This window comes from Pristis pectinata, chromosome 20 (assembly GCF_009764475.1).
Source record: "Pristis pectinata isolate sPriPec2 chromosome 20, sPriPec2.1.pri, whole genome shotgun sequence".
Classification (NCBI taxonomy): Eukaryota; Metazoa; Chordata; class Chondrichthyes; order Rhinopristiformes; family Pristidae; genus Pristis; species Pristis pectinata.
In genome coordinates, this window is record NC_067424.1 from 24711599 (window position 1) to 24839661 (window position 128063).

Here is a 128063-nt window from a genome sequence, read left to right on the forward strand (position 1 = left end):
AGTCGACAATTCGGGTCAAGACCCTGCACTGGGGGATACAGCCACTATAAAGAGGTGAGGAAGAGGGATGAGGCAGGAGCTGGCAAACAATAGGTAGATCCAGGTGAAGAGGGAATGATGGGAAGATGGAGCCAGATGGGGAGGGAAGAACATTAGAACATAAGAAATAGGAGCAGGAGTAGGCCATCTGGCCCGTCGAGCCTGCTCCATCATTCATTAAGATCATTGCTGATCTGGCCGTGGGCTCAGCTCCAACTAACTGCCTTTTCTCCATAATACTTCATTCCCCTATTATGCAGAAATCTATCTAATTGTGTCTTAAATATATTTAATCAGATAGCCTCCACTGCTTCCCTGGGCAGAGAATTCCACAGATTCACTACTCTCTGGGAAAAGCAGTCCCTCCTCATGTCCGTCCTAAATCTACTCCCCTGAATCTTGAGGCTATGTCCCCTAGTTCTAGTCTCACCTACCAGTGGAAAGAACTTTCCTGCCTCTATCTTATCTATCCCTTTCATAATTTTATATGTTTCCTTCAGATCCCGTCTCATTCTTCTCAGTTCCAGGTGGAAATAGTTACAGAAGCTGAGAGGTGATAAGTGGAAACAACAAAGGGCTGCAGATTATGGAATCAGATAAGAAATGGACCAGATAAGGGAGGGATGGTGGGCAGATGGGAACAGTAAGGGGGAGGGGAATAGGGAATCCGGTGAGTTGAGTATGTGGATGATAGGCAGATAGAACCAGCTAGGGGAAGGGAAAGAAACTGGGCAACCGGTGGTTGGGGAGAATGGGGGTGTTTTTGCAAAGAAAGAGGTGTGTGAAAGGGATCAGATGGTGAGAGAAAAGAACAAAGGGGCTGTGGGTTACCTGATACTGGAGAATTCAGTGTTTATGGCGTTGGGTTGAAGATTACTCAGGTGGAATAGGAGGTGCTGTCCCTCTAGTTAACATTTGGCCTCACCCTGGCAGTGGAGGAGGCCGAGGGCAGACAGGTCTGTGAGGGAATGGCGGGAGGAGTTCAAATGGCCTGCAACCGGAAGATCAAGATGGCCATTACGGACAGAACGCAGGTGCTTGGCAAAGTGGTCGCCTAGTTCTGCGCTTGGTCTCACTGAAGTAGAGGAGGCCACATCGAGAGCAACGAATGTAATAGATAAGGTTGGAGGAGGTGTATGTGAATCTCTGCTTCTCCTGGATGGGCTGTTTAGGTCCCTGGATGGTGGTGAAAGAGGAGGGTTAGGGACAAGTTTAGGTTCCAGGGTATTTCCAGAATTCTGTTTTATTTCAGTTTTCCAGAAATTGTAGAGGTCTTTATCTCACAGTTCCACATTGTTTTTTTGTCCCTCCCTCATCTATTCACATTAACCTCCTTCCACTTACGTCTGCCCAGACAGATCAGCTGAAATTAACAAGGCTTCACTGCTCTCTGTCAGCCAGGGCTATCACTACATGCTTCATTCAGAGTCTCTTGGTCCCCATTCTATTGCAGACATTCCCTTTGCTCTCCCTATCCCTCTCCCCTCTCTCCATTTGTGACCATGTTTTCTTTCTGATTTTTTCTCTCTCCAGATGGTGCCCAACAGTAGAGGGTGCTCTATGCTATTGGATTTCTCCAGGATGGTGCAGTTCTACTTAACTTTGCAACACGTGACTGTATGTGGCATGTGAGAGAAAATGTACACTAACAGAAGAACTCTCCACAGGAGAGACTAATAAAAAATCTTTGGTGTTCACATCTTCAAGAACAAAAGAACTACCTCTCCCCCACTCAGCTCCTTCTGCCCATCATTCCTCACCCCTCCTTAGTCCACCTATCACCTACCAGCCCCTGTCATACCCCTTCCCCTCTCCTCTTTAGACCAGCTATCTTCCCTGTCCACTCTTAGTCTTGATGCAAGGTCTTAAACCGAAATGTCAACAATTCCTTTCTTCCCACAGATGCTGCTCAGCCTGGTTTGGTTTTGCTCCAGATGCCAGCATCTGGAGTCTCTTGTGTCTCCAAATAATTATGCTGTTGCCATTTATAATTAACTATAAGAAGCTGCATTTTCTGTTTTAGAAGAACATTCACAAGTAACCATCTTTGTTTGTCTTTTATTTTATTGAAATGAATGGACATTTGATTATTGCTAATGGAAAAATATCTTAACTGATTGTGGTTGAACTTAACTGTGATATGGTTTTGAGTGGGTGGTAGAAATTGTGCTTATGTCATAATTGTCCCTGCTTCCATTGCGAGTGGATGTTGAGATGTATCACCCAAAGAAAATCTTCAGGGGCCAGAAGGAACATTCACAATCCATCTAAAATATTTTGAATGATTTTTCATAAGCAGCTCTAGTGAGACATTTGAGAACCAATTTTGATTTCATCCACTGGTACCTCAAAACTGTAATTGGGTTCCTTGTCCTTCATAGGAGCTGAATAATCTGCTAATAGTAAGTTTCTTCCTGATGGACAAGGTGTCTAGGCAACTGTTTTGGATGTTCCAACCAACTGGTACCAGGCTGAAATGGAAGAAACAAGCATTTAATTACAATTTTCAGGTTGCACAGACGGTTCACTGATAAGAGAGAAAATGGGAGCATTGGCTTCTTTTTGGAATTCAAACACTACCCCAAGGAGGAACAAGATGCTAAAATCAAAATAGAAAATATAGGAAGAATTCAGGCGTCAACATAAAATGATAACTGTTTCCTTCTCCACAGATGCTGCCTGGTCTGTTTAGCATCTTCAGCATTTCCTGTTTTAATTCAGTAATCTGCAGAACTTTTGTTTTAAAAATGAGAAGTTGTTCGGCACAAACCACATGCTGTTTAGAAAAATACATTTTAGTTAAAATTGCATGGATTGGACAGCACAACATAAACTATTTGGTCCAACTGTTATCACATGAGCATCCTCCCACGCTGTTTTATCTAACCTCATCAACACACCCAACAACTCCTTCCTCTCTTCACTGCGACTGAAATCTATCATTGCTACTTGCCTTAGCATTAGTTGGTGAACTTTTGGACCCAGGAAATTCAGCACACAAGTCTAGAAATCATGACCCACAATGTTAGCCTATTGAAGTTTAATGAATTTATATGATGCAATTTTATCTACCATTTTAATCATGTAGCCTGTGTAGGGAGAAAAGTTACATCACTCTATAAACTACCTCATCATCTCCACCCACTGGGCTGGACAGACCATAGCTGAATAGGTTCTCTAACTAAGAGAACATCATAAGTTCCTAGCTAAAGTGTGACATCAAGTGTCATGAGAATTCAAGTGCTTTGGTTATAGGTCTCTCTACACTGCAGGAACAAGAATTGCTATATTTTATTATGTGTTGCAAGAGGACTTGGAAATATTTTCAAAAGTTTTAGTTTCCTATTCGGAAATTTGATATGTGCATATTCTGTGAATACCCGTTCAGCTTTAAAGCTGTTTGTATCAAGGGATATTGTTTTCAGGGCTGATATTTTTTATTTTCATTTGCCATGTGGATTAAAATCAGAACCGATCTGAATTATATCACTGCATGACCAATTACATTCACATTATGCCTTTAAAATGGAACAACATCTGTGGATGGTTCACAGGTATGCAAGGTAACAATGGATTCAGGCTTGAATGGCCAGTGAGCTCTTGCTTGTTCAACATTCATCAATCGGCTTGTAGTTTTAAATGCTGGCCCCTGCTAATTCATCGCAGAATGGTACTGAATGCGAACACAAACAGTTCCATAGGCTGAACTAACACACTCTTTTAACTCAAACAGGATGCATGATGACAAATAACTTGTAAAGAGAGACAAGGCAACAAATACTTTTGGAGAATTTATTTCAGAGTTTGAATCTGAGTAAGCCAATTTAGAAACGGGTAGCTTAATCTGACCTTTCACCCCATTCATAGTTTAGTAACCAAATGTCCTACAACACAATTGTAGCCTCATTTCATCTCACAATACCATACTGTGTATTCTGCGTAGGCGATTCCAAGATTCTAGATGATACTAAGGGATAAAGTTTAATCACATGGCTATGTGGGCTGCCCATGGCAAGAGCTTGTGGACTCAAATGCAAAAGAATTACAAAGAAATACACAACATAAAGAAGTGTGACCTAAATGTTAATTAAATTTCACTCATCTATGAATCATAATTTGAGCTTCTTTGCATTTTTTAACTCTGTGGTTCTAAGTGTCATAAATAGTCAGAGAGAGTGCAACCCAATGACATGCTTCGCACGTGTTTATTTTCACAGTTAAAGACTTCTGAATCAACTGGATTGCAACCATTTAATTGGAAATACACAAATTTCAGGGAAGCATTCATATTGCCGTGCCTAGACCAGTAGATGAGCAGCAGAACAAAGAAGTCTCACATGGACACAATGTAAGAAAATAGGGGCAGGAATAGGCCACATGAACTATGGCCCCACTGCCACCCCCCAACAAAGCCTGCCCTTTCATTTATAGTTTTAGCAATAGTGCAAAGTCAAAACCACCCAGCAGATAGACTGATTATGACTCTGTTTATCAGCTGTTATTCAGTATCATTTTAGACAGTGCAAAGAGCATCTCATGCAGTATGGGCAGAAGCAATGTCACCACAACTTGCTGCTGTGTGAGGTGGCTACAGCTCAGCTTTATCTTCTACTGAAGTCATTCGCCACCTTAGCAAAGGAGCTAATTTTGGGAACAAGGCAAGTTATGTTTGTGTCAGGAGATAATCATTCCTCCAGCAACCAGAAAAGCAGGTGAAAAGCATTTCATGTCTTCTGGATGCTACATTTATGACACAGCCTTTTATAATATAAAAGCTGCAATTTATATTTCATTGTAATTAGTGTGATTAATTGAACCTTACTCAAAGGAAAGTTGGGATATTTGAGGTGACAATCAAATCAGCTATGATCTTTTTGACAAACCAAAGCAAGTGGCCTTCTCCTAAAATGTGTGTCCTTATATTGAATGGTGATCCATGGTGAAACTACTAAAGACCTGCAGGACAATTACTTTCTATTCTGGCAGGAGGAAGAATCTGTCAATGAGAGCAAGGAGGCATGGCTGAAATCAGCAGCTGAGGTGGCCCAAACTCATGGAACCTGCAACTTCACCAGATCAGGAAATGTAGGCATGGCAGCATGTTCACCTATATCCTGATCTGTGAATAATTTACATCCTCTCAGTCTGCCTTCATAAACCTATTCCAACACATCACTATTTATACCAACTTTTCTTCATTTATGTATTTCAGCACTTCATCTGTCCAGCCTCCACTGATATTCATAAGAAATAAGAAGGCAAGGAGAAGGTCATTCAACCCTCGCACCTACTCTGCCATTGCAATAAAATCATTGCTGATTGTTTACCTCAGCATCTCTTTCCTTGACTAATCACATATCTCTTAATTCCCTTAATATCCAAAAATGTATCTCTCTCAGTCTTGAATATACTTCATGATAGAGCCTCCACAGCCCTCTGGGTGAAAAAAATGTATTTTCATAACAATCCTGAATAGCTGACCCCTTATTTTGAGACCATTTAGTGGGCAGACATAGAGGTTAAATAGGTTAGCTTTTTGAACATCATAAAGCAGGATGGATGAAGCTTAAGGGAAATGCACCATGATGACCACAACCCAAGGATCCCAGTGAAAAATACACCCTGCCTTCACCTTGCATCAACTTCCCCTTCTCCTCCTTCTCCTTTGCATCAGCATCTTACTTGTCATTGAAAGTGTGGATGTGTATGTTACGCAACTTCTGTAAGTCAAGGCATCATTCCTATACTATTTTGTGTGATGTCCAATTTGAAGACCCTAGCACTGCACATTGGAGATATTTTCAGATCCACACCAGCTCATGATGCATATCTTCAGCATTTTACTTGCTTGTTCAATGATATTCTGTCTGATGGCTTTAGTTGTATTGCTCCTAGACCCCATTGCTGTGGTTCCTCACTAGCCTCTATTAAAAGGAGTCTCTGAGCAACCAACTAGTGATCATAAGACACAAGAGGTTGCAGATGCTGGAATCTGGAGCAGCAAACAATCTGCTGGATGAACTCAGTGAGTCGATCAGCAGCTGTGGGGGAAAGGAATTGTTGACGTTTTGGGCCAAAACCCTGCATCAGGGCTGAATGCAAAGAGGAAAGATAGCCAGAATAAAGAGGACTAGTGATTCAGGGGCCAGTGCATTATTGGTGGACTGAGAATAGGTGAAGGATGACAGACAGGCGAAACCAGGTAGCGGAGGTGAAGGGGTGGAGTTGGAAGACAGTAGCCGGTGGATGATAGGTGGACACAGGCAAGAAAAAGGCAGATGGAGCCAAGTGGAGGTAGGAGAGAGTGATGATGGAGACAGCTGCTGGAGGGTGATAGGCAGAAATGCATTGGCTACCAATGCTGTATTCTAACAAGGTAGATAAATCTCCAGGGCCTTGATCAGGTATATCAAAGAACACTGTGGAAAGCTAGAGAAGAAATTATCAGAGCCCTAGCTGAGATAGTTGCATCATGATTAGCAACGGCTGAAGTGCCAGAAGACTAGAGAGTGGCTAATGTTTTGCTTTTATTTAAGAAGGGGTGCAAAGAAAAACCTGGGAACTATAGATCAGTAAGCCTGACATCTTTGGTAAGTAAGTTACTGAGGAGGACTCTGAGGGACAAGATATACATGCATTTAGAAAGACAGGGTTGATTAGGGATAGTTAGCATGGATTTCTGCATGGGGGACTATGTCTCATGAATTTGACTGACTTTTTTGAAGAAGTAACCAAGAAGGCTTATGAGAACAGGGCAGTAGACATGGTGTATATGCACTTCAGTAAGGTCTTTGCTATAGTAGGCTGCTATGGAAAGTTAGATTGCCTGGGGTCCAGGGAGAGCTGACTAATTGGATACACAATTGGCTTGTTGGTAGGAGGCAGAGGATGATGGTAGAAGGTTGTTTATCGGACTGGAGGCCTGTGACTAGTGCTGTCGGCATCAGTGCTGGGCCCATTGCTATTTCTCATCTTGTCAACAATTCGGATGAGGCATGTTAGTAAGTTTGCAGATGTCACTAAAATAGGTGGTGTCATAGAGAGTGAAGATGGTTATCAGGAATTACAGAGGGATCTTGATTAGCTGGGTAAGTGGGCTGAGGAATGGCAGATGGAGTTTAATTCGGATGTGTAAGTTTTACATTTTAAGAGACAAATGAGGGTAAGACTTTCACAGTGAATGGTAGGGCCTTAGGGAGTGTTGGAGTACAAGTACATGGTTCCCTGAAAGTGGCGTCAAAGGGAGAAAGGGTGGTGAAAAAGGCTTTTGGCACGCTGACCTTCATCTGTCAGGGGAAACTAAGTACTGCAGATGCTGGAATATCTAGAAGAAAAACACAATGATGCCGGAGCAACTCAGCAGGCCAGGCAGCATCCATGAAGAAAATCAGGTGGTCAACTTTTTGAGTCCGGTCCCTTCTTCAGGAATGAAGGTAGGAAAAGGAAAAACCCAATATATAGGGGGAAAAAGCAGAGCAGTGATAGGTGGACAAAAGAGTGTCACCTACATGACACAACATCCTGAACCATTTTGAGGAAGTTCATCCTCTATCTGTACATCTAGTGTGAAAGATATTACCTTCTGTGAGAATCAGAATCAAAATCAGAATCAGATTTATTATCACTGACATATGGTGGGAAATTTGTTGTTCTGCAGTAGCAGTACAGTGCAACACATTAAGACATAAAAATGACTATATGTTAAAAAATAAATAGTGCAAAAGAGGAATAATGAGGTAGTGTTCATGGGTTCATGGGCCATTCAGAGTGTGAGCTGCACCTTGCTGATGCTTCACTCCTTCCTGTAAAAATGCAGGTCGAGAGCAGCCTGTTGGTGTTCCTAAGGCTCTGGCTGTTGTTGATAGTTGTCCTTTCTTGGTAACATGCATGGCAGGCCTCAGGCTTATTTGGCCACAAGCTTCTAGAAAGTGCATTTCTCTGGTTGCCATCTGCAATGCTTCATAAATAAACTACAATGCTTGCAAAATTTTCTCTAAATTTATCTCTAAGGCTTTCCAAATAAACTCCTAGCACAATTTTCATGAGGCTACTGTACATGTTGACAGGTACGCTTCTCAGCTCCAGCTGCCATCCAGTGCCCCTCTGCTCTTAGCCTTTGTTATGCTGGCAGACTTCCAAGATTCCCAGGAAACCCATAGTATATTGACTTAAAGTTGCAAACTACAGTTCATATCTCTCTTATGAAGATTACAATATTCAAACTGTCAACCTGATTCTCCTGAGGGAATTTCCCGCATAGAGCCTGATTTATTCAGATTACTTGCAGAACTTGGTCACTGGTATCAGGTTTCATTGCACCTTCACTTTACCACATTTAATCCCTCTTCCCGCCCTCCCCTAAACCCAGTGTTCACAGGATTTAAATTTCCATCCTCTACAATCCTGAAATTCTTGTTTTCACTATTTGTGGTGAATAAAATGTGAGTAAAATGTAAAATATATAGTTCCTGGAACGTATTGATCTATATTTAACACTGATTTAAACATTCTTATTTCTTTTATGAGGAGCGATGGATCAGTGCTCTTGTTTTGTTCCTTATATATACTCAACTACCCACAGTCGAGCCTGGTCAATACTTGGATGGTAGACTATCTGAGAATGCCACGTGCACTGGGCTTGTTGTCTGAGGAAACAAGTGATTCAGCAGACTGAAATCAATGAGGATCACAATCCTAAACAATACACTAAATAAACCTCTGAATAAAGAGGGATTTTTTTTTGGAGCAGAAAGCAAACTGCTGGAGGAACTCAGTGGGTCAGGAAGCACCTGTGGAGATAGAGGGTTGGTCAATGTTTCAGGTTGAGACCCTGCATCCTGATGTCATCCTGAAACATCAGCTATCCCTCTGCCTCCACAGATGCTGCCTAACCCACTGAGTTGCTCCAGCAGTTTGTTTTTTTTTGCTCCAGATTACAGCATCTACAGACTCTTGTATCAGGATTTTTGTTTTGCTGGCTGGAAGGGTTAGCACTTGGAAAGATGCAGCAGGTAAGAGATAGCTCGGCACTGTAACAGAAGAGTCTTTAATACTATGCTCAACAAATGCCTGGAAGACAGAAAAAAATATGTGGGAGCCTTATTCCTGAATACTTATTGTGTTAATATTCTGATACTGTTCAGAATACTAATAATCTACAATATTAGATAGTAGCAATAGGTAACCAGGAGCCAAATTACTAATCATTGGTTGCCTTGCTACTAATAGATATTATGTTCCAATGCAGAAGATGCTAGATTTAACATTCCAAAATCAACAATTATGGGCCACTTTCTCATTAGATCACTAAAAGCCTCAATTAAATTATTTAGCTGAGCTTCACATTTCACCATGACCTTTTGAATTTCTTTTCTTAGACTGTTTTCTGTGAGAATATTTCTTCAACATTGGATAGGTTTAGGATTAAATCCATCTTGCAGACACCATGAGATTAACTTCCGCAAAGTGAAATCGAGATAGAAAACAAGCACATTTTAAAAAAGATATGTTGGATATTATTGGAATATTTGTTAATTAATAATTTGTTAAGCCAAATATCTCACTCAGTACTGACCAGAATCAGTTCTATTTAAGTGTCGTTAGAGGAAATTGCGCCAAATGACATTACATCACATTCAGGGATTGTTTCCAATGTCTTTAGCAAAGTATGGATAGGAACAGATCTTTAATGTCACCACTAGTCTTTGAAAGATTGGTTTGACCTCACTGTGACATAACAGTTCACTCTGTAAGGGACTGGAATGTTGATGAATTCTCACCCTGCACTACATTTTACTTGTAAAACCACCAAGGTCATGGGAATCTGTGGCATGATTCATTCACCCCAACCCCAGCCCAGACCCCCAGACTCATCATAGTATTCATAACGAGATATATAACAACTATATTTGTAAATTCTGGTCCAGTAATTTATCTTTTCCCTCCTTGAAGGAGAATGCAAAAACATTGGTTCAGAACAATACCACAGCACAGCAAGAAAATAACCCAAGCTAAGATCCCATGTTTTACAGGTTTATTGAATTCTAAATCAGGATAACACATTGGTATATACAATATAAAATTTGATTTGACGTAAGCATTAGTTTTAAAACTGATACACTTGCAGCATGTGTCATACTTTAAATGTATCTGCACTGTTATACGTTTTAGAGTTCAAATTGTTTCCCAGGAAATTTGAGCCTTTCAAGCAAACTATTTTATTTTCTTTGCTTCTCTCATAAATTCCTATCATGTTGTCTGATTCAGTGGAAGTAACTGCGCATGAGATCAACTAATCATTCTATCAGCTGATGATTTTGTTTCAACTAAGATCAAGCATAAGAGATTGAAACAATGATATTGTAGTTTATCAATATTATATGTATTTTTCAGCTTCTCAAAAACATTTCAAATATTATTTAATACTGACAGTTTATTGGGCCTGTCAGCATCAAAATAATGTCTCACATACTGTATATTCTTTGTTGTGTAATTAACAGTTATTGGATATTACACAAAATGCAATTAGAAGACCCTTAATTCTATTGGGCAATTTTAATATGATAATGACCCAGGATAATATTTTCATATGTAGTGAAATTTATGTCTTTCTCATTTTTTTTCCTCTCAGGCATTGGTCTGGGATACAAACACATCCATACTCTCATGATTGATCAACAGAGTGAGGTTGATATAGTGCAACTGATTCATGTTTATCTTCTGTCTTGTTTTTACCTTGCCTCTCTGATCCATTCCCCTCCTAAATATTCTTCTTACAAGTAGCTGCACTTAGTATTGACTCTTATGCTGGCATGAATCAGAGGACAGCAATGTCAAGGCACTTAGAAGCAGTCAAGTATTTCAGTTAGTGATTAAAAAAGGAAAAAAAGCAAGAAGTCCTCTTATTCAGTTAGTTTAACAAACTTTTCAGTAAAGCAGGATTTACCGTACTTACATCACAAATTTCAACACAAAATACATTACAGTCATGGCCATATCAGGTTAAATTCCAGCAATTACATTCTGACAGGCATTGAAGCCTCAGATCCCAAAAATTATTGTTCCATTGCAGATCAAACTTGTTTACTGTGTAGCAGAAAAAAACTATGCAAGAAGTATGCTGATTCAAACTGTTAATAGTGTACTTAAATGCTCCATTCTGTCTAATAAATGGAAGGAAGGGACCTTACACTCTCAAAAGAAGCAGAGAGTTGCTGGGAAGGCAACAAAGTTGATTTAGGTCACCAGTATTTTTTAGAAAAAAAAGTACTTGTAAATTACCATGTAAAACTCATTTCCTCATTCCCAGCAACATGAAGTACTTCTTAAAGTACTTACTGACATGATGCAAACATCAGCTCTGGGATTCATATATTTTCCCTCAAAAACAAAAAAATTGGTATAAGTTAAACTTCTATTAAGTATTTTTCAACTATGTGTATTGTGTCCCAGCTAAATAGTACCATAATATGTTGTAAGCTCTTGGAATATTCTCAAAGTGTTAATATTTATGTCCAAACAATGCTGCAAAGTTACAAGAGGAACATGTTAAACTAAATGTCACTGAATCAGGTAACCTGAAACTATGCTTTGTCAAAGTGTGTGTGTGTGTGTGTGTGTGTGTGTGTGTGTGTGTGTGTGTGTGTGTGTGTGTGTGTGTGTGTGTGTGTGTGTGTGTGTGTGTGTGTGTGTGTGTGTGTGTTTAACCACACAAATAAGTCTTTAAAGTTAATGCATTTGGCACAGGTTCAGGCAGGCATTCAAAACATCCTAATGTCTTAGAATAGACATATTAGGATGTATCAACAATTCTCATTTTTGTCTTTATGTGCTTTTAATGCGACCTTTTGTTTCACCTTTTCAGCTTGCAAGTGAAGTAGATGATGAAACTGCGTAGGCCCATGTGTAGGTGGTGTGGGAGGAAGCAGTAAGAAGAACCTCTCTGCTGATAAGCAGCTTCCTGAGCATTCAGGAAAATGCAGCCTTGTACATTATAGGCAAGGATTACCACACAGAGTTAGAGAGAGAAAGAAACACAAAGCTTCTGCTGAATACTTTGGCTTTTACTTTTGGTGAGTAGTAAGTGGAAAAGTAAATAGAAAACACAAAGGACAAGAAATTCACTTAGCCTTGAATGGGTTTAAACTTGATAAGTTGCAGTTGAACTGGTTTTCAAAGTCCAATTTGGCTCCTCCTGTCAGCTTTGGAGTTTGAAGTATGTTGACGGAATTGTGAAACTACTTGACATACATGCCTGTTCCTGCCCTTTTTCTATCTCATTCTACTGTGCTCTCTGTACTTTTAGAAACAAACTTCTTGAATGCAGTTTGAGTCAGCTGATGCCGTGTTTGTGTAGTACCGTTCCGCTTGCATTTTAAATGTACTTCTGTTATTGGTAAGTCATTTTTTGAGATATTTTCTGTTACTGTTTGATTAAAGTTAAGTAACAAAGATGGAAGTTTTACAGCTGGTGCCACACTCTGTTTTGAGCTATTGTTAGGAAAATGTTTAAATACATTATGAGTAAGCAAGAATGCTTAAAATTAGTCGTGCATAAATCGAAAACGGGCACAAATGTAAAAATGCATTGTCATTGTAGAGTATATTCATTCAAATATTTAAACTGACGTGACAGTGTATTGAGATAACAGTTGTTAGATTCATGAATAGTGAAGATTAAAATAATGAATGAACCTAAACAATAGGACCAATTAATTGCACAAATAAATTAAGCATGCATGTAGCCTTTATACCTAACACAGACTAGTGAAGGCATGCTACATGGATAGGATACTCTTTCTGTTTAATTTTACACTACTTTAACAGAAGACTACACTTGAAAGGTAGAATATGTAACACACCTATTAAGCATGACTGCACTTCTAACTGAAGTGCCAGAACTCATGTAGGATAAAACCCAAACATTGTATTTTAAATAACTTCAATTGGGAGTTAAATTATATCTATTTTCAAAATAAATAGAACTATGCATACACATTTTTTTGAGTCCTGTTGATAAACCTTTGCAAATAGTCTCATTGTTATTAAGATATGATGAACTGATCAATGGCTCTCACAATAAGTTTCCTCCCATTTTAGGAGGTTGCAAAACTGAGGACTATGTAATAGTAAACTGAAATCCACATGAGCTTCTTGTTGGTAAACTGAGTATCAGTTTACATTTTTTTGAAACTGCAGCCACTTGATTATGTGCAACATTAGAAGCATTCACAAAGCATACCTTGAGCACAGGAGAATTTTATGTCTGCACACATAATTTTATTTCTGTTACTTTTAAGCAAGTGCAGCATCAATGCATGATTCTGGCATGTTAAATTCAAAATCTATTCACTTGAATTGTACTTTCCCATTTGAGATAAAATTCTTTTAGTTATACATTTGCAGTATCCAAACAACTTCTGCTTACTTTCTTTTCTACCACATAGCTAAGATTTATCATATTCTATTTGATACTAAAGTATATCAGGCCAATCCTCAATAAAAGTAAGGTATGGATTGAGAAAATATTTGAGGAGGTGCACCATTCACTGTAAACATTAAAGTCAATAAAGTATAACTTTAAAAGATATGTAAAATGAACAAGAATGGTAATGTTTTAGAGTAATCCATTACGCTAATTTGACCAAACATGTTAAGATTACCCCAAGATGTAAATGAGTGTAGTAATGGAAGAGTCAGGATTCTGGAAAGATGGACATTAATCTCCTTTTCAAATCACTAATTTTTTTTTAGTTTATGTTCTTATTAACGGTGCCGTGAAGGATTTAGTATCTGCATGTTTCAAGGGGACAGCAGTTCTGTGACATCTTGTACCATACTTGTGATGGACACACCATTGCCAGCCTTCAATGAGGTGTGGGGAGGGATGTTCAACTAAGGCACAGCTGTAAAACAATAATAGATCAGCCACTTATTGTAAACACAGCCCAACCTGCCCATTTGACATTCTTACCTGAATTACAAATTCTGAGTAATACCATTGTCATCAGCTATTGGATGACAAGATATGTCACGTCCATAAACAATTTATTATATTAAATGTAAAATTAACATAAAGATATCAGATTCTGAATATAAATAATAAACCAGCACAGACATGATGGGCTTAATGGCCTCTTTCTGGATTGTAAAATGTATTTAATTCTATCATTGAGGGAAAAGTACTATCACATATAGTATAGCAGCTGTTATACTGATGTGGTACTTCAGGGTAAATGCCTGAGTAAATTTTTATCTCAATGTTCTTTCCTGGTTATACTCATATTCTTTATAAATCCCCGAATTAGAAATTTAATTCATATCAGAAATCCCCATGGCATTGTTTGACATCAATTTGGAATGCACTCTTGAAAGTGTGTTGGAAGCAGATTCATCTATGGCCTTCAAAATAAATTGGTGGAAAATGAATTGAGAAAAGGGCCAGGAATCAAACTAATGAAAGTGCTCTCACAGACTCCATGGGCCAAATAGGTCATAACATTTCTATGATCCCCACAAACAAATGAGTAGAAACTTTTTCCAGGTCTGAATGCGTTAAATAGGGGATAGAGTAGTATAACCAAAATGGACACTTTAATTTAATCTCACTTACTCGATCTCAATGGAACTGAATATCTGTGAGGTGATACAACTGGTGCAAATGCTTGTGCGCATTAGAGCTAGCAACCAGAGATAAATTCGGTTCCTTCTCTTTTCTGCATGTCCTTTAAAATTGCACTTTATTAATGTTCTATATTCTCATTCTTCTCAAGATTAATTGCTTCATTTTTCTCTGCATTAAATTTCTTCTGCAAAATATTCAGATTGTACCAGCCTGGATATGCCTTCCTAAAGTTTACTATATTTCTGACATTCAATCTTGCTGTAAGTTTTGAAATTATGTCTTGTCTTCCCAATCCGTGTTAACTAATACACAGCAGGAAGAGAAGTGGTTATAATACTGATCTTTGGGCAAGAGAGTACTCTATAGTTCCTTCAAGCCCGAAAAATGACAGTTTTTGTCAACTCTTTATCTTTTTCCCCTGAACAAATTTTGCATGAAAGTTGCCACAATCTATTTAATTTTGCTAACATCAGATGGTGATTTATCAAGTACCTTTGAAAGTCCATCAAACGTCAACTTCACTATTCTGATCAACCCTCTTTGTAACTTTATCAATGAATCAAGTTTGTCAGACATGTCTTACCTTTAAGAAATTCATGCTGATTTTCATTTGTCAATCTATTTTCCAAATATTAATTAATTTTGTCCTGTATTATTTCTCAGAATCATAAAGTCATAATCATAGAGTCATATAGCCTGGAAACAAGACCTTTGCCCACTGAGTCTACGCTGATGATCAAGCATCCATCTGCTCAAATCCTATTCTAATCCCATTTGATTCTCCCTTGATTTCCTACCTCTCCCCTCCAGATTTGTACTCACCTCCACACTAGGAACTTTTTAAGGTGACCAGTTAACCTATTAATCTGCATGTCTTTGGGATGTGGGAGGAAACCCACACAGGGACACTGTGCAAACTTCACACACGGAGGTCAGATGTTAGGATCACTGGAGCTGTAAGGGATCAGCTCTATTGGCAACACTTCTGTGCCAACCATCTCTAAAATTAAATTGACTGGGCTTTTTTGAACACAGTTGTAATGTTTATAATCACCTGCTTATCTGGCACTACCCCATATCTAATTGGAAGGTTGTGGCTTGAATCACTAGCATTTCAACACTTTCTTCCTTCAGTACCCTAGACTGCATTATAGCTGCTCTGGATGACTTTTCTATTCTAATGCCAATTAACATCATACTAATCTGCGCATCATACCATAATGTGTGCAAAGATCACATTGTCCATACACTGACCAATGCATCATCAAGAGCATACACATAAAGTTCCTTTACCCTTACACTAATCTGTGCCTAGATAAACCTCTTATATACAAACTAATATGTACATTGTTTTACAATTTAGAAAAATTTTTCTCACAACACAACATAGAACAATCCGTAACCCATGCTCTAAAATGTATACAGAGAGTCTAACTAGGCCCTGGGACAACCATGGCTTGCTATAGAAAGCTCCCAATAGAAATGGGATGTGGGTGACCAGGCAGGTCAGGACTAGGTGGAACGGTGATGTCCCCATCTCTTTCCTGGCTTTCAAGATACACGATCAATACACACTCTGGTGATCAGTTATTTGACTAAAGCATCAAATAATGACTGGGACCCATGGAATAGCACTGTTGAAAAGTGTTACTATCTTCAAGACTGTTCAAAGCTAGAGAAGAAAACTCAGAGGAAGAGGAAACTGCAAATTCACCAATATCAAATGTTGGCTACTTCAGCCATTGATCCCTTTGAAGAACACATGATTAATCATCTTGATCGGGCATTTTTTCTGCTTGGGAAACTAATTTATTTGCTAAAAATAGCATACCTACAAAAATAAAATGTTTTATTCTTCCATTTTAATGAGATGTTTCTCTAACCAGTTTTGTAGCAAAGTGATAATGTTATTATGCTTGAGATCTGAAGAACCATTTAGTGATCCATATCTGGTGATTAGATACTCCAAAAACAAGAGTTCAAATTCCAAGGGCCTAAACCACAGCCTCACATATATTTTTTATATGGGTGGGGAATTTAAATTAAATTGATGAAATAAATTTGGAATTTATAAAAGCTAAATCAGTTTTATAAAGCTTTATAAAAGCTAATTAAACTACAAATAGGCAAGCAAGCAAAAGTTTTTCATTGTATCTCAGTACGTGACAATAATAAACTAATTACCAATTACCAGTTACTAATGACCAAAGTTCAATCTGGCCAAATATTGTCAGTTAGGAATGGAAATATACCTGTATGTGAGTCCAAACAAAAACCAGCATGGTTGACTGGCTCTAACATTGGCTAGTAAGCCACTCAATTTGTCTTGCAATCATGTCAAAACATCAGTCTTGCATACATGTCAAAAGAATGTGAATGAAGAAAAGTTCTACTCAACACAAATCAACCAAAAACTGTACATGACGCACTGCAAAGTTATTCATTTTCAGGTTATATAAAGGATATAGAAATCATGTCACTTTTAACAGTATTACTAAGTAAAACTGTAGCTGTGATATCCACCTCTACTCATTTAAGCTTAAAATAAACAAATATCTTCAATTAATTCAATGCTTTTTGGGCAATCCGGCCATGCCAGCTCTTGGATCAACATATAGCTATTAAGGAAATAAATAGTTCCAATTTTAATTACCTGTTCTGATACAATTACCAATCAAACAATTATGAAGATCAAAATGATACATTGTAAAACAAAGGCAATATAAATCTAACAATATAGTTAAAATATATGAAAAAGCTTATCCATGTTAGCTTCATGTAACATTACTGACTTAATTAAGTGAATATTGCCTATTGGATTTGATTTATTAAAATGCTGAAACCCTGTGGATTCTAAAATTTATATCCAGTCTTTACCTGAAGGATTTGCAGGAAGCAGTTCTAACACATGCAAATTGATTGTTTAGCTTCTTTTTCATCTGGTAGGACTTCCACATGTTAATCTGATCAGTGGATGGCAGTAAACATGATATTGTTTATGGTAAATTCTTGTTTCAATCTCTAAATTTAGTGATTATCATGCAAAGGGATTTTTTATTACTTTACGCTTCACACAGGTCAGTTGTTATAATATCCATAATTAATATTTTTGTCTTGAAAAGTACACATATCTTCAAAGTTTTAATTCAAATTCAATAATCTATAGAGTAAACCATTAGCATTCTTTGAAATGTACAGGGTGTGTGCAGTTATTTTCATCACAATCAATGTTTTTTCTATAATTACAGATAAGTTGCCATTTAAGGGAGATATTGCATCTAATCCAGACAGAACATTGTGGAGTCTGTGGGTAATTTCAGCCCATGCACGCCTTGTTCTGAGGTATAGACAGTGTGCACAGTATGGTACAGTCTGAGCTAACTTCCATTCCAGTAACTACTGCGAGCTGTCAAGGCCAAACTGCAGGAGAGATCATGGACCAATCGTCAACTTTCTCCTCATCATTCAAATCAATGAAACAAAGCTGTCTCCAGGAGAGGTAAGAATGGAAAGACCTAGTAGCCAAAGGAATCACTATAGAACATCACTGTTGTTGGAGAACTATTTCAGACAAGATAATGAATTTTATATTAACAAATAACCTTTAGAATATTGTACAGCAAAATCTTTTATCAGGAAAATTATCATTCATTGACTCTTTGTTAATAATTTCAGATTAGTAATATCTACACTCAGCTGAAATTTCAACTTGAGCCTAATTACAATTCTGTTGATTCTTGTAGAATCAGTGATTCTGCCCAGTTTGTAGCCCAGATCTGATTCACACCTCGTGTTCATGCCATCCACACTTAAACTAAAGGCATGAACAAATTGCCTGCTGCGTGCCACAGAGCAGGAAAATTAGCCAGGTCCCTGCTGCTGACAGATGCTAGAAACACACATCTGTGGATATCAGGATAGACAAGAATTTGTCTTGTCTGCAATTCATGGCAAAAAAGCCTGATGATCCTCACCTTCCAACCTCTACACAACATCTATGCAGCTCAGTCAATTACAAACCTCTGTACTGAAGAATTTTGGGGAAAGTGAAACAAAATCTGATGGGATCCTTCTCAGATCCCAGTAATCTCAGCAAGACATCGGATATTTGTTGACTTACTTGCAGCATACTTTTGCTGGTTAATAAAATTGTTTGGTGTCGTGATAACATCAGTGGTTGCCATTTTCTTTTAATAGCCTGACAGGGTGATCTGGGAATGTCACTTTCAATGGATTCCTTACACAATGATTACATAATTGAATAGTCAGCACAGTGTAAAATTAATGAAATGCAGCCAGGAGATTGAGAAACCAATACATGTTTGGGATTAAGGTTTTATAGGAAGCAATAAAGGAGCAAGGAAACTTGGGCCGAGTACCTCCAAGTGCTACATACTTCCTCCAGCATTTTCTTGATCTTCTATGCTGTGTATTTGCTTTTGTCAGATTACGTGAGATTGTGGATGACAAATAATATTCTTCTGATCCCTACCTCTCTTAACATTAAGAGTTGCTGCTTTATTTTTCCTCATTTTTCACTTGTCCCTTTAAGGACCTGTGACAAATAATAAATTAAGGCAACAATTGACCTCCCCCTGTTTCTGGGGCAGATTTTCACAGAAGAGAGCTATTTGTAATCAGAACCATCCTGAAAAAATAATTAAACCACAAAATGGGATGGGAGATTATGGAAGAAGTGTAGAATTTGGTGTTGAGGCAATTATACTAAATACATAGTGTTAACTACAAAGCAAAAAGCAAAATAGTGCAGTTGCTGGAAACCTGAAGTTAAAACAGAGAACACTAGAAAAACTCAACAGCAACAGTGTAACAGAATTAACATTTCAGGTCAATGATCTTTCATTAAAACTGTTGAAAGGTCATTGACCTGAAATGTTAACTCCACTTTATATCTATCTTTATGACAAGTGACAAACCTTGGCCATGAAGTCTGTATAAAAACAGGAAATGCTGTAAACACTCAGCTGGCCAGGCAGCGTCTATGGAAAGAGAAACAAAGTTTACATTTCAGGTCAAAGACCCCTTGTCAGAACTAAGAAAGAGAGAAAACAAATTAGTTTTAAACTGAAGAGATTTTGGGGAGGGATAGATAAAACAAAGCAACTATCTCTGATAAAGTGAGGTCGGGATTGCTGTGGCGATAAGTTATATTTTAGTGGATAGGTCAATGTGGCCATGTAGAGAGAGAGAGAGATCACAAATAAAGGAATGCAAAAGCTGTGAAGTGCAATGCTCTGAAATACAAAGCTGTGAAATGCAAAGCTGCAGGGCATGGCCAAGAGGTCATGGCATGCTAGTGGAGAGAGAAAAACTGAGCCAATTGTGTAGATGGATAACCTACAGGAGAACCTGACAGTTCCAATAAAGAGAACGCTCAGGTTGCTCTCTGTGTTTGTGTCAGAACTGGCCATCTCAGCTCTAGGCATCCATCTGTAATATTGACTCAGTTTTTCTCTTTCGACTCGCACAGTATGACCTGACAGGCACTTCCTGAAGGATTGCATTTCACAGCTTTCATATTCCTTTGCTTGTGTTCTCTCTAATTGACGTCAGTAACCGATCAACCAGATAAGTTCATCAGCAACCATGGTCTCGCCCTGTCAGATATATTCCCTTTGTTCAAGTCCCACCCCACCCCCCTGCCCCACCTTCCCTGCAACTTTAAATTACTTTCTCTCGTTTCCAGTTCTGATAAAGTGTGTTCATTCTGAAACATTGTTTCTCTCCATATTTGTTGCATAATCTCTGAGGGTTTCCAGCCTTGTCTATGTTTTGTCAATTTCCAGCATCTCCACTTCTTTTAAAATTTTCGTGAAGTCTTCCCAATACTTTTACCTGATTAAAAGATTCCTGGCCCACTAATTTTGCAGTTTGGGAAATAAAGATTTAATTGCATATGTTCGTCTAAAATGTACATATTTAACTTAAACCACCTGTCTTGATTTTATTCTCCACTACGTTTATCATTCACTCCTATCTCATCAACTTCCCAAAAGCCAAGGTAGATTTAAATCAACCTGTTTATTTTATTTGAAGCACTTTCATTGGTTTTCAAAATAAACTTCCGGTGCTCAAACCACAGGAAGACAATCCTTGGTGTTTCTAATTTTCTCAATACAATTTGGAGGCAATGTGACGTGAGACTTTGAACCTTGTATCAGGCAAAAATGGACATTAAGGAAACACTTTAGAGTTGCAAGAAAGTAATTTTATCCTGAAAACCTGGCCCTTTCTTTGTCATCATTCTACACTGCTGCTCAACATTACAATTCAGAAACAGCTTCCAGGGGTACACTGATGATGCAGAACTTTATCTGACAGCCTCCCACATCAATCCTAAAGTTGTTTCTAGATTCCACAGTTGCCTTGTTAAAATTAAGGTGTGAATGACTCAAACTTTCCTACGGCTTAAAGTCAAAGAAATCAAAGCCTTTTCTTTGACATCACTGGCACCTACAATCTTTTAGTCTCAACATCATTGCTTCAGACAAAATATGGAGGTGTGGAACTTAGATGTAATGGTTGATCGTTTGCAGAATTTTCCCCCCACAGTTTCTTTTTTTTAACCACTTTCTCTCTGTCAACTGCGTCCACAAATTAGAACCTAATCCATAGATTTATTATCCAGAAGTTAAATTCTTCATAGTTTAAAAGCAAAATACTGCAGATGCTGAAAATATAGGAAACACAGGAAGTACACAGAATATCTGATAGCATCTTATGGGCCACAACTTTTGTTATTCAGTCTCACCTGCTCTCCACCCAATTACTTTCCCATGTTATTTATTTCCTCTTTCTCTGCAAATTAAACTTCTTTTATCTTGAACTTTTCTCAGATCTGATGGAAGGTGATTGCCCTGAAATGTTAACTTTTTCTTTATCCACAGATTTGCCTGTGCTGCTGAGTATTTCCAGTATTTTCTGATTTATTTCTTCAAAAAGCCTCCCCCTTCACTTAGAATGCTAAATCCCTCTTCTGATCCATACAAAATTCCCAATAGGCATCTTTCTAGTTAGAACATAGAACATAGAACATAGAAAGTACAGCACAATACAGGCCCTTTGGCTCACAATGTTGTGCCAACCTTTAAACCTCGCCTAAGACTATCTAACCCCTTCCTCCCACATATCCCTCTATTTTAAATTCCTCTATGTGCTTATCTAGTAATCTCTTGAATTTGACCAATGTACCTGTCTCCACCACCGCCCCAGGTAGCACATTCCATGCCCCAACCACTCTCTGGGTAAAAAAACCTTCCTCTGATATCTCCCTTGAACTTCCCACCCATTACTTTAAAGTCATTCTCTCTTGTATTGAGCATTGGTGCCCTGGGAAAGAGGCGCTGGCTGTCCACTCTATCTATTCCTCTTAATATTTTGTACACCTCTATCATGTCTCCTCTCACCCTCCTTCTCTCCAAAGAGTAAAGCCCTAGCTCCTTTAGTTTCTCCTCATAATGCAGACTCTCTAAACCAGGCAGCATCCTGGTAAATCTCCTCTGCACCCTTTCCAATGCTTCCATATCCTTCCTATAATGAGGCGACCAGAACTGGACACAGTACTCTAAGTGTAGTCTAACCAGGGTTTTATAGAGCTGCATCATTACCTTGTGGCTCTTAAATTTGATCCCTCGACTTCTTGAAAGCTAACACCTCATAAGCTTTCTTAATTACCCTATCCACCTGTGAGGCAACTTTCAGTGATCTGTGGATACGAACCCCCAGATCCCTCTGCTCCTCCACACTACCAAGAATCCTGCCATTAACTTTGTACTCTGCCTTGGAGTTTGTCCTTCCAAAATGTACCACCTCACACTTGTCCGGATTGAACTCCATCTGCCACTTCTCAGGCCAGCTCTGCATCCTATCTATGTCCCTCTGCAATCTTCGACAGTCATCCACACTATCCACAACACCACCAACGTTTGTGTCATCTGCAAACTTGCCAACCCATGCTTCTACCCCCTCATCCAAGTCATTAATAAAAATCACGAAAAGCAGAGGTCCCAGAACCGATCCTTGTGAGACACTGCTAGTTAGGAATCATTGGTTCCCTACTTCACAACAAGATGACATTAACAACTCTCAAATCCTTTCGTGTTTCACCTTATCTTAACTCAGCTTCTCATCCACTCTACCCTATTGTGTTCTGACAACAGCCCATAGTTACTATTGACAGTGCAAAGAAGAGCAGTCATTTCCTTGGTGAACCGAGAGCACTGTTGACAGAATCTTCTGCCAGCTTCCCTGCTTTCATCTTCCAAAAGCCCTTCATTTTGTCTATGCCTTTGACTGAATAATTTCCTATTTTCTTTATCTTCTTGCTTCTATTAATTTCCTTTGCTCAGTTAAGAATTACTACCCTTTCTTCTGTACATTAGAAGTGCAATAGATATATAAGATATTGCCGTATCATAATCTATACATAGATTTCCTAATGTTTTATCCAGAAATAAATGCCTTATCTGTGCACTTCCATGCAAGAAATTGTAGCCTATTTCTCTCTTTAAACAAATAGTTTTGGGTCATCTCCACCCTCAGAAATGGGTTAAGTTAAGCAGAAGGAGAAGTAAAGTGGTTTTAGCTGAGGCAAGTTGGATTCAATGGGTGGTAGCCAATCTGCTTTTAAGTGGCAACTTGGTCACTGAATCCTTTGAAGAAAGTAATGTTCCTTCTTCTCCCTCTTGGAAATGTTAAGCTTTTGCTTAGAGATGTAACACATGCAATAGTTAACCTAGTATCAAATTATAAGATGGAGAATAGGCAATTTAGTTCACTATATGCAGAAGGAAATACCCAATTTGTTCATCCACACTATAGCACGTAACCTATTAATAGTTTCATTTTCAAGTGTATGTCCGGTCCCTTTTTGAAAGCCGCTAAGCAACATGCTCCCACCATCCTTTCAGATAGTGAAATTCAAATCTCAGCAATGGTGTATAAAAAGTAATTCCACATCTTCTCTCTGGTTATGTTGTCAATTTTAAATCTGGTTTCCAATCCTCCTACCAGCAGAACAGTTCATCTTTATTTACTATATTAAAACGATGAACAATTTTGAGCACCTCTAATAAATTTATTTTTTTACTTTCTCTGTTCCAAGAAGAGTAATGTTGGCTTTTCTCGTGTCTCTACATGAGTCTATCATAAGGGTTATTAAGATATGACATGGCAGTGTGGAATATCTAGTCCAGAATCACAAGTGCCTGCTTCCATCAGGCAATAAGGCACCAGAGCCGCATTTCAGTATCTGCTCCTAAATTCTACATTTTAGACCTGGTCAATTTTGTCAATTACCATTCCAGTGGGAAACCAATCTCAGCTCAGACCACATTTACACCTTACCTACTCTATTTGGTTCGTTCACTCAGAAACTTACTGAGTTGGCCTTTTTGTAACCAGTCAGAATGAAAAACCAAGATGAAAGTTATGAACAGTACTAAATTTAAAAAAAAGAGCTTCACTTCTGAAGTATTACTTTGGTGCTAAATCTAGAAGCACACATGAACAATAAAAGACATGCCACACAGCTAAATCAAGTATAGTAACAAATTAAAAGTTTGACTCAATATGTTAGAAAAGAAACAAGCACCTGACTATTTGTGGTATATAATCATTGCTTTCCTTCCTTTCCAGTCCATGTTTCAGTTTTATTCAAGGTTTGAATAGTTACCAATTATTCAGTACTTACTTGGGTAAAATCCTTCTAAATAATGTCATGGTCATGTAAAAATTGATGTATCATTTTTTAAATAAATGTCAGTCTTCAAAAACTACAAAAATAGCAATACAACATTTCACCAAGCACAATTAACCAGGGATCAAACAAAAAAATGTTAAATCACCACTTAAGAGAAATTATGATGCAAGGATAATGACATTTTTTATTGCAGTGTATTCATTCAAGTGACATTATTCAATGGAACATAAGTTATATTAGTCAATGTGTTATTCTGTAAGCACTGATCATCAGTAACGTCCTGCAAAATGGACCTGACCAGGGCTGAACATCAATTGGTGTCAAAGAGGTTTGTTTGCAGTTGCAATTATCAGAAAGTCTCTTGATTTGAAAATGCTAGCTGTGATTATTCATATTTAGAGGTGCTAGATGATGGTAGGTAAACTGTCAAAAATGTCATTGGAATGAATTGGCACCATAAGCCAAATGGGCAGTTCCCATTCTTTAGAATCATAGAATGGTAGAGTCATGGAGTCATAGAATCATAGAACACAGAAACAGGCCCTTCAGCCCACTGAAACCATGCCGACCATCAAGCATTCATTGACACTGATCTGTGCTACTCCCATTGGTATTCTGCCCAGATTCTCTTCAACCCTTGGTTCTACCACTCACTCACACACTAGGGATGTTTTACATTGGCCAATTAACCTACTGATCTGCATGTGTTTGGGATGTGGGAAGACACCAGAACTCATAGAGGAGACTCACGTAGTCACAAGGAGAAATGCGCAAACTCTACATTGACAGCAGCAGAGGTCAGGATTGAACTCAGATCACTGGAGCTGTGGGCAGCTGCTCTCCTGGTTACATCACTATGTAGCCAGGTGTTCTGTAAATAAACAGTAAATTTACCTTAATGTAATTAATGAATGAAATAAATAAATGATTTTTTTGAAAAGATAAGATTTTAAACTGAAAGGAAAAATGAGATCTTTGAAAAAGCTCAACTTTGAGATTAACTTTGATTTTCTATTTTGCATTTGTGATCATTATAATTTTGCAGATTGAAGTGACTTCTATTTCATAGTAGGATAATACTAAGTCTTGTATGGCTTGGGCTGATACCAGTGGTAGCAAGACCATCATGGCAAAAGTTTAAACTACACACTAAATCTGTTTCAGATGCAATGCCCATTACTGTTATTTACCTTTCAGTATACAGCACATATCACCAGAAGTAGTTACAGGAGAAATAGAGTTGAACCATGCAATGTTTAACCCATTCTGTTAGCCAAAGAACAGAAGCTGTGGGGAGACTTAAATGAAGTGTGAAAGACTATGAGAGGCTAAGTTAGAGTAAATAGGAAGAACTTCTCAAAGCAAATGAGTTTAAAATCAGGTGGACATTTAATTGATAGATTGGAGTTCTAAATGGGAGAAGAAGAAAACACTTTTCACCAAAGGGGATGATAGGGGGCAGGATCTCATTGCCTGAAAGCATGGTAGAAGCAGAAATGTTCATCATATTAAGAAGGAAATATATGTGCTTGAAGAGCTATGACCAGGGCTGCAGACCTGGTCCTAGAAGATCAGATTAGGCTGGAATATATACAATCGGCCAAAAAGTTTCTTTTTGTATTGTCAAAATGTTCAATGGTTCTGTAATTCTAGGTCTGGATCATTGATCCAGAGCAATGAGCTCAAATCCCACTGTAGCATTTGGGGAATTTAAAATCAAGTAAGTAAATGTCTGGAAAAAATCCTTATATTGGTAATGATGACCAAGAAACAATTGGCTTGTCATAAAAACCCATCTGACTCACTTCTGTCTTTCAAGAAAGGAATTCTGCCAACCCTCACCTGGTCTGGTTCCTGAATGACTAGAGAATAAACCAAAATAGTTCACTTCTAAAAACCTTTGGACTTTTAACTGGTTGGAAAGCCATTAATTTCAAGGATGGACAATAAATTCTGGCCTTGCCAATGGCATCTACCTCCTGTGAACAAATTAAAATAATAGCTATAAATCTTCTCCACAGATGAATGCAAGCTCTTAAATTTCTTTCTTCACCTCTCATCCTAACTTCTAATATATCTTTATATTATGTATGATATTTACTGCCACCTAAATCTCACTACCATTGCTCTTCCATTTTTCTTCTCAAAAATTCAAATATTTAAGATTTTGATTTCCCTTCTTATTGCTGTTTTTATTGCAATACCTATTTTTTTTCTTTCACAGCTATCAATTACCTTGGAATTGTCATTACCTGAAAGTCACCCTTGCCTCAAGTTCAATTTCAAGTTTATTATTGAAGTCTCAATAAGAAACCATGTTTTAAAAATAATCAAAGTTCTGTTGAACATCCTAGGAACTTTAGAAGTATACCTGACAATTTGTAATATTATAGAAGTAACAGGATTTCGCTTTTTCATTCTATTAAAAGTTGTTCATTTGCGGGACAAAATTCTGAGAACATGCCTAATCATTTTGTTCATGATCATTGCGATGAGAGCCTCCAACATAATTTAGGTATGACAAATGTGCCTTTCATTCCAAGACAAGATCTAGTCATAACTAAATACAATTACAATGACAACCACATTCAAAGAAATACTTAATTGGAACAGACTGTATTTTAATCATCAATGTATATTATTCATTCCTATTTCATTACATCAAGCAAACCTTCAGATATGTATGTTTTTTCAGGAACCATAATCAAAAAGAAATATTTCCCCCTGAAATATTCAAGTTTAACATTTTATTGATTATCATAATTATCTAAATTGCAAATAGGTTTGCATTTTATAATGCAACTCAGGAATTCAGTCCTGATTGTCTTAAATACCATTAAGCTGCAGTAATTTACTCCATTCGGGGTTTCCAAGGAAACATCAGTATGCTCCCAATTTATATCCATCTTTGCTTGCATTCCCACCAAAACAAGTTGGATAATTTGCTTTACAACAAACTATATCTCAGTTTACTTTTCCTTATCTTAAAAGTATTTTTTCAAGTACTTTCTCTTACTTGAATTTGTTCATTTCCCGAAATAGTTCTGATCTTAGAGCATATGTTAATGTGATCTGAGCCAAATCCCTTACAGGCATAAATAAATAATTCATTTTTTACTAAACATATATAAAAATTAAATTGAACCAAGTACATAGAATCAATGTGCTTACTGATAGCTTCTTTCATGTTTTAACAATCACTCTGTGTTTTTAATCTACCTTTCTGCATTTAATTTAAAATTACTCATTTAGCCCTTCCCTCTCCTGAGCCCACAGTTTTTTTTTACTTACCTCTTTTAACAATCTAGATGTCAATCAGTAGATACCAATATTGTTTAGCCTCATTCCCGATAAACATGTTTTTCTAGTTCCTGAAACAGTTACATCTCCAGTGTGGGCGGCTGCTAGATCTGACCATTTCCAAGCGTGGGTGGTACTGGTTTCTCAAAAAAAAAGTTTCAGCTGCCTTTTCTGTGAACACTGAGCCTTGGGTTTCTTTAACAAAGACAAATACGCTCCAGATGCATTGCGATCTTTGACTTTTGCACATGAACTATAGAATAGTTCCATTGTTTTGCTTCTTAGTACTTATCTCACTTCCATCAAAAAATCCACTCACAACTCTAAGTGTATAGTTTATTCAAGCACCACAAGATTTTCCATAAGCTCGGTACATACTTATCTGCAGTCATTAATAAGATAAATTATTCCAAAGTACAGCACAGGGTGTGCACCAACAAAATATGGCATCATGCCAAATAAGAAGCAGAGAGTAAATGAAAATTACAAGGCAACAGATGCTGGAAATCACAAATAAAAACAGAAAATGCTGGAACACACAGCAAGGTTAGGGCAGTATCTGTGGAAGAGAGATTTAGGGAGCAAATTATTGAGCTTGCAGTTGAACAGTTGAAGCTCCTGCCAAAAATGGCAGAGCAAATAAAATTGGGAATGCCCAAGAGGTCAGATTTTGAGGAAGGCAGAGCTCTCAGAAACTGGTAGGTTTACTGAAATGGAGAAGCAGAAAGCCTCGGAGGGACAAAAACAAGCTTGAAAACTTGCAAATTGATGACTGGATGCCAATGTAGGTCAACAAGTACAGAAGTGATGGGTGAATAGGTTTTGGTGTGAGGTGTGAGTTGGGATATGACAAGAAAAGTTCTGGCTGAGGATGGGAGAATGAGGGAGACTAATGAACAGTTTACTGGAATTGTCAGCTCTGTTGTTAAAAAAAATGCCAAATGAAATAAATGTCAAATGACCCACTATTCAATAGATCAGAAAAATTATTTTTGTAATAAGAGTAATTAGAGCCATGAATTTATTAACACGTGACCTTTGAAGTCAGCTCACTCAAAATTGAAATAAATAGACTGCAAAATAAGGTAAATGGGAAAGAATATGGAAATTAGATAAGAAGATAACTGCACATGGATCATACACTGGCAGAGTACAGCAAATATGAGTGTCCACATTTTGCCTGGAATTTGTGTATAAAATGCATTTATGGAAAGGAAGTCTTGCATTGGTATACCTCCATTCACAGACTTAGCTTTTTCCGGAGTGCTCTATGAAGCATTTTTGAAGCACTGTTGTAATATATGAAACCCATCTGTCAATTTACAAACTTGGACCCGCAAAGAGCAATGTGAACATGACCATCTTATCTGTTTGGATGATGTTGCTTGAGGTACAAATAATGGCAATGCCCATGTGAGCTCTTCTATTCTTGTGCTTATTGCGGAAAGCAGGACTTAAATCCAGTGATTCTGATCCAGTGGAGGGGATCATAACAATAAGTGCAACATATGAGTCTAAGTCAGTCATTGCCACTGGATAGAACAAAGTAAAGATTCATCACTTTGAAGCTGTAGTCTACATGCTAACTAGACTGGGCATACCTGGTACAATAGTGTGTTGCCTGAAGTTCCATTGTGAGAAGTGTGTTACCATTGAACCACAGCAAACACCTTTTTCAGAAAAACAGGACTAAGTCAGTTTCCAGTTATCCTAAAACTGTTTCTTGCACCTCTCCACATGGAGGACTGATCAATGATACAGAACTCCATTTTAGGGAAGAAAGCAAGGCGGCTATGGAGGACTGAATCTGTGACATTGTTGGAAGATTTCCTGTAGTTGTTTGCATTAGTAAAACATGGTGACAAGGCTTTCATGCAATGCATTCCTCATGAATTATAACTACATTCAAACATTATTTATGATTCCAATGGATTTGTGATCCATAACATCCTCCCAGAGCTCAACCACAGCTACTAATAATTAAGTAAGGGATTCTTCATCCACAAAGGTTACTTTGCAGAAGCTAAACACCTCATTTTTCAGGATGCTAAATTGAGGAATTTCACTCATTTACATTATAGGGCAGATTTCACATAGTTTCCCTTGGAGCTTCACATACTTTATGGGTAGGATGAGTCACTCAGCCTGTCTGCAGCCAGTAAACATGACCTTTGGCAACGCGTGCAGCAGAGATTATTGCCTTTTCAACACTAATACCATCTTCAGAGGTTTCTTTGAGAAAATCCATATTTATAAATCATAGATATCACCATGAACATGTGACATATAGCTCAGATGTCCAGCAATTTTAGCATATCATTCTCTAGAATTAAGGTTTATTTTTTAAGTTAAACATTTAAACTTACATGCTTAGATAAAAGGTGTAGATTAATAATAGCTGAAAATGTAAAAATACGGCTTATTCAGCTGCTAATATTCATCTGAACAGTCCATGAATCCATGAGCACTACCTCATTATTCCTTTTTTTTGCACTATTTATTTATTTTTGTAATTCATAGTAATTTTATGTCTTTGCACGGTACTGCTGCAACAAAGTAAGAAGTTTCACATCATATAAGTCAGTGATAATAAATCTGATTCCAATTCTGATTCTGAATGTCAACATTTTATTTTAGTGGAACAGGACCTCCAGAGATTAAAGGTTAGCATTTTGATTACTTAATAGATTTCTATAAAATATTATTGTGGCATTAGAATTTCAGAATATAAAATAATTTTGTGTAATTTGATCTAATTAAATACTATTAAAAGCATGATAGCGTCATTAAAAAATAAAATTTGCAAATGCTAAAAATCTGAAATGAAAAGAGAAAATGCTGGAGAAACTCAGTAGAATCCAGCAACATCCATGGGAGAGACACAGAATCAATACTTCAAGTTGATGACCTTTCATCAGAACTGAGAAAATTTAGAAATCAAACGTGTCTTTATTTGCAGGGTAAGGGGTGAGATGGAGAGAATAAAGGGATGTGTGTGATAGGATGGAGAACAAGACATTTAAAGGAAATGGTTACATTCTGATATGCATTCAAATCCAAACCAAGTTCTGTAGCTGAGTTTCTGACTATGTAAAGGCCCATGCAAACCAGTGGTGAACAGATTTGGAGGGGATCATGATGGTAAGTGCAACATTATGAGTTTGAGACTGCCATTGCCAGTGGGTGGAACAGAGTGAAGATTCATCTCATTGAGCCTTAGTCTATATGCTAGCTACACATTACCTGGGACAATAATGTGTTCCCTGAAGTTTCTTGCCCTGTATTAAAGAATCATGAACCGAATGGCACAGAATCAGGTCCATATTAACAACACCACTAATGAGCAGTCAAATAAAAGGCAAAAACAGCATTGTGATAGCACGTAGTAATAGGAATAAATGCTTTCAGTCAATAAAATAGTCATGCATCTATAATAACTTTCATATCATAAATGCAGGGATCAATGGCCCTCTCAGGATACATTTCAGGGTGTGTCAAAGTACTTTATAAACACTGAAGGCTGTCACTTTTGTCACAAATTGGGCAATCATTTGAATTTCCTGCATAAAAATGAATTAGATCTAGGCAAACAATGTCATCACAGGGAGGCTACAAGTAACCAATTAATTTGTTGAGAATCATAAAGATGCTTTAATATAAAGATATTATAATATTGATGAACTAATAAATGAAGCAATTGCTGGTAATCCAATTCAGTACCAGCAAACAATGAGCCTTAAGCTTTTCTTGCTACATTGCTACAATGAATTACCCTTTGCAGCAGATCTTTTAAATATACATTGGTGATTTTTTTTGTGGCCTTCACAATGGCAGGTCATTAATACAAAACTTATTCACAGGCAAGAAAGCAAGAGAACCTTTCATCCCTGGATTGGAATTAAGCCCATGTCTTGAAGATAGAATGCCACCTTTTAATTATCAGGAGGCTTTTGCATTTAAGATTAATATTGAAGCAAATAATAAGCCAAGATTAAAAGTATAGGTTCCGTGTAAAATGGAACTCAAATCTAAAAATACAAGTAAACATTAAAAAAAGTTACATTATAATATACTTTGCTGTGCTTTTATGTGAACTGGAGATTAATTGGGAACCAGGACTATAAGTTACTAAACTAGATTTTTTTTCAACAAGTGTGTTAAAAACTGAAGATAAGAAAATGCACAAACTTGAAATTTACCTCTGAATAGATTTAACTTGTGCTCAACGATGATTAGTAGCAAATTACTAAACAATTTAAAATACATGGGTTTGCCTCAGGTATCTGCTGTGGTTCAAGCAGCAACACACTTGCCTGTGGTTTTCAATCTCACTCCAGAGACAAGATAGCGAACATCTACACTGATGCTTCAGTGTGATATTACGGATTAGTGGACTGTCAGAGATGGTTTCTTGCAGATGAAATGTTAAACAAAGGCACCGTTTGCTATCTCAGGTTGATGTAAGAAATACCATTCCACTATTTCAAGAAAAAAGGGAAGTTATCCTTGGTGTCATGGCTAATACTTATCTCTCAATCAACATGACTAAGTAAAACTTCTGTTGTTTTCCACACATGGGGAAATAGTGGTGGGTATCAATCACATTTTCAGGCCTAGAATGATAAGGTGCTTTGAATACCTGCTTGGTATATGAAATTCCAATGTCTGGCTATGGGAATAATTTTAAATACAATTCAGTGTTGTTAAACGAGAAAGAGTTAATTAATAATCTTGTTGTGAAGGAGCCTTTAGGGAAGTGTGACGGTTATGATGTGTGTGTGTGTGTGTGTGTGTGTGTGTGTGTGTGTGTGTGTGTGTGTGTGTGTGTGCGCGCATGCACATGTGTAGTTTTAATAGTTTTACTATTAATAAAGTTAAATGGCAATATGTAATTTTATTTAAACCTTCACATCTACTCAGACAACAATGTATACAAATCCTCCAAAGTACATATGATGGCAAAAGATATAGTTGCCAGGAACTGCATCCACGGACAGCAGTGCTAAACATGTTATGCTATTTAATGTTATGCTAACATGCTATACTACTCCACTTTTGAAATTCCATTCAACTGACTTCAATGGAATTGAATTCCAGAAATGATGTGGAATACTCAGCTATTTTTAAATAATACATTTGAAGCTCCTTAATGGGGATGAATTTCATTGTTTTGTTTATAGATGTAGTAATGGTCCCCATTCAAAGTAATCTAATTTGAAACAAAAATTAACAAATTTTATTAATCTTGAAATTAATTTGTGGACCTTCAATTTTTAGTAGAGCTAACTCCAGAGAAAGGTAAATGCTGTGAATTATTTCCTCATTTAACCATGATACTAAAAATACAGCCCACAAGGTATTTTTGTGCATTTTTAGGTGTAGATTGCATGTAAATGTGGTTTTATCTGTGTGAGATTGTGCTGGCCATCAGCTCCAATTCAATAGCCTCCAGTGATAAATTGACTGGGGCACTTACTGGCTGATGTTTGCCTTATGTCAGTTGCAAATCTAATAAGACCGTCCCATGCACAGCAGCCATTTCTACATAAATTGGAGCATAATGGTGCATCAGTCACAAAAGAACAAGGAGCTAACCCTACAGCAGATCAGCAAAGAGGCTTGAATTAAAAAGTCTCCAATGTGATATTGATGTTTAATGCACTTCGTCTGCCAGACACATTTCTCATTACTTATTATTTATGCAGAAGCATCACTGTGTGTTCTCTAAATGATCACAGTCTTTTTTATATGTCATCTACTTCAATTCACCACACAGCAATATCTGCCAGACTGATCAGTCCATACCTTACAGTCGAATGGCTCTACTTACAGCATGACATTGATAAGGGTATGAGGTCTGGTCACATTCACCAGTCAAACACACACTTCTTCCTCTCCTCCACATTTTCCCTCACCTCCATAGCAGCCTTGTCTACAGCTTGCATGTGGTTGCCATGGAAAGAGATTCTTTAAAGTCTGACCATATTCCCTGAGGTCAGCATTTCAATGAATTAAGTTTTCAATGCTTTGAAAATTGCAAAAGTAAAGTTCTAACACATGAACTTAACGATGTTTTTGCCAAACTGCATGACTTTTTGCAGGTTATCCAATTGGACAACAGTGCCTTCTGCATTGCCTATCGAGGGCACCACATAAGGGTGAATCTATTTTCAAGACACTGATATAGAAATTGTCCCTGACTTTGTGCACTAATAGTAATATTTGAACAGTGTAATCTGTTTCTGAAATTGATTTCAATTCAACTGAATTTCGGAAAGAAAGGAGAGCAGATGAATTCCGCTACCCCTCACGTTTAGCACTTGTTTCCAAAGTTAAATTTCAACTACACAAGCTGTAGAACTAATAGCAGACATTAATCAGTCCACCCACACATCAAGACAAAATGCAAACTCAATCACCACAAAGCCAGGTTCGGTATGCAGTTAACAAGCACATGACTCAACATATCCGGGGCATACTTTTATTGCACAAAATTTTATGGCAACATTTTCCTTTCAGATTGCCAAATATTCTACTGCAATGCAGACACCAAGAAAGCCTTCACAGGCGTTCACAGAGTGACATTACTCTAACAACATGGCTCCTTTGTGAATCAAAATAAATCTAGGAAGGATTTACTATAGCTGAAAAATTATTACATAAATTATAGTCATTTCCATCTTTTGTGCATTATTGACCTTTTGTCAAGTATGTGTCCTTATGACTTTCGTCTGGGGTGTGTCCAACTGCAGGGTGACTAAATATGGGAGCTAAATGTTCAAGGGTAATGGACGTTTAGAAAGGACCAGCAAAAAGGAAAAAGAAAAGGCATGAGGATTGTGAAAAATGATCCTGGCTCATGATGTGGAATTAGAATCATTTTGATTGAGCTAAGAAACACAACAAAATAACAAGGGGGAAAAGCATTGACGGGAGTTATTTATAGGACACCAAAAAATTATGGCACAATTTGGTTTGGTATAAATCAAGATATTAGAGATGGATGTTACAGGGTTAAAGCAATAACTATGAGAGACTTTGATCTACATTTAGACAAATCAAATAAGCAGTGAAAAGTTGGAGGAAAAATTCCCAGAATGTACACAAGATGGTTTTCCAGCTCAATATGTTGAGGAATCAACGAGGTTTTGATTCAGTGTTGTTAAATGAGAAAGAGTTAATTAATAATCTTGTTGTAAAGGAGCCGGTTATATGATGGAATGTTACATTGATTATGGAAGTGCTGTACAAATGATGTAAAAGTGCTGTATAGATCTTAAATCTAAACAAATGAAACTATAAAGGTTTGAAGGGCCATTTACATCTAGTTAACTGAAAAACTACATTCAAATGTATGATGATAGAAAAGTATTGGCTAGCATTTAAAGAAATAGTATGTGATATGTGGTATTCGAGTCAAAAAAGTCCAACAGGAAAGGTTATTCATCTGTGGCTGACAGGGGAATTACTGGTGACATCAAATCAAAGGAAGAGGCTTATAAATTTGCCAGAAGTAGCAGTATATCTGAGGATTGGGAACATATTAGAACGTATCAAAAGAGGACCAAGAAATTCATAAGAAAGGACAGATGAAAAATGAGAGTATATAGATGAGAAATATGTGACAATAAGAGCTTCTATATATATATATATATATTATATATGTAAAAAGATAAAAAGATTAGTGACGGTAAAAGGTGGGTCCCTTGCAGACAGAAATGGGAGAAGTTATAATGGCAGAAAATTTAAACAAATAATTTTTGACTGTCTTCACGGAAGAAGATATATGAAACCTGCCGGATTTGCTACTTCACAATTCCATTGGCCCAGATTCAATCCTGACCTCAGGTGCCATCTGTACAGTTTGAATGTTCTCCCTGTGACCATATGGGTTTCCTGTGGGTGTTCCGGTTTCCTCCCACATCCCGGAAATGTGTGGGTTGGTAGGTTATTTCACCACTGTAAGTTACCCCCAGTCTGTAAATGGGTGATAGAATCTTGGGGGGGGGAGCGGGTGGGTGTTGATGGAAAAGTGGGGAGAATAAAATGTGTTAGGTTAGTGAAGAATTGGTGTGAAATAAAATGGGTGCTTGATAACGTAGAGTCAATGGGCCAAAAGGCCTGTTTCTGTGCTACGTCACTCTCTCTGACACCATGATTCTCTGAATGAAACTTGTAAAATTCTTATGGGGCTCTATAGGCTAGGTGTAAGGAGGATGTGTCTGAGATCACAGTCTCAAATAAAATGAATCATTTTATGTGATTAAATAAGTCATTTTCAGTAAGGTGTAAATAATATGGTTCTGCTGGGACCAGTGAAGGTGGCTTGATTATTTATAATTTACATGGAAGACTGATCCATTTTATCACAGAATCACAGGAAGCCCTGTTTCACTTGACATTTCTTCTTGCAAACATATGTTAATTTCCCATTCTCCATATAAAATGTAAAATCCTTATACTTTCTATAAATTCAACAGAGATTAGCCTGCCATAGATTGGTCTGCATCTTTAGCTTTTCGTCCCTCACCACACCTTGCCTCCTGACTGATATCCAATGCAAACTTTTCCCCCCAGCACCCAATCCCAGTCACCACCACCCACATTTGCTAACAATAATGTACATTCATGACTATTCTGCAGCCAAATTTGTTGATGATACAAAGACGTGTGGAAAGCAAGTTGGGAGGACACAAGGAATCTGTGAAGGAATGTAAATAGGCGGTTGGGAACAAATTTGGCAGGTAGACTTTAATATTGGAAAAAGTCAGGTTATTCACATTGCTAAGATGAATGGATAAGCAGAATATTGTTTAGATGGAGAGAGACTGCAGAATACTACTGTGCAGAGGGATCTGGGTTGCCTCATACATGAAATGCTGTTAACATGCAGGTATAGTGACTAATTGGGAAGGTAAATAGAATGTTGGCCTTCATTGGAAGAGGGAGAGAGCATAGTACCTGTAACTACATCTTGTATTGGTGAGACTGCACCAAGAATACTGTGCACAACATCGGTGTCTTTACTTGAGGAGGATGTGCTTAAATTGGAAGAAGTTCAGAGAAGATTGATTTATGGAATAAAGAGTTGTTATAGGATATGATTTAGCAGATGGAGACAATAATTATTGGAGTTTAGAAGAATGAGAGGCGATCTTTATTGAAACTTATAATGCTCTGAAGGGGTTTGACAGGATAGATGCTGAGATGTTTCATCTTGTAAGGGAAAATAGAACTAAGGTGCAAAGTCTCAGAAAGAGTGATTGGTCAGAACAGAGATGAGGTGGAATTTCTTCTCAAGGAGTTACAAATCTTTGGAATCTATATCAGGAAGCTTTGGAGGCTGAATTGTTGAGTATATTCAATTCTAAGACAAAGTTTGGGACTGACAGGATGGATACAGAGTCTATGTTTCCCCTGGCTGAGAAGCAAAGGTCACCAGATGGAAATAAAGGATCGGCATTTGAGGGAAGAGATGAGAAGAATTTTTTTCAGCCAGAGGATGGTGAATTTTTGGAATTCCCTACCCTGAGTATATTTGAGACTGAGATCAATATGTTCTTAGACTGTAAGGAAATAACAGAATATGGGGTTAGTGCAGGAAGGTGGCACTGAGATAAAAGATGGGCCACAATCTGGTTGTATAACAGAATAGATGAGAGGCTGAAGAGTCTATTCCCACTTATATTTCTTTTTCTCTTACAGACCATAAAGGAGTTGAGAGTTATGGGAATCAGAGAGGAAAGTGGAGTTGATATCAAGATCAGATTAACCATAATCTTAAATGGCACAATAGGTTCAGAGGTGTGAGACCCATTACTGCTCCTATCGCTAATGTTCTTATTTAGTCCATACAAACAACTTCTATTGTTGAAGCTCAGCAACATGTACAAACAAACTACTTGATAATGAGTTGCATCGTTGATGGTCAATGGCAAGGCTCGAAGTCAATGATACACAAGAGGGCCAAAGTAGAGAAATGCAGGGGTTTTGAACATGCTGAAAATTTCAAATAACAAACTGATAGAAGTTTTATATTCTTTTCTTCAATTTTTATACCATGATTTTGTTTTACTCTCATATTTCAAAATTTGCTTTTGAAGCTACAGATGAACTTCTTAAGGGTTGGAATTATTCACTATGGTGCTGGAAGTGTTTTGAGCAAGTTATGCTCAAAAATAGATTGATAGTTATGAGGTAATTGTTATTGTGTCTTTTCCATAGACAGAATAAAATACAGACTGGCCTGGTGTAGCTATTTCTAAAGGGAATATTGCAGGTGAAGGTGTCAGTAACAATGGGTTTAAAGATGAATTGGATTATTTACTTCCCCAATATTGAGAATTCTCAGTTAACCTGGTGAGTAGTACTAAAAAAGCAAATAGTATTTCTGATCCATGAATCGTCCTTGAACTTGTCTGTGCTTAGTAAAAAGCATGCAAGCACCAGGTTACTTGGAAAGGCTGGGTTTGCTTTGAGTCCATATATTTTATATATTAAGGGATTATTCTGCATTTAATGGTGATTAAACTTAATAAGCTTCATTCTTATCTCACCAAGGAAGTGTAGATCCTTGATTATGTTGCAAAATACTATTTGTACCCATGACATGACACTCTATGACAACACTCATAGAGTTGTAGAGAGAGAGATACAGCACAGAAACAGGCCCTTCAGCCCACTGAGTCTGTGCATTAGGCCTGTAGCCCTCTCCTCCCTTCCAACACAAGTACCTGTCCAAATGCCTTTTGAACATTGTAATCACATCTGCCCTTACCACCTCCTACGACAGCCTGTTCCATATAACAATCACCCTTCCCATGAAATGCAGTTATATATGTCAGATGAACAAACAACGCATTCAAAAAAATGATTCATTGTCTGAAGAGTTTGAGGACAGAGAAATAGTGCTACATAAATATATATATATTGCTGTGTGTATATCTATGACAGACTAGAAGACTGACAGAACTACTTGGGAAATGTTCACAAACTGGAATATAGGAGGGCATAGTATATGAAGGTGATAACTTAATAATTTCCATGTAAACTAAGTACATACATTTAGCCACCTAACTTACTTGGTTCCTCCATAGTTGAGGCTAACCACATAGTTCTTCAGCAACTAAGTTGTGAAATATTTTTGGTCACATCACAAAGTGTAAAACTTATTACATTACATGGCTGGTAACAACTTTGTACATTCAACGTGATTGCCACAGCTTTTCAACTGAAAAGAATTTTAATAAATATTTGATTTGATGAGATTCAAGACCAAATTTGATTTATGGCACAGGAATGAAAAATATGAATATTAACAACTCTGCTAGATAATATAGCAGCTTTTTGGATCCTGAGTATTTGGTCTTTAATTTTATTTTGCTTAAAAAAGCCAAGGTCAGAGTGAAGCAGCATTCATCAAGGTCATGGCTGATCTTTTACCTCTTCCTGCAGTACACTCTTGTCCCTTGATTCCCTTAGTATTCAAAATCTATCAATCTTCCTTTTGAATGCATCCACTGAGTGAGCCTCTATAGCCCTCTGGGCTCGAGAATTCAAAAGATTCATCATCCTCTAAGTGAAGAAGTCTCCCCACATCTCATTTCTAAATTGCCTACACTTTGTTCTGAGACTGCGACCCCCAGATTTAGACTCTTCAACCAGGGGAAACATCCTCCCTGCATTTATCCTGTTAAGCCCTCTGCATTTCGAGAGACCATCTTTCATTCTTCTAAACTCTGGAAATAAAGGCTCAGTCTACACAATCGCTCCTTATACTGCAAGCTCTTCATCATATGAATCTTTGTTGTATTCCCACTGTGGCAAGTATATTTCTTGTTAGATATGAAGACCAAAACTATACATAATACTCCAAGTGTAGCCTCACCAAGGTTTTATATAACATACTGAGAAACCAAGCTGCAACAAACTTACAAGTACGTTGTGAATATGTACAAGCTAAGTTTTGCCAGAGGTGTAATTTGTTCGAAAGCGGAAATCCCAGGCCCAGTTTATTCAGAGTGCTGAGGTCTGAATCATGTACCCTCTGCTAGATCACTTCAGTCACAAAGGAAGGAAATTGAAAAGCAATTTTCTCATAATATAAGAAATTAGATAGCTTTGAAATTGATACAGAATCTTACTTGCAAGAGACAAAATTAGGATTGTGATCAGGAAGAACTTATAAACATAATTAACACAACATAGATTTTCAGAGAGTGAAGGAAAAAGCAATTTCAGAAGTCTTTTCAATGGTATTATGGGGAACAATAAGCTTTTCTTTATCAACAAAGGGACAATTTGTATTTCTACTATACCCTTCATATTCTTATTGGGACATCACAAGAGCTTTCTACAGCTAGTGAAGTGTGGTCATTATTGTGATTTAGGAAACCTGATTGCCAATTTGTTCATGACTAACTCCCACAACCCAATAGCGTCATAGGGCTATACAGCATGGAAACAGGCCCTTTGGCCCAACTCGTTCAAGCCAACCAAGATGTCTATCTGAGCTAGTCCCATTTGCCTACATTTGGCCCATATCCATTTAGGCCTTTTCTATCCATGTTCGTGTCCAAATATCTTTTGAACATTGTAACTGTACCCACCTCTACAGCTTCCTCTGGCAGCTTGTTCCACACGCCCATCACCCTCTGTATGAAAAACATATTCCACTGATCCCTTTAAAATTTTCCCCCTCTCATCTTAAGTCTATGCTCTCTAGTTTTAGACTTCCCTACCCTGGAAAAAAGACTGTAACCAAATAAACAAATATTAATGACATAATAACCAAATTCAAAGTTGAGTTTATTGTCATATGCCCAAGTACATGTGCGCACAGGTGCAATGAAAAACGTACTTGCAGCAGCATCACAGGCACATAGCATCATAAGCAGCATTCACAAGAAAAACTTAAATTAAACATAAATTATACACAATTTTTACAAGAGAAAAACACAATTAGAACAAAAAAAAACAAAGTCCATTTTAGTGCAAAGTGATCAGAGTGTTGCTAAGCTGTAGTGGTGATTTGGGTTTTGCCAGTTGGTTCAAGAACTGACTGGTTGAAGGGAAGTAACTGTTCTTGAACCTGGTGGTATGGGACATCAGGCTTCTGTACCTCCTGCCCGATGGTAGCTGCAAAAAGATGGTATGGCCCGGATAGTGGGGATCTTTCTTGAGGCACTGCTTCCTGTAGATAATCAGTCAGAACAAATTAAAGTGCTTCAAAAGGACTTTGTCTTCTTTTTTTCTCCAGTTTTCGTCTTGCAGTCTTGAAAACATAGAAAATGCACCAGTATACAGAATAATTTTAAAAACTGCAGATGATTTAGAACGTTTGTGGTGATATCCTTTTATGTACACTTGGTAATCTTTTTTGGGTGTTTGCATTCATATTCAGGATATTACTTATTCTTTTTCTCTGGCTCAGAACAAAAAAATAAATATTGTAATTTGTTTAGTTTTCTCCCTAGATTTTTTTGGTCATCAGGTTCCTCTATTTAATACCATCTTGAGCAAAAATCTTGACCAATCAACCATTGACAATTATGCTGTGATTGATGGCCATGACATATTCTGGGATACATTTTTGCTTTGAACAGGAATAGAACTGTTTAATACAATGAAAAATTTATTTTTCTATCAATCAATATAAAAAAACACTAGCCAAAATAAATTTCAGTAGTGAAACTTATATGCTTAGATAGCCCCAGATATCTCTGCTACAACTCTTAGTTTACTTGCACAATGAATCAGCAGCGTCTGAGGTTCAGGTTTCCTGTATGTGTCATGTCATGAGACAAAGTCCCAGTACATGAATGGGTGTCTAGTAGAAAGACTGGATAGCAGCATGGAAGGCAGATTTAATTAATGAACTTTACCTGAGAAGCAGAGAGGGAGGAGGGCCAAGAGGAAGAAAGCATTTTCAAATCAAGATTTGGTGGTCATTGAATTTGGAATACAACCACAACCATATTGATGCCCATGAGAATGACCAAGCCAGATCAGCATTTCTTTTGCTTTCTGTTCAAGCTGCAAATGTTTAGTCATATCAGTTAATGAGTGTATCAATGGAAATTGTCTGTGGTAGCTTTCAGTTGGCATTTTTTCCTTACAGATAAAACTGCTGCCTATTCAGCAATTACTCTTCTTCTTAGGCAGACATTGGGGTCGAGGATGATTTGCTTCCATTCCAATTCTGAGGAGTAGAAGATACCTGTGTCTGAATTGTTTTAGTATAGGGTGGCCATTGTAAACCAGCTACCAGATATCTTGACAAAATGAGGTCCTGACCCAATGGCATGGAGGTCCAAGGCGATTGGTGACCAGGCTTTGCTACACAGACTTATCACACACATGTGGACCCACTCTAAGTACACACAGGTGCACTTTGACCATTCATACATGGATAGAGGCATGCAATCTTGCCCACAATCTTTTTCTTGGCCATCTCTCCCACTATATGCTTGCCCTCTCGCCATCCTCATCCCCTCCCTCAGTCTCCCCATCCTTAGGTCCATCTCCCCCTCAGCTCCTTCCCCATTCTCTCAGCCCTATTCCTGACTCTCCTCCTGCCTTCATTGCCCACTCCAACCCAGTCTGTCCCTACTCTCCAGCTGCTGACTGCTTGCACTCTCTACAGATCATTGCTGCTCATCCATGCTCTCCCACACTGCACTAAATCTTTTGGGCCTCTGTCTCCTGTGTTGCCCTTAGCCCAAGGGGCTCTGTTTTCCACACTATCTCTAAAACTGTGTGGTCCCTCCCTTCTTTGCCCTTATACCAATGTCTCCTATATTGTCTCTAAACCCACCTGGCTTCTGCTTCCCATGCTGTCTCTGAACCCATGGGACCCCCACTGCCTGTACTATTCCTGAACTCATGGGATCCCCACATTCCTCATTACTTTAAACCCTTGAGGGCTCTATCTCCTGCACTACCCCTAAACTTACAAGGCCCTTGTCTCCCATACTGATTTAAACCCAGGAGGCTCCCATACTGCCTTTACATTCGTGAAGCCTCTGTTTCTAACAAGTAGTTTGGTGAATACTTGCGTAATAAGCTGTCAAACATTGTAAACACATTTTAAGCAACAAGGTCAGTAATCTATCCTAATCATGAAATTATGTTTCGTGTTTGACAAGCAGAGTCACTATAACGTCAAATAATTCGACAAGTAAGCCAAAAACAGTATATTATGTGTCATTGTATAAAATTGTAATTGCATGGCTGAATTGAAATCAGATCAAAACAATTATCTCAGAAAGGACTGAGTGACAGATTTTGCTCTGAATAACAAAAAAATCTTTACCATTCACAAAGCATACAGTAGGTCCCAGTCAACACAGATTTCTAATCTTCTGGTATTTTGTTGAACTTGACACCCTGCAGAATATCTCTGGTGTCTGTGAGCAAGAAAAGCAAGGTGTTACTTGGTCAAATGCATGTTTAATGATATCGGAGCTTGCTGGCAACTTTGCGTTGAAGTCTCCAAATCAATAAACTGCAAATGCTGGAGATCTGAAATAAATGCAGAAAATGCGAGAATCACTCAGCAGGTCAGATGCCTTACATATTGCTCTTTCCTGAGATGCTGCCTGGCCTGCTGAGTGTTTCCAGCATTTTTGTTTCAGGCCACTCACTTCCTTGATATGTCATAGCCAATCATTACTTTAACTTGTTTAAGCTGTATTTGACTGATGATTTGTAAAACCTTCACTGAACATATCAATCTCAGCTTTGAAGTTATTTGTTTCAGCATTTGCAGTTTTCAGTGTTAGAGAGTTCTAGATTTGTACGAAAGACCTTCTTGATTTCACTCTTAAATAACCCCATTCTAATTTTAAGATTCTTCAGCAATACTTTGTCCGATGAAACAGTTTTTCTCTTTTTCCCTATCATGTTATATGAATTTTAAACACCTTGATTAAATCATCCCTCAACCTTTTAAAAAAAACAAACCAAGTTTATGCGGTTATGTTAAAGGGGTTTCAACCTTTAATGTTAACTCAGTTTCTGTTTCCATGGATGCTGCCTAACCTGCTGACTGTCTCCAACATTCTCTGTTTTTATTTTAAGTTTGTACAATGTATTCATAACTTGATCATTCAAGACCTGGTATCATTCTAATAAACAGGCACAGTGCCTTCTCCTAGGATGATGTATCCTGAGCTGTGATAGCCAATTTTAAACTTAGTGTTCCATATGGGATCTAATCAAAGCTCTGCAAAATTAAAACAGAATTTTTCACTTTTACATTTTGATACCCTTCATATGAAGACCAATATGAAGGCCTTTTTGCCCATTTGTGCCCAAATATTTACTGAATCATGTGCATTAATACCCAACTCACTTTGCTGCTCCTAAGTTCCAGTCACTCATAGTTAGAAAACATTCTAATTTGTCTTGGATTCAGTGCAAATGATCTCATACTCCCTAGACTGAGCTGTCACAACTTTGCCCACACAAAGTCTGTCTACTTCCCGTTGAAAGGTTCTTCTATCATCTACACATTTTCTGTGCCTCCTATAATACAGCTGAAAGAAATAATATATCTGCAGAAAATATATACTTTTTTTATTTTTCATTTATGTGATGTGGGTGTTATTGGCAAGTCCAGCATTTATACCACATCCCTAATTGCCCTGTTGAAGACAGTGCTGTTTATACATTAGACAGTGCTGTTAAGGAGGGAATTCCAGAATTCTGACCCAACTGCGATGAATAACTAGCGACATATTTCCAAGGCAGGAAGATACATAATTTGGAGGGAAATGTGGATGGACGGTGCTTGTTAGGGACCTTCAGAATTTTAAAACAGCAACAACTGAAGGATGGTGATGTACTTTCAAGTCAAGTTGAACGTGGTTCAATTTTAAACCAAATGCCTGTGCTAAATCAGCTTTGGGATTATGGTTAACTGCAGGTGGGTTTCAGATGGTTGGAGGTGTTGAAGCACTTGTGGAATTTGCATTCATGGTCCTAAGAGAAAATATTAGACTTGGGCTATTTTAACTCCCAGAATGACATTGATCCACTACCTGCCAATCTCCAGAAAGTAAAGCTTTTCTCCTTGTGTGTGTACAAGACAGTGGTCCTGACAGGAGAGAGTGATTTTTTTCTTATCTTTCATAATGCATATAATTAATTTGGACTTTAACATAGAGACACAAATTAAGAAGTTTGCTGATGATACCAAAATTGGCAGCATGGTTGATAATGATGAAGAATGTTTTAGGATAAAAGAAGATGAGCTGTCAGGAGAGGACAAAAGTGGGAAATAGAATTCACAAGGAAGATGTGTGAGGTAATGCATTTAGGGGGGATAAACAAGGCACGGGGATATATAAATAATGGTAGGAAACTGAGAACTGCGGAGAAACAAAGGTATCTTGGAGAGCGTGTCCATAAATCCCTGATGGTAGATGGAGAGGAAGGTCAATGGTTGAGAAGGTATATAGAATAACTTGCCTTTATATTGGCTAAGGCAGAAAGTACATGAACAGGGAGCTCATGCTAGAGCTGTATAAATCATTAATTAGGCTGGGACATAGAGGTATGTGTACAGTTCTGGTCACCACACTACAGGAAGAATGTAATAGCATTAGAGTGGCCATAGAGGAGACTTACAAGAAGATTTACGAGTACATTCCCAGGGTCAGAGACTAACGGTTATGAGGGCAGCCTGCCCAAATGGAGATTGTTTTCTTTGGAAAAGAGACTTGGGATTTAATTGAGGTGAATAAAATTGTGAGAGGCCAAGACAAAGTAAATAGTAAGAACATATTTCCCCTAGTATGGAAGTCAGTAACTAAACAGCCTAAATTTAAATTTGCAGAAGGATTAGAGGACTGTTGAGAAAGAAAAATCACTTAGTCTTGAGCTCGCAATCTGAAAGGGTGTGAAGGCAGAGTTATAGAATCATATTAAAGAATCCTTGGATTTCTATGAATCTGTGAATAAAGAAGAGGATTACTGGGAAATGGGAATCTGGGATTTTCGTGGTGAGACTTAGGAAAGTAAAAACATTCCTTGTTTAGACTCATCACACCCTTCAAGTAGGTGGGAAAGCCAAGTCAAGTCGAATTTATTGTCATGTGCACAAGTACAGTGAGGTACAGGTGCAAAGAAAAACTTGCTTGCAGCAGCATCATGGGCACGTAGGTAGAATATACATAAATTACAAAAGACAGTGAAGAGAGAGAGAAAAAAAGACAGTACAAAAGCAAACACACAATCAGCGACCAGTCCATGGTAGTGCAAGAGGTGGTCCTTAGTGTTCCATTGCTGAGGTAGGGGTAGGATTGTGCAGGCTGGTTCAAGAACCCGATGGTTGTAGGGAGGTAAGTGTTCGTGAACCTGGTGCTGTGGGACTTCAGACTTCTGTACCTCCTGCTTGACAGCAACAGTGATGAAAGAGCATAACCTGGATGGTGGGGATCCTTGATGATAGATGTTGCCTTCTCGAGGCAGCGTCTCCCGTAGATGCTCTCGGTGCTGGGGAGGGCTGTGCCCATGATAGACCAGGCTGTGTCTACAACTCTCTGCAGCCCATTGCATTCCTGTGCATTGGAATTACCATACCAGACAATGATGCAACCAGTCAGGATACTTTCATCTGTGGAAGTTCGTTAGAGTATTTGGTGGCATGCCAAATCTCCTTCAGCTTCTAAGAAAGTAGAGGTGCTGGCATGCTTACTTTGTGATTACATCTGTGTGCTGGCCCTTTGATAATTACCCTAGACATGCTAAAAAATTGTAGTGCAGGGTCAATGATATCAATCTAATCCAGATCCATATTAAAAGAATTCCACTAGCTATAGGCAGACAGCCTGGAGGATCTGAGTCAGACTTGAGCTTAGTGGGATCTGGGTGGCTTTCCAGTGAACAATTGCTTGTCAACCAGCCTAGTTCTCTATGGTCAGGTAGGATTAAAATTGAGACACAAGGGACTGCGGATGCTGGAATCTGGAGCAAACTGCTGGGGGAACTCAGCAGGTCAGGCAGTCAACATTTCAGGTTGAGACTCTTTGCCTCAACCAGGTTAAAATTTTTAATTTTTAAAATTGTTTTTTAAATTTTATTTACAGCGTGATAACAGGCCCTTCCGGCCCAATGAGTCCGCACCGCCCATTTTAAACCCCAAGTTAACCTACCCATACGTCTTTAGAATGTGGGAGGAAACCGGAGCACCCGGCGGAAACCCACACAGACACGGGAGAACATACAAACTCCTTACAGACAGAGATGGGAATTGAACCCCGATCGATGGCGCTGTAATAGCATCGCACTAACCACTATGTTACCGTGCCCCACTGTTTACATGCTACCGTACCCCACTGTTTACATGCTCATTTTACTTGAAATATCATCAGACACAGCAATGTGAATTTTCTGAAGAGGATCTGCATGGCATTCTCTCGGCACTCTGATTGCAGCCCAGTTCCCAGGGTGTAGTCCATCTGGACATGTATGCTGTTAAATCCTCAATTACCAGTGAGATCCAGCCACAAGCCTGAAGAAACTGATCATCAGCCATGAAAAGGAAGGAAACAGGGTGTTTTCTGAAACCCGACTCTAATTCGTGTGTGGTGTGCAGGAAAAAAGAAGTTATTCTGACCAAAGATTAAAGGGTAGCTGGTAGTGCGGATAAAATAGGTCCATAGGGTATGGCAGCAGGGCAGGAGATAAAGGCAGACATCATTGTCTTCATTTCACCATGGTTACCATCATCACTCTGTTGAAATTGGGATGGTTTGCAGTTAAAATTCCAAGCTGTTGTTAATCTTTATAAATGACATTATTCTACAGTTGAAGCCATAAGATACAATGAGATTCACTTTGAGACACACATTAAAGGAAAGAGTTTTGTTTCACATTTTGATCCATTTATTTAACTTTTGAACTGTTTGGCAAAATTAATCAAACATAGTACTTTCCTTGAAGCAATGACAGTTACTAAATGGAGGTACAAGGATTAAACACAGCCTTTCTATTTCCTCGTAAAAAGCTTTGACAGCTTTCCTGTAATGACTTTTCACAAATCACCATTTTAACTTAATTATTCTGATGTTGTAAATGTATATGTACTGCACTGGCTCTTTTTATCAAACCTTTCTTGAATTACAAGCAAAAAAAAATCATCAGACTACAACAGACCCTCCAGTAAACACCTAGAGTAATGCTTCAATAAATCAACTTCTCTCATCTTGGCAAACGTGGTGTTGACCACATCCCCTTACAGTGGTTGCAGCGTAGCCATTTTAACTGTCTACTATACTGTATATTCAAAAACAAATGGGAGTTTTCTCAGTACCTTTCTGTGTTCAGAAGTGTAGAGTAATCTGTTGCATAATTATACATGTCTAACCATTTTAAGTAACTAAATATTAAATAGTAAATTTTGCAAAATTACCAGCAAAATTACCAGCAGTTTTTCATTACACAGGAAAGCATATTGAGAAAGGAACAGGTCATCAGTGTTCAAGCACATATGGATAAACAGTTATGTTCTTTCTGGTTGTTGTTAGCATCTCACTTCCCCAGGTGCAACAAAAGGAAACAAATAAATATACATTAACTTTGAAGCGAAATGGTTTTTACATGAAACCAATCAAACTACAACATAGAGTGATAGCGTTAATTATCATTTGCATTCTGAAGTGAGAGCTGTAGATTTCACATCAAACTGGACCTTAGAAGTGTATGAATAAGAGTCTTTTCTTCTTAATGGAAAGTACCTCTAATTCAAAGACCTAATTCATGGGCAAAGTGGTGCTGTTCGAGCATGGAAATTTTAGATCATAAGTTTGCCCACACCTAGACACCAGGGCATCACCTACGTAACAGGGGTATATTTTACAACAGTGATGGAACTGGCAGAATCTTGATGCAGGACCAAAGCTATAATGTAGGCCATTTAAAGTCCATTGCTGCCTGATTTATATTTAGAGAGGGTCCATGCAGAATCAAGAGTGGCATGAATTCATAGTTTTAACAGGAGGAAGCAAAGCCAGATGCAGGAAAATGAGTCAAGCTTATGAACTAACCCATCCCCAATCCCTGATCTAAGGTTGAACAATGTTGAAATTAGATCGAACTCAGTTTTCAGTACCTCCATTCCCTTTGTACCTTGTAAAAGGGCTGAGTTCATTATTTATTATTCATTATTTATCTTCAGCAATTTTACTGTCAGGTCACAAGTAGTTCCACGCTATGCCTGTGATACTTGTCAATGTGCAATGAATGAGCACTCCCTACCCTGTGTGATGCTGTAAGTACGATTTCTCACAGGGGGTTGTAAAGATCCCTTTGAGTTTGTTTGTTAACACAATGTTGCAACATGAGTGCTTTTTTGTATCTGATATGTCGACATCAGCAGCAGAAAATAATATGCTCTCTGAGCTTATACAGTTAAAATGACTAAGTCCAAACCAGTAAAAAAGAAAAGAGGACCTTCAGAAAATAAACACATTTACAAACATGGTGAGATTGGATTCATGTGTAATATGCTTTTTATTTCAAAGTAAACTGTTACTTCTCATTCTTTGTTGTATATATTGCCTGGTCCTTCTTGGTTCCTCATGTCATTTTATTTCCTGTTACAGTTGTACATAAGGTTGCAGATACCAGGCACACATCCTGTGACATTCCATTAGCAAACAAATCCAAAGGATCTCTATAACCCTTAATGCCAAAGCAAACTTACTACACCGTAACGAGTAGGGAGTGCTTATGTATTGCACATTAACAAGTATCAGGCAGAGGACAGAAGTACTTACAGACTGAGAGTTCAGTTGCCAAGGGTGAATAAAGAAGGTCAGAGGAAAGAACAAAATACTGGTATGGAAACCAAAGGTGAAAAAAAACAGAAACTGCTTGAGCCATCAAAAGGTCAGCCTGCACTGTAGAAAAAAACAGACATGTATATGAATTGAAGGTAGACTCTTCTTCAGAAGGAAAAGGAGTTTTGAAAATCCTGGAAATCTGAAATAAAAACAGAAAATGCCTGAAACACACAGCAGGTCAGGCAGCATCTGTGGAAAGAAGAACAGTTAACATTTCAGGTCAGGCATCCAAATTCAAGTTCAAGTTCAAGTTTATTGTCATAGGTATACACACCCAGGTATAAATACAATGAAAACATGACAGACATAAGTTGCAATAAATTAACATAAATTATGCATAACATATATGGCAAAATGAACATAACAAGATTAGTACAGTTGAGAGACAGAAAAAAATATAAAAGGGAAATCTTCATCAGAGTTCCAGACCCGAAATGTTAACTATTTCTCTTTCCACAAAGCAGTTTTGCTTCATCTACTAAACCAATCAAAATTTGACTGGATGGAAGCAGAATTTATAACCTTCATCTAGATATGCGTAAAACAAAAGGAATAAATTAGTTCAATTTAAAGATTTAGAATGTGCTGTAACAATGCAATATAACTCAGAAGATAAACAATTCCAAATGACAAAGTGAACTTCTGTGAGGATTTATTTGCTACGTAGCCACAACTTCAGCAGAGTTTGAGCAAAAAAATCTCTTCTCCAGCAAACAGCAAATTTGTGGTAGCAAAGTGAGAGAAGACCAAATGAATTTTCAATGTGACTCCTCAATTAACCTAAGTCTAGAAATCAGAGTTCACCCTTTTTTGGTGCACTAAATGGGCACTTTGTATAGTACTACCAAGCAATTGGTGACCGATAAGAAAATATTGGAAAAAAAGGTGAAACACCCACTAAACAAAAACATTGAGTTTATCTTCACCCTGAATGAAGTGCAAGAATTTTTCATGCACATTTACCTGCAGCAAATATCTACGGAGATTATAGCTGCTGTCATTCCACACTGTCTGCTGGAAAAAAAGCCATTTCTAAAGAATACTCCCATGGCAGTCACATTACAGCAGCATTAAAGACAGCCATGGAGGTGAAAGAATAATGGAGTCAGGAGTGCAGTGGGGAGAGACCAGGGTGCTCTTCTGTGTGTTGGGCACCACACGAGTAAAGACCTGAATCAATGGGTCCTCATACCAAGAGTACCAAGTCACTGCGAGTTCAGGGCTCATCAAGGAACCAGTGATGTTAGCTTTTTGCACTGGGGTCCATAAAATAGAGAAACAATGCTGCAGTTATTGTTAGTGACAGTTGTGCAGAAAGATGAAGTACAGAATAATGAGTCTGTCAGTGAAATATTGATGTCCCATCAAGATCTTACAATTTGCATCTCTTTGCCAACTTGTAGCAGGTTTTGCTTTTAAAGGTAAAATATCTCCTATCATAAACTCAGGCCATAGGTTGCATCTTTACCAAGCAATTCAGTACACATGGAAATGGTCACTGCATATCAGATGTTATTATTGGATGTGAGTCTGATGCCAGATAAATGCAAAGTACATCCAGGTAGTAACCTAGCTAATTTCCTGATTGATCATTAGCACAATGTAAAATGTGCAAAACAGCTTTTAAATGCAAATTGTGAATAAAAAATGTGCACAAATGAATTCAATTTCTGGGCACTAATGCTTTTTTATTTCTTTTTGGATAATATTTAGAAGAGGCTCTAATGTCTCCCTTACACTGGATGTAAGTGCCTTGGGAAATATTGAACCCATCAAATCAGTCTCCACTCCTCGGGAAATTACTCTGCAATACCTACAAACCACCAGTTCTCTACTAAACAAGGAACAACTAAAGGAAGCAACGAATAATTCACAAGCCCTGGAAGCTGAATTCTCGGTAACATATTTTCAAGTTACTAGTTGCATCTAACATTTAAATGACTGCTGTGATACCACTTATTGCTAGGACTCTTTGCAATAAGTTGTCATGTTGGAATATATCATTGGGAATTCAATAATATATTCCAACATGACAACTTATTGGCCTTCCTTGTTGTACTGAGTAAAGTATCATTTGCTATCACAGTTATAAATAATTCTAAGCACACATACATCTCAACAATTAATTGAAGCAAACCAAATGGCAGTGTTGAATGTGATATTTATGAATAGCTTTATTGTGAATGAGGGTTTTTAACACGTAACTTTCATTTGCCCATAGCTCAAGGTCATTACAGAGCTTCTTTGGCCTGATCACTTGTTTTGGTCATTTTCGTAGCAAACAGTGGCTTTCTTTATATTTCCAAATGCAAGTAGCTGCAAGCTTTTCCTGCAAAGAGAATCTTGACTTTACAATGTGCCTTTCACAATCTATCTTCCAACATCTCTGGGAGATACATCACTGGGAGATTGACAAAAATGTCACGGATGAATCCCAGTCAAAATCCGAAGACATAAAATGCTGCTTGATCCTTTGAATTCCTAAAGCAGTTTGTTTTTTGCCCCAGTAGAATTCCTAGTCATGATTCACAGGGGGTTGCTTCTTATAATATAAATACTACTATTTTGAACATTGGAATACCTGTGTATTTTTTTTACAAAACCTGCACCAGAATGTCTGAGACGTCAGCTCCTCACAAAACTCCCAGTGAATTGGTCATGTTTTATGTCTTTAGTTGTGTCTGCTTTGTGGAATATTGACTAGCTCTGGAGTGATCTTTGTATAGTCTCTCTGTAGAGTCTTGAAGACCAGCAAAGGATTAATGTAACCAGCAGAAATCAACGTTGAACAAACATCTTGATAATCAGTCTGTGAATAGCCCAGAAAAACACAAAGGTGACAAAGGTTCTAATGCCTTCAAGCTAATAGGCTTCCTTTTTCACAATATTCAAGTGCAGCATTCTCACAAATTAGTTAATTACAGTGTTTCATGGCTGAAGTCTGCTAATCACGATATCTGTGATGGGCTGGATCAACAGACCAAAGACCGGTCGATGATTTCCTGAACTGACCTTTATTTCTGTCAGAAGGTTGCTGGGTAAGTGGAATCCCTCATTGATCACCAACCTGCCATCTCTCCAACCTCCTGCCAGTCAGCAAATCAAGTCCCACATTGCTCCCTTGATACTCCACTGGGAGTCATAGTGTCATAGAGTTGTACAGCACAGAAACAGGCCCTTTGGTCCAACTCGTCCATTCCAACTGTGATGCCCATCTACGTTAATCCCATTTGCCTGCATTAGGCCTGTATCTCTCTACTCATTTACTATCCAAGTGTCTGTTCTAATGCCCTTTAAACAGCATTTACGAGACATTTGGGAGCTTAACCTCCCAGTCTTTTTGTCTGCCCCTTCAGTGATCCAGACTCTGCTGAGATTTTTTCTGTTCACCTGGAATGCTGAGTGATGAGATTCCTCAGAGTGAGTAAGACCCCAGGAAGAAATAGTCTCTCAGCCTCAGTCTAGATCCCAGTGGCAGTGGATGGCCTGAATTGGGGGGAGGTCCATTTGGTGGGGGGGAGGTGGGGGTGGGGGTGGGGGTGGTGGGGTGGTCTGTCTGAGAGAGTCTGGTGTGGGTATTGCTGGGAAAGGAACAGCTTGAAGGACGAGGGTATCTATGTATTTCAAAAGAAGGTACAGTCAATTGCATGTTTAATGTTTATATTTTTTACATATGGCCTTCCTTCCAGGTGACTTGGAAACCATTGGTGACATTTCTCAGCTATGTGCATATTTGGGATAGGGTGTGCAAGCCCAGCCCACAAAAGACATTACTGAGATATATTTCCAAAAGTTTGACTATCATTCACCTGAGAGGAACAATCATTACAGGCCATCACTAGACGTGTGGGACTGGTCATGTGACCACCCCTGCTGATGATTGATGATTGTCATGGAACTCAGCAGGAGAAAAGCTTGTCAAGGAAAGTCAGGTGTTTGGCAGGCCTGTAAGTAAACAGTGAGTGAATGGCAGGGGCCAATCCTGTCTGACCAATCTGATTAAATTCTCTGCAGAGGTAACAAAGTATATTGATGAGTGCAGTGCAGTGGATATGGTTTACATAGACATCAGTATGGCCTTTGACAAGGTCTCACATGGCAGATGGGTCCAAAAGGTTCAGGTTCATTCCCATGGGATAAAAAATTGGATCCAAATTGGTTTGGCAATAGGAGACAAAGGGTGATGAGAGTTGTTTTCATGACTGTGTGCCTGTGACTAGTGGGGTTCCACAGGGACTGGTGCTAGGACTCTTGCTGTTAGTAATAATTGTGAATATTTGGAAGAGGATGTGGGAGACATGATCAGTAAGTTCACAGATGACACAAAGATTGGTGAAGCTTCAGGTAATTTGGAGGGTAGTCTTAAGCTTTGGGGCAATATTGTCGTGTTGGTGAAATGAGCAGATGGAGTTCAATCCAGAAAAATGTGAGATGATGTATTTTGTGAGCACCAATGAGGCTGGGACATACACCAGTATTTTTATATTGAGTACTGAGCAAAGAGGGACTTTAGTGAACATCCAAAGATCCTTGAAGGTTGTACCACAGGTAGATAGCGTAGTTAATTAGGCATAGGGATATCAGCCTTCATTAGTCGGGGCATTGAACATAAGAGCAAGGAGGCTATGCGCCAAAACATTGGTCAGATGTCAGCTGGAATTTTGCAAGCAGTTCTGGTCACCACACTATAAGAAAGATTTGATTGCACTGGAGAGGGTGCAGAGGAGACTCACTAGGATGTTGCCAGGAATGGAGCATTTCAGTTAGGAGAAGAGACTGGAGAGGTTGGGAAGGTTTTCCCTCGAGAGGAGGAGGTAAAGAGGGAACATGATTGAGGTGTATAAAATTATGAGTGTCATAAATAGGGTAAACTGCAGCAAGTTATACATACTAGTGTATGAATTGCCTGGACCCAATTAGTTAATGAATTGCATGGGCCAAGTTGGTTACTAAATTGCTGGAGCCAAGTTGGTTAATTAGAAGTTGATAAATCTAGAAGACAGAGAATTAGGATGAGGAGTAAGAAATTTAGAGGGGACCTGAGGAGGGCTTTTTTCACCCAGAGGGTGGTGAGTACCTGGAATATACTGCCTGAGAGAATGGTAGAAGCAGAGTCACTGACAGCATTTAAGAAGTGTCTAGATCAGCATTTGAATTGCCTGAGTGTAGAAGGCTATGGGCCAAGTGTTGGAACATGGGATTTATACAGATGGGTACTGACTGATTGCTTGGACATGGTGGGCTGATTGGCCTGTTTCCATGCTGCATGTCTCTATGAAAGTGCAACCACAAACTACTGATGAGTCATGGGCAGACACTCAATTGACAATCCAGCCCTATTCAACACCTTTAAATATACTAGTCATGTAAAGTGAAAAATAGTTGCAGTACTTAACCATGTACTTTCCTATCCTTCTAAATTTCCCAAACATGTTTCCTGATATATGGAGTCATAGAGTCATAGAGCAACACAGCGCGGAAACAGGCCCTTTGGCCCATCTAGTCTATGCCAATCATGTTGTCCACCAAACTACTCCCAATTTCCTGTGTTCTGCCCATATCCCTCTAGGCTCCTCCCCTCCATGTACCTATCCAAGTGCTTCTTAAATGATATTATTGTGCCTGCCTCAACCACTTCCTCTGGCAGCTCATTCCATATACTCACCAACCTCTGCGTGAAAAACTTTCCCCTCAGGTCACTTTAAAATATTTCCCCACTCACCCTAAATCTATGCCCCCTGGTTTTGGACTCCCCTATCCTGGGAAAAAGACTGTTACCGTCCACCTTATCTATGCATCTCATAATTTTAAACACTTCTATAAGGTAGCCCCTCATCCTCCTACATTCCAAGGAATAAATATCTAGCCTGGCCAACCTCTCCCTATAACTCAGGCCCTCTAGTCCTGGCAACATCCTCAAATCTTTTCTGCACTCTTTCCAGTCTAACCACGTCTTTACTATAACAGGGTGAATAAAATTGCATGGTACTTCAAGTGCAACCTCATGAACAACTTATACAACTGCAATATAATGTCTAAATTCCTATACTCAGTGCCCTGACTGATGAAAGCCAGCGTGCTAAATGCCTTTTTCACCATCCTGTCTATCTGTGACACTGCTTTCAACAATCTATGCAAGTGTACTCCTAGGTCCTTTTGTTCCATTACAGTCCCCAGTGTTCTACCATTCATGTATAATTCCTACTCTGGTTTGACTTTCCAAAATGCATCACCTCTGTATTGAAATTCATTTGCCGCTCCTTGGCCACTTCCCTAACTGATCAAGATCCCCCTGTAATCCACGATAACCTTCTTCACTATCAACAACACCTCCCAATTTTGTGTCATCTGCAAACTTTCTGATCAAGCCTTGTGCATTCACATCTAAATCATTTACATAAATAATGAATAACAGGGTCCCAAAGCCGACCCTTGTGGCACACTGCTAGTCATCGGCCTCCATTCCGAGAAACAACCTTCAACTACCACTCTCTGCTTCCTACCTCTAAGCCAATTTTGAATCCACCTAACTAGCTCTTCCTGGATTCCATGGGACCTAATCTTCCAGAAAGAATGCCACGTGGGACCTTGTCCAAGGCCTTGCTAAAGTCGAAATGCCCTGCCCTCATTTACCCTTTTGGTTACCTCATCAAAGAACTCTAAAAGATTCATCAAACATGACTTCCCACACAGAAAGCCACTCTGACTCCTCCTAATCAGCCTCTGTCTACCCAAATGCTGGTAGATCCTGTCCCTCAGAATTCCTTCCAGTGTCTTCCCCACCACTGACGTCAAGCTGACCGGTTGATATGTTGACGTCTACACTGGGTAGCACTGAAATACATGCAATTGCATTGTGGAACTTAACACTCATGTGCCTCAGTCCACCCTAACACACTTACCATTGGTTCAAGCCTCACAATTATATTTCACATTTCACAGTTTGCTTAAACAGCTGGCATTCAACACGGCAGGCACATCATTTTCGTTGACACTCGTTCAGATACTTCCTTTTCTTTTACACAATGAAATGGCATAAAATCAACGCCAAAAACAACAAACTAACAGGGAACGTGCAAGCTTTTAACCACCACTTTTCCCCTTGGAGAAAAATTATTAAATTAATTGCAGAACCCATGGCCAGCAAAAAGGCAGAGCCCGTTAAAAATTGCAGGATGCTCCTTCTCGCACCTTATTTCAACCCGATCCTACAGTCTTTTCTAATTTATAATCTGTGGATGGTGGAGGTAGAAGTCTTCACCTCCACGCCCCCTCTTTTCACCATAAAGTTATGTTTGGGGCTATCTCTTTTCAGATCAGCTCAGAATCTGATCAGGCAACAGAGGCTGTACAGAAAGAAACCATAAAAGACATCCCATCACTTAACCAGACACTCGCAGCCACCAGCCCGAATACATCCACGTTGCTTATTGTAGTGGTTAGCTGGGAGGTGAGATCTGTATCTGATGAATCATCAGCTGTGTGACCTGCAGCCAGGACAGAGGAAAGGATGGGGTTTGGGTTGAACAGGTGGACCAGATGCCAGCTCCCCTGAGGAAAAGTTCACACATAAGAACGGTTGTACGAGAGGAGTTTAATGGAGCAGCATAACAATGAAGGTTGATGATCATTCACAATTAAATCCTCAATGCATTCATAGGCCTGCCTTAAAGACATACACACAGTATCAATGAGCAGACTTGAACCCAGCACAAACATTCACAGGGCTTTGCACAGAGTCTGCAGTCTGTTTTTTCCCGCATGGCTGGTTCAATTACAGCAGTTACTGACCAGCTATCATGTGGTGTTATGTCAGATTTAATTGCAGCATAAGCATTAGTCACACAAATTACCACAGTGGAAACACAGAACACCACCATCATGGATCTGGGTATTAGAGTTCAAAGGGGTTTGAGGATCTAATGACAATCAAGTGATACATCCTCCTGCAGAATACTAAAAATGCTCAGTGATAACATGGGTTACATATTCCTGTCCTTTCTCAGCCTGATGGGAATGGTGATCTCACCATTCCACTGGTATTCCCAGACCTGCCTGTGATCCAGCCCAGACTTGCCACCCCTCATGGCAAAATAACGCATCCAGTCAATTCTTCTGTGCCTCAGACTGTTTCTGATCATCGTCCAAGGCCATCTGCTGAATTGGACATTGCCAGTGATGGGGTAGCACTGATTAGGAGGACCAGGATAGGCAAAGCCACACAGCTGATAAGTATTAGACCATAAATTAATGTTTCTCTACTTTCTTTACCGAGGTCGGATATATAATAAATGTTGACGTTGTGCTGTCTTAGAACATAGAATATAGAACAGTACAGCACAGGAACAGGCCCTTCGGCCCATGACACCTGTGCTGAGCATGATGCCAAATTAAGCTAATCCCTTCTGTCTGCACAGGATCCATATCCCTCCATTCTCTGCATATTCATGTGTCTATCTAAAAGTATTTTGAACGCCACTGATGTATTTGCTTCCACCACCAGCCCTGGCCACGTGTTCCAGGCACCTACAACCTTCTGTGCAAAAAGAGCAAGTAAGCAGTAACACCAAGGAAGAAAAGATGGGAACTGTTATAGAAAGGGGACTGGGAATTGTTATCATTGAAGGTGCAGTCCAGAACTGGACCTCCAGTATTATAGCTGGATCCATTAATGGCTTCATCCATCATTGCTTTGAATATGCCAGCAGACTTTGGCTGCCTGTGGAGACTAATGTTTGTGGACCAAGACCTCAAGCCCAGCACCAAGTTTATAGTCTACCAAGCAGCAGCCAGTGTTTGCTCCTTGGCCAACATCACCTGCACAAGGCTCTACTTACTCTCTACCAGTTTTGAAGGGCAGGCCACATTCCTGACATCAGATTCCTAAAGCAAATAATCAACACTGAGATAACTCCCAGGAGCACAGAGAAAAACACTTCAAGGATGTCTCTAAAATCTCCTTCAAAAAATGGCTCATGGAAATCCTTGACCCAAGCCTTCTCAAATTGGCTGAGAAACATTTAGAGAAACAACAGACTCTGCCAGTCACTCTGACAGGAGCACATGGATGAAAATAATAAAAATTGCAGATGGTGGAAAACTAAAACAAAAACAGAAAATGCTGGAAATAATCAGCAGGTCAAAGCTTCAAGGCTCTAACTTAAAATATTTACACTGTTTCTCTTCCCACAGATGTGGCCTGACCTGCTTAGTTTTTCCAGTTTTCTGTTTTAGGAGCACATGTACATCAAGTGCAAACAGCAGAACGACTGCACAATGATCCAGTCAACTCATTCACCTTAACATCAAGCTCCACCTGTCACAACTGTGGCAGAGTCTGTGGATCCCACAGACACCTCTGGACCCATTAGGCACCTCGGAACCGTTTGAATTGTTGTGGAAACAAATCATGGTTGGCCCCAAGGGACTGCTCAAGAAGTAGGGGAGAAGATTGGTGTGATTTATCTCTCCTTGATTTTACTTGTGATGCATTTCCTAACCCTAACATTGCAGGGTATATTACTGGCAAACCTTTTTCCCACCACCATATTCACAATGTGATGGAGGAGCCATTCACTGTGCAATCTAGATCTGTACATACGTACATAATACTGAAAAAGCAAGAAGTAATGGTTCTAGTCTTGAAAGGCATTGAATGATGATTGCACAGGTCCATTGATGGTGGTGCCTAGCAGGCCAACAGAAGCTCCTGCTGCATAATTCAGCCTTGAGCAGGGAAGAGGGGACCCACTTCCTTGAGAGTCACATAAGATTATCGAGGGGAGGGGGCCATCGAGGGGAGAGGGCATAGTTTGTGATTAGCTGTCAGGGTCAGGCAAGGATCAAATGGCAGACAAGGTGTTCTGTTGAATGTGGGGAGTAGGTCATTGTTCAGTCGGGTGGGGGTGGGGTTTTGGGCAACAGATTCAATTGGACGGGCGTGGGCTTGGATGACCGATCAATTGTTGGGATCCAGCGATCAGGTGGAGGGTGGGTTCGGCAAATGATCAGTTTACCGAGGTCCATGTGTGAGTGGAATAGTGGTCATAACTATGATAAAGGACCTGGGAAGAGCTTGGTAAATGCAAAGATTAAAAGGGACTTTAACCTGAGGTGGATTCCCACTCCCGGTTCCATGACCCGGGTCCTGATCAGGCAGGTTGTCTTTAAATCACAATGAAGCAGTCTTACAAGCCCCATAAAGAGCCATTTCTGCATGACTGGCCCCTGCTGTCCATGGTCAACACACATGGTCTATAAGTACTGAGGTGGTGTCCAGGGTATATTGTACACCATTGAATTCCACTGCTCATGTCCAAGCGACTCCTTATATTAGGATGTCATAAGCAGAGATGACCTGAAAGGAAAATCTCAGACATTTTAGAACTCACAGCAAGTCCAAGTTTTTTTTTGCAATTGAATTTTTTTTCAAGATTGAAATTGAAACTTGTAGCACACAAAAATGTAGAGTCACACGGTTCAGTTTCTAGGCAATCTCTTCACCTTGATATGTGCAAAGTTTACTGAAATAAATGTGCTTACAAAAATGAATGATACAGTAATATGATAGCCACCATTTTATGGTTGATGGATGATTTAGTGCAATATAGCAAGTAAGTGCCTACAGGGAAAGATAAAGCCAGCAAACTGTGAATCCTTTTTCTGAGCGGCAGAACCACAGTTTTCATCATAAGATGACATTAGGAATTTGGAAAAATTCAGAAATACTTGGGTATCCTGAAGTGCTGAGTTCAAGTCCAGCATTTAAAATGATATTATCTATTTGACAGACATGACCAGAACTGTCAGCACCAAGAAAGAGATTTACGATGAGGATGCAAGTTCAAACTGCATTTTAACAGATGGAGCTGTGTTTATTTTTAGTGGTCAAATAGATTACAATATTTGAAATAACTCAGGCAATAAGAATGAGCCTCACTGCAAATAAGTGCGACCTTACAGGCCTGCAGAAACCACCCCGCCACTCTCCAACGTTTTTTGCCCAATTGCGCTTTTCCCTTTGATTGGACCACTAAGCATTAGCACCATCTACTGGCCATTTATGGTTGTTCTCTTTAGTGCTCAATTACTGTTTCATCAATGAATTCTAGAGAGACTACAGCTTTTGAGGCCACACATTTTAATAACAGGCCATATTTTGCAGACAATATACCATAATTCCCTTTGTATGTTCCAATAAGTTTGTGATTTCCATGCATCCATGTACAAACATAGACCCGAAAAATAGATATTCCATTTGTTCTAATGATCACTCTCCTACCTTCTTTGCCACTGAAAATGAGCTTCTTTTATCTTTCAAGTTTTGACAAAGGATCTGGGACCTGAAATGATAACTGCTTCCTTCCACAGATGCTGCCTGACCTGCTGAGTTTTTCCAGCATTTTCTGTTTTTATCCCAGAATTCCCAATACATTTTAATTAACTGCATTCCAATATGGGCAATCTGTGTGAGTAACCTACAGCAAGTTGGACCTGGTGTGGGGAGTTCACTGTTCATTTTATTGGAGGGGACCTGCTGATTGAGATATAAGTGTTGCTAATTTCAGATTTTTGCAATAATTTGAGCATCCTTTAATGTTTTTGATTGTCTTTAAGGACGATTAAGTGTTTTTATTCCTGAAATTTTTAACCATGTTTAAACTTTATAACTAATTCTTGTAGTTTTTAAAACTTTGGGCTGGAAGGGTCTGTTACCATGCTGTATAAATAAAATATTAAAGTTTCAGTAATTAAATTAAAAGAAAATGTCTATAAAATAAATGTAATTGCAGATTTCATGTTTACTTGGCTGTTTGTTCTGTTTATTGTTGAAAAGTAGCTTGAAGCATCACCAATGTTATTTGGGACTGAAGTAAATATAGAATTGCCCTTGTTATGTTGTTGCTTCATTGAAGAAAAACATGCCTGTACTTGGAATTAAAGGAATTCCAGAGTCACATCCAAATAAATATATGCGCTAAAAGGGAAAATGTAGTTAATAATACAAATTATTTGCTTTCGTGTATTACCTAGAAGATGATGGAACCACTGAATTGGCATTATGCTGCGATTGTTTGTTGCCTTGCTACAATTCTTAATTCAATATCAAATGCACAATTTTACAATATTAATTGACCACCTCTATGCAGATCATTTTAGGGAAGGTGGGGTCAGATAGCTGATCAATTTGTGGTGACAGGTAGGGGGAGGGTTCAATGATAGATCTGTACAAGAATTGATTGAGGTCTGTATGCTAGAGGGATACTTTGTATCCTTAAGTTATATGGTCTTATCAGAAAGAAGATTCCTTTCACCTCCCTCATTCACAATTTTATAGCTGCATCTTGTAAAGATGCTAAATCCTGTTGGGTTATGTGTCCCATACCTATTGCTGGACTTTGCTAACATGTACAGCTCTCTGTAACATTATACACTGCTTTTCTTAACTCTTAATGGTAATATATTCAGAAAATGAAGTTGCAAATAGCACACTGAGATTTCTGTGGTATATTGAAAAGAACTCCCAACCCTGCAGTTCTGCTGAAGAGTTGGACTTGGATACTGAAATAAAATTTCTGCATTTATATTTCAAACTTTTAGTCAGCAATTTTTAACAATTAAAGACTTGGGAGCTATCTGCTCTTCTTAAATGTTTACATACTTTCTGCCTCTTAATTAATGATAATGCAGCCCTCAATTTACTTTTCCCTTCTTTTAGAAAATTCCACCCAATTTTATTGAACCCGATGAGTTGAATATACCAGGTCATGCTTCAAAAAACAGATATAAAACTATTTTGCCAAGTAAGTCTGATGTTTGAAAACTCTATAATATTATCAATCTTAAAGGGACATTATTGCATTTCCTTTCTTTAAACTTGAAGGAATGTGAATTTGAATGAGAAATTGTATTTATCAGTTGTGAAGGGTACTTATTGAAACCTTAATATATTAGCTCAGTTAGGAAGATAAAAGTACAGGTGACCCCTGCATCATGGGGGAACTGCCTTCCTGGAAAACAGCCTGTATTGCAATTTTCCATAATGTGAAGCCACTTCAATTTGTATATATTTATTTACTTTTTTCACATACATTCTATGTGAGTGAATTTTATTCTATATCTCAAATTCTTCGGTAGTAATTTGTAAATTCTATATGGGAAAATTTTTGTTACCCAAACGGCTGTAATGCGGGGATCGCCTGTAATACTTTTTCATTCTTTGTTTGTGCTTTGCTCAGAGCAGCCACAGGCAGAACTATTGAACATAAAAGCATTCTGATTGGACAATAGTCTTAACAACTGGAAATCTTTCCCTTTTTTGAACTGAGCAAACAGAATTTAAAAGACTACATTGATTTGTACATTTTCGCTGATGAAAGTAATTCATAGCATTTCTTCTTTATTAAAACAAATATTGACCAATAATTAACAATTTTATCAAAAAGAGAAAGAGATAAAAACAGAACTGGTATAATTCATTCAAGTGCCTTGTGATTCCTTTATATTTTTTTCTGTTTCGGAATGTAAAGCAATCTGATGAATGTTATTCACTTACCTGCAGTATCTGTTGTGTCCATCAACTGCCTCATCATTGGCACATCATGATTGCAGTTTGTAATATCTACCAGATGCACTTCAGTCAGTTACCAAAGCTTCTATGACATCCATAATTTAGAAAAATCAAGGCTGCAATTACACATAAATGCCATCAATTCCAAGTTCCATCCTAAATCACACCCATCTTGACTTGTAAATATTGGGACAAAATTCCTGTCCAGCTGCACAAGTAGAGAAATGAACAATATTGCTTTACTGTATCATGCACCTAATGCTTCTGTATTTGACGTCTTTCAGCTTTTTGCTTCCAGTTTGTTGTGTTGATCACATCTACTAAGCATTTGTGGATTTGTTTTTCTTTGAGTTTTACTTCTCTGTATGTAGATTTATATTCTCTGCAGGGGTGCTTTCTTTTCAGCTTCTGTGCCTTTTCCCAACACCAAGCTGTGGCAATATATAAGTGTGTTAAATAAATAAAGAAGGATAGTCTTGGGTCAGCAAACATAAATATATCTGGAAAAATAAATCAACTTATTACATTCATCAAATGTGAGCATAATCAAGTACATATAAAACCAGCCCTGGAAAACAAAATCACATTAAATACACCAAATCTGATCATGAGCAGAAATGCAAACTCGGGGCTGTGTTTCATCATCAATTTAGCCAAATATCAGGCCAGAAAACAGATAAGACAAAAAAACCTCAATCTTGGCTATGCAGAACATTGACAAGAAGAGAACTTAAATTATTTAAATATAACAGCTCCAATAATATGAAAAATAAACCATATAGAGCTTATAGCTAAAACAATTAAACTTCTGATAAAGATGTCATAGCCAGTTTTTGGTAAATTATATACACATCCCATTTAAACGAAACTCCCATTACAGAATGCAAAAAGTGGACAGAAATATTTGTGTTGAACATTTGTATTTGTTCAGATGAAATGGTTGAGTGAAAACTGAAAGGCAGTGTGACATAAATAGAATATTAAGCAGTCTTCTATCTGCTTCTTCTACAAGTATCAACCAGTTTTAGTGTCAGCATGAGTATTTAGACTGCATTCTATAATAAGGTCAATTACCAGCATTTGTCCAAATGTGCAAGTTACAGAAATATCAAGACTTTTGAGAAACACATCTAAATAATGTACTTATCTCATTATTTCTTATTAATGACTTCAATTTGTCATATGTCGTATTTGAAGTCATAAAGATCAAGGGAATGTCTTTCTAATGTCTGATGGAGGCATCAAGAATTCTCAGCTCAGCTCAAGGTTTACAATAAACTGGACAGAGTTCCTCTTATCTGTACCAATTGAGCTAGTTGAAGAAATACTGTCTGCTGCGATTATATCCCAAAGTTAAAACATGCAGTGACATTTCACTCACTTGGTTATCCAATCAAAGCCAAATTAGATAGGAATTTCTGTCCTCTGGGAATTAGTCCAAGACATTCCAGGCTGATTTTGCACATATTACTTTTGTGAGCAACACCCTCAACATGTAATTAATCTGGCACTCTCCATTTAGGCTCTGCAGATCTGCAATCACAATGCTAGCTAGTAACTTTGTCCAGTTAGGAATCAGTGTCCTAACCTCCAATCCTTGAGGGAAAAAGTCTACTGCATTCGTTTGCATTTTTTTAACAGTTGTACCTTAGATAATTTCTGTGACATTTTGTTCAAACAACAATGTCCCTGACATGCTTTTTAAAAATTGCTTCTCCCCTTCTTTAGATCCACAGACCCGAGTCCTCCTCTCGTCAGAGAAGCATGGTGATCACCTAAGCTCCTACATTAATGCTAACTATGTGAGGGTAAGATGCTTTTATTTTCACACTATCAACACAATAGAAAATTATTTTATTGGACATCAACAGAGCTCTTTTAGTGTTCAGTACAGATTTTTACTCAAATTGGATTTACTTCCAACAGATGTGCATAAAGTTTTCATTCTTGGCCGTCTAGCTCAAATTAGCAGAGTGGGCATTGTTGTCTAATTTTAACCTTCTCATTTAATGCAATAGTACCATTTAAACATGAAGTGATCTTCAGGATTGCTTGTACCATGGTCTGTCTCCAAACTTTCCAAAGTAACCTCACACCTGTCTGCCAATTACCTTTCTGTTTCTAATATTCCAGGTGCCTTTCTTAACGTAAGTAGAAACATCCATTGTTTTTATTTGACTTTAAATTTCTTATTTCAATAGATCTGTTCTCCACCTTGGGTGCATAGGAATTCTTTTTTGTGCCATTATTTGTGGTCACATGCCAATTCATTCCTATGTACTGATATTTGTTTTACACATTTATTCTGTAAATGTGAATACAGACCTCTTTAGTTTTTCCATAGAATTTAACCTCCTGAGTAAATTAGTGAGAATTTCATGCATTTAACCCTATTATAAAATTGCACCTGACTATATTTGTCTTTGTTTATCCCTTTGATGTAGGGCTATGGAGGAAAGGAGAAAGCTTACATTGCTACCCAGGGTCCCATGGTAAATACAGTAAATGACTTCTGGGAGATGATTTGGCAAGAAGATTGTCCGATAATTGTGATGATAACAAAGTTAAAAGAAAAGAATGAGGTACATGGATTTATTAGTCCACATTGCAATGATGGAGTTATCAGATTTATAGAATGATAGTTTCCCAGTGGTCTTAATATGAAGGAAAATAATTAATTGAGGGGGAAATTTTTCTGCTATGGTGAAACTCAGGATCATATGAGATTATTGTGGAGATATTAGGAATAAGGGGCCCACCATCTCCTTTCTAATTTCATGCACCCTTTCCCCACCTTCTACTTGCCTGCCATCACATGCAAATGACATTGGGGGTGGAACAAAATCTTGATCGCCATCAATTGGATGTCTTTTTGTTCACTGCTCCTTTCTGAGAACCATCATGTTTGACAGTGACTCAAAGCCACTTGGGCAAATAGGTTCTTTTAACAGGCTGTTCCTTACTTTGAGGAGGAGCTGGTGAGCCTTGGTTTAAGATCTTTGTGAGGCTCTGTTCATGGATTTTATAGAGTTTCAGCAGAATACTTCCAGCAGCCATGAACCAGATTTATTTTGAAATAATTTTAAAAAACTATGAGCCATTTTCTGCATAGCCAAGTTTCCTCCTATACAAAGGGGGCTCCTCCGTGAGCTCAGGAGTCCCAGTGTGTATAGCTAATATGCCCTGGTGCATGGAAACTGTATGCTGGAAAGAATACTATTATGACTCAGCAGGTGATAACAAATTGGAAGAAGGGAACAAGGGAACAAAGGAACAGAGAAGAGTCAGTTCCTATATAGGCTGCAATACATAAATTTTAGCTAAAGCAGAGATATAACTTTAAAGTACCTTGATTAATTATGTCTACACTGCTGCAATTTAAAATATTATTACTGGAAATGCTTAATCAGAAAACTTTGTATTATATAAAAGCAACCCCTTTCTTTACCTTCACACCATTTTTGTTGTGTTTTTCAGAAATGTGTTGTCTATTGGCCAGAAAAGCAAGGTTCCTTTGGCAGGTTTGATCTTGTTGTAAACAACCTGAAAGAATGTGATGGGTACAGTGTTCGGGATCTAACCATTAAGGTACTGGAACAATAATCACATTAGCACAGTTAACAACAAAAATGGCAGATGGTGCTCATAATTAGCATTTACAAGGTGGTAATTAATGGGGATAAAACAAATAGAAATAAATATTACATTAAAAGTAAGAGGCTTGGGATAGAGAGCAAGAGATGCTTTATTCACTCAGAGGTATTGAATGCACTGAGTTGTAATTGAAACAGAAACAAGACAGCATTTCAAAATAGGCTGAACAGCTGATTGAAGGAAGATGAAATATTGGGAAATGGAACTAAGTTACTTGTTGAACTATCTGACATTACATTGACAATGCAGTAGCCATGTTTGTTGATGAAATGTGTTGCTCACAGGCACAAGATCAATGTTTAATTCATCTGATTTTGGAGGATTTTTTAAAACGAAGGGGAAATAGAAACATAGAGTACCAGGGAAACATTGTGCCTCTTTGAATAATGGACGGCCTTGGTTTAAGGTCAAGATCTTGGTTAAATAATCAGGAAGATTAGAATACATGGGATAAGAGATAAGATATTTATTTGTTAGTCACATGTACATCAAAACACATAGTGAAATGCATTTTTATGCGTAATTGAGAATGCGCTGGGGGCAGCCCAGAAGTGTCGCCACTCTTCTGGTGCCAACATAGCATGGTCACAGCTCCTAACCTGTACGTCTTTGGAATGTGGGAGGAAACCCACTCAGACATGGGGAGAACGTGCAAACACCTTACAGACAGCAGTGGAACTGAACCCTAGTCTCTGGCACTGTAATAGCATTACGCTAACCACTACACTACCATGCTGTCCAGGATCCAGGATGAGCTACCCAATTGGATACAAAATTGATTTGGTGTTAGGAGACAGAGGGTGACAGTGGAGGGTTAGAGGCCTGTGACCACTGGTGTGCTGCAGGGATTGGGTCCTTCATTTTTTATCATTTAGATATTAATGATTTGGATGAGAATGTATGTGGCATGATTAGTAAGTTTGCAGATGACACCAAATGTGGTGGTAGAGTGGACAATGCAGAAGTTTGTCTAAGGATATAGATTAACTGGGGAATTGGGCAACGGAAGGGCATATGGAATTTGAAAATTTAAATCAGACAAGTGCAAAGTGACACATTTTGAGAAGTTAAACCAGCATGTTCCTGCATAGTGAATGGCAGGGTCCTGGACAGTCTTGTTAAATGGACAGACTTTGAGGTACAAGTACATAGTTCCCCGAAAATGGGAACACGGATAGACAGGGTGGCGAGGGAAGCACATGGCATGCTTGCCTTCATTGGCCGAGGCACTGAGTACAAGAGTTATGATGTCATGTTACGGTTATATAAAAAAATCAGTTAGACTGCAGCTGGAGTATTGTGTGCAGCTCTGGTCACCACACTACAGTGAGGACACAATTAAGCTGGAGAGGGTGCAGAAAAGATTCACAGGGATGTTGCTGGGACTGGAGTGCTTGTGTTATCAGGAGAGATTGGATTGCCTCAGTCTATTTTCCTTGGAGAAAAGGAGGCTAAGTGTGACATGATAGGAGTTTATAAAATTATGAGAGGCATAGATAAGGTAGATGGCCAGAGTCTGTTTCCTATGGTAGGGGTGGTTGAAATTAGAGGACACAGATTTAAGGTGAGAGGAAGGAAGTTTGCCTGGGCACGTTGGTCTATTGCATTCCCCTCCACTACTCCTCAAGTTTGTGCTGGGCCTCATTGTACAAGTGCAAGAGGCCACAGACTTATAGGTCAGATTGGGAGTGGGTTGGAGAATTAAAGTGGTTTTGATTTTCAAACAAGAGACATCATTCTGCAGGGTATTTTAAAGCACTCTTCAATGGCGGTTTTGGAAAAATCATTGCCTAATGTTTCACAGCAGAAGTGTAAAGGTCAGCCTAGAGCAAAAAGGGGAAAAGGTATGAGGGCAACACTTGAGCAAAGTATTTGTTTTGGGCCAGTAAATACCTCCAAAGAAATATCAAAAAGGAGGCTTCATGAGGACTGAGTGTTAATTGACTTACTTCTTTCCAGGATTCCAAACAGTCTCGAAGTGTAAAGCACTATTGGTACTCCTCTTGGCCGGATCACAAGACTCCAGATACAGCGCAATCACTTCTGGACCTTGTACAAGAGGTGGCAGGAAGCAGGCAGATTGCTGGGAACAGGGGGCCCATTGTAGTCCACTGCAGGTGAGAAACCATTTTCCAAACTCTTAATTATTACAATAATATTCAAAATGTGGAAAAATCAACATGAAAGTAAATTGTTCCACCAGTTTGATGGATTGATGAAAGAATGGATATGATTATTTTTTGCTATTCAATTTTATGTATCTTTACAAAAATGCTTATCATTTTTTCTTGCAAGTGTAATATTATCCAGCTGTGTTAAATAACGTCAACACTACCAAGAAAGGAAGCGCTGAATAGTCATATATCAATTTACAAGGCTATCAGCCAGTGAAGCAGGAGTCCATCATAAGTTGCTTTGAGAAGCATTGCTCATTAAGTATTGTAAGGTTTGATTGGATAATTCACAAAAATGGATAGGAGCGGCGGTGTGGGGAGCATGATTCACAAAGAGTCCACAGTCAGTCAGTGCAATGCAAGCAGCAAAGAAACTTTGTGATGACTGATGACTATGAAAGTTGCTGTGAGTTAGCTATTCATCAGCTACACATACCAGCAGAGTCGATTATGATTAGTTCCTAGAGATACCTAAAGCTAACCTACACCTCCAAAAGTAGCGAATTGTGGCTGCCGGAGGTTAAGTAATCACTAGGAATAATCGACAATTAATAACGGCCCACGATGGGAATGAGTGCACACTGAGTTTATCAGAGTATTCATAACCTGGATGGTAGAAGAGGAAAAGATAAAAGCTATTTTATATCTGTAGGAGAGATGTAGGTCCTTGAGGCACACAGTCAGAAGGCCATGGAAACAGATAATTATGAAGGTCAATGGCAGGAATTCTGCCCAAGGTTTTGGATGCAATACCATAAGAAGTTCAAGTATCTCAGCCAAGAAGTCAATTTCACAGAAAGCAACTTCAAATACCTAATCCTATTGACTGTACCAATAGACTCAGCTATGGCTCAATTCACCAAATATCCTTGACTCTGCAACCAACAAAAATTCTATCAATTGCAAATCAAACTTGGTATTTGTATGCTTTATCTCACCTTCGCAGACTCAGTGCTGTTTCAAACCTCACATGCACATCTCTCTACCACCTGCTTCCAGTTATTTTTGCAAGAATGGAAATCATGCAAGTGGATCGTGCCACACTCACTGGCACAGTATTGTTTCCCTTGCATGAGAAGGTATTGACAATTATAGAGGAAGAACTGTGCCTACCTATTCTAGTACATGTTGGGGAGAAGCTACATGTCATTAAATGAAGGGCCATTGCTGAAGGCATAGTCACTTGTGGGGCTGAATCTTCTGAAGATTAAGATAATCTCTTGCATAATCTTCCTCTCATATTCCATTTATTTTCTTCAATAATCTATTCGGATAAGCTTCAGATGCAGTGAGCTCACACATTTTCCTTTTCCCTCTCTCCCAACACAACATTAACAATGTCTCCAAAACTGCAATTCACTGAGGCAGTGGAGGAAGTTAAAGAAAACAGTAATGATGATAACACTCAATTACACAGTACAACTACCAACCCATGCACAGCCGCTGCATATTTGGATAGGATACGGCAGATGTGGAGTTTGCATTGGTGAGGCATCAGATATAAGAGCATTAGAGCAAGGAAGAAGAATAGTGAATGTGCAAGCTATGATCACCTGAGTTCTCATGCAGAATATCTATATGAGAACTTTGATGACTCAGGCTTTAGAAGCCCTAATGCATTCAAAATCTTGCCAGAACACCCACTAACTAGCTTTTCATGTTACCTGACATTATATTTATACATGTGAGGTGAAGAGAGATAATTGATCAGAGAGTGGTGCTCTAATGCAGCATCGCTGACAACAAATCAGCCTTTTACATGATCTTTCTGCTCCTCATGACCAAAAAAGAACAGAATCCACCAAGCTCAATATTTCCCCTTCCCTTGGCCCTTCTTTTGAGTGGCCTCAGTTAGTTTAACTCCATTGTTTATACTCCACATTTATTAAGTATACTTCATCTATTAAGTATTTAATGATAACAATAGTCTTTGCATTTAGTGCAGGGATTGGGAGGACAGGCTGTTTCATTGCCACAAGTATTGGATGCCAACAATTAAAGGAAACCAACAAAGTGGACATTCTAGGGATAGTGTGCCAAATGCGGATCGACAGGTCAGTGGTGTTGCTTATAGCAAAAATAAGAGATCTAGAATGCATATTTAAGAGCTTTTGTGATTCAATAATGGACAGAAGTGTTTAGCCTGCCGTAATTTTTAACATGTGTGTCACACATTTGCAAATAAAGTGCAACACACTTTGCCACAGGATTTAAACATCACAGCACATTTTCAATTAAAAACCATCATCATCTCACCACCCAAAATCATATTTTTTCAAATTGTCATACCAATCACTCAAACAGTTTTCTTTAACAAGGTTGTTATATCGAGCCATATTACGGCTTTTATTGTGCTGAATGTGTATCCATTTGATTTCTAAACTTCACTAATCTAGTGTCAGCCTAGTTCAGTTTATAGAACACACATCTCAAAGGTAGAAGATTGTGGTTTAAAGGTCCAATTCTGAACTGTGCATGCAGTCTTGCTTTGTAGTTAATGGAGTACTGATGGCACGTTCCATTGTAGCAGTTATTCAATCTGCATGTTGAGCTAGATTTAAAATAAGAAGGTTTTCCTGGTCAAAATTCATCCACTAATAGACATCAGAAAAAAGATTATGTGATAATTTCTATTTCTGGGAGGTTACTGTAATGAAATTTATTGCTGTGCCTACTTACAAAGCAGTGACAACTTGTCAAAAGATTTGTTGGTTGTAACATGCTTAAGAATGTTCCAAGAACATGGAAATGTTCACATGCAAATCTGAACACTTTCTTGCATTTTCATAAACAAGCATGCTCAGATTCTTCTGAAAATCTCCCATGACAGGACTAAAACAGTCTATGCAAGGTATTTAGGCAGGTTAAGAGAATGGGCAAGATGGAAACTGGTGAGAAATGTGAGTTTATTCATTTTGCTAAGAAGAATTATTTAATTTTGGAACCAGTAAATGGTGGTACAACAGGGATATCAATTAGAATTCGGGCACATTTTTATGGGAGTTTTGGTCTTTGTTCAGCATTTTAGGGAGTTCTGGTTTTCCCTGTAATATTAACCTTCTAAAAGCAAATTATACTTAAAAGAAGACACATGAACATCTGTATGGAAAATGTAAACTCCTAAATCCCCTTATAATAGCTGCTATCATAATGCACTCCTTATACACTGCTCTTCAGATACAGTTCTAAAGTTACTTTATTTGTCATACCATGTGCTTTGCTTCAACAGAAATTACAGATTTCTATGCAATACATCTAAACTCTTTTACACAGAGATTAAAGATCATGTACTTTTTGTCCCTTTACATGTGCCTGCACATCCTGTGTGATAAGTTCCTTTTGTTTACATTTGTGTATTAAAATGTGAAATTAATTTGTAAATCTTTTCCATTTCCTCATTTCCAATGACATTTTATTACCTATGTTAGTTATTCCAGACATGTATAATGACTACAGAATGAATGATCTGGCTTCTCTTTTACAGGGGTGGAATGATCCAGACTAGTGAGCAGTATCAATTCTTGCATCAAACATTGTACCTCTATCAAAACAACCACTCCAAGAATTCAGATCCATCATCAGTTTCAAAGTGAAGTTGCTTCATTCTAATGGATGTTTCAAATAAATTTTCAACAAAGGAAAAAAAGTATAAGATCATGCATATATGACAACTAAAATGCTTCTGCAATTACATTATTTTGATATTTATGCTGCAATAGATTTCCATTTATCCGTAATATAAGATAATAACCTTACATTGTGGGTCTGTATGTCATGACAGCTCAATGGTATACTGAAGCACATTTCAGATCAAGATTCTGGTCATTTCCCCAGTTGTTTTTTGGTCTAGAAGTCCCTGCCATAGGTTGCTACTAGATTACAGGTTCTCCCTAAGCATTCTTATGAGAATATTTCTTTATTATATCTGTTTTATGGTTTATATATTTGTTAATGAACAAACCATCTGAAATTCAATTACAACATAATTAAGGAAATTTATTTTACCCAGAAACATGCCCTCAAATTCTAATAGATGGAGTCTGCTAAGGTTTGGCCAGCTTCTAAAATTATTTCACTAACATGCACTATTAAAAGCTCATGAACATAGATGATAGTGGCTTATATTTACCTGTAATAAGTTTAATCACAGAAATGCTGTTTTAGCATGTTATATCACTGCATTTTCTTGTCCCATCAAGGTGCCACAATAAAGTGTTTCAGTCCAGCTTTAAAGGCCAACAGTGTTGCAGTGAGACAGTGCAGTGTCAAGGCAGAACTTCTTAATTTTTCTCAGGTTTCCACATTTAGTGAACTGATGCACAAAGATACTGAACATTATGGATGTGTATATCAATGATCCCAGAGTATCAAACTTTTTCTAATACAAGCAAAATTATACTCCACCCAAACATAGTTAATGTGGCCAGGAGTAGATGGATTCTATCATGTACACTCTAAGGAATAAAGATGAACGATGAGGGTACTTCCGGGAAAACGGAGATATTTAAATTCTACTTCTACTATTGGATTTCAAATTCCAACTGATGTGTAAAATTATGTCAGGAGAGCTAAGTTTATACTGTTATTTTCACATTACTTTCACTTCCTTCTTTCTCCGGTGGATACACATGCCCATTTCTACCAATTGTTTGAGTCAAAAGCAGACTATCAACTTCCTTCTGCACCTGCAGGGAAAGTTGCACCAGCTGCCCCAAAATATGTATCTAAAAAAAATCACTAATCATTTCAGTCATGTCCGTCTTTATTCCTCATAACTTATGTAATAGAATCCATCTATTCCTGGCCACAATGATTACATTTGGGTGGAGTACAATTTAATTAGACAAAAACAATCAGTAAAGGAGGGGCAATCAACATTTGAGCATTGACTAACTTACTGTATATGCCAAGTAATCTTTTAATTCACCTATACTCCCCTTAGTAGCAGTGCATTTTGACATTTTGCTTTCAATGACTGTAATTCAATCTGTTATTTTCCAAAAAATAAGTTTCCTAATAGATAACAAATACTAAATTATCATTCCAACAGCTTTCATGAAAATACATCCAATAGAACATCGGTTTAGAAAGATCATAATCTGCAAGCTTTCGAACAACATACTTTATAACATCCTACGTTTTTATCATTTGTGATTTTATGTTTGTCTCCTATCAAATCAAAACCAGATTGTGTCTGATAAGAATTTGGATTATTTAGCAGTTCCACCTTACAATTGCTGATAATTCAAATGGTGTGTTTTTAAAAGTGCAAGCAATTGACATTTCAACAAAAAAGGACCAAATTTCCCCGCGATTACTTAGCAACGTATTTTCATCAGTTCCCTTACATTTTTAATTCCCAACAAGTCGCCAATCTACTCCCAAGTCTCTACCACTATTTTTCCTGAATTGTTTGTTGAAAGATACATAAACATTCCTAAGATTAATTATTTAGTGATCTTAGCCTATGGAAATGTGTTTCCTTCTTATATTGACTAAATTAGAAACTGTGTGAATGTTGCAAATTTGCAAATAAAAATCATTATTATGTCTTCCTGTGGTGTACCAATGCAAGTCAATACCACATTTTTCTGTACATATTAGTAAGTGGTTGTAACTGAAATTTATTTCGGTGTAACTACATTACTGTTAGTTCCTTATTCATATCCTTTTAACTAAAATATAGAGCTTTATACTTCCTGTTTTATTCCCAGGATAAATGGAAAACTAATGTGAATGATGCATGTTTTTGGCTCAGTTGGTAGTCCACTTGCTTCTGTTTGAGTTTGTGGATTCACGTTCCATTCCAGAGACTGAAATACAAAAATCTAGACTTAAGTACAGTACAGTACCAAAGTGGTAATGCACTGATGACATGACACCTTGTGGATGAGATGACAAACTATGGCTTATTCTGCCTTCTTGAGCAGATCTAAAAAAATCTCATGAAACTATTTGGTCCTGGACAATATCTTTACCTCATTCAGTATCACTTATATGGATTATCACATGCCTTTTTGTGGGCTACGTGCAAATTGGTCACTATGTTTCCTTCATTGCAATTCATTAATTGTACAATGCTTTGCGATGGCCAAAGGCTGAAAGGCATTATATAAATACGTCTTTTTGCAAAAATATAAAAGAAAGTCCACTCTATTTTTTTATATTCTTCCTTTATTGCAAATTAAAATATGAAAGTTTTATATAGCTTGTCAACAAACAAAAAATGTTTTATATATACATTTCAGTGCTTCACTGAATGAAGGTAACTATTCTATATGGCTAGATTTTTTAGGAACTTTATTTTTTGGAAACCAAATCTGTTTTGCACATTAAAATTAATGATCTCCTGTTTAAACTTTCAGATTCCATTAAGTTGAAGAATATCTTGATTAAATTATGATGTTTATTTTGGTTTACTTCAGTGTTGCTGCTAGAATGTTGTACTGATAAGACACTCATTTTGGCATAGTATTATGTTCAACAATGCCTACGCTGCATATGAAAATATAAGATTGTATACTCTGCAATAAACAAGGGATAAAATCCCCTCAAAGATGACTTTAACAAAAAACTCAGCATGAATCTTCATTTTGTAAGCAAGCTTGCAATTTAAAAATTCTACTGAATTTTTCATGTTAGTTTTACCTTTGCTATCAACCAGAAGGGAAACACTGGAAAGAAAAATATTTATATTGTTTTAGTTCCAATGGCTGATCCATTGAATTCCATGGCCCATTGACAATGAAAGGAGGATATAGACAAGTAATTAGAATAACATGGATTTCACCTTACAACTATTGCCATTTCCAAGCACAGCAGAATTCAACTTTATTTTTAACAATCCATCCTTTAATTTCTAATTAGTTTGCAAGTCCAAATTAATCTGAAACTTCAATCAATGAATGTTATACTTAAATTTCTTGTTAACTATTGGAAGAAATATGCTGATAATTATCATATTTAAATAATATGTTTATACTTTGCATTGGGGAGCCTGTTGGAGATTTTGAAGTTGTAAAATGCTTTTTTCTTACCTGATATTTTCAAAAAAGTTATTTAAAGTACAGGAAATTAAAAAAATAACTGTCCAATGCATCAATATTGTTATTGTGTTTGATTCAGCTCAGCATGATATGGTTTAATTTCCATCCTGATAGGAGATCAGCATAATTTGAGTCCCCTTGCAAATGAGCACAAAGGATTTTATCTTTATAATGATCAAAATATTCAGCTCTAGTGTTGGTTAGCATCTCAGAGTTAATCTGAATTTTCCCCAAACCTGTAGATAATACTGCAGCTCCTTTTTGATAAAGATCTTTTCTTAGATGTTCCTCAGCCTTCAATTTAATCTAAAATGCAAGAGATTCTGCAGATGCTGGAATCTGGAGCAACACACACAAAATGCTGGAAACTCAGCAGGCCAGACAACATTTATGGAAGGAAATAAACAGTCGATGTTTCGGGTCGAGGCCCCTCATCAGGACTGGAAAAGAAGAGGGCAGAAGCCAGAATAAGAAGGTTGGGGGAGGGGAGGAGCACAAGCTGGCAGTTGATAGGGGGAAGGTAGGTGGGTGGGGGAGGGGGGATGAAAGGGAGTGATGTAAAAAGCTGAGAGGTGATAGGTAGAAGAGGCAAAGGGCTGAAGAAGAAGGAATCCAATAGGAGAAGACAGTAGACCATGGAATAAAGGGAAGGAGGTGGGGAATAGACGGGCAGGTCATGAGGGCGTGGGAAGGGGAAAGAGAAGGGGTAAGGGGGTCACAGGAATGAGGGCTAACAAAGGGGGGGAAGGGGGAAGGAGGGGATAAAAAAAATTAATTAGCTTCCAAACTTTTAATAAAACTAATAGGCCTGGAAATTCTTTGACACTGGGTAAGGTGTGTAATGTGCTTTGGGTCATGCATGTTTTGTGCAAAGACCCACTGCTACAAAATTCTACTGCTCACCAGGCTCAAGGCATCATGCACAATTGAAGAAGCTTTGCAGCCTTTGTGCACTCAAAGGCCTTTCCTCTGCACACTGCAGAGCAAATAGAGGAAAATAGTTAGCTGCACATCTTGGGGAGGTTGTGGTGGAGAGTGGACCAAGCCAAGAGTACAGTTTGGGAATCTAGTGTCAGGCATGCAAACAACGTGTCCTGGCCATCAACATCAGCTGAGTGTGATTTGAGCCCTGATGGTGGGAACGTTGGCCTGGGAGAATTAGATGACGTTAGTTCATTCATCTTGCCAATGAATTTGAAGGATTATGCAGATGATTTGGTGATTTGAAATACTTATTTCAATGTCCATGTCTCTAAAGCATACAAGAGTCCAGGGATCATGGCTGACTAGTAGACAATGATCTTTGTGCCAGATTTGGAGTCCTGATCTTTGAGATCTAACCTTTCACATGGTTCCATCAATGACTTGAAGCATAGCATCCAAATGTACACAAACACAAACATTGTCTGTGTGCATTTGTTTTACATGGTGATATAGTTCTCTTCCAAGATATTATTTGAAATCAGGAACAATTCAATTTTCCCTAAGTATGCTGTGAAGGACTTGTGTGTTTGACGGTGTAGTCCTTTGCTGCCTTTGCAGCATATGATTGAGCTACCATTTTGATCTAATTGAATTTACTGCACCCAAGACTATCCTTTGAGATGTTCACTTTTCCTGTGTTTTTTTGTTTGTCATTGGCATATCTTTGTCTCTCACAAAACTGCTGACTCTTTAAATTGCCACGGAGGTTTACAGACTCGTTGTGTACCAATGGTGAATGAAGATATCAACACCTATGGCATATGGCCGTTAGAAGTGTTCTGTGAGCCAATATTTACAGCTGGTGAATGAACAGTATATAAACTCTAGGAGACATCAGGAGTTTCAGAACGTGCATTAAATCTTTATTGAGACTCATCACTGACTACTGCATGTGTTTACAATCACACATATAATTAATTAATTGAACCAAAATATGATTCATTTACATGTTGCCCAACCGCCAGATTACCAATGCAACCTCTCCCCAACCTATCTCTTCTCATCTTCACTACTGATCCTCTCCCAAAAACCAATCACCTCCTGACTGGCAATCCTCATTCTATCCATCTATCTCTGGCAGCCAAAACTCATGCTAAAACATACTCTTCCAATCCTGAACACTTGCTTCCCATCCCCCAACCCATCCTTTTCTCACTAACCCCAAGGATTAAACCTGGCAAAAGTGGCCTTTTGATATACAGGATTAATTCTCTTGTGTACAATTATATTTCCCAGCAGTGGAGACATGAACAAAGCATCTGTTGACCTGCTGTGTACTAATGTATTTTATACATGCTTTCCAATTACAAGGCTTATATTGCTAGTATTCCATCACCAATTGAACAACTCAACAAGTAATTTCTTTTAGCAATTATAACAAATACATGGTCATCCAATTGCTATTATGTGTGGTGATTGCTTGTAAGTGAATCATTAGTCTAGGGTTTATAGGGGAAAATGACTAGTTTGATTCATTCAGACTGTTTTTGAATGTATGGCAATAACTCTTTATGTAGGCTGATGTCAACATTTGATTGATCCTGATCTAGGGAAGTGCTTTGGATGTTTTGCTACATTAAAGGGACTGTAATAAATCTAAGGTTGTGGCAACTCACCGTCTAGTCGGGCGAACCGGCTCGGCAGTCGGGTCGCGCGGCGTCGGAGCGACGAGGCTCAAGATGGTAGCGGGCCTCGTCTTTCCGAATGACGGGGAGAACCCGCGTGTGGGAAAGTCCTGATGACGTAGGACTTACGTCATTGCCGGTTGTTTTGGGCGGGAACATTCTCCCTTAAAGGGCCCGCGCAAGGTGGGAAAATAAACCAGTTCTGTTTGACAATCCTCCGAGTAGAGTCTTGTTTTATTCCGCGGTAGCAACCGCTACAAGATGTTATTAACCTTTTATTAACTGTTCTACTGCACCAATGCCAAGTACGTCAGAGGCATCAATAAATCCTTTTAAGATTTTTCACACCCTAATCTTAATCTAGAATGTTGATTGTCTGCTTTTAAAAGATCTTCTCATTTAAGGCTGTGAGAGACATGTTGCAACTAATGTGAGCCTTCTTGGGCTTTTTAAACTTAAAGTACTTGTGGAGGATATACAACAATTGTGTACTTGTAATGGGTTTCTGGCAACAATAGAATGAAGGAGGTTATTGGTTCATAGTATTTGAGAAAACTATTAGTTGGAATCACAAGAGCCTGGTGATGCTTGAATCTGGAGCAACAAACAATGTGCTGGAGGAATTCAGCGGCTATCTGGGTGGAAAGAAATTGCCAATGTTTCGGGTTGAAACCCCGCATTAGTTGGAGAGTTGTCTGTAGGAATCCTAACTCTCCCAACAGAGTTTATGGATTCAAGTCAATATATTCACTCCTATCTGAGCAGCGCATGGAGCTTTGCATGTGTTCATTAAGCTTGTCAGATCTGTCATCCCTTGTAAGATCTACATTAGTCATAAAAAACAAGGAAATACCTGATACAACCAAGACACCTTCCAATCAAATAACTAGGAGAAAGGAATTAATAAGTCATGCAACCTCTCAAATGTGTTCCACCAAGCAATAAGGTGATGGCTGAACCTCTATAACATCTCTTCCTTCCCAGACCATTCCTGTTGAGCAGGTAACAAATGCCAAATTTGAGAGAGCTAAATTTAATTGTATCCCACATGCAAACAGAAGAAAAGTATTCTCCAGTTGACTCAGATTCCACCAAGCACAGAATCGATGCATGACACCTTGCAAACAACTCTGACCAAACAGCTTGTGATTTAACACATTAATGTGCTATTCTGGATGATCACCTGCAGTACATTCACAGCTACAGGCACCATAATTGCTTTATCTTGTGATATCCTTCCACTCCCAGCAGAACAGGAGAGAAGTTGACTGCTAGGGGTCATTCTTATGGAATGATTACTTTAGAAATAATTATTTTCAAGATACTTATGTAATCTACAAAATACATTTATTCAATGTATTGAACAGGTAGTTTTTACTTGTTTTCTTCCTTGTTAAGACAATTCTTTAATCCCAGTACTACCACAGCTTGTCTATTCTTTTATTGTATGAACAGCATAGTGACACAGCTAGTAGAGACACAGCCTCACAGTGCCAGAGAGCCCATTCAATCCTGACCTTGGGTGCTGTCTGTGTGGAGTTTGCATGTCCTTGTTGTGACTGCATGAGTTTTCTCTGGATACCCAGTTTCCTCCTACACCCCAAAGATGTACAGGTTGGTAAGTTAATTAGCCACTGTAAATTGCCTCTAGCATGCAGATGAATGGTAGAATCTGGGGAAAATCAATGAGAATGTGGGGAGAATAAAAGATTGGAATTAGTGTAAGATTAGTGTAAATGGCTGATTGGTTCATAAACTCAATGAAAGGGTCTATTTCTCTCTTTTGCTCTGGTATTTCACATGTATCCAATTTCAAACCTAAAACCTTGGCTCTTGGCCCATTTTTCTCCAGCTCAAGTCTGGTTCTAGATTCAGAGAGAATAAGCTATGATATGAACTTATCAGGCAAAACTCACCTATTCAAGAAAGTGGCTTTCATCTGTAAACACTGCCCCAGATGATAATACAGTTAAATTTTATCCAACTAGACCCAAAAATATGACTGGGTTACCTTTTCCAAGCCCACAGTATTGAGCCCAGTTGTAGTGCTTCAAATACCTTACAGTATGCCCAAATCAGGAACTGAACCTGGTGCTTTCTATTCCACATTGCTCAATGCTACAGTAGAAATGCTTTAACTAATAGACTGGAGAAAAGAGATATATGAACTATAATAAATTTCCCCAAACAGTTGTGTTTGATAGGTTTACTGCCCAGAATTTAGTAACAGCAGCAACTATTAAATTTTTATATGACTTGTTTCTTTAGAGTGTGATTTATTTTCAGAAGGCTAATATAACCAGAAACATTTGCAACTTGCTGAATGAACACATATTATAAGAAACAAGAAAATAATTTTCAATTATTTTTCCTCTAAGTTGAAATTTTAAAATTAAGACTGAAAACAGTATCTTTTCAGTAGATGTTTTTTATCATATTTTATTGTTCAACAGATTTCACAGCAAAGAATTAATGTTGAAAACTAAGAAGGAAACAAAGATAACTAAAGAAACATGAAAGTGAAACATGAAAGTGATAATAGGCTGGAAAAGATGGTAGTTAAATGAGTTTTGATCCCAATAGAGTGAGGATACAAGGAGAAGAAACAGGATGTTAAATTTGGAGCTGAGCTGGTACAAGACAGAAGTAATCATTGCAACACTGTTTATAACACTAATTAACCAAAAAACAAATTGAAATATAGAGGAATCATAGAATGTGTAAATAGAAATCATTTAGCTGTTTATCAATACAGGGGCATTGTCAGGGAAGCCATGTCTCATACCAATATAACCATTGTGATGCAATATATGAAGTAAAAGGGAACAAATAAAAATTAGATAGATTGATTGAACTAAAACACATTGATTTCGCCAAATATTCTACTCTTATCATTTTGCCTGGTAGTTAATGGAGGTTTATTCAGAGTTTCTTTTCCAACATGTGCTTATTAAAATAAAATTCATAAGCACCATCAATGTGAGAATATAGCATATACTTAAGTAAGCTGATGAGTATGTGACCAATCATAAATCAACAGAACTGCAAAGGCCAAAGATGATAGCAGTTGATTGCAGAAACATATGGTGCACATACCATGTCAGACTGTCCTGGATGAAAATCTGAGAACTGCTATAAATCCATGATATATAACCTTTCTCATAAAAATTGAAAGGATTACTTGTATCCACAAATAACTACAGTTTATGACAAGCTTCTATTTACTCCAACATCTAAACTCAATATTTAAGGGTTGCTTTGAAACAAGCACAAGCAGATTTTATGAAAATTGTTCTTATCTTTGATTCTGGATTATAAACCCACCTTGGGGGCTTGCAAAGTGAATAGTAGTCAACAGCAGACATGTTTTACGTTGCCTGAATTTTATTCTCGCCAAGACAGATCCAAATCCCACTAGTTTGTATCAATGTGTGTTTCAGTGGGTGTTGGCTTTTCTCTGGCAACTCTCCCTGAGTGTGTCTGCAGGCTATTCATTATGTAGAAGTTGGAGTCAAGTCCTAGACACACCTGATATAGAAGCACATGCACTTTCTAGAAGCAGCCAACGTTATCATGATCAGGAGCAGGAACTCTGGCTGACTTTTGCGATTTCCATCCCCCACAGGCACTCCAGCCTAAGGAAACTGTTTTGGTAGGTAAACTCACACCCTCCTTCTTGTATTTCAATTCTAGAATCTGACCTGAGCCCATCTGAGCGAGTTACAAAGGACAAGGCTCATAACTGGGACCTTTAGTCCATACGTTTATGGGGTGTTTTCAGCATTTATTTCAGTACCCTTCAAATCTCTGTATTGTGTTGCAGATAGCAGACAAATGCTAATACACTATTCCCTTTAACTTCAAATATGACTCATCCTAGTAACCATGAGAGGATTCTGCCTCTATCATTACAGGAGACCAGCCCTGTTCACTGTTCCCTTGCGAGCAACCTCTCTTCTTTTTTATAAGTGTTGTATATAAGTTCTCATTGGGAATAATCGGGGCAGAACTGCGCAGGCGCGTGACGTCAGCAGGTAAAGCGCGGGCAGTTTAAAAAGCAAACTGCCATATCCAGTGGGCAGCGTCGGAGCGGGCAGCTGAGTGAGAGGGAGCAGAGTGATTTGGGCTTTAGTTCAAGGGGCTTCAGCTTAAAGGGGTGAGGCAGGTGAGTAGCTGGTAAGTAAAGGTAAGTTTTCCCTGTTATCTGTTAGAAATATTTAAGTAGGAAAAAGCTAGGTAGGGGGAAAAAAAAGAATTAGTTCAGACGGAGGACACGGTGGTGTGCTGCAGCTGCTTGATGTGGGAGCTAGTGGACCCTGCTGCGGTCCACGATGGCCACATCTGCAGTTAGTGCTTGAGGCTGAAGGAACTTCGGCTCAAACTTAATGAGCTGGAGTTGCAGCTTCAAACGCTGCGGAGCATCAGGGAGGGAGAGAGTTAGGTAGATACTGTACATCAGGAGACTGTTACCCCCCTTAGAGCGGGTACTTCTGGAGTCTAGGAAGTAGATAGAAGGGTGACTGTCAGGGGAGGGAAAAGGATGAAGAAAACGAACAGGCAGATAGAGCAGAGGACCCCGGAGGCTGTTCCCCTCAATAACAGGTTTTCCGCTTTGGAAGCTGTTGGGGTGGGATGACCAGCAGGGGCCTAGCAGCAGTAGCCAGGTCTATGGCACTGGGACCAGTCCTGCTGCTCAGAAGGGAAGGGAGGAGAAGAGGAAGGCAGTAGTGATAGGGGACTCGATAGTCAGGGAATCAGATAGGAGGTTCTGTGGCAGTGAGCATGAATCCCGGATGGTATGTTGCCTCCCAGGTGCCAGGGTCCAAGATGTCTCTGATCAGGTCTACAGGATTCTTGAGCGGGAGGGAGAATAGCCAGAAGCCGTGGTTCATGTTGGTAACAACGACATAGGTAGGAAGGGGGATGAGGTCCTGAAAAGTGAGTTTAGGGAGCTAGGCAGAAGGCTGAAGAACAGGACCTCAAGGGTAGCAATCTCGGGATTGCTGCCAGTGCCACGCGATAGTGAAGATAGGAATAGGAGGAGATGGCAAATAAATGCGTGGCTAAGAAGTTGGTGCAGGAGGGAGGGTTTTAGATTTTTGGATCATTGGGATCTTTTCGGAGGAAGGTGGGACCTGTACAGAGAGGACGGGTTACACCCAAACCTGAGGGGGGCCAATATCCTTACAGCCAGGTTTGCTAGGGTGGCTCGGGAGGGTTTAAACTAGTTTGCAAGGGGGATAGGAACCGGAGGAGTAGGTCAGGGGAAGAAGGGGATGGGGAAAAGTCAGATCTAACAGGTAGAGAGCCTTTGAGGAAGGAGAGGCAGAGTACAGGCTATAAAAGTAGTAAGGCGGATGGGCTAAAGTGCATTTATTAAATGCAAGAAGCATCAGGAATAAGGGAGATGAACTGAGAGCTTGGATAAGTACATGGGACTACAATATTGTGGCTATCACAGAGATATGGCTGACATCAGGGCAGGAATGGATATTGAATATTCCTGGCTTTCAGTGTTTTAAAAGGGATGGGGGGGGGAGAAGAGGAGGAGGGGTGGCGATACTGGTCAGGGACACTATTACAGCGGCAGAAAGGGTGGATAATGTAGAAGGATCCTCTCTAGAGTCAATATGGGTGGAAGGTAGGAACAAGAAAGGAGCAGTTACTCTACTGGGAGTCTTCTATAGGCCCCCTGGTAGCAGTAGGGATACTGAGGAGCAGATTGAGAGGCAGATTTTAGAAAGATGCAAAAATAACAGGGTTATTATAGTGGGAGACTTCAACTTCCCAAATATTGTTTGGCACCTGCCTAGTGCCAAAGGTTTAGATGGGGCGGAGTTTGTTAAATGTGTCCAGGATGGATTCCTGTCATAGTATGTTGACAGGCCGACTAGAGGGAATGCCATATTAGATCTAGTTTTAGGTAATGAACCGGGTCAGGTGACAGATCTCTCGGTGGGTGAGCATTTGGGGGACAGCGACCACTGCTCCATAACCTTTAGCATTGTCATGGACAGGGATAGGAGCAAAGAGGACAGGAAGATATTTAATTGGGGAAAGGCAAATTATGGGGCTATAAGGCGAGAACTAGAGAGTGTAAATTGGGGTGACATTTTTGAGGGGAAATGTACTATGGAAATGTGGTCGATGTTCAGGGATCTCTTGCAGGATGTTAGGGATAAATTTGTCCCGGTGAGGCAGAGAAGGAATAGCAGGGTGAAGCAACCATGGGTGACAAGGGAGGTGGAACAACTAGTTAGAAAGAAGAAGGCAGCATACGTAAGGTGCAAACAGCAAGGATCAGACAGGGCTCGTGAGAAATATAGAGTAGCGAGGAGGGAACTTAAGAAGGGGCTGATGAGAGCGAGAAGGGGACATGAAAAGGCTTTGGCGAGTAGGGTTAAGGAGAATCCCAAGGCTTTTTACTCGTACGTGAAGGGCAGAAGGATGGCTAGAGTAAAGGTAGGTCCAATTAAAGACAAAGATGGGAAGATGTGCCTGGATGCTGTGGAAGTGGGTGAGGTTCTCAATGAATACTTCTCTTCAGTATTCACCAAGGAGAGGGGTCTTGATAACGCTGAGGACAGTGTTGGTAAGGGTAATGTTCTAGAGTATGTCGATATCAAGAGAGAGGATGTGTTGGAATTGTTAGAAAATATTAGGACAGATAAGTACCTGGGGCCTGACGGAATATTCCCCAGGCTGCTTCGTGAGGCGAGGGAGGAGATGGCTGAACCGTTGGCTAGGATCTTTGAGTCCTCGTTGTCCACGAGGATGGTACTGGAGGATTGGAGGGTGGTGAATGTTGTCCTCTTGTTCAAGAAAGGTAGTAGGGATAGTCCAGGGAATTACAGACCAGTGAGCCTTATGTCTGTGGTGGGCAAGCTGTTGGAAAGGATTCTTAGAGATAGAATCTATGAGCATTTAGAGATCATGGACTGATTAGGGACAGCCAGCATGGATTTGTGAAGGGAAGATCTTGCCTCACTACCCTGATAGGGTTCTTTGAGGAGGTGACCAGGAAGATTGATGAGGGTAGTGCAGTAGATGTGGTCTACATGGATTTTAGTAAGGCGTTTGACAAGGTTCCGCATGGTAGGCTTCTTCAGAAGGTCAGAGGCCAAGGGATCCAGGGAGGCTTGGCCATGTGGATTCAGAATTGGCTTGCCTGTAGAAAACAGAGGGTTGTGGTGGAGGGAGTGCATTCAGATTGGAGGGCTGTGACTAGCGGTGTCCCACAGGGTTTGGTTCTGGGACCTCTACTTTTTGTGATATTTATTAATGATTTGAATGAGGGGGTGGAAGGGTGGGTTAGCAAGTTTGCAGAAGACACAAAGATCGGTGGTGTTGTGGATAGTGTGGAGGGCTGTCGAAGCTTGCAGAGGGATATTGATAGGATGCAGAGCTGGGCTGACAAGTGGCAGATGGAGTTCAAATCTGGAGAAGTGTGAGGTTGTACACTTTGGAAGGACAAACTCCAAGGCAGAATACAAGATAAATGGCAGGATTATGGGCAGTGTAGAGGAGCAGAGGTATCTGGGGGTCAGATCACTGGAAGTTGCCACACAGGTGGATAGGGTAGTTAAGAAAGCTTATGGGATGTTAGCTTTCATAAGTCGTGCGATCAAATTTAAGAGCCGCGAAGTAATGATGCAACTTTACAAAACTCTGGTTAGACCACACTTAGAATACTGTGTCCAGTTCTGGTCACCTCATTATAGGAAGGATGTGGAGATGTTGGAAAGGGTGCAGAGAGATTTACCAGGATGCTGCCTGGTTTAGAGAGTATGGATTATGAGGAGAGACTAAAGGAGCTAGGGCTTTACTCATTGGAGAGAAGGAGGATGAGGGGAGACGTGATAGAGGTATACAAAATATTAAGGGGAATAGATAGAGTGGACAGCCAGGGCCTCCTTCCCAGGGCACCAATGCTCAATACAAGAGGGTATGGCTTTAAGGTAATGGGTGGGAAGTTCAAGGGAGACATCAGAGGGAGGTTTTTCACCCAGAGAGTATGGTGCATGGAATGCGCTGCCGGGGGTGGTGGTGGAGGCTGACACGATGGTCAAGTTCAAGAGGTTGTTAGATAAGCATATGGAGGAATTTAAGATAGAGGGATATATGGGAGGAAAAGGTTAGATAGTCATAGGAGTGGTTTGAAGGTCGGCACAACATGGTGGGCTGAAGGGCCTGTATTGTGCTGTATTGTTCTATGGTTCTATGGTTCTATGGTAATACAGAAATTAAACTCATGACAATTGACACAAACCCCTACCTTAATCTTATCTGTCTGTCTGTCTGCCTATGAGCAGCAGTTGATTTAATCACTCGCCCTCGAAAGCTATCACATCCTTCATAGTATGTGACACACAGATATGGATGCAGTATTCCAGATGAAGTTGAACTGGTGTGTCATGTACTTGCTTGATTCTGCATTCTATCTCACTATTAATAAAGCCCATTTGTTCCGGTGATTTTGTTTTGATTTGTCCGTGTTTTCCTACCTGCTTTAAAACTGCTCCATTTAGCAGGCATTTTGCTTCTCATTATTCTTAACATTGAATATCATCTATCACACATTCATCCATTCTAAAAACTGTTTATACTCTCTTCAGATCTATTGCTATCTTCCGCACCACTTATCATATTTCCAAATTGTGTTTTATTTGTAACTGCTAAAATGACGCACTCACTCATCCTCCAAATCACTAATAAATATCAAAAATGGTCCTAGTAGTGCATGCTGGGAATGCCACAGTGTATTTTTTCCAGAATGAAAACCAACCAATTACCACAACTGTTTTCTAACACTTAACCAATGTTGTTTCTATAACTGCTTCTCCACTTTTATTCCATGGGAGCCAATTTTTAATATGTAGTTCTTGATCAACAACCTTCCAAATGAAAAACACCACCTCCCCTAATACACCCTCTCTGTTACTTCATCTAAACTGCTCAAGAGCAACTCCCGCTGTTCTTTCTGAAGACCATTATTCTTCACACCCATTCCTCTTCCTTGAACCTCCAAGGTATTGGACTTAAAGCTAACACCAGCTTTTGTTTTTATAAGTTTAAGTCACCTAGCAGATGGCACAAAACTTTTGATCAAGTTGACCAGATAAATGAATCGTTTCTGGCTTCGAGTTCTGGCTTCTGCCCTTTTCCTTTCCAGTCCTGATGAAGGACCTCGGCCCGACACGTCGACTGTTTATTTCCCTCCATTGATGCTGCCTGACCTGTTGAGTTCCTCCAGCATTTTGTGTGTGTTGAAATGAATCATTTCCATGGTCAGACCACATTAGACTAGTGTCACAAGCTGACTACTTTGGGTGATGAAGGGCAGTTTCTTTATTGGGTGAGATAAAGCAGGAGTGGGAGTGAAATATTGTGTTTCTTCTGCAGAGCCAGACGTCGGTTATAAAGGATTGAGGGCTGAGGTAAAATCAGAATCAGAATCAATTTTATTATTATAACATGAAATTTGTTGTTTTGTGGCAGCAGTATGGTGCAAATGCATAAAATTGCTATAAATTACAAAAGTAATTCCTGCAAAAAAAAAGGGCTGATGAGGTAGTGCCAGAAGGATGCATGGGTTCATGGATCATGCAGAAATCTGATGGTAGAGGAGAAGAAGCTGTTTCTGAATCATTGAGTGTGGGTCATCAGACTCCTGTACCTCTTCCCCAATGATGATAATAAGAAAAGGGCATGTCCTGGACAGTGAGGGTCCTTAGTGATGGATGCCACCTTCTTGAGGCACCACCTCTTGAAGATGTCCTCGATGGTGAGAAGTATTGTGTCTGTGATGGAGCTGTCTGAGTCTATAACCCTCTGCAGCCTCTTGCGATCCTGTGCATTGGAGCCTCCACACCAAGCTGTGATGCAACCAATCACACTACTCTCCACTGTATATCCATAGAAATTTGCAACAGTCTTTGGTGACATACCGAATCTCCTCAAACTCCTAAGGAAGTAGAGCCGCTGGTGTGCCTTCTTCATGATTGCATCATTGTGTTGGGCCCAGGATAGATTCTGGGGGCTGCAAGCATTTCAAAAAGAATAATATTATTCATACTCCTTGTGATTCCACGAAAATAATTTGAAAAACAATTCCAAGATTAGTGTTGGGATTGGTCTCCAGAGGTTTGCAGCCCAGCCACACTTTATGGTTGCACTGGGATTTCCACATTTCAAAAAAAAGTCTCCTGTTTGTTTCTGGAGTTCTGACCTCAGCCTTAACAATAAATGAATAGTGTTTATCTCCCCCCTAGAAAAACGTATGTGCCCCTTTCCCAGGGCACCACTGCTCAATACAAGAGGTCATGGCTTTAAAGTAATGGGTGGGAAGTTCAAGGGAGATATCAGAGGAAGGTTTTTTACCCAGAGAGTGGTTGGGGCATGGAATGCGCTGCCTGGGGTGGTGATGGAGGCAGGTACATTGGTCAAATTCAAGAGATTACTTGATAGGCATATGGAGGAATTTAAAATAGAGGGATATGTGGGAGGAAGGGGTTAGATAGTCTTTGGCGAGGTTTGAAGGTCAGCACAACATTGTGGACCGAAGGGCCTGTATTGTGCTGTACTGTTCTATGTATGTGTATATCTTCCTGCTCTTGCTGTAAGTGTATGTGTGGGGGAGTAGGGAGGAGAACGGTATAGTAGAATGAGAGAATTCTTTCTCCCACAAACTCAAAAGATGTGCCTGACTCTATTTTTTCAAAATACCTTAAAAGCTTTGAAACCTTCACCATCATTCTTTACCATCTCCTGTAGAAGGCTTTAAGAATCCAGGTGTATAATCACTTTTTCCTCATATTTCTCTTATTTTTTGTTTGATCTCGGTAATATACTCTGGCACAATGACCGTTGGCCTTTCACTTGGGAACTAAAACAATAGAATTTCATTTTTTTCCAGATGTTACATACCAGCAACAAAAGAAACACACCGAGTCATGTATAAGTGTTAGAAACTATTTTATTAATAACTACTTATGATTATAAGAAAAATAAAAGTAAAAATGTTAAATATTAAACATTAACCCCCAAAACTAAACTCAAAGTATGTGTGCAGCAAATTCCCAAACTCCAAGTCCAGGAATAATTCTCAAAGTTCAGTTCAACAAGTCATAAGGTGAAACGTGTGCACAGGCTTTTGCACAACCAACACTGACTGAAGAGAAAATGTAGAGAGAGAATAGAGACATTACGAAATCCAAATGTTCCACGATGGAACCCATACGACACCTCCGTCACTGACAATCTCCACTGCTTTGTTCTGAAGTATCTGTCACCGAAAAGGCATTTGAAACGTGGCCATCCACACAAATACCTGTTTCCTTCTATAGGTTAACAACAAAGTGGACTCCACCAGATTATTCCACAAATCCAAACGTGGATTGTAGTGACAGACACGGTTATTGTTTTTCATCCATAGATACAGAGGCCAGCAGACAGTGTCTCTCTTTCTCCTCTCTCTCCTTCCTGACTGACTGAACCAAAACGTCAGCAGTTCGTTATCTCCTGTTGTTGTTGTAATAATGGTACACACACACACACACACACACACACACACACACACCTGTACTATGTCTTAAAGGGACATTCACCAAATAGTAACCTAATCCGTAACACAGAGAACAGTTTGTTGGTGAAACAACAAGATGCAGGAGGAACTCAGCAGGTCAGGCAGCAGCAGTAGCAGGAAATGGACAGTCAATGTTTTGGGTCAAAACCCTTCCTCTGGACAGAGGTTTGACCCAAAATATCATCTGTCCATTTCCCTCCACAGATGCTGCCTGACTTGTTGAATTCCTCCAGCATCTTGTTTGTTGCTCCAGATTCCAGCATCTGCAGACTCTTGTGTCTCTAGCTTATTAGTGAACTCTGTGGGGTTTTGCTTTACTACAACGCAAGGTAAAAAGAATTTAATGTCATTTGTTAAATTGTGGATTCTGATTTAATATCTGTCAATGGCTCCTTTATTTCATCTCTGTTAGAGGATATAAGTGAGTAGTATTTTGTCTTATCACCTGAGGTGTTGATTAATTACTTTCAATGACTTACACTTTTGCTTTGTTTATGTCTCTTAAAATATCACAAATGGCACGAAACTTGGGGGCATGGTATAAATCAAGCAAAACGCAAACAGCGTGCATAGCAGGTCATGAGTCTTCATGAAGTGTGCAGGCAGCTGCTACTGGTCTCATGTAACAGATTAATATGGTACAAAATTCATTATGAATGTACATGTTGTTTCCATCAACAGCACCATCTTAACTTCCTTGTGTCAATAACATTCCTCGGTAACTCATAATGTTGAAGTAGACTGCCATTCATCTTTTCACATTTCATCAAGTAAGTCTGAGCAGAGGATGCACACGCATTGAATGATATGGAAAATTATGGTTTACAAACAGTGCTAGTGACTATTAATGGAAAGTAGCAAGTACACGAATTGTTAGTATGAATTCACAATCATCAGACTATTTAATCAAACAATCTTCATGGATTTAAAACATAGATAATAGAACATTACAGCACCGTACAGGCCCTTTGGTCCACAATTTAGTGCCAAACTTGTAGCCTACTCTAAGATCAATCTAGCTATTCCCTCCCACGTACCCCTCCATTTTTCTATCATCCATGTGCCTATCTAAGTGTCTCTTAAATGTCCCTAATGTATCTGCCTCTATCAGCACTCTGGCAGTGTTTTCCACGCAGCCACCACTCTCTGTGTAAAAAACGTACCTCTGATATTCCCCCCCTGTACTTTCCTCCAATCACCTTAAAATTATGTCCCCTTGTGTTAGCCATTTCCACCCTGGGAAAAGTCTCTGGCAGTCTATTCGATCTATGCCTTTTATCATCTTGTACACCTCTATCAGGTAACCTCTCATCCTCCTTCGCTCCAAAGAGAAAAGCTCTAGCTCACTCAGCCTATCCTCATAAGACATGCTCTCCAATCTAGGTAACATTCTGCTAAATCTCCTCTGCACTCTTTCTAAAGCTTCCACATCCTACCTATAGAAAGGTGACCAAAAATGAACACAGTATTCTAAGTGTGGTCTAACCAGGGTTTTTTTAGAGCTGAACGTTACCTTGCGGCTCTTGAACTCAATCCCCTGAGTAATGAAGGCCAACATGCCATACACCTTCTTAACAACCCTATCAACTTGCGCAGCAACTTTGAGGGATCTATGTACTTGGACCACAGGATCCCTCTGTTCCTCCACACTGCTAAGAATCCTGATATTAACCCAGTATTGTGCCTGCAAATTCAACCTTCCAAAGTGAATCACTTCATTCTTTTCCGGGTTGAAATCCATCTGCCACTTCTCAGCCGAGCTTTGCATTCTGTCAATGTCCCCTTATAACCTTCAACAACCTTTTACACTATCCACAACACCACCAATCTTCGTGTCATCTGCAAACATACTAACAAAGAACAGGGGTCCTAGAACAGATCCCTGTGGAACACCACTGGTCACTAACCTCCAGGCAGAAAATGCTCCATCTACAACCACCCTCTGCCTTCTATGGGCAAGCCAATTCCAAATCCACACAGCCAAGTTTCCCTGGATCCCATGCCTCCTGACCTCCTGCATAAGCTTATCATGGGGATCATCATCAAACGCTTTACTGAAGTTCATATATACCACATCCTCTGCTCTATCCTCATCAATTGTTTTGTCACATCTTCAAAGAATTCAATCAAGCTCATGAGGCATGACCTACCCCTCATAAAGCCATGCTGACACCCCTAATCAGACTATGCTTCTCCAAATGCTCATAAATCCTGTCCCTAAGAATCTTTTCCAATAATTTGCCCACCACTGAAGTAAGACTTACTGGTCTATAATTCCTAGGGTTGTCCCTACTCCCTTTCTTGAACAAAGGAATAACAATTGCCAGCCTCCAATCATCTGTACTACTTCTGTGGCCAGTGAGGATGTAAAGATCATTGCCAAGTGCTCAGAAATCTCTTCCCTCACTTCCCATAGTATCCTGGGATATATCCCATCCTCCCCGGGACTTATCTATCCTAATGTTTTTCAGAAGTTCCAGCACATCCTCCTTCTTAACATTGACATGTTCTAGCTTATCAGCCTGTTTTACGCTGTCCTCACAAACATCAAGTTCTCTCTCATAGGTGAATACTGAAGCAAAGTATTCATTAAGGACCACCCCTACCTCCTCCAACTCCAGGCACATGTTTCTCCCCTATTCTTAATCAATCCTACCTTCACTCTAGTCATCCTCCTGTTCTTCACATATGAGTAGAACACCTTTGGGTTTTCCTTAATCCTACTTGCCAAGGCGTTCTCATGCCCCTTTCTAGCTCTCCTAAGTCCATTCTTAAGCTCCTTCCCGGCTACCTTGTAATTCTTTAGAGCCCTGTCTGATCCTTGCTTCCTGAACCTTAAGTAAGCTTCTTTCTTCCTCTTCACTAGATATTTCACATCTCTTGTCAACCATGGTTCCTTCATTCTACCATCCTTTTCCTGTCTCAATGGAACAAAACTATCAGAACCCCCCCGCATGTGATCCCTGAGCAACCTCCATACTTCCATTGTTCATTTCCCTGAGCACACCTGCTCCCAATTTACACTCCCAGGTTCCTGCCTAATGGCATCATAATCTGCCTCCCGATCTGTTCCTCAGTGTCCCTGTTGCTATTGGGGGGTTTATAGAATACTCCAAATAGAGTGATTGCTCCCTTCCTGTTTCTGACCTCCACCCACACTGATTCAGTAGATGATCCCTCCAAGACATCTTCCCTTTCTGCAGCTGTGATACTATCCCTGATTATCAATGCCATTCCCCCACCTCTTTTACCTCCTTCCCTGTCCCATTTGAAACATCTAAACCCCGGAACATCCAGCACCCATTCCTGCCCTTGTGACAGCCAAGTCTCTGTAATAGCCACGACATCATAGTTCCATGTACTGACCCATGCTCTAAGTTCATTACCCTTGTTCCTGATACTTCTTGCATTAAAATACATGTCAACCCATCCAACTGACAGCAAGTTTGCCAAATCAAATGCCTATCCTTCCTCACAGTCTCTCTACATGCTGCATTAACCTGTACACCAACTGCCCCATCCTCTGACCTATCACTCGGGTTCCCACCCCCCTGCCAAACTAGTTTAAACCCTCCACAACAGATCTAGCAAACCTGCCCTCAAGGATATTGGCTCCCCTCCAGTTCAGGTGTAACCTGTCCCTTTTGTACAGGTCATACCTTCCCCAGAAGAGATTCCAATGATCCACAAATCTGAACCCTGCCCCCGAACCAATTTCTCAGCCACACATTCATCTGCCAAATCAACCTATTCTTACCCTCACTGGCAAAGGCAGCAATCCAGAGATTACTACCATTGAGGTCATGCTTTTCAGCTTCCTACCTCGTTCCCCATATTCACTTTTCAGGACCTCATTCTTTTTCCTCCCTATGAGTTGGTACCAATATGTACTACGACTTCTGGCTGCTCACCCTCCCCCTTCGGAATGCTGTGGGCTCAATCTGAGATGTCCCTGACTCTGGCACCTGGGAGGCAACATACTATCCATTTAAGAATGAACAGTGCACATATTTCACACATTCTTTTCTATCACTGTGAAACACTTCTATATTTAGCACATTGGTTTTAAAGAAAGAAAAGTCTTCATTTCCTTCATTGATACCAAGATCGAGGAGCTTTAGCTTGGGTAGGCAGGATGCAGTGGAGGGAGTAGACAATGGGTGAGTCTCTTCTTTGAAAAATGAAAACGGGTTGAGTTGGTAGGCGCTTTTAAGATTATTAAAGGGTTTGACAGAGTAGTTGTATAGAAGTGATTTCTATTTGTAAAGAAGACCAGAGTTAAAATATTACAAATATAAGGTTGTGACCAATTAATTTAATTGATAATTCAGGAGAAAATTCTTCATACACTTAAAGGCTTGAATTTACCATGACGTAATTGTTGATGATAAATGCATAAAGAAGAGAGACAAGCACTTGACAGGGTAAGAAATAGAAGGATATGTTGTTGGAATTAGGTGAAGAAAGGTGGAAAGACACCTGCTTAGAGCATAAAGACTGACATAGGATCAATGGCCTGTTTCTGAATGTTAAATCATAGAATCATAGAATCATAGAAAGTACAGCACAATACAGGCCCTTCAGCCCACAATGTTGTGCTGACCCTTAAACCTCGCCTAAGACTATCTAACTCCTTCTTCCGACATATCCCTCTATCTTAAATTCCTCCATATGCTTATCTAGTAATCTTTTGAATTTGACCAATGTACCTGCCTCCACCACCACCTCAGGCAGCGCATTCCATGCCCCAACCACTCTGGGTAAAAAACCTCCTTCTGATATCTCCCTTGAGATTCCCACCCATTGCTTTAAAGCCATGCCCTCTTGTATTGAGCATTGGTGCCCTGGGAAAAAGGTGCTGGCTGTCTACTCTATCTATTCCTCTTAATATTTTGTATACCTTTATCATGTCTCCTCTCATCCTCCTTCTCTCCGAAGAGTATCGCCCTAGCTCCCTTAGTCTCTCCTCATAATGCATACTCTCTAAACCAGGCAGCATCCTGGTAAATCTCCTCTGCACCCTTTCCAATGCTTCCACATCCTTCCTATAATGAGGCGACCAGAACTGGACACAGTACTCTAAGTATGGTCTAACCAGAGTTTTGTAGAGCTGCATCATTACCTCGCAGCTTCTAAACTCGATCCCATGATTTATGAATGCTAACATCCCATAAGCTTTCTTAACTACCTTATCCACCTGTGAGGCAACTTTCCGGGATCTATGGATATGAATGTATTTATCCACAATATCGCAGTTCCACATATTTATCAAATAATATGTACTAATCCCAATGAGCATGCCAGCTCCAGTCTCCTGTACCTACTTGCTTTTTCACCCACCACTCAGAATATTGAAAACCCTTTTCACCACCATTGGAATGGAACATGGAATGCTCTAATGTAAGATTGAGCATTGTTCCCCATCCATGCAATTTGCTAATTTCCAGGAAAATGGAAAATAGTTGTTCAGAAACTAACTACAATTGACAAGGAGAGAATTAGAATCATAATCAGGTTTATTATCATTGACATATGTCGTGAAATTTGTTGTTTTGTGGCAGCAGTACAGTGTAAGACATTAAGACAAAAATTACTATGGTCCTTAATGATGGTATTCACTTAACGTAATCTAGAGGAAGTCACTGGGACAGCTCCCTAATTAATTCATCTTCTGTTTTTTGATGACTTATTTCATTGTCATAAAAGGTATAATATACAAGTACTTGAGGTAATTACACAGGGTAAATAATTCTTTCACACAATCATATAATGTGCTCCATTTCATACTCCAATAAGCATGCATGCAGATACTGATATAATGACACAAATAGTACTAATGCTCTATTTCACTCTGGTAGATGCTGCATGGAATACTAGAAATCTGCTGGATGAGCTGCAAAAATAATCAAGAAATTGGTGAAGAACCCAGTTAAAAGATTTGTTGGATTGGTTTTCATCCTGAATTGCGTAAAAGACCTTAAAAGAGCAACTTTTACACAAAAGATCTGTACAAATGGCTTCAATTTTTAGATAAGCAGTTTTAAAAATATCTCCATCATTTACACATTCAAAGAAGAGACCTTAAAATTGCTGTTATTTCAGCAATGATATAATTTAATACGTACCACATTTTCAGGCTGGAATAAAAATAACATAGATCTAGAATTCTGATACTTCTAATTTAGTTAGCTGATAAATAGGAACTTTTTTAACATAAACTATGTAAACATCTGCACAGTTGACCAGTTTAATGCATTTTTATGATTTACAAACAATGGATGTCAAATATTTGACATTCTGAAATAAAACTGGGGATCTTGTTGTTTTCAGTTTTGATTAAATGTAAGATGATAGACAAGTACAAGGCACCAGATTTTTGGAACATTTCTGATTACATCATAACTGCAAGGATAAAGTTCATATATGAATCTGATAATAGGTTTGAATTACTGCCTTTAACTGAATGCCAGATACGTGTGGTGTTATTATATTACGTTTAATTTCTAGTAAATACCTACTAAGCAGGCAATGACCACCTCCACTATGAGGGAATCTAACTACCCATCCTTGACATTAAATCCCCCACTATTAATATTTTGTGCATAACCATTGACCAGAAACTCAACTGGAACAGCTACATAAGCACAATGGCTGCAAGTACAGAGACTGGGTATCCTGCATCGAGTGACTGACATCTTTGTACCCCAAAGTGTTTCCATCACCTGTAAGACATAATTCAGGAGTGTGATGGAATACCCTTCACTTGCTGTGATGAGTGCAGCTCGAATGACTCTCAAGAGGTTTGACACCATTCAGGACAAAGCAGCCCACCATATTTGTATCCCACCCACCCTCTGTGCAATCTGTACAAAATGCACCACAGTTAGTCCATAGAGAGCTCCAACTACACTTCCCAAATCCCTTAACTCTCCAACAAGAAAGACTAGAGTACCAGGTGCATAAGAACAGCACTAGCTGCAGGTTACCCACCAAGTCACAGACCATTCTGGCTTGGAATCATGTCACCAATCCTTCATCACTGCTATGTCTAGATCTTGGATCTCCCTACTATTCAGTCCTGTTCAACACTATGGCAGTATGATTACCAGAATGACAGCAGTTCAAGAAGATGGCTCTTCACCACCTTTCCAAGGGTAATTAAGGAAGGGCACTAAATACCAGCCTTGCCACTGATGCCTACTTGTCAAAAACTGAATATCACCCAACGTAACTGCTGTTCAAGGACAGATTCAAGCTTAGCTTTGATGTCTCCTCGTTATCTACCAAAGTCAAAATCGAGTTTATTGTCATGTGCACAAGTACATGTATGCAAGGGTGTAATGAAAACACTTATTTGCAGTAGCACCACAGGCACATAGCAGCATCCACAAGAAAAACATAAATTAAACATTAATTACACACAATTTTTAAAAGAAAAGACACAATTAAAACAAAAAAAGGTCCATTTTATTTAGCTGTAGATATTCAGATACCAAAGCTTGTGCCTCACTCATGGCCACTTGGATAAAGCACCAGACAACTATATTCAGTCAAAGAGTCTACAGCTGGTACAGGGAGGTGGAATAAACCAGTAGAGGATAAGGCAAGTAAAAAATTCTGTAAAGGATGGATTACAGTTTCTAATGTGATTCATATGTTCATTACGCATTGGATAGAGTACCCTTCTACATTCTTTCTGGCTGTACTAGTGCGCTATTCCTGTGTTGCTGAGAAATGATATAGCATTTAATGATCACATGCAAGCTGTAAAAATTAGTTGCGAGTTCACAAGAAAGGTCATTATGAATAAGTATGCTTGCACTTTTCTGAGTAATGCTGGTGAGTATTTGCTAGGAGCAGGTGGCCAGGTTATGTTCATACTTAATTTGTCACTCTGCTATATTCTAGCACCAATGTGGACAATGTATCAGCTTAACACAAAGTAGTGTAACTAACTTAAAATGTATGTTTGGAAGATGTTTATGTCGCCCAGGTTAGATTTTGCAGTGAAAGGGCAGGGAGAAACATATTGTCATCATGAATGTTTCCAAATTACTCCCTCTGTGTGATGACAAAGATTTGAAATGATAATGTATTTAACAAGCAGAATGAAACACCATGAATTGTTTTGCACAAGTGCCTGCCTTCTGCTATTCCTCATATTAAACTGAAGCAGCTGTAAACACAGGGCACTAATCCGCATCATTGACAGAAATGTGATTGAATTGCTCCATGCTCTAGGCAATATACTCCACAGTAACATTAATCAAACCATTGTATATTCGGCATGCCCTGGCAGCTCAGTGTTGATTTCCCCTTGCCACTGTTTAAGCACAAGGATTCAGCCAGTAATTTTGAAGTTTATTCACTTACTGGTGATCCATAACCCCTCTTGTTGGCTCTTGCCTCATACTTACCTCTCTCTAATAGAAGCTTGGCATTGAAGGTTGACACCACTTGTCAGGCTCAACCCTTTGAGATGTGGTTTGTCCAACAGGTCCTCTCTGGCACCTGTGCTCCACAATCCAAATTAGTCAAGAATGTACCAGACACTGTCAGTACCATGTAAATTTGAACCTGTCCATTCCAATCCTTACTAATATACTTGAAATCAATGTTTTGCTGTTGCAGAACCAAAGTGTATGAGAAATCAGGGCAAACCAATGAATGGATAAAGAATGACTGAAATGTAGAAAGTAGTGAGAACTCATAAGAGCAGCTTTTTTTTCAGAGCAAACAGAGAACCTTGAACAGAATGTCATAGGGCTCATGTATCACTAGAGCCCTATGACCTTAAACAGCCTCAGTGTAAATGCTCAAATTTGTGAATGATAACATTGCAGGATGGGAAGTGAAATCAAAAGAAACAAATTAGAAATTACAGAATGAATTGACAAGCAACGTGGGTAAAAAACTGGTAAATTAAATGTTAAACAAGCAAGTGCAAGATAGAAACACCAGAGGTTGCACATGGTGGAGTCTGGAGCAACAAACAATCTGCTGGAGGAACTACCTATCACCTCCCAGCCTCTGTCGCTATTTCCACTCTTCCCTCCTCCACCTGCCTATCATCCCTCCTCACCTGGATCCACCTATTGCTTGCTAGCTCTTGCTCCACCCTTCCTTTCATCTCTTTATACTGGATATCCCTCCTTTATCTTTCAGTCCAGCTGAAGAGTCTCGACCTGAAGTGTCGACTTTCTGTTTCCCTGCACAGATGCTGCCTGAGTTCCTCCAGGATCTTGTTTATTGCTAAAAGTGCAAGGTAGCCTCTTTGTGACAGGTGCTGATAAGGTTAAGAATGGACCAATGTAGAAAACAATATACAAAGCTAATGGAACATTCAATTGCACCACCAAAACAATGACAAGCAAGTTGGAGGAAGTTGTGGTCAGGGAGAAGAATGGTCTGGTCAGGGCTTAGTTTGGTACTGTGTACAATTCTAGTTTCCAAGTCACAAGGAAGACATTCAAGATCCAAAGGCATTGCAGGGAAGACCCATTGGGTTCACTAATGTCTGTCATCAGGTTTTTAATTTATGAATAAATATGGGAGTGATTGTGTCTGAATATGGGAGAGAAGATCTCACTGAGGTTATGATAGCATACATCTAAAGTAGTTTTCAAATTAATATGTGAATTTAGAAGATGATACACTTTCAATTCGTGTAATGTGCTTTCCTGCATTTTTTCATCTGCAGAGATTTGGTAAAGCAGCAAAGATAAAAGTCCTGCTATATGTAAGAAATATTTTGAGATTGTATTAGTGGTATCATAGGTAGCTCTAAAGAAATGAATTAAACTGGATTGAATGCCTTTCATTACATGTAGCTATCTTATGATAAAAGACATCAATGGGTAAAAAAATCCATTCAAATAATTAATGAAGATATTCCAAGACCAACTGTGGTTAAAACACATATAGTAAAAGTGTTTTGTTTCTGCATGATTTATGCTGGCATCAGATTCAGCATCTGGTCCCAGTCCCATTTGATTCAATGTCTCGATCAGAAAGAAAATGCTTTTGGTTTTAATTTAGATATAAATATGTTTCTCCTTCTTGCTGGAATGCTCTGGGCAGTATTTGGAGCAGGTTCTCACCTGCAGCTGATTACTAATCATGTCCAGCGCAAAAGGCTGAGGGTCGAATATGCCTTGCTGGGATTCTGGGAAATTCCTTTATTATTTACACCTTTGAGTTACGAGTTGATCAGTTGGATCCCATCTGCTCCACTAAAGTCTCTATCGCTATGTTCTTGATATTATTAAAACCAAAAGTAGAAAAGAGCAAGACCAGAAAAGAGTGGTGTCTGTCTGCCCAGTCACAAACATAACACCCTACCATATAATGCAGGATACAAATCTGTAATCCAACATCCCGTGAAGCCACTGATCAAGTTCTGTTTATAGACTGTAAAATAAGATCATATGAGGTCCAACAAATGACCTGATGGTGGCATAGATTGTGCACATGGGTAAAACCCTGGGTAACTACTCTCTACATCTGTGGCCCAGCGGGAGCATTGTGGTTGAGTTACGTGACTTACATCCAGAGACCTGGAGCTATGAATCTGGAGATGGCAGTTCGAGTTGCACCGTGGCAGCTGTGGAAGTTAAAAATGATTAATCAAACAAATCTGGCATAGTTTCAGTGATGATGCACATGAAACTATTAAATTGCTTTAGGAGTAATCTAGTTCATTGAGATTCTAAAGGGAAGTGTACTCTGCTTATCTATTTGTGACCCAAGAGCTAATGTATTATGATTGACCCTTAATTGCTCTCTGAAATGGCCTAGTGAGGTTCTCTGTTCAGATCAGTGATTGCTGGTCTAGACAGTAGCATACATGTTGTGTTACTGAATCTAAAAGACAGGTATTACAATGTAGAGAGCAGAATTAAAGGGGGAATGTTCATTTCCAACAGAACTTTTAGAAAAAACCCAAGGAAGGCTAAATCTTTACCACAGTAATCATAAGACTTCCAACTAGTTCATTCTGAGGAGCATTTTTAGCTCCTTAAACAAATTTTAACAGGCATCACTGAAATGTAAGTATTTAATTTTATCAGTATCTAACAGACCTCAAGATTGAAAATAGGCAAAAGTACTTCTTATTCTTCCCCTTTATAGAACACTTAATTGTTTTTTTTCTTTCGCCTTCTGTGTGATGGATTTCCAATATTCTTCAACTCTGTTTTCATTCTGTGATTTGTTTTCTGTATGGTTCAAAAGAAAATCTGTCTTTTATTTTAAAGAATCACTTGAATCCTTCTTTAAATTAACTGTTTGCTTTATTTTGTGTTTTTTTATGTGACCAGCTAAATGGTGCCACAGACCAAAGGTTTTAGATTTCCAAAACCTCCACTTATGATTCACTGATCATTAAACTTAATAGTCAGGAAAGTCAAAAGAATAAGCAAGGATGGGAACTCCAGTACATGTAACTGTATGCACCAGGAATATTAAAACAGAAAATTCAGCTTCTTACTTTGGTGGACTCTGATAGTACACGGCAGGTTGAATTAAGACATCTGGACAAAATGACATGTTAATTTGGAACTTTCATGCAGTTGGATGTATTTTTTTTTCCCAGAGACTGTTCCCTTGATATTGATTATTAGCATTCCTGAAGGAAATATAGTGAAACACAAATGGAATTGGAATTCACCTTTAGTCAAATATTTTGTGAATGCTGTAAGATGTTTGGTGGCATTTCTGAGAGCTGACCTTTGTTTTGTCAGTTGCTAATATTTTCTTTATGTATATGATCCTTAATATTAATTGGGGTTGAAAAACAAATTCATTGCAGAAGATGGTGCTCATATTTACTTCTGCAGTTCATATTTTAAATTCTAGGTACATTCCTTCTGGCTTATATTGTTTAGCTTGGCTTGTATTGGCTTGTATTCTGGCTTGTATTGTATTAACTGAACAGGATATTGATTTTTTTGTCCTTAATAAATCTTACAAGGACAAATGGTTGGCTATTCACTTTTGGTTGATTGACAGTAATATTTTATGTTATACTGTTTGAAAAGAGTTCTCATTATTCTCACTTATCCGCACAATATATTACTTCCTGCTAGATACAGAGATTATAAACGTAATTAAACCATAATCTCCACTGATTTAAAAACAGAAAATGGTTGTGCTGCTCAGTAGGTCAGGCAACATATGTGGAAAGAGAAACAGGAATAATGTTTTACGTCAATGAGCACCACCAACGATTTCTTAACTTATGTCAGATTCCAGCACCTGCAGTTTTGTGCTTTTCAGTCTTCACTGATTTGTTGCTCGACTTTACTGGGCTTTGCAGATGTCTTTATAGCTCTGTCTATTATCTAAAGTACAAACTGCAGTAGTCCTTGGTCAAAAGTTCTGACATATAGTAATGTTGTGTACTTATATGCTACAGACAGAGTAAGCTATTGAACTGAAATTGATAACCACTTCAACTAGCAAATCTTTCACTGCTGATAAGCTGTTTTGAATGTTCTCAACAGCAAAGCAGCAAAATGCACGTAAATGGTGCCTTTAACAAAGCTGGACTTTGCAGGGTACTTTGCAGATATGTTATCAATGAAGGAAAATCACTCAACCACAGAAGGAAATATCAGGACAGATTATAATGAACCTATTTAAATTTGGGTAGTATCTTAAAGGGGAGCAAGAGAGAGAGGCAGGGGTTTAGAGAGGAAAGTCCAGAGTGTATGTTCAAGGCACCAGTGAGGGAGAAATTAAAAAGCATAAGGGACAAGAATTGAATAGGCTCCAAGGTTCTGTAGATGTGGAGGATGCAACGGTAAGAAGTATTTGAAAAGGGGGCTGAGGACATTAAAACAGAGCCATTATTGGAATCAGAATTGTTATCATTGATATATGTTGTGAAATTTGTCGCTTTGTTGCAGTAGTACAGTGCAAGACATAAAAATTACTATAAGTAACAAAAATAAATAAATAATGCAAAAGAGGAATATCGAGGTAGCGTTCATGGACTTGTGGACCATTCAGAAATCTGATGGCAGAGGGGAAGAAGCTGTTTCTGAAACACTGAGTGTGGGTCTTCAGGCTCCTGTACCTTCTCCGCAATGGTAGTAATGTGAAGAGGGCATGTCCCAGATGGTGTGGGTCCTTAATGATGGATGCTGCCTTCTTGAGGCACCGTCTCTTGAAGATGTCCTCAATAGTGGGGAGGGTTGTGCCCGTGATGGAGCTGGATGAGTCTACAACCTCTGCAGCCTCTTTTGATCCTGCACATTGGAGACTCCATACCAGGCGATGATGCAACTAGTCAGAATACTCTCCGCCGTACTTCTGTAGAAATTTGCAAGAGTCTTTGGTGACATACCAAATCTTCTCAAACTCCTAATGAAGTAGAGATGCTGGTGTGCCTTCATCATGATTGCATCAATGTGTTGGGCCCAGGATAGATCCTCTGAGATGTTGACGCCCAGGAACTTGAACCTGCTCACCCTTTCCATCACTGACCCCTCAATGAGGACTGGTGTGTGTTCTCCTGACTTCCCCTTCCTAAAATCAACAATCAATTCCTTGGTCTTGCTGACATTGAGTGCGAGGTTGTTGTTGAGACACCACTCAACCAGCTGATCTATCTCACTCCTGCATGCTTCCTCATTGCTATCTAAGATTCTGCCAACAACAGTGGTGTCATCAGCAAATTTATAAATGGTGCTTGAGCTGTGCTTAGCCACACAGTCATGAGTGTAGAGAGAGTAGAGCAGTGGGCTAAGCACACATCCTAAGGAGCGCCTGTGTTGATTATCAACAAGGAGGTGATGTTATTACTGCTCTGCACTGATTGTGGTCTCCCAACCAGGAAGTCAAAGATCCAGTTGCAGAGGGAATTACAGAGGCTCAGGTTTTGAAGCTTGTTGATTAGTACTGAGGGGATGATGGTGTTGAACACTGAGCTGTAATCAATAAACAGCAGCCTGACTTACATTTTTCTGTTGTTTAAGCGCGCCAAAGTTGAGTGGAGAGCCAGTGAGATTGTGTCTGCTGTAGACCTGTTCTTGCGGTAGGCAAATTGCAGTGGTTCCAGGTCCTTACTCAGCAGGAGTTAATTCTAGCTAAGACCAACCTCTCAAAGCACTTCATCACAGTAGATCTGAGTGCTACCATGTGATAGTCACTAAGACAGCTCACTCTGCTCTTCTTGGGCACTGGTGTGATTGATGACCTTTTGAAGCAGGTGGGAACCTCCGACTGCAGCAGTGAGAGGTTGAAGATGTCCTTGAACACTCCAGCCAGTTGATCAGCACAGATTTTCAGTACTCTGCCAGGTACACTGTCGGTGCCTGACTCCTCGTGAGGGTTCACCCTCCGGAAGGATGTTATGACATCGGCCTCTGAGACAGAGATCACAGGGTTGGCAGATGCTGTGGGGATTCGCACAGGTGTAGTGTTATTCTCCCTTTCAAAGCCTGGATAAAAGGCATTGAGCTCATCAGGGAGTGAAACATCACTGCCATTTATGCTGTTAGGAAGTAATGGCATGCAAACCCTGCCACAGCTGTCATTAATCCGATTGTGTTTCTAACTTCACACGGAATTGCCTTTTCGCACTCACGATGGCCTTCCGTAGGTCGTACCTGGACTTTTTGTAGGGTTCTGGATCACCGGCCTTGAACACCACAGATCTAGCCCTCAGCAGACTGCAAATCTCCTGGTTCATCCAGGGCTTCTGGTTTGTGAAAACTCCAAATGTTCTCGAAGGCACACATGCATCCACACAGGTCTTCATGAAGTCGGTGACGGCTGTGGCATATTCATTCAGATCTGAAGATAAATCCCTGAATGTGGTCCAGTCCACTGATTCAAAGTGGTCCTGTAAATGTCCTCTGCCTCCCTTGACCATACCTTCGCAGTCCTCACCACTAGTGCTGAGGACCTCAGTCTCTGCCTATTATGTTGGGAGTAGAAGTACAGCCAGGTGATCGGAATTGCCAAAGTGCAGGCATGGGATGGCACGGTAGGCGTTCTTGATGGTGGTGTAACAGTGATCGTGTGAGTTTCCTCTTCTGGTTCCACAGGTGACATGTTGGTGGTAGTTTGTCAGAGATTACTTCAAGCTGGCCTGGTTGAAGTCCCCTGTGATGATCGGAAAGGCATCAGGGTGCACTCTCTCGTGACTGTTGATCACAGTGCTCAGCTCCTCCAGTGCCAGGTTGACATCTGCCAGGGGTGGAATGTACACCGCTACCAGGATGACGCTGGAGAACTCCTTCGGCAGATAAAACAGATGACACTTGACCGCCAGATGTTCCAGGTCAGGGGAGCAGCACCAAGACAGAACTGCCATGTCTGTGCACCACCAAGAGTTAATCATGAAGCAAACACTGTCACCTCTGCCTTTATCTGATACCACCATCCAGTCCATGCAGTGGATGGTGAAGCCCTCGGGCTGGAGCACTGTGTCTGGAGTGCTGGGACTGAGCCATGTCTCTGTGAAGCAGAGTACACAACAGTTCCTGATGTCCCTCTGGTACTGCAGTCTTGCTCTGAAGCCTTGAATTTTATTTCCTGGAGACTGTACATTAGCCAGGAGGATGGTAGGGAGGGGGGGCCTTAGGGCCTTGCTGTTCAGTTTTACCTGCAGCCACCATTCCTGAAACAATCGGGAGGTTCCCTGAGCTTCCAGATGCTGCACTCACTTCCAGGGATGGTCTGGAGTCCCAAGTCTGCCAGGTCTGAAGATCATTAGTTCTTTTAAATAGCTTGAAACAATGTTACTTACTGCAGTCTCTGTGGCTGCAGATTTCAGATGTGGTAGTTGTAAGTGGGAGCTGCACACAAAAAGTCACTCCTCTCCAGCTCCACCTTTAGTTACCATTTTTAGTTTAGGACTAGAAGGGGTCTGCAGGCAAAGGAGTAATGGTCAAATGAATTGGCACAAGTTAAGGTACAGACAGTTTTAGATAAGTTTCCAAAGGGTGAAAGAATAAAGGAGAGCAATTTGGTAGTCAAGTGTTGGAGTAAAATGGCATGGATGAGTGTTTCAGCTTGGGAGCTGGGACAGGGTAAGGATATAGATGAATGCAACAGTCAGTAGGGATCAGTAGTAACATCTCCTCCTTGCTGACAATCAACATAGGCAAACCTCAAGGATGTGAGCTTAGCCCACTGCTCTGCTCTCTCTACACTCATGACTGTGTGGTTAGACACAGCTCAAGCGCCGTCTGTAAATTTGCCCATGACACCACTGTTGTCGGCAGTATCTCAGATAGTGATGAGGAGGCGTACAGGAGTGAGATAGATCGGCTGGTTGAGTGGTGTTGCAACAACAACCTAACACTCAATGTCAGCAAGACCAAGGAATTGACTGTGGACTTAAGGAGGGGGAAGTCGGGACAAACAGTGTAACAAATCAGAAGAAGGGAGTGTCAGGAGTGGTGATGGTGAGATAGTGCTGAGTGTCTTTAGTGTACACACAGAGCTTCATATGTTCATAAATGATGCAATGAAGAGGCAGCATGTAGCTGAGGAGGATAGGGGTGGATCCTTTGGGGGATTTGGATGTAATGGTAAAAGAGGGTGATGAGAAGCCTTTGCAAGTGAACCTTTAGCTGTGATTTAAAAGCAGAAAATGCTGGAAACACCCAATGGGTCAGGAAGTATCTATGGAAAGAGAAATAGTGAACATTTCAGTTCAGGCATCCTTCATATCACCATGATTTGGTAACTTTGAATGGAACCAAGTAGAACACTCTCCTGGGAAATATGCAAAGAAGATTGCATTATTGGACAGGGCCTTAATTAGCCAGCTCATGAAATCCATCTTTTTATTCACTTCCATTACTTGTGCCACATTTATACCAGCAATAATACTTGCTATTATAACACATCCTGTGCAGCAGATCCATTCTGTGGGACAGAAGGGATATGTAACACAAGAGACTGTAGAGCCAGGTAGGGGAGTGGGAGGGGTGGATTTGGGCGACAGAGGCAGGTGGATGTTAGGTGGAGGCAGACAAAAAAATGAAGATGGAGCCAGGAAGGGGAGCGGGATGGAAATGGGTGATGGAGCGCAGGTGAGGTAGGTATGGGAAAGGGGACAAAAAATGGGAAGACTGGAGGTGGATTGGAAGGTGGGGGGAGGTTGGGACACAAAAGGTAAGGGTTATCTGAAATTGGAAAATTCAATGTTCATACCATTCGGTTGTAGACCATCAGGGTGGGATATAAGGTGCGGTTCCTCAAGTTTGCACTGGGCCTCACCCTGGCAGTGAAGAAGGCCAAGGACTGACAGCTCAGTGTGGGAATGGGAAGAGGAGATGAAATGGCCTGCAACTCGGGAACTCGGGATAGCCATTGTGGACAGAGTGCAGGTGCTCTGCAACTCAATCAACTAGTCTGCACTTGGTCTCACTGATGTAGAGAAGGCCGCATCAGGAGCACAGAATGCAGTAGATGAGGTTAGAGGAGGTGCACATGAATCTTTGCTTCACCTGGCAAAGCTGTTTAGGTTCCTGGATGGTGGTGAGGGAGGATGTGTAACAACAAGTGTTGCACCTCTTGCAGTTGCAGGGGAATTGTCAGCGGTAAGGAAGGGGTGGGTGGTGAGGAATGAGTGGACCAGTGAGTCATGGAGAGAATAGTCCCTGCAGAAAGTGGAAAGAGGAAGGGAGAAGAAGATGCGGCTAGTGGTGGGATCTCCCTGTAACTGGCAGAAATGACAAACGATGATATGCTGGATGCAGAGGCTAGTAGGATGAAAGGTGAAGACTAGCGGAACCCTATCTTTGTTCTGTTTGGAGGGAGGTGGGGTAAGATTGGAAGTCCAAGAAAAGGAGAAAATTTGAGACAGAGTTCCATCAACCACAGTAGAAGGGAAGCCTGAAAAAGGAGGTCCTGGAATGAAAGACCTCATCCTGAGATGTGACGGAGACGGAGAAACTTGGATAAAGCGATGGCATCCCTATATGAGACAGCTTAGGAAGAGGGGCAGGAGGGATGTGTAACAATTCAGTGTTTGGACAAATAAATAACTTTGCTTGCCCACGAAGGGTTCTTTAGTGCATGCAAAAGGCCAAGAAAGTTTCAATTGTTGCTGCGATCAATGATTAGATTCTGCAGGAAAAATTAAAGAGTTGTTTCATAGGAAGGTTGGGTATTTCTAAATGTGAGAAATAGGACACATATCTCTTTTAAAGTTGCTCCCTCTCAAATTCACCTGTAAAGTTTATTCCATAGTAATTTAAAATTAAGTGCATGTTACTTACAATGGTAAGAATCATAAGAGCCATAGGTAAGTGTGAATTAGGTTCTGACATATGGTATCCCATGTCATAGTAACTATATCTGAACTAATATATCAGTTCTCAACAGGCAGTTGGTACCCCTTCATATCCTGCCTAAGTATCTATCACCGAGGGTGCCTGTTTATGAGTCTACATCCAGAACTAATGGAATCTCAAAATACGGCTGCAATGGTCAATTCTGACAAGTTTGGTTGCACAAATTTCAGGAAAAATCAGTAACTTGAAGCTACGTGCTACCAAAGTAAGAAAACATGAGTAATGGTCCTACCATTGGTTTCCTGAATGAGATAACCATGCACTAAGTATTCTCTTATTAAATGTTTTTCAGTTAAGAACAGAGATCATAGAGAACCCACCAGATTAATAAAAGATGATCTCTGTATGTCTTATAAACTTCAGAATAAATATAAAGCAAATGCATTTACAGCTTACCTTTGCTTATGGTTTTCTCCTCCCCCTCCTCTCTTCTTGGAAGTGTTCCTGGAGGTAGAACTTCATGTATTGTGCAAAACCCCTGCACTATATTTCATAGGTCTTCTACTGTTTTCTAATTAGAACAGCCATGATGCACTAGATGTAACTTGTGTTGTGCTTGGTATAACTTTCCTTTCAAAAAGGTAGAACTCTGTTCAAGCCTACCTTGCAGTTACTTCAGCAATTGGAAAAATCAGGTACAATGTGATCTCTCCTCAGTGAATAGGAATGGTTATTTACATATGTTTATTTAATTCTTTTGCTAATGATATCCTCGCCATCCACAATTTAGTGATTAATTTAGCAAAACTATTGTTCTTATAGCTTCATATGTAATTTTAATGTATGTGAACACATATAATAGGATTCAGACCTTATTCTGGAGCCCTATAGCACCTGAAACTCTCAAAATCACTGACTTTGCAGAAGGAAAGATTCCATTTTGTCAACAAGAACAATATGATCTTTCTCTTCATTGTACTCCTGAGTTACTTTTGTCTCTTTTTCTTACCAGGGCCATCCTCCCCATCTATATTTAAGTGAAATGTTCATAACAAAATCAACAAATCAGACCAACTGTATGGTTGGAAGGATGAAAACAAGTTTTACAAATGCCACTAGAACTATAGACTTCAATGGATTATGAAATCAGGTAGAGTGTAAAACTGCAGACATACCCAATCCAATCATTTCCTAATTTAGGGAGCAGGTTAAAGTTGTCCCCATAATGTACCTCCTGGCATACAATATTTAGGTCATGCTTTCATTCCCCAATAATTCCCCAGTTTGAAGGGAAAACTTTAGTTTCCGAAGAGACTTGTGTGCAACTAGCTCTGCAAATGAAATAAATTATAGTTTGCCATATTTAGAGGTCTATGAGTAAAGGGGAGGATCAAAGTAGATATCCTAATCCAGAAGATTAACATATCAACAACCTTGTCTCTATAGAACTGCAACATGTCACCACCTCACATGATATGCATTGCTTGATACATAATGCAAAACAAGTGTCTGCAGAAACTATAACCTGGAGAAGAATGTGAAGAGAGCTCTGACTTAAGCTGGAAAATAGCTTTATAATCACTAAATAAGTAATGGTGTGTCATACCCATGAGTGCAGTACTTACTAGGGTTTAATAAGGTGTCGTGCTTATTCCCTGACTGCATATCATTTTACATCTCTTTAAAATGTCACCCAGCATGCTATAACCAGCTGGAAAAGTAAGATAACAAACGGCATTTCAGTTAGTCATTAGATACTCTGCAGTATCAGACACAGCTGAGAAGATGAAATTAAGTTTTGCTAACACACGGAGGAAGCAAAACTTCAACTGTAGAATTTCATTTTGTTTTAGCAGTTGTAAAACACAGAGAATATTTATGAGTCTTTAGATTGAATCATTTTCTTACGACTTCCTGTTTTTTTTATCATTCTAGGTTTGAACATGACTTGTTTTCCTTTTCCTATTTCAGTTCCAAATTGTCAAGGTATTAATTTATGTATTACATATCATATTGTAAATGGTCTTAGTTTTGGTTGCTTACAAGTCTCGTTTTTAAGTCAGAAGGGTCTATGACCTGAAATGTTAATGTTTCTCTTTCCAGAGATGCTACCTGACTTGCTGAGTGTCTCCAGCACTTTCTGTTATGTGGTTGTGGGTTTGTGACCCACTCCAGAAGCTGAAGCACAAAATCTAGACTAGCAGTTCAGTGAAGTTCTGAAACAGTGCAGCAAAGTTAGAGGAGCTATCTTTCAGAATAAATATTAAGCAGAGGTTCCACCTTTATTCTTAAGTGTAAGTGAAAGGTCCCAAAACAATGCCAAAGAAAATCAGGAGAGTTCCAGAAATAATTATCCAACATTTATCCCTCAGCCGACCACTTGGCAGATTATCTGGGCATTTATCCACTTTTTTTGTATTGGACCATGCTGTGCACAAGTAGCACAGCCCTTTTTGCACAGATAGAGTGTGATAGAGTGACATAGTTGTGATAGCAAAATAGGGGGCTATGTGGAAGGGAAGGGTTAGATAGATCTTAGAGCAGGATAAAATGTTGGCACAACATTGTGGGCCGAAGGGCCTGTACTGTGCTGTAATGTTCTGTGTTCTATGTTTCCTACATGACTACATTTTGAAAATACTGAATGATCCATTCAGTACTAAGGGACCTTGAAATGTTATATAGACACCCTATAAATGCAAGCTTGTTTTCCTGCGTATTATTTAAATATTTGTTTTCTTTACATCCTTCTGAATTTTTACTGTAGCTAGTTGAAATTTAAAAAAAAATTAATGATCAAATTAGACTAGAAAGAAGCCTGTGCTCTTCTTTAGCATTAAAATAGCGACCTGATGTTGTTTGTAGAAGTTGAATAAATAGTGGGGTTTTAATTTCAAGGTTAAGAAAACAGCATTGTTGGGTAACACCATGCTGAAAATGACATTGCTGGTTTTAGTACAGCATTCCCTAGTGTTTTTTTAATTCATTTTTGTAATCTGGATATCACTGGTAGGCCCACATTAATGGCCCATCCCGAATTACCTTTGACAAGCTGGTTGTATGCTGCCTTCTTGAACCACTGAAGTCTTTCTGGTGAAGGGCAGGGAATTCCAGGATCTAGACCCAGCGATGATGAAGGACCAGTGATATGTTTCCATGTCAAAAGGTTGTGTGACCCTGCAGATGACAGTGCACCTGATGCCTTCTCCTTCTTGATGGAAAAGGTTATGAGTTTGAGAGGTGCTGTCAAAGTATCCTTGGGCAGTAACTGAGTGCATTTTGAGATGGTGCACACTGCAGCTACTGAGTGTGGGTGGTGGAGGGAATGAATGTACAGGTTGCCAATCAAGCAAGATGTTTTGTCCTGGATAGTGTCAAACTTTTAGAGAACTATAGGCCCTGCACTCATCCAGGCAAGTGGAGAGTATACTTTCATGTTCCTGACATGGCAGAAAAGAATTAGAAACATAAGAAACAAGCCTCTGATTTGCTCTTGTAGCCATGATAATCATGTGGCTTTCACTTAAGTTTCTAGTGAGAAGCAAGCCCCCCCCAGGAAGTTGATGGCAGGGGAGCAGATAATGGTAATGCCATTGAATGTCAATGGTAGATGATTAAGTTTTCTCGTGTTGGTCATTGCCTGGCACTTCTGTGGCACAAATGTCACTTGCCAGTTCGCAGGCCATGCCCAAGTGTTGCCTGCTTCATTTGCTGAGGAGCTGCAAATGGAATTGGACGTCATGCAATCAGCAGACAATATCTCCACATCTGACTTTATGATAGAAAGAAGGTTATTGCTGAAACAGCTGAAGATACTCAGGCCTAGGGCATTGCACCAAGGAACTCCTGGTGTGATTATCCCGGGACTCGGATGGTTGACCTCTGACGACCACAAGCACTCCCTTATGGGAACTCTGACTCCAACCATTGGAATGTGTTCTCTTGATGCCCATTAACTTCAATTTTACCGGACGCCTTGATGCCATGCTCAGTCAAAAGCTGTGTTGATGTTAGGGACCATCCCACTCACCTCATCTCTACAATTCAACACATTGGTTCAGATATAGTATTCATATTTGGGTTCATATTTAGGGAGCAAATTAAAACTGTCATTTGTCAGACCAAGGTTAAAATTCTCTGTTGTCCTATTTGGGAGTTAATTAAGTCAGAAAAAGGTACCTGGAAGAACACTAGATCCCACCAAATATAAGGAGATGTTTCACAAAAGGAGCTGAGACATCTGGAATGTGTGCACACTCGCTCTATTTAAGGTCAAGTTGGTTATCAATATCACATTGTCTTTTTGTTTCGGAATTGTTAGATCAAATTTTCAGCCCACTGCATTTAAATACAGCTTTGGAGTGTTATCCCTTAGCCTCCATTCAGAGAAACTGCTTAATCAGTACTTGGGCATCATTGACCTCTTGGTCTCCAATGGGCAGGTTATTAAATAGTAAACTTTAATGTCTTGATTGTGTTGTAGAATTGTGGCGTGAAGAATTGTAGTCTATAAGTTGGTCAGCTCTTCAAAAGGCACATTTTAATCACTGATGAGGGCCTGGACATTGAATAAAACTGATGCTGAATCAGTTTTACACACTTTGTACACATAGAAAGTTTTTCCCCACAATAGCAGAGCAATCAGAGGAGCTGAGGTCATCTTGGGTCAGTGATCAAAGTCATCAAAGAGATGAATCTGATGGTTTTTTGAAGGAGGGTTGGAACTTTTGTCAGGGGACTTTCAGGACCTTGAGGGTCAAGACAAGGCATCAGGGAGGAGGGTATTTATGATCAGGTGGTGAAAAGCTACTGTCAGTGGAGGGATGGGGTGCAATTGGTTTGAGTGGGAGAAGGATTAGGGATGTGATCAGGCTGGCATCTGGCATGGACTGCTAAAAGGGGACCTACAGCAAGGGAGGCGGGAAGTTAAAACCTTTAAAGGGGATGTACCTGTAAGAGAATTTGGGCAATGAACTCCATGGCCATGAAACAGGTAAACCAGATGCCCATTAAAAAGCACAGAAGCAGACCTCACATGTATTGTGAAGAACTGAATCTGTACGAGTGGCTCATACTATTTGCAGGCCATGCACGTCCAAATTAATTTTAAGTAAGTGACATCCCAATCCATGCTTAGTGGTCTTCAAAGTCACTGTGTATATTCAAGTGTCTCTGCATTTAAGTGTGTCATACCATTGAGAATATTAATCTAATTTTGTCTTTTAAGGCCATTTAAATGCCATGTGGTCTGTTTTTTGAGTAGTTCACAAAAATGTTGCTCGACATGAAAGGATTTCCAGACCAACTTATCAAATTACATGCTTATTCACTAAAAGTATTCATGACCTGGTTTTAAAATTGACATTGATTTAGCACCTCTTGGCTAAAAGATAGGAGACTGAGTGAAAATATAGGTACAGGGTGAAGGCAGATTTTGATTTTGTAAGACACTGAAACAAACAAATACAGCTTTACAGGAGCCCAGATCCACACTCTGATAAAGCTCACGTTGTTTCTTTTTATCATTGGACATCAATGTGGCCTTTAATTTAGATATAACACTATAAGTTCAGTGTGATAACTCTTTCCTCCACCTTTGCTCTAAACAAATCATTTCATCAAACAAAACAAAATAAACTCACCAGTTTAAAAATCTCTTCAATTACAATGAACAGTAAAAACAGAATACATTATTTATGTCAGGGTGGTTAAGAATGAGCCTTTGGTAATATTACAACACTGGCATTTCATTTCTTTCAGAGTTTCTTAGAAGAGTCGAAATATGTGTACCTTTGCCTGTGCTAAATACACAATTTAATAACATAAATGAGTTGTACTTTACTTCTGAAGCTAGCCTCCATTGACTTTAATCCACTTTTCAGAAATAGTTTGCAGCACATATATGTTACTATATTTATGTTTAGCTATTGTGCCAAAGATAAATTTCTGTTGCCAGGGAACTGGATCACATTGTAATGCAAAATTTAACAATAATGAAAATTATGACTTTACCAGGTGGATCAAAGCCTTCAATTTTCATGCCAGTTACATAAAGGACCTTGGACATGTACAGTGGGGACAATAATGTTGAATTCAAACTTAAAAAGATCCTCCCCTGATCACCTTCCCAAGCCAGTGCTAAGAACCCAACACAGGTTGATCCCCTCTAAGTAATTTATCCCTTCGACCCCCCTCAACCACTGGCCCCCACAGGAGCGATGCCACCTTCCCTGAAGCTCGTGGCCCTTCCCTAACTACCATGTCACATTGATCTGCCACCTGACCCAACCCTTCAACTCCTAGAACCCATAACCTTATATGCTGCTGAATAGCCTGCTATTCAGTGATGATTAAATGTGCCATTGCCAGAACCAACCAAGTTCTTGGACTATATCTTCACTTAGGGTTCTATCTCATCCTTGGGATGTCTGGAATACTTCCTAACCAACTGTTGCTGGTTTGTCAGTGATTTATTATTAATCATTCCCAAGATATGAACATTGCAGATCCTAGTATTTCTTGCTCCTTCTTAAACAAGCTATAAAAGGTGGCATTAATAGTGAAGATTCCCACAAAATGCTACAAGGTAGGTTTTCCATATTTTGACCATCCAGCTACTCTGCCTTGCTCACCTGATATATGACTCTGGATACACAATGTGGTTTATTTTTAACTGCCTCCTGAAATAGGTTAACAAGCCATTCAGTTGTATCAAAGCACTTTGTGAAATGAGGCAGCCAACAAATGAGATAAATGTTCATTTGGTATGTTTTCATTGGTGTTGGTTGAGGGAAGAATATTGACCAGGACATCAGGAAATACCAGTCTTCATTAAATCATGCTATGGGTCCTTATGATTAGCCAGTCATGTCCTGTTCTAACTTATTATCTGGAGGAAGGCAATGCAGCATTATTGCCAATCCTCAGTGAAAGTTAGATGATCAGTTTTGTACAGTGTTGTGTCGTAACACACCTATCAAACTTCTGAAAAATATCTTCAGCTAGAGAAATTGATAAGATTACTAACAGAACAAATGGCTTTGGAAAATATCTTATGATATAAATCTGTCCATAATTCAACAACAGCTTCATCCCCACTGCCATCAGGTTCTTGAACCAAACTGAAAAACCCTAATTTTACTCTATTTTTTCCTCAACTTGCACTAATGTTGTTACATTTAGTTTTGTTTACTTTGTCATGCAAGTTATGTATAATATATGTTAATTTATATTTCTGGAATCTTATAATGTACTGTGCTGCTGCTGCAGGAAGCTAATTTTCATGGCATTTATACCCTGGGTATACATGCCCATAACAATAAACTTGAACTTGAACTTGAAAACTAAATTTTCCAACATGTATGGTGATGACAGATATAAGAAATCATAAAGACACATTACTTTACTGTCAGTGCAAAGGTAAATGATTTGGACATTGCAGGGGGAAAATATGAGTGCCCCATCTGATTATGTAAAGAAGCAGGTACCTATCATACCCATCTTCTCCACTCATAGAAAATGATTCTGCTTTCTTTAGGCATATTAGTAGTTGAGATGATACAAATAAACTAAATGCAGTCAAGCTCACGTCAGTAAACTATCAACTTACATAGAAAACCTGCCACAAATACCAGCAAAGGAATGTAACTTCATTTCAAAGTAAACACTTCTATGCTGCAGTAAATCCAGACATAGCTATTCAAAGTCACACTTGTACTACTGCCTTAATGTTTGATAAACAAATTCAATTACTGAAAAGCTGATAACAAATTCCTCACAGGTCATGTATAAAGCTCTAAGGCCCTGTGGGCAGTAATCTTGACTGTGGTCTTAGCATCAGCTCAGCCTGCAGACATATTATTTTCTCAAAGTAACTTTGCCTTAAACAGCAAACAAATTGTAATTACAGTTATTTTAATGTTGATATTAAGTAAGTATGTCTAATTTCTTCATTCTGGTGCCTTTTGAAGCATTACGTGAGTCACTGCTTTCACCTAATGGTTGATCACCAAGAGGTTCAGACATAATTGTGACCCAGTGGTAAAACACAAGTTTGAAACAAAAATCAAAACAGAATTGTTGGAAACAGCCAGACAGCACCTGTCCAGCTGGTCAGGCATCTGTGGAATGAAAAACAGAGTTAATGCTCCAGTTTGAAGACCCTTTGTCAGAACTGGGAAATAAAGAAATCAAGTTAGTTTTAAGCTGTAAAGAGGGTGAGGGAGGGGTGGATAGGACAAAGGGACTAAGTGTGATTGGATAAGGCAAGGGTTGCATTGGAGATAAACTGAAGATGAAATTGTCTAGTCAATGGGTCAATGAGCAATGTTAGAGAAAGAGAATGTAAATAAAGGAGCGTAAAAACTATAGAAAGAGGACTGAACTGCAGAGAGACTGGAAACACAACCAAAGGAACACAAAAGGTCCAAAGTGCAGAGCTGTGAGTAATGCCCAGCAAGTCAGGCTGTGCTCATGGAACAAGTAAAACTGAACCAATGTTACAGATGAATGACCTACAGCAGAACTTCTCAGTTCAGAAACAACCAGAAAAAGAGAGTTACCTGAAGCTATAGAATCTGATATCGAGTCCCGAAAGCTGCAATGTTCCCAGAGGGAAGATGAGGCTTGTTCCTGAAGCTTATGTTCCACATGTTGTCAGACCTCTCTTTTTATCTTGCTGGTCTCAGCTGGCTAGCAATATTTAATTTTCCAATAGAATTAGCATAAATGTTTAATTATGTATTGATTTTAGCATCAACATTATTGACACTGATTTAATTGTGAATTCGAAACATTACATTTGTTTCCTGATATTCCAATGAACAAAGAGATTGGAAAAGTGAAGCAGACTGCCCAAACTTATTTGCTTTGCCTTGTAATGTTCATTCCATCAGCAGACCTTTTCATTGGATCAATGGTGAAAGACAAGAGGTGGACCTGGGGAGTTGGAATATATGGCTAGTGGCTGATGTCATTTTTGAGTTGGTATGATAAAAGGGTAATCACAGACATAAGTAGAGGAACCTAATGATGGAATCCTATTATAATATAAGCTGACCATATGGGCATAGGGAGAGATGCCATGGAAGATGATTTAATTGGCTGGATCTTGTGGGACCCAGCCTGCCACTCACGTGTCTGCACGTGTACACTTACCTGAGCAGCATGTGGATATGAAGGACTAATTCCATCAGTTTTCTGTGCCCTTTAGCGGGCAGTGTCAAAACCTACAGGGATAAAAGACCAAAGTAAGGTTTGTAGAAAGCTAGGAACAGGGAAGTCGTCAGTGTAGTGCAGGTGGCTCATGCCATACCAATTAGCCCAAGACAATTGGATAAGAATATTCGGCACAAGAATGCTAATTGCTTTATTATCTTGAGAAGTAGGAGATAAGGGTGAAGAGAGGACTAAATGGATAGAAACCATAAGGTGCGGATGTCTCAAGGATGGGATCTGGTTGAGAGAACAAAAATCTCCTGGGTTGGTCTCTGTGTAGGGTGTTGAAAACATCATGGAAGGGAAGAGGTGTGGGCTCACTACCTGTTAACTGTCAATCATTGCTTTTAATGGTCTGAAAGATTTCCTCTCATCAGAGGATCTCCCTTGAATAAAGACGGGCTAAATCTATACATCTGGAGTGGTGAATGAATCGCAACAGGTTTTAACAGCTTTTAAATGCCTTACTAAGCTTGTGGGAAGCAGGCTAAAATAAATAAATAATACATTAGAACACGTAATGAACTTGGAAACAATTAAAATGATCACTGAAAGCAAAATAATAAAAAAGAAATGGGGTATATCGGTTCCTCCAGGGAACCAAGTTTGATTCTGACCTTGGGTGCTATATCTGTGTGGAATTTACACACTCTCCCTGGCCATGTGGGGTTCTGCTGGGCAAACTGCTTCCTCCCTCATTCCCAAAATATATTGCAAGGGATAATTGGCTAAAGTAAATTGCCACTGGTGTAGATAAGTAGCTAAAGAAACAAAAGGGAGTTGATGGGCATTTGAGAACAAAAACGTTGGAGGGCTACAGGGAACTAAGAGGGTGAGAATGAAACTGATAGGAGCTGGCATGGACATGATGGGTTGAATGACCTCCTTCTATATTGTAGTAAATAATAAAAAAATTATGTTCCCTTTTGGCTCTGAATTTGTAGGTGTAGACTCCTCAGTGGGATGTCAGTTGGTCTGCTGGGTCTGACTGGCACAGGACTTGAGAAGTAAATCACTTGTATAATGCTGGGGAATCCCAGCAAGCCCAGATCCAGCCTTTGGATTCCATGTCGAATTCAGCAATGGAGCACAGTGAAGGGGTTGACACCAATCTGTCCGTAAGTCCCAGAGTCACATCATGCCTGCTAATGTCCTGTACTTAGTTCAGCTTGAATGGCTAAATCCAACTGCTCCCTTTGTCTTCATCGTCCAGCCAGATTTGGCCCAGTGCTTGTATGGTAAAAGTTGTGAACTCACAAATGCAGTGTTCTTTTTGTTGAAGGTGGTATCTGCAAGTCTGCATGCACTTTCTGTCCAACAAAATCTTACAGTCCTACTTGCTTTATATTTCCATGTTAACTTTACAAAAAACACATAACCTGATTCAAGTTTGAATTAATAAAAATAATTTGCCCCAGGATTACAATGTATTACTTACACTGGCTGCCAGCTCTTGTTGCATTGGGCTGGATTGGGCTCTGTCCATTCTGATCCCTGTGTTCACCGCCAGTGCTGGTCCAGTGGCCACACTTGCATTCAGGGACCATGTGGACCAAATCAAGCTCCAGGACTGAGAGCCATGATCTTCCCTTGAGACAGGGCATTCAGTGTACAGTGAACAGATCTATTTGGCAGCCCTGAGGCCCCGCCCCAATTGGCTTGATGGCTTTTCAAGTCACAAGGTTATACAACACAGAAGCAGACCCTTCAGCCCACTAAGTCCACACTGACATCAAGCACCTATTTACCCCAGTCCTACACTAATTCCATTTTACACTCTCCACATTCACATCAACTACCTTTCAGTTTCCACCTCTCACCTACACATTAGGGACAGTCAGCATGGCTTTGTGCGGGTCAGGTCATGCCTTACAAACTTGATTGAGTTTTTTGAGGAGGTGACAAAGGTGCTTGATGAAGGTAAGGCAGTGGACGTAATCTGCATGGACTTTAGTAAGGCACTTGATAAGGTCCCTCATGGTAGGTTGATTCAGAAGATAAAGATGCATGGGTGAATTGCAAGTTTGGATTTGGAACTTGTTTGCCCATAGAAGGCAGAGAGCAGGGGTGAAATGTTGTTACTCTGGCTGGAGGTCCGTGACAGGTGATGTTCCACAAGGGTCAGTGCTGGGACCTCTGTTGTTTGTGATATTTGTCAATGATTTGGATGAAAATGTAGATGGGTAGTTTGGCAAGTTTGTGGATGACACCAAGATTGGTGGAGATCTGGACAGTGTAAAGGACAATCAAAGAATATAGCAGGATATAGATTAGTTATAGATATGGGTAGAGAAGTGGCAGATGCAGTTTAATCCAGGCAAGTGTGATGTGTTGCACTTTGGGAGGTCAAATGAAAGGAGAAAGTATAGAGTTAAGTATAGGCCCCTTAATAGGATTAAGGTACAGAGGGATCTTGGGGTCCAGGTCCATAGTTCACTGAAAGTGGCTATGCAAGTGGATAAGGTGGTAAAGAAAGCGTATGGATTGCTTGCCTTCATTGGTAAGGGTGTTGAGTATAAGGTAAGGAAGTCATGCTGCATCTATATAAAGCTTTAGTCAGACCATACTTGGAGTATTGTGTGCAGTTCTGGTCACCCCATTATAGGAAGGATGTGGAAACTGTGGAGAGAGTGCAGAAGGGGTTTACCAGGATACTGCCTGGATTAGATGGAATGAGCTATAAGGAAAGGTTGGACAAACTTGGGTTGTTCTCCCTGGAGCATCAGAGGCTGAGGGAGACCTGATAGAGGTTTTTAAAATTATAAGAGGCATAGACAATCAGAATCTTTTCCCCTGGGTAGAAATGTCCAACACCAAAGGACAATCTTTGAAGGTTAGAGGGGGGAAGTAAAGATAAAGTGAGAAGCAAGGTTTTTACGCAGAGAGTGGTAGGTACCTGGAATGGGTTACCAGGGGTGGTTGAGGAAGCAGGCAGTTTGGTGGAGTTTAAGAGGCTTTTAGATAGACACATGAGTAAGATAAGATAAGATATCCTTATTAGTCACATGTACATCGAAACACACAGTGTAGTATGTTCTTGGGGCATCCCGCAAGTGTCACCACGCTTCCGGCGCCAACATAGCATGCCTACAACTTCCTAACCCGTACGTCTTTGGAATGTGGGAGGAAACTGGAGCACCCGGAGGAAACCCACGCAGACACGGGGAGAACGTACAAACTCCTGACAGACAGTGTCGGGAATTGAACCCGGGTTGCTGGCACTGTAATAGCATTACACTAACTGCTACACTTGGAATGGAGGGATATGGATGATACACAGAAGGAGGGCATTTAGTATAAATTGGTATCAAGATTGGCACAACATTGTGGGCCAAATGGCCTGTCCAGTGCTGCACTATTCCATGTTCTATAATCTACAGTGGTCGATTAACCCACCAATCTGCATGTCTGGAAGAAAACCTGGAGGAAACTAATGAGATCACAGAGTGAACAAGCAAACTCCACACAGAGAGCACCCAAGATCAGGACTGAACCCGGGTTGTTAGAGCTGTCATATATTGTTAAACATATGACAATGTTAACAATATTGTCACATATTGTTAACATTGTCATATAGTTAACAATAATTTAACTATTGTTAAGAGTCTAATCAGACCCATTTAAATTATTGAAGTAGATTTAAATAATTTTAAAAATAAAATATTGTTAAATTGAAGAAAAATGTTTAATATACCCAAGAATATATTTAAGGGATAGAAATTAATTAAAACATTAACATCAAGTAAAATAAAGAAAAAAATCACGTATCTGCATTTACCCTTCCACTCCAGGGCATTGACCCTATTGAAATGGACAGGGCCGTACTACATTCAACAACCATCCCTGGGATAAATCTAAGGAACTTGAAGGCAAACACAGCTGCAGCTCAGCTCAGTGTGAATGAGCTCCACCTGAGACAGTGCTGAGTCCAGCAGTGGCTCTTGACCTCCAGTATGTTCCTGACTTCATTGTTACAATGCATATGTGCAGAAGTCAGAAGTTAGGAATGAGCTGGCCTGTACAATGAACCATCAATGGTGTGTTATGGAGCACACAATCTAGCTCGGTATTTTTTCTCCATAAGTCACTCTGAAGATTTTGTGAAAACTTTCAACAATTGCTTTGTCTCCCAGGAGCTGAAAATTTGTTTGCAGCTGAAAATAAGCACACAGTGGGCAAACCATGAACCCTTAGCTCCTGTTCACATGGAAACGAGAACAATATACAATCTTTACAGGCAATTCATCCCCAGTCAGTAGTGCTAAACACCATCACGTCAGCCTTTACTATTATACCCTGTCGTTATTGACTACAATAGAACTTAGCACTGAGCCCAGCAGTGGAGCAGTGACATGCTGAGAGGAGCCAGGTGCATTTCACATGTGGTCAGATCAATGATAGAGCTATCAACTGTTCTGACTCCATCAATCCCATTCAAGGAGTTGTTCTTACAATAATGTAGCACTGGATTAATTTTATTTCAGCACCTGGGCTCTATTGTGTCTGTTTTATTCCCAAGGTCCAATTTCTAACCTAACTAAAGTAAAATGCCCTAAGCTAATAGAAAATGGCTGGGTTTCTTTCCCCCTTATGTCAGTAAAATACTCCTGAGACTGATGTGTATAATCTCTGATACATGATAGATGCTCAAGAGAATCACGTTTAAATATCCACATCCACTTCCATAATTCAATAAATATTGTGAAATCAAAAAATAAATTAATACAATAGTCTGTACAAATAAAGACTCAGCAAAGCACATTGTATGAACAGTAACAATAATATTAAGGGTTATGTACAATCCGGAAGTATATATTATTATAAAATAATAAAACATGTCATATTCTCCTGCTAATACTTTTAATTGTAAAAAATTTCACAGAAGTTATGTTTGTGATATTTGTCAGTAGTAACTGTTAATCTAAAAATTGTATACTGATTGTTTTTGTTCCTTGATTAAAAATGGTTATTGCAAAAATCTAATTTTATATGAACCATTCCTTCTGATAAATTGTTATAGATTTACTATTCAATATTTAAGTGGGTTCGGAGAGAGTTAACCCTTTTTCTAATTCTAGATACAGAGTTAAAATTGAAACCAGAGAAAGATCTACTCTGCCACTCATTCATTCTGTGTCTGCACTAAGTTGAACCATAATAATTGCCGCAGTTGCTATTTACAAGCAAATCTACAACTAGTGGAATTGGAGAAAACATCCTGGTGTAGAGGTTTCAGCTGTATAGAAGGACAATGGTTATAACTTGGATTTGCATTGCAGTTTTCATACTGGAATCACCATGTTCATGGGTTCAAAAACCTTAACTAGCCATTTATATGGTGAAACAAATTGTGCGCATGTAACTTTCCTTTTCTGATGTATTTAGATACATTCTACTACATCACAGTTGATTGCTGTTGTACAGGTCTGAATGACTTGCATTTCTATCGTACCTTTCAAATCCCTTTCAGGATGTCCCAAAGTACAACGCAGCCAATGAATGTCTTTTGAAGTTGAGACATTACTGTTATGTAGGAAACCTGGCAACAAATTCATGCACAATGAGCTCCCACAGCCTGAAAAAATTTAATATCCAGGTAATCAGGCATAAATTCATCCTTGATTGAAACACTGTCCATTGTTGCCACACCAGATTTCAGTTTCAGTGCCTTACATGGAATTTAATTTGGAAGCAAAGTGCAACAATACTTCATGTTGTACCCATGCAACTAAGGACAATTTTATTTCCTTTGTTTTCAGTAGTCTTAATGGGGGATAAATGTTGGTTGGGACATTGGGGATAATTTGCCACTGGATCTGATCTTTTACATTTACCAATGAAAGCAAATGGCTTCACTACTTAACATCATAACCAGGAGGCAAGAACTGTACAGCATTCCCTTTGTTCAATGGATTATTTGCTCTTTTGAACAAACAAATTTGAAAAAACTGGGGCAGTATATGTCAAGACTGAGAGTGTTGAGAGAAGGACAGACAGAAAGTAATCACCGTCCACCAATAGCTGGAAGAAATTTGATGACCTATTGCTTCATACCTCTGACAGATTTGTTGGCAAGGTCCATGAAACACTGGTGTTTACTGCAGACTAAAATATGAAACTCTCAGGGATAAAGCACATTCATCCACTAAGGTTCAAGCTGAGCACTTCATATGGAAAAGTATGTACAAGATTATTAATGTATAATGCATTTGTGTCTTTCAAACATTATCTGTGGCAAAGTAAAGAAGCTATGATCTCAAGAGGTAGCTTGTGGTTTGTGATAGTCATATTTATTTTTCAGTTTCATTGTAGATCTTGGAAGGTGTATTTAGTGGTTTCCTTTAACAAGTAGTTGTTTTGGATAATGAGTGAATGTCCTTTCGCTATAAATGGATAATTGATGTTAGTGTTACAGTACAGATAATGTGCTTTGTTGAGATGGAACAGAATATGAGCTTGTGTGACAAATGGGAAAACATTCATAAAGTGGATAACTATTGTGCAAAATCATAGAAGTGCATTGTCAGAAAGGCACAGTCAAAATTAAAAGCTAAGCTGCCATCATTTAACTTACTTATTTTTATAAATTATGACACGTAATAATATAAGGAACTTTGATAGTGAACAAATAAAAATGATGGAATATAGTTTCTGTCTTTGGCACAACCAGCAATCCGGGTAGAAATTGCACCCAGAGTATGTCTAGCTTTGAGAACTGATTTTATTTTTCCTTCTAGAAACCGTTCAGATTTATTTCTGTATTAACAAAAGACAAAACTGGCTCTGATTGGGCAGCACATTACATGCAATTTTTCTTCAGAAATTACTTTAAAAATGTGCTCTGTTAGTTTTAAAAATAAAAATGGCAGAGTTTGATTAATACAGTGGATTTTTTTTAAAGAAAGTACTTTAATGACAGTCTGGAGCACTATCTATGAGTTACCTGATTTTAAATAACAAAAAATTACCTCAGAAATCTATATTGAACCTTTTGTCAGTTACATTATGGCATACTAGCCAACTCCTGAAGAAACCTTAAAAAATTTGCACTTGCATTCCACAATATTACCATGATTTTGTCTGATATAGGTGAATTACACTAACAATTATAACTGACTAGAAATTTCAATATGTCAATATTGTTAAATATAAACTGGACTAAGTAAACAAAGAATGTATGTTAATATCAGGTTATTTTGTTGCAAAATATATTGAAAGTGACAATATCTGGGTCAGACTATTGAGAAATTGCTCAATGCATACCTCTTCAAGATATCTTACAGGCCATCCTTGGGTTACAAACGGGTTCTGTTTATATAGCCATCCATAAGTCGTTCTTGTCCATAAGACAGGAAATACATAAAATCACTTGATATGGTACCATACGGTCCCTCATTTATGAGGGACAATTAACATGGACATTTATTTAATGTCTTCCCCTTCTACTTACAATGGCACAGGATCAGGATATCCCATGCTTAATGGTTGCTTTTGATGGGATTGAAGTATCAGCGCAGGTTACATTGTTTAATAGATATTATTGCAAAGTATCAACAGAAACAATTGCTTGTCAATTTCCAAAACAACTCTCTTAAGTGGCCTCTCACAATGAAACAGGCAGCCAATGTTATTAAGAAACAATTTTGTCTGATTAATTCCAGGAGGTTACGTGTAAACAGGTTTTTTTTTCAAGACTGGTTGCATTTGAATTTATTCATATTTATGGGAGCTCGTTTGTATGAGTGTCCATAAGTCGGCCGTTTGTAATCCAGGGAGAGCCTGCATACTTTTTTTCCAAATTTGAACAGTTGTGATATAACTTCATATTTTTTTGGACCAGTGATTCACTCCCTCAGATAGCCAAGCCATTACTCTTGTTTTTAGTAGTTGTTCTTTTGGAGTACATTACAGCTGGCAAACACTGATCTCAATCAGTAACCTCCAGTACATGTTTTGTGCTGTGCTCCTAATGAGTGATTTACCATAATCACTAGCTGATTATGCAATGAATCATTGTATAATATCAATATCTCAGGAAAAAAATACAATTTTATATGCATGATAAAGCAATGGGTAACTATGATAATTGAAAAATAAAACTGCAACTGCTAGAAACCTGAAATTAAAAGAAAAACAAATATGCTGGAAATACACAGCAGGTCAGGCAACAGCAATGTAAAGAAATATCATTTTAGATTGAAGAGCCTTCCTCTAGCTTCATTTTTATCCATGAACAATGTGTACTCCTGTTGGGAAGTTAATAAATTCTCATTTGGATCAACAGATTTCTAGATATTAAAAGATACAAGGGATGGGAGAATAATGCAGGGAAATGGTGTTGAAGTAGAATGTTGCCAAGATTTTGTTAAATAGCAAAGACTGGAGAGGCTGAATGTCCTCAATCTGCTCCTGCATCTTGTATCCTTCTCACTGTTCAGTAAATACACAATTTTGTAAAAGTTTTAGTGAAGAAATTTGAATCTAAGAAAACATTATAAGGTATGTGTTAGTAATGTAGGTTCCACCGCTTTTAACTGACTTAACTATGTAGAAAAGTAAAGCTTCAAATCAGACCACAAAAGTTAAAACAGGTTGGTGTTTTGTGTTTGGTTGCTGCCATCTAGTGGATTTCTTCCTTATTCTGTACATATTATAAATTGAACCGATATTACTGAGCTGAATTTGACTAAGTGGGTAAATATTTTATCTGGTTTCTGTTACGAGGACACATCCTCAAATAGAAAAGGATAGTATTAAACTAAATTAAATGTACAAGTTGTCAGGGGCATTGACCTTAAAGAAGTTACAGAAAGTAATTGCAGTTTGCAGTTTTATTACATCAAAAGATTCCCATACAGGGTAATAAGGTCCATTAACAATTTGCCTCTGAATACATACCTCCAAACAACTGCCTTCACTTTGGGTCTCCACTAAAATCGTACTGAAATAGTAGTAAGTACATGGTTAAAGAGCTTTTGTTGTATAAATGGCTGAATATATTATTCTGATGCAACCCACTTTAAGATTTCAAGATTAGATACATGATTAGTTAGATTAGCTGAGTAGATAGATAGAAACACAAATAGAGAGACAGCTGGACAGATAGATAGGCAGATAACAGTGGCAGCACAGTGGCTCATCTGCTGCTTCACAGCTCCAGTGACCCAAGTTCAATCTTGAACTCGACTGCTGTCTGTGTGCAGCTTGCTTGTTCTCTGTATGTCTGTGTGAGTTTCCTCTGGGTGCTCCAGTTTCCTCTGACATCCTAAACACTTGCAGGTCAGGAGATTAATTAGCCTGTGTAAATTGCCCCTAGTTTGTAGGTGAGTGGTTGAACCTGGGGAGAGTTTAAGGAAACGTGGGGAGATTAGGTTACAAGGAAAATTAGTGAGAAATGGAATTGCTCTGTGAGCTAGCATAGCCTTGATGGGCCAAAGAGTCTACCATCTATGTCAAAAGGAAATATTAAAATTGAAGGTAGGATCCTATTTTACTGCAGTTTTATTGCCTGCATATCATCAGAAGATTCCTGTACAGCATAATAAAATCTACTGACAATTTGCAATATTAAAGTGGTTAGTGTCCCAATGCTACTGAATGTTTATGGCATGCAGAAGAGGTTTTAGTCATCTGGACGAGTTGAACAAGTGTTCAAAATCATTCATGTATTCGGTTCCTCAATGTAAATTGAAACAGCAGATCATTGAATGTTGTGGTAATATGAATTTGTAGTTTGCAAGGTTTAAAATTGTACATTATTAAACACGCTAAATACCAGCATTTTCAGTTCTTTTTTTAATTGCTTTGATTGTTTCTAATTTGGTTCCTTTTATTTGGCACAAAAATGATGGACTTAATGGCCTTACTCTGCTACAAGATTTTCTTCAGTTAGGCCAATTACTCACACTGGAAACAGATAGATTATCTTCATGAAACAGATACTTACAAAATAGTGGAGCAATTTACTAACATCCTTACTCTTCATGAACATGCTAAAATTCCCAATTACTCCCAACTATTCATAACTTCAACATACCATGTAGATTTAAGTTATTATCTGTACTTCACTAAACTCAAATATGTCAATAAAAAATCTTTTAAGTGATAAGTATTTTCTTAGCATGTTTCAGTATCTTTTAATTTTACACTTGCAAATAAATAAATTAACTTATTTGGTTCATTTTCTATAAAAGTCATGTTGAAATATTATACTTAGTACCATCGAAAATTTTGGACAAAGGTTCTTGTGTTACTCTCCTGTCGCTTGAAAAGGATTCTAAGTTTTACAAGCAGGTAAAATGAAGAGATGAGCCAAAGTACGCATGGATCTCAGAAGCAGAGTCAGAAGAAACCATAATGGGGAATAAACAAGTGCCAGGGTAAAAGCCTAAGCATTGTTGGAGTGGTTTCTCATGCACACTT

General features: G+C 39.1%; 1 protein-coding gene across 1 annotated transcript; it reads left to right on the plus strand.

Annotated features, from left to right (window-relative positions):
* The first annotated feature begins 11937 nt into the window (after positions 1-11937).
* LOC127580934 (receptor-type tyrosine-protein phosphatase R-like) lies at positions 11938-76027 on the plus strand. The gene is made up of 11 exons (XM_052034909.1): positions 11938-12110; positions 12344-12433; positions 17911-18161; positions 51245-51428; positions 62250-62334; positions 64830-64909; positions 65546-65683; positions 66579-66689; positions 68715-68872; positions 70870-70983; positions 72414-76027. The coding sequence occupies exons 3-11, from the start codon at positions 18025-18027 to the stop codon at positions 72520-72522; spliced, it is 1116 nt and encodes a 371-aa protein (XP_051890869.1). The 5' UTR covers positions 11938-12110; positions 12344-12433; positions 17911-18024; the 3' UTR covers positions 72523-76027.
* The last annotated feature ends 52036 nt before the right edge of the window (positions 76028-128063 follow it).

What these genes read in the sequence shown, in the direction of transcription:
- LOC127580934 (XM_052034909.1), top strand. Translation starts at nt 18,025, where the DNA reads ATGGTACAGTCTGAGCTAACTTCCATTCCAGTAACTACTGCGAGCTGT. An exon ending in TTAATGCTAACTATGTGAGG is followed by an intron (nt 64,910 to 65,545) that starts GTAAGATGCTTT and finishes CCTTTGATGTAG; the next exon opens with GGCTATGGAGGAAAGGAGAA. An exon ending in CCCATTGTAGTCCACTGCAG is followed by an intron (nt 68,873 to 70,869) that starts GTGAGAAACCAT and finishes CTTTGCATTTAG; the next exon opens with TGCAGGGATTGGGAGGACAG.